The sequence below is a fragment of the Myodes glareolus genome, chromosome 17 (genome assembly GCF_982192425.1).
Source record: "Myodes glareolus chromosome 17, mMyoGla1.1, whole genome shotgun sequence".
Taxonomy (NCBI): Eukaryota; Metazoa; Chordata; class Mammalia; order Rodentia; family Cricetidae; genus Myodes; species Myodes glareolus.
The window spans coordinates 12,294,210-12,429,440 of NC_142042.1; the positions used below are offsets into that span (position 1 = coordinate 12,294,210).

General features: G+C 44.9%; 1 protein-coding gene and 1 long non-coding RNA gene across 5 annotated transcripts; one reads left to right on the forward strand and one right to left on the reverse strand.

Moving 5' to 3' along the window:
• The first annotated feature begins 18,239 nt into the window (after positions 1-18,239).
• Positions 18,240-33,186, forward strand: LOC146891161 (uncharacterized). Of its 2 annotated transcripts, none has more exons than XR_014997780.2 (3): positions 18,240-18,281; positions 29,570-30,314; positions 31,375-33,186. It is a non-coding gene; the product is annotated as an uncharacterized LOC146891161 (long non-coding RNA). The 2 variants fall into 2 exon arrangements; XR_015735240.1 differs by lacking the exon at positions 18,240-18,281 and adding an exon at positions 24,605-24,714.
• A 20,755-nt stretch (positions 33,187-53,941) lies between these two features.
• Lpar3 (lysophosphatidic acid receptor 3) lies at positions 53,942-116,949 on the reverse strand. Of its 3 annotated transcripts, none has more exons than XM_085677596.2 (3): positions 116,813-116,949; positions 96,359-97,115; positions 53,942-55,676 (listed from the first exon to the last, which is right to left on the reverse strand). In XM_085677596.2, exons 2-3 carry the CDS (start codon positions 97,092-97,094, stop codon positions 55,348-55,350), a joined length of 1,065 nt encoding a protein of 354 aa, XP_085533722.1. In that variant the 5' UTR covers positions 97,095-97,115; positions 116,813-116,949; the 3' UTR covers positions 53,942-55,347. The 3 variants fall into 3 exon arrangements, with proteins under 3 accessions (XP_085533722.1, XP_048309607.1, XP_085533721.1); XM_048453650.3 differs by lacking the exon at positions 116,813-116,949 and adding an exon at positions 116,310-116,511; XM_085677595.2 differs by lacking the exon at positions 116,813-116,949 and adding an exon at positions 106,335-106,436.
• Between the last annotated feature and the right edge of the window lie 18,282 nt (positions 116,950-135,231).

Consider the following 135,231-nt stretch of genomic DNA (forward strand, 5'->3'; position numbering starts at 1 on the left):
CCTGTTTGACAAGAAATTTAAGTGTTTGAAGAAAGAAATTGAAGAGGATATCAGAAAATGGAAAGATCTCCCAAGCTCATAGATAGATCAACATAATAAAAATGGCAATCCTACCAAAAATAATCTACAGATTCAATGCAATCCCCATTAAAATCCCAACACAATTCTTCACAGACCTGTAAAGAACAACACTCAACTTCATATGGAAAACCAAAACAAACAAACAAACAAAAAACAGTATAGCTAAAATAATCCTGTATAACAAAGGAACTTCCAGAGGCATCACCATTCCTGACATCAAGCTCTATTATAGAACTTCAGTGATGGAAACAGCTTGGTACTGGTATAAAAACAGACAGGTTGACCAATGGAATCTAATTAAAGACCCAGATATTAATCTACACACCTATGAACACCTGATTTTTGACAAATAAGCTAAAATTATACAATAAAAAAAGAAAGCACCTTCAACAAATGATGCTGGCATAACTGGATATCAACATGTAGAAGAATGCAAATAGATCCACACCTATTCGCATGCACAAAACCCAAGTCCAAATGGATTAAAGACCGCAATATAAATCCAACTACACTGATAGAAGAGAAAGTGGGAAGTAGAATTCAATGCATGGGCACAGGAGACCACTTCCTAAATATAACATCAGTAGCACAGACACAGAGAGAAACAAATAAATGGGAGCTCCTGAAACTGAGGAGCTTCTGTAAAGCAAAGGACACAGTCAATAAGACAAAAAGGCAGCCGACTGAATGGGAAAAGATCTTCACCAACCCTATGTCAGAGAGAGGACTGGTCTCCAAAATATATAAAAAACTCAATAAATTAGACAACAAAATATCAAATAATCCAATTGAAAAATGGGGTACAAATCTAAGCAGAGAATTCTCAACAGAAGAATCTCAAATGACTGAAAAATACTTAAGGAAATGTTCAACATCCTTAACCATCAGAGAAATGCAAATCAAAATGACTCTGTGATACCGTTTTACACCTATCAGAATGGCTAAGATAAAAAACACCCAATGATAGCTTATCCTGAAGAGGATGCAGACGAAGGGGAACTCTACAATGGCAAATCCACCTCAGCCATAGCAACGCTAAGCAGACAAACACCATGAAAAGATGAGCGTCAGACTACAAACTGCTCAGGATATCCAAATCACCGAGTTCATGTGAGACTGACGCAAACATTTTACAGAGCTTTGAACTCAGAAATACTTAATCCTAAGACTGCCAAATACAACCAAGCTGGATACTGTAGAAAGCTTGGCAAAAATAGCTTCATTATTGTAAATAGCTTTACCATGTTAGAGATAAAAACAAAACAAAAACAAAAACAAAACCTTTCCTTTATATTTGGACAACAGAGGGAAAATTTTTGTGGGATATTTGATCACATTGTGAACTTCAAGATTGTGTTATTTAAATAAAATCAACCATATGTTAAGAGGTGGAGTAAGCACCGAGCTGACTTGATGTAACCATAGAGAGTCAGGAGGTTGGAGATAGGCACAGGAAGTAGAAGGGAGGGACATCTGGTCAGAGGGATTTTTAGTTTCAGACAGGACAGAAGAAAGGTCTCTTTCTAGGATGGCAATGGAGGAGGAAACAGCTGGGTGCTTTCTCTGCCTCTATGAGCTAACAGGTTTCCACCCCAGCATCCGGCCACCCTGTCCTTATTGATAAAATAGAACGGTAGAGACTTAATTAAAAACAACAGAATGGCTCATGTCCTGTGGAGAGAGACCTCTCAGGAGGCAGAGAGAGGAAAAGTATGTGACCCGGCCCAGAGTCATTAAGAGTGAGCAGGACAGTCAGGCAGTGGCAGTGCACACCTTTAACCCCAGCACTGGCGGGGCAGAGGCAGGTGGATCTCTGTGAGTTCAAGGTCAGTCTACAGATCGAGTTCTAGGACAGCCATGGTGATTGTCATAGAGAAACCCTGTCTCAAACAACCAAAAGTGGGGGGGGGGGACTGAGCAGGAGAAGGAGACCCCAGGTGGCAAGGAGAGTAGAGAGAGGCAGATCTGGAAAGGTGACCGTGGTGAGAAGTGGGTTAGATGGCTAACCTGTTCACCGCCTGGGGACATAGTGATATTTGCACCTCAACTGCTGCCAAGGCAGAAGTCTGTGACCCTGATACAGCCACTGTCTCCTGTGGATGTCCATGGTTCCTATCACACTGAAGGCTAAGACAGCTGCACAGAGTGGGCCCAGCCCCTCACTGGCTCCAACATTAGAGAACACTTGTCAACTCTATTGTACTGCTCAGATGAGGTGTAGGGCCCTGAAGTCATGAAAGCCAGAGAGCTGTTCCTGCCTCTCACCAACTGCAGCTGGAGAGATCCTTACACCTTGCCTGGGCAATGTGGTAGAGTTGGCCCTGATGTGGGGTGGGTGAGCTGGCCCTGAGGGGGTGAAAACAAGAGAACTGGCCTGCCCCCTTGCTTCTTCCTGCTTAGGATGAGCTAGCAGGGGCAGTGCTGAAGAGATTACCCGGGTAGTGAGGATGGGGAGGGCTGGTGGGCTGACCAACCCTGCAACCTTGAAGCCCAGAACCAGGGCTAGGAGTTGGTCCATCCCAACATCCACCCCATCTATGAACTGCTGGAGCACATGAAGGGGCAGGTCCTACAGATCCAAAGCTGCAGAATCTCCATGACACAGGACAACAACAGAATATCCAAGAGAAGACCCAGTGAGGGCCCAGTAGAGGTAGTGTAGTGGAAACCAGAGGTCTCGAGTCAGACCAATGACTCTGCAAATAACACTTAAAAGCAAAGATGTATGGTTAAAAAGGGCGTACTGTATGACTCACCGTGCCACACTGCAACTTCCACATGAGATTTCTCTTTTCTTCATTTTTCTTTTTATTTTATTATAAATAAATTTTATATTATTTTATGCTGAGGGGTGGGTTACAAGGGCAGAGGACAGACATGAAGGGATGGGGAGATGAATGGGATTGCGATGTGAAAGTCACAAAGAATCAATAAAAAGTTAAAAAAAGAATGATAAATATTTGTAAGTTGATTACAGTTGTGGCCAGAGCTACTGCCACATAGGCCATCTCCTCTTAGTCATATTGGTTTTATTCTTAGAATATTTATACGGGAAACCTAGTTATTAAAGGAGAAATAGACATACCCACACATGAGAAGAAGATTCAGACAGTCTCATTCCCAACATTCCCAGACAGCAAACTGTTGGCTGAGTTCAAAACGGTGGTGTGTTCACCTTTTGACATGGTGACTGTTCATTCTTAAGAATCATAGAACTGAGAAAAAAACAGCAAAAAAAAAACCCCAAAAAACCAATAACCAAAAAATTTAATAACATTCACTCAATACTTGTAATGTTTTAAGTTGCCTTCTGACTCTGTGTTGAACTTTATTCACAGCTCTTCTGGGCTTTGTGTGACTCCATGGACTGGAAGCATCTTGTGGGAAATGAGTCAGGTTGCTGCATGGGCTGAGACTAACTCTGACACCCACAGATCTGGACTGGTGCTGGACAGCACAGCGTGGGTCACCTCAAGGTCAGCTGCTTTCCGGCAGTCCAGGATGGTGAGCTATGAACTGCAGGACCTCTATATCTTATGACCGCACTCAGAGACATAAGATCCAGCATCTGAACCAAACTATTCTTTGGCCCTCTTACAGAAAGAGTTAAGAACCTCAGAAAAGCCGTATCGTAGACTAGTGGTGAGTGACAGGATTTAAGATGGGCCAGCTTGGTCTCTGTGGTGATCAGTATTAACTATTAGCTTGACAAAAGTCTAGAGCCGGCTGAGAAATGGGTGTCTGAGCATGTGCTGGGGTGCACCTTGATTCCTTAAGCGATGTGGGAAGACCCATTTGAGTTGTGAGTGGCACCGGGTTGCATAAGTGGAGAGAGTGAAGAGAACTCATGAGTGAGTTCATTACTCTCTTGTGATTGGATGGGCGGTGACCAGATTCCTCAGTCTCCTGCTGCTGGAACTTGCCTGTCGTGATGGAGTGTAACCTGGACAGGTGACCTAACAAACCCTTCCCTCGTTAGGTTGCCTTTGTCAGGGCGTTTTATTATAACAAGGAAGTCACTGGTATCTAGTGACTTCTCTAGACTTCAGCCCTGGCTGTGTCCCATAGGAAGCCCTGCTCCTTCTGTGGGTCACAGCACCCGCATCCCCAGAGCTCACAGTCTTTCCTTCTTCCTGAGCGACTCTTCAGCAGGAGAGACAGCTTTTGAAAATCCATGCTGGAATCTGGAATAATCAGTACCTGGAAATCTGAAAGCAACTTCTGAACCAACTTCACTGGCTTTTCGGTGGGTGCTGCCTGGTGGCTCTCACTAGTGGTATAAGAGGTCTCTCCCTTTAGAGACATCTTATGTTGTTGTTCCCTGTATTTTGCTGGAACAGAGTTGGAGATCTTGGGAGGGGGGCATGCCATGTTTCTAGGCACACTTGCCAGAATTTTACCGGCATTCTGCATCACTTGTTTCTCCAGCGCTGGGAATCAAACCCAGACAACTTGTTCGTGCCTGGCACACACTCCCACTGAGCAGCATTCTTGGACCTCTATTTGAGAAGTAAGTTTCTGCTTAGAATTGGAATATACTTCTCCAGCTGTGTCATTGATTTACGCATTCTTGCGCTTGAGAGAAAATCTAAATTTAACAGAGACCTCAATTCTATGAAAGTTCAGAATTGCCACGGAAGTGCCCATTAAGGAACCTTGTCCTCAGAGCCAGAGAAGGGTCACCTAACAGGGCTGCCACTCTCGCCACCTGCACTCAAGATATATATAATCTTTACTATGCAATGCATTTAACAGCTTCCATTCTGTTCTACCCTGCTTTAGAAACGCTGCTTGCGTCCACTGTATTGACTCCTGACCCACTAATGGACTGTGGTCTGTAGATGGAGAAACACTCCGGCAAGAGTGGCTGCAAACTGAAGACTGACTGGAAGTCCTGAAGGCTGCTGGGAAGGTTTGGGGATGCGGTCAGAGACATATCCAGGATGTGCTGGCCCACGGAGGCCTGCAGTTCCGGTATGAGAAGCTGGGCTGTCCGGATGAAGAGGGTGTCGATGCCCTGGGCATCTAAAAAGGGCTTGGCGGTGTTTCTTCTCTTTCGGCAGCACCGTCCTGTGCCCAGTGGAAGCATCTTTGTGTCCTGGAGAAAATGCCCCATTCTAGAGATGAAACTCCAATGTCATCTTTGTGAGACCCTTTCATCTCTTAATCCTGATGACATTCAATCCATGTCTCCTTTTACATCAAAATCCTTCCTAAAATTCGGGTCCGTCGCATTTGGGGTTTATTTATTTTACCGACAGTAAGCATTGCTACACTATAAGGTTTTATTCACCTTTGCCTTCCTGTGCCTGTGGCAGGGACTTGCACACAGTAGGTACTTCACTAGTATTTGACATGTGCAAGGAAGGAGGCTGCAAAACTGCTTAGCCTTATCTCTGAATGTTGAGAACCGGTCACCAAAATTCTTAGGAAGACTCACACAGCCATGCTGGTGCTTTCATGCCTCTTACTTTAACCTGTCAAACCCTCCTTCCTTCTCTCCTGCCCTGCCCCCACCCTGCACTCTCCGTACTGCTCCTCCGCTTGGGCTTGGTGCCCAGCCTTAGGGAAAGGGGAGGGAGCGCACGGCTCAGTCGTGGGTCTCCGCCTAATAATTCATAATCAAGATCTTCCCGCAGCCGTCTAGGTCTCCATCACTGGGGCGGCCCTTCTCATCCACACTAACCCCAAGCTTAATGATTCCGTTTGCTTACTTAAGTCTCTCCCAAGACTGTGAACGTCACCGGCTGCTGCGCGCCACTCTATCCCAAGAGGGTCACAGAGTCTCAGGCGCAGAGTAGACATAAATACGGTTTAAAGACTTCGACTGTTAGGGCGGCTCAAAGGAGGAGCAGAGAGCGAGACGGAGGCGGAGGCAGCGGTGGAACAACAGCGCTCCCACGTGGTCAGTTGTCATTTCCCAGAACGCTCTCTTCTCCAGACTTCGCAGGCCTTGGAGGGAGGGCCCTTGTTGGCATTCTAGCATGGCTCTTAACCCACTACACTTGATTCTTTATTCTTTTCCTTAATTAAAAAAAAAAAATCACAATCTGCCCTCAAACATCTTCCCACAGAAAGAGACATTTGAAAACGCGGTGGCTCAGACTGGCGTTGTTATGATAACTCCCCCCACCCCAAGCCCCCTCTAGCCAACCATTTGGAAATCTTACATTTTCAGATTTGCATGCTTTAAAAAGTCCTGCTTATGTCTACTTTGCTTTTCACAAGCTTTAATCCCTTCACTTTATTTTATTACGTTTGTTTCACTTTTTAAATTGTTAAATGGCATGTTATTCAAATTCCTCAGCCAGGGCTGCTGAGCCTGACACCCGAGTTAGGGCCCTCAGGGTAGAAGAAAGCTGCCTTCAGTAGTTGCCTGGCCTCTACACCTATGCAAATGAGTAAAGGTAATAAAAATTTAAAATTCACCAGGTAACCAGCGGGAGAACACTCAGGAAGAACCTCTGCCTCACACCTAAGAGTTCTCGACAAGAATTTGGAAGCCAGTTATGTTGAATGAGTCTAAGCCTGGACTAGACGCTGCGGTGGCCACATCCGGCAGTCCTGATTCTAGACACGTGATGATCTGGTGCCACTGTCCCGGGTGCCAGTACAGTGACCCTGACCGCCTGTGCCTGCTGCACACACTTGTTTTCCGTTGTTAGCCACCCGGAAGGACAAGAAAGCAAGAGTAAAGGGAAACACAGCGTTGGCACTAGAACGATCCTAGCGCCTGCCCCTGAGGTCTGCCCATTACCCCTGGGAGAAGAACACGTCACTAACGGCCAGGGGTCCTTCTGGTCTGGGAAATGAATCAATGATTTTTGATGTTGTGTGATGTAGGACAATATGGCGAGTGGAAGCATCACTATGGGAATAATGAAGAAAGAAAGGCCACAGAAATCTTTCTGAGGTTTACAAACCTGTGAGACCCAACCCAGGAGGCAGGCTACGGTGAAAGATCTACCCGGTAAACAGGCTCAATTGTCCCTTCTAGCAGCTTCTTCCACCAAGGCCCAAAGCCCTGATTTCTCTTTTGTTAGTGGTATATGCTTATTACTCCACCCACTTCAGATTTTATTTTTAAAATAATAAATAAGTGACAGTTGTTTCTTTGGAATGCATGTGTGTTACAAAAGAAAATTCATGCACGGAACTTACGCGATGAAAGTGTTCTCTCGTCTTAGACTCACCTTTCCAGAGACTTCCTTGGAGCAGTTTGGTGGATAATTGCATATACGTGTGCACAAATATCCACACACAGTGTCCAGATGTTCACTTATGTACAGTTAGGTATATAATCAGCCTAATGATAGTTTCAGAGTGTAGTTTGTGATGTTAATTTGAATTTGAGTTTGGTTGTCAGGCCCACGGTTTCCGGATTCTGACTCGCGTCTGCCCTCTGCTGGAGCCTGGCCTCCTTACACTGCACCTCGTTCCTGCCGCTTTGGATACCTGCATCACCAATGAGCGAGCAGTCTGGACTCAGTCTGTGACTCCCTCTTGCTCTCCCCATCCTCTCCTTTTAAGGGTGCTTAACGGACAAAGGTAATGGAGGAGGATTCTTACTTCCAATTCCATCAAGGAAAAAAAAATTCACTTTTGGTGGCGGACAAGCATATAAAAGTATATCCCACAGAGAAAATGCAAACTCCAGAGTGAAGCCCCACAGCTTCAGAATGGCTCTTCTAACTGTACAGAAGTTCACTTAGATACATTGACTCTGGATCTGCTTAATGTTGGTGTGTGTTTTTTATTTAATTTGCAAGTTATTTATTGTAATAAAGTCAATAAAATTGAGGAAATTTAAAACAAAGCTATGACAGTGAACATATGTTCCTCAGAGACATTTTATTTAAAGAGGGATCACTCTCCAGTTATTGTTGGGTCTAACATGTCCCCCACTGGCTCATACTCTTGAACCCAGCTACTGTAGCTATTTCCAGAATGTTTGGGACTATGGAAACTGTAGGAAGTTGGTTGACAGAGGTGATAGCCACTCTGGTTCTCACTAGACTCTCCACTTCCATGTGGCTCTGTGCTGTGAGTAGCCACAGGTCCCCTCTGTTAGAGACCACGCCCCTGCGATCACCATGCTTTCTCCACTGTGATGGAGTGATATCCCCTACAACTGTGAGCCAGGACGAATAACAGGAAAAGTAATGGATGGGCCTTCCTTTCTCACACCTACAGTATCACAAGTCCCCCAGAAACTCCCATTGTGCCCCATCACCTTTAGACACATTGTATCACCTCTTTGGATGGCACCTCCGTGGGTCCTGTGCTCACCTGAGCTTTTCCCCACAAACACGGTTGCTGCCTTCCTGACTTACCACCCAAGCTTGGCTCGCTCAGTGCTAGGGCTTCCTGGATAGACAAGGGCACACTAGTCATTCCCACACAGCTTATCTGCTCCGTGTTTTGTGTTATTACACAATGATAGCCGTTCGCTTAAGAATTGAATCAGAAGCAGTGTTTCATTGCAATGCCTGTGCAAGCCGCTTCACAGTGAAGTTCCTTTGCTCTTTATTTCTATGAGGAATTGTAAGGTCCAGAGACTTGTAGATCTTCCTCCTCTTCCTCTGCCCAACATTGCCTTCACATCTTTTCATATTGATGGGGTAGGCATTTATTTAGGGTAACCCCCTACTAGACATTGTGAGGGATATGAAAAGGGCATGGGGCCAACTCTTTTAAGAAGGTGTTAATTGGATTTTTCCCATATAAAACCCCCTATAGCATTTTATTTCCTGGCTCTGCTTCTCACAGTCAACTTCATTTGCCCATTTAACGCAATTTGCTTCTCATGATAAGATTCTATTAAGTGATTATTAAGACATTCTGAGTTACTTTAGCCAAGCCCGCCTACAATCATTCCCTGCCTCCTGGGGGTGATGCGAGGTGTAATTAGTTAAAGCTCACAGCCCCTCCCAGCATCCAGAGCTCCGAACAGAGACATCCCACACAGAAAACCCCAGCCCCTGAACTTAGTCAAGCACAGCCTGCTGCAGCCTGGGCACATTTGCATAAGTCCCATAGATCCATGCTGGATGAGAGTCAAGGTTGAGTGGATTATGTGAAATAGCATCCTGGAAATTGCCTGTCTTTATTTATATCAAATCGTATCCCTAAGGGTTGATTTCTTTTAGTTTCTTAACCATATTATTTAATAGTCCTAATCTTAGTGTTAATTAAAGAAACACACATGAAACTTCCACTGGTAATTGAAATATGCTGAACCAAGCCGTCCTAGCATCGCCCTCAGCTCTGCATTCTCACGGTCTCCCAAGCTCCTAGAGTTTGTGAAACCCCGAGCTGGGACCCAAGGCTATGTAATGTAGAGAAACAGAGTCACGGGCCTCGGCAGGGAGCAAAAACAGTGAAGTACAAAATAGTAAGGGATGACTTGTCCCGTTCACTCCAAAACCTACCTAGGAACTAAGATACAGAAATAATGAGAATTGGAGATGGAGGTGCAGAGATTGGTCGAGAGAGAGAGACACACACACAGAGAGAGACAGAGAGAGACAGAGAGAAACAGATATATATATATATATATATATATATATATATATATATAGAGAGAGAGAGAGAGAGAGAGAGAGAGAGAGAAGACAGACAGACAGACAGACAGGCACAGAGAGACAGAAAGAAACAGATAAACACAGAGATGGAGAGACAAAGACAGAGAGTTCTTCCAAGGGGCTTAAATGCTTCGCTAATGAAACTGTTCAAGTCAAATACCCCGCGCTCCAGGCCCCTGGTGTGTGCGCTCTCATGGTGAGCTGGTTTAAAATCAGGGGGAAGATGAGGAACATTTAATTAGGAAAGGGAAGTGAACTGTTTCGGTAGACACACAGACAACAGTAAGAAAGGACATGGATGACATCCTGATAATAAGGGATCAGTCCGAGAAACTGAGAAAAGAAGCAAGAATTCATGGAGCGTTGCACTGTGGGAACATTTAGGAAGCAGGCAAATGGCTCTGCAAACCCAAGTGGCTCTCGAGGGTTTCTCTGCATTACAGCAGGACACAATAATTTGTTTTCATAATGGCTCTTCCACATCAAGAGACGTTTCCAACATGACCAGTGAGCAGGGGATAGGTCAGAGAGGACCGTGCCCATCAAAAATCATTTCTAGAAATTTAAGCGACCCGGAAAGTAATTCCTTGGTGGTAAGACGAAGTAGGCAAACCCCAAACCAACACAAAAATGGCTTCTAGCAACTCAAGGTGTACGTAGATGGAGTTGCTGACTTTGAAAGATGGTGGGTTTCCCACCACTTGGAGGTATTTACGCAAAGCGCTAATTGCAGTCCGGGTGAACGCTGTGCGGAGACTGTGAATGTCTGCCTGCGGGCTCAAACGCAGCCGCGCATTTCAGACTGCCGGAGAGCTGGAAACCACTTTTCCTTCTAAATGCAAATTGTCAAATGAGAAAAAATAAAGCTTTTCATCGGCTCAGTTTTACCTCGGCCAACAAAGCCTAAGATGGCCGGGTCCTTGGCAGATGAATGTTGCCAGCTGTGCCTCTGTTTCGCTTGTCCCCAACTCTGAGGTACTCGGAGTACACCTCATTTCCCCAAAAGGCCCTTATCGAGATGAGTCCAAGCGGAACCTGCCTCAGAGCGGCCAGAGTCTATGGTGCCTGGGGAGCCTGGTCACTTCCGGAAATGAACCCCGCCGCAGTGCTGGCTGCACATTTTGGAGACACTTCATATCAGATTCCTTTGTTTTCTTTCCCCTCCATGACTGTGTTTTAAACAATCAGATTCCATTCACTGACTAGGAGGAGGATGACTCTATGATCTTTACCAGACAAACCATAGGAACGGGAAATATTCGAGTCACACCCACGTCGCTAGGACCTTCCCAAGGCTGTACTGGTCACTTCTCTACACGCTGTGTGGCATGCTGCTGCCACAGTCTGAAGAAGGAAATTATGACAATTAATCTCTCCAGTTTGATGGGTCATAGATTCGCCTTGAAAACTGATCTGCAGTGAGTCCGCAAGCCACTGTCTAGGTTTGGTGAACTGACCTGGAATGGAAAGTCAGTTCTGTCAGGTGCCCTTTCTCAGCAATGAGACAAGTCCCTCACATAGAAGGGGTATGTGGCTCACAGTTTGAGGGCCCAGTCCATCACAGCAGCTGTGTGATTCAGTTTGCCATACCGCGTCCACATTCAGAGAGCAGAGACCAAGGGATGCTATTACTCAATCTGGGATCCCCATCCCATGGAACGGTGCTGCATTTGTGGTGAGTCTCCCCGTCTTAACTACCCTACCCTAACCTAGACGATCTCTCTCAGACATACTCAGAGTCTAGCGTCATTGATTCCAGGTCCTGTCAATCTGGCAATCATCCTAAGACAAGAGGTGAGTGACAAACACAACCGTTACTCTTAGCATGCATGACAAGGTCCGCTGCTCGGAACTCAGGAGTTCGATGATCTTCAGAAGGCTCCATGACCTCTAAAGACAGGTACATGTTTCAAGTGTCTTCTTGTACATGCTACATGCTTTTATTTTAAGAGCCCCAGTACCATGCAGGACGACTAGCTCAAAAGCACAGACACTTGTAATGCACTCATTAAATTATGCTCTGATTAAGCCAGGAGCAAAGGGACGAAATTTAAATAATGAAGTCCGCAAAAGGTTGTGAAAGAAAAGCTTGCAGTGCTTACCACTGAGGCTGTAGATCAACATACTTCACAATGCGGTCCTGAATACACACTCAATCCAAATAATTCGTATGCTAGAATTTAAACAATATAGCTTGAATTTGAAGTCAACAACAGTAAGCAAATAACCTTATAATAAGATTTTTTTAAAAAAAAAACAAATCCTAGTCTTTTAAGATATGTCTATGTGAGTGATTTATATTTTCTGGTATAGTGTGCCTGGGCATGGACCGTTGACTCTAGCGTCAACAGCATGCTGCATGTGACCTTAAGCTTCACATATTTTAAGTGTTTAAATTGCTTCAAGGAGTTGCACGTGTGTGCACCCAGACACACACAGGAACACATGCATAAGTGCACAATCTCCATCCAGCTCAGCACTCTGGGATGCTCATCAGCGCCCCCTACCTTGCCATGCTTCAGGCTACATTGGCACAAGGCAAAGCTGAACACACAGTAAGGGCCACACTACCGCCACAAGGTCTGAGTCGATCCTACACATTTCAGGACTTCCAAGCAAAAGAGGGTAGAATTCCTGTCACAGTTTGCTAAGCATTCATTTTGCAAAGCAAATTACTCCCCAAAACACACTTTCCACGTGACCTCATGGGTGCCCTCACCATCACAGTTCCCATAAGCATTTGAGGCGGTGGGGGCAGCTCTGTCAAACTCCCCTGGGTGATGAGCTATGATCAGGAAGCTACACGCAGGACTTCATTTTTCTCCTGCCCTCCCCGCCTCCCCGCCTCTCTTTTTCCCTTTCCTTCCCTCTCTGCCTTCAACCCCAGGTCTCCCCACAGTCTCACATGTCTCCCAGAGAATAGACTTGAACTCAACATGGAAGAAATGACAGTCAGGAAAGCCACATTTTCTCTGTCACAAAGCCACGCTTTGTGTCTCTCCGCTCTCCTCTCTCTCCCCCCACAGCCTGTTCCACTATTAGGATTCAGCTCAGAGAGGAATAACTGACACTCAGCAGATGGCTGCAGGCGGTCCCCTCGTGCAACCTGGACACCCACTCCAGTCCTCAGCTGAGGGAGTGGGGAGTGACAGCCATATGCTGGGATGCCACTGCAGCCAGCAGAAGATGGGCTTTGTTCTTTTGATGAGTTTGTTTTGAAAGGGGAACATAAATAATACACAGGCTACTCCATCCCCAGCAGCGTTAGCAAAGCTTTGTTGGCAGAGCCTGTGGAGGCTCCAAGGGCCCGATCGTTCCCTCAGTGTGCTGGGTGCAAGGACTGGACTCAGCCATCAGATAGATTAAGTGCAATTAAATAATAATAAATAATAAATCACCTTTCCTTATTTAATCAGTAGAGAACATTTCAGTGGAACGATTGTGTCTCTCTGTAAAAATTAAAAGTTCTGTTTTCACACATTCAAAAGGCTTCTTGCCAAGACGGCAAGGATGGGTGAGCCTCCCCCTTGGCCGCTGTGTCTATTGGCATGGAGGGGAGAGGGTGACAGAGATGTGGTCAGATGGGGCAGGACCAGGGTCAGAATGTTCTCACAGCCCTGGAGGAAAGAGTGTCCCATGAAGGAGCCTTCCGCTCTGCCCTCCATCAGCCAGCTGACCCTCCTTCCTACAGCAATTCCACGTCCTCCGGAAAGACGTTCATTTCCCAAGACTCCCAGAAGGAACGTAGCCGTGCTGACCTCTGCTCACTCCTAGTGGTGCTGGGTGTTTTAACATCTGAAGTTCTCCGCGACTTCTGCTGGAGAGTGAGTGAGCAGCTCCATGGAAATCTGTTCCTCGGGCTACATAAGTTCTTGGTAGTGTAAGGACATACTGTAAGAGTTTTGTACTGTGTTTTAAGGGTGTGTATGTGCGTGTGTGTGTGTGTGTGTGTGTGTGTGTGTGTGTATGTGTGTGTGTGTGTGTGTGTGTGTTAAAAGGATCAAAACTAATCTAGCCACAGAATTACAGTATGGGAGTAAACCCTGGAGGCTAGAGAATGGTTCGGTTGGTAAAGGTTAGACCCACAGTCTCCCTAAACTCTAGGAAGCTGGGTATGTTGGGAAGCACCTGTAAACAGGGCTGGGGGCTGAGACAGGAAGACTCCAGGGTATCACAGGCCAGCATAGCTGATTCAATGAGCTCCAGGTTCAGTGACAGACCCTGTCTCAAAAATACGGCACACCATGATTGAGGAAGACGTCTGTGTCAGCCTCTGGACTTCACACAAACACACATGTGTACACATCTATCCATAGAAATATTTGAATATACCACATACAGAGGCATTCACATGTATACATAAACACAAACAGACAGACCCACACACATGTGTACACATCTATCCACAGGAATATTTGCATATACCACATACAGAGGCATTCACACATGTACATACACACAGACAGACAGACCCACACACATGCGCGCACACACACACCTCCAGAAGTCAGATGTGGTGGTTTATAATTGTAATCCCAGCTCTCAGGCTTTCAACCCTGCCTCCCAATACACACACACTCCAGGAAGATTGCCTTAAGTTGGAGGAAAGCCTGGGCTCCCGAATGAGACCCTGTCTGTAAAAGCAAAACAAAATGAGTGAGCCAGAATGCAAACCATGGAATCTGGGTGCTAACGATGTCTCTGAACAGCTTCAGTGATTGTAACACATGCTCCACTCTGGGAGCATGCTGACAACGGGAAGCTGTGCTGTGCACATCCAGGGGACGGGGGCCTTATGGAAGCTCTCCAGACTTACCATTTAATCCTGTCAGGAGCTTAGACGTCTTCCACGAATAAAGAAGTAGGGTCTATTATTTTAGCAAAGGAAACTAAATGTGCAAACAGTGCTTATTTTTTTTTATTGCTAGTCTCTCTGTGTCTGTCTCTGTTTCTGTCTCTGTCTTTCTATCTCTCTATGTCTCCTTCTCTCTCTGCCTCAGCCTCATGGGCTGCTCTTAATATTAGGGAAAGCTTTATTTAAGAAGAGAAGCAAAGCACAGCCCTTGTCCAGGGATCTGCCAGCTAGAGTGCTGGCAGGAAGGAGCTCTAAGCAATGCACTACAAATCTCTGGCATAGCAAGTGTAGCTGAAAAGAAACCATGGGAACCGTGTGGCAGGCACTGTGTGTAGCGTTTTACATGCACTGACTCACACAGTCATGACCGCTATGCTAACGACCAGCTATTACCAAATCTTGATGCAGAAAAGAAATTAGCGCAAATGCTTTCAGTTCTTAGTGAGCTCGATGCAAAGATATGGGCACAAACCCAATATTGCTATACACTGGATATTAGTAACTGCAAAAGGCCTGTATGTGAAAAGACTGGCCATCAGGGTGGTGCTGACCAAAGGTGCAACCCCTTCAGGAGAGTGAACCTAATCGAAGATATTTAGGCGGCCCTCGAGGGGCACTGTGATCCATCCAGCCCTTCTTTTTCCTCTTCATTTCCTGCCCGTGGTTTGAGAGACTTTGTTCCGCCATACACTCCCACCACAATGACCTCAGGCACTAAACAATGGGGCCCATTGGTCATGTACTGAACTCGCTAGAGTGTGGGCCAAACTAACCCTTTCGTGTCAGTTAATCATCTCCAGTATGTTGCTCTAGCTGACTGACAAAGACATGCAGGAATTATTCCAAAGCTGTCTGTGGGACGTGGCTCTGGGCTCTAACACAGCGAGGTCCTTCCGAGCACAATACACAACATAGGGTAAAGCGAGATGTGGAGGTCTGGGCAGTGTCCCTGCCTGGGGACAGAGTGAGTAGCGGCTGTCCCTCTACACAGCTAATTCGGGGCTGTCCAAGGGGTAAATGGTAGCATTTCTGGTCTCTCCTACAACCTGTGGAAATGAAGTAACAACAACAAAAAGACCAGTGTTGAGGCCCGAGGGTGGGCTGGCCCTGTGGCAGTCCATCTGCGGCTGCCTGCTCAGTTAGTGACCCTCTCCCTCTTTGCTGGCCAGGGGGGAAGCCAGTTTGCTCCTCTGCCCAATTAGTGATACTGACTGGAATTTATGCCAACGCCATGGGATCACCCAATGCTTTCCAAGTCACTGCCCTCCCTGATCTGTACTCTCCTTTGAGTGTGGCTCTAGATATTGACATTTTCTTGGGGGTGGGAAGAGGTTCTCATGTAGCCCAGGTTATACTCACTATGTAGCTGAGGATGACCTTGAACTTCCTGATTCTCCTGCCTTTATCTCTCCGGGCTTACAGATATGCGTCACCATACCTGATTTATTTGGGGGAGACCAAGCCCAGAGCATCATGTATGTTGGGTAAGCACTCTACCAACTGATCTACACCCTCAATCTTCTTGACGATTTTTCAGTTTTCCACTGGACTCTATTTCTTCCTATCCATAGTGAACCAGCTCAAATATCATCTTTCCTACAGAGATTTTTTTTCCCTTCTCTTATAAATTCACTTATTTTTCCTCCCACGGTATTCCCTTGTTCCTGTCACCTGTCTGGCTCACATCCTAGGCATGACAGTGAGCTAAATCCTTCCAATACGAAACAATTTAGAATGGGAGGCCTAAGAGGATGATGCTAATTCGAGGACCCGAGTTTTATCAAGCATGACAAACCCTGTAGGCATCATGCAGAAAATCTTTTTGATTTTCATGTGGCATTTAAGTCATGCAGACCAGGGTGGTGATTCATGCGTGATGTCTGCCGAGGTGACAGAAAGCAAGGGACAGCGCGCATGCTGGTTTTGACCATCTTTTAATGGCATACTTCCAAAGAGCACACAACTTCAGCACCGCTGGGACGTGATCTTGGTTGTTTACAATACTTTGTGAGTGTAGCATCATCTTCACCAGCATGACTCAGTTTCTCGGCTGCCTGTTGATTTCCTAATCAACATCATCCGCCGTTGGCTCAGCGGTTCTTGGAGCCTCCCACCTATTGAAAGTTCCCACCATCCACAGCTCTGGCTCAATAACAGGGAAATCTTTTAAAACCCTAGGACGTAACCCCAGGATATAGACTATTTGCCAAGCATGCCTGAAGCCCTGATTAGAGTCCTAACATGAACAGGGCATGGTGGTGCATCTCAGCCCTTGGAGGTCAAGGAAGGAAGAGCCGAAGTTCAAGGTCCCCTTCAGTTACAAAGCAAGTTTGAGGCCTGTCTGAAATGCAAGTATCCCTATGTATAACAGAACAAACAAAACAACAAAACAACAAAAAGAGTTGCATTAAATGCTTTCCATTTTTAGAATTATTAAGGTATTGTCATTATTTAGGACTTTCATTTTTAATATTCTGAGCCTTAGATTGTATGTACCGAATCCTGCCTAACACCGTTTCTACATTCAGTTAAAAATTTATCCTGGGTGCTCAACCATGAAGCAGAATCTGATTCTTCAACCAGCTACTTGGAGACCAAATATATGTTCTGCCATCCTTCAATTGATTTATTTTTATTTTGATTGTGCCCATAGCAGGGTGTAGTTTGTGCCCAAAGCTCTAGGCAGGTAGGTCCCCGGTCTCTGTCCACGGGATTCCCCAATGAGGTCTATGATGGAAGTCGGGTGGCCCCCACCATGCTCTGTGATCAAAATCAATTCATGTAAAACAAGGACGCCTCCAGAGCTGAGGATGAAAGCATGTTTGGTTCACCCTGGGTATTCTTCAAATTCTCTTCGCAATCAGAGAACAACCTCCACGGAGAAATGAAATCCTTGTAAAGCCCTAGGGCACACAGGCTTCCTTAACCAGAAACAAGCCCCCACAGTAGGAAGGCCAACTGGGATGTCTCGGCTGCCAAGGGAGGCATGGGGACCCAGCACAGCAAGGGGGAATGTCAACGCTTGGCTGGAGGGCAGGCAGCTGCCATTTGAACTAATGCTTTTGAAAATCTCCCGCTGGGGAGAAATGGAGGAAGCGCTAATGGATGTAATGAACCAAGCCTCCCAGGGAAGCCACAGAGAATTTCATCAGCCAGTCACTTAAAACTAGAGCAAGGAAAATAGTGGAGGGGACAGAGGAGAGCATCAGCCAGGCCTGAGAAGTGGCCAGGGGCCCTGAATCTAAGACTCTGGACTTCAGCACCTTGGCCCCACGCGCGTCTCTAGCGAAGGGCAGCAGAGCCGTGTGTGTGTGTGTGTGTGTGTGTGTGTGTGTGTGTGTGTGTGTGTGTTGGGGGGAGGTACTTCCAAGCAGGAGGCTTTTGTGTTCCTGGGAGCATCTGAGGGACTGTCACATGAAGAAGTACAGACCTGGCTCACAGGGCAACTGGGCTGTGTCCTCATAGGGAGCCCTATCCCCATGCGTCTAGCTGGCCACCTCACTCTTGCCTGTGTGGATCTACTTTTACTTTAGCACCCAGAACTCACTTCCTATTGGTGCCACAAGTCATCATGCACCTCTGATGTAGGTGGGCCTTCTGTCTATGTGCTATTTTCATTGGTTAATAAAGAGACTGCCTTGGCCCTTTGATAGGACAGAAAATTAGGTAGGTGGAATAAACAGAACAGAACGCTGGGAAGAGGGCAATGAGGCAGACACAATGGAGCCAGCCACCAGGTCAGACATGCTGAATCTTTTCCGGTAAGCCACCGCCTCGTGGCGCTACACAGATTATTAGAAATGGGTTAATCAAGGTGTAAGAGTTAGTCAGTAACTAACTCTCTAGAGATAATGGGCCAGGCAGTGTTTACATGAATACAATTTGTGTGCTGTTATTTTCGGGGCTAAGCTAGCCGTGTGGGAGCTGGGCGGGACGAAATGCAGGCCTGCCCGCAGCTCCTTCTTTACACCCCTGAGTGATCAAACATCAGAAGTTCAGAAGAGGTCTTGGCGAAAGTTGAGGTGTTGGCTGTGTGAGGGCAGAATCCCTTCCTGTCTCTTCTATCTCTTAGCTCACAAGCCCCTGCCTATCTTCAAGGTCAGAGAGGCTTCCCATCTCTCTCTGATCTTCCTTTTCCCCCTTACCCTCACAGAGGCCCTTGTAATTAAACAGGCTCACTCAGATAATGCAGGACAAGCTTTCCATCCTAAAACCCTTAACTTAAGCATTTGTCATGTCGGGTTCCAATAGCCAGCACAGGACATCTTTGGAGAGATATTCTTTGGAACTCCCTAGAATTTAATTTCAGTGGCCAGGGTGAAACAGCCAACCTGTCCTTGGGTCTGGGTTCAGGAGCCACAAAGAAACTGGCAGGCTAGATAGGAACAGGGGAGGTCCTGTGTGCTGTTTGGTTTGCTGTCAACTCAACACAAGTTAAGGTCATCTTGGAAGAGGGACCCTCGAGTGAGAAAGCTCTGCCCGTGGGCGGGCCTTTGGTCCAATATCTTCTTTGATGATTAATGTGGAAGGACCTAGTCCACTGGGGGTGGTGACATTCCAGGGAAGTGGGTCCTGGATTCTGTATAAAAGCAGGCTGAACAAACCCTGAGGGGCAAGCCAGTAAGCAGTGTTCCCCCAAAGCCTCTGCCTCAGTTTCTGCGCCTGCAGATACCCCCACTTCGTGATGGACTGACTATAAACAGTTAGATGAAATAAATCCATCAATAGGAAGTGAACTGAAAGACACGGTTTAGCATTTCTCCAGTCACCTTGCTGATCCCTCTGGATTGTTAATCTCCTGGGACGCACCCATTTGTCAACCACTTTACCTGCTGAATGGCCCCTTTGATCTTTAATCCTACCTTACACTCATGGACCTTGGAGGCCCAGTTTTCTGGGGCCTGCCTCTGGTTGGCTCCCTAGTAGAACCTGGCAGAGCTAACAGGTTTCTTGTTTCACACGAGAGAAGCAACCCTTAACATGTTATTCTGTGTGGTCCAATATCCCTCAGCTATGAAATTAAAACTCAGTGTGCGTGGATGTGTGTGCATACGTGTGCAAGTGTGTTGGTGTGTGTGAGAGTGTGTGTGTTTCAGTCCATTCCTGCCTCCAAGGTTTCTTTCTAAGGCACACATATTATATAGTTCAAGACAGAGATTTGTGTTTCTCACCTTTTATTTCAGCTCACAGATTTCCGAATTCCTGTGGTGTCCGTGCAGCATTTCTATTGGCTGCTGATTACTGATCCGGAGCACTGGGTGATGCTTGAATAGTTAGGAGCCAGAGAAAGTGGGTGTGGCTTGGCCGTTCTGCAGGCCAATCAGGAATTTGGTTTGATTGTTTTCTCTCAGCATTTTAGCATGGTTGCCTCATGTTTCACATGAGGTAGATGCGCTAACACCTGCCATGAAATCTGCCTTCCATATAGGAAGCAAAGAAAAAGGAGAGGGTAAGTTCCACCTCTATATTCTGTTTTTAAAATTTCCTGGAAACTAAGCCAACAACAGCTATTGGTATTCCATTGGCCAGAAGTCAATCGTGTGGAAACCATCTGCAAGGGACACTGGGAAACGTGGTCTTTTTGCTCATTACTAAGGATGCAGAGAATGTGCCACACTGAATGGGAACAATCAATATATGCCTGGCCTTCCTTTCTGCTTGTCCACCGTCACCTCCAAGACTCACTTAAGTTACAATCTCTGATTTGTGTGGATTTTCCCTTAGGTCAGTGATCCTCATTCCTCATTTAGTAATTACAGTTAAGTAAGAAAGATCTGCCCTTTACCTCCTGGTAACACAATTCTGTAGCGGTATATTTTTGTGTTTTGGTAAATAAATCTTGCCTGAAGACCAGAGGCAAGCCTAAATCCACTAGAAGTCAGGCAATGGTGACACACACCTTTAATCCCAGGATTCGGGAGACAGGGTCAGATGGATCTCTGTGAGTTCAATGCCAAGATCAAGGCAGAAACAAATTCAGGTGATGGTACACACAGCTTTAATCCCAGTCCTAGGGAGTCACATGCCTTTAATCCCAGCACTAGAGGGAATATAAAATGGGAAGAGAGAGGCTTAGTCTGCTTAGTTTGTGGTCTCCCAGTCTTGGTAGAGATAAGACTTCTCTAGTGTCATGGCTGCTTTGCTTTTTGGGTTTTTGGGTTGAATTTCTGTCTCAAGGTTTTTATTATTTGTGCTACACAATTCTTTATCACAGTATTGATTCATACCTGATCCCTCTGACGGGCAATGGTGTCTGGAAAAGAAGGTGCGAGGGTTTCCTGGCATTACCTATCCCCTAAGATGGTTTGAAACAACAGTACAACTCCATGTTCAGGTACAAGAAGTATAGAGACCACCAACACTACAGTGCCCAGTGTCATCACACAGATCAAAAGTGGCAGAAAAAAATGGTTAAATTAGGGTAGGTCCACTAACATAAATTTCCCATTTGTCCAAAATATGAATTCATAATTGGCAGGGTAAAAAAGGGCAGCTGAACTAGACAAATATGATATCAGGGTGACAGGATATTAGACAAAATAACACACACACATACACGCACACACAAACTTGGCATCCAATAAGTACTTTGATAGGTTCCCTTGAATGACTTGTCACTACCTTCAAATGGCTCTTGGTCTTTGAGATTTCTGGATGCTTAGTCGTACTGTAGGTCCTTCCTGGAACGTGATAGGGCATTATAAGAATTAATAAAGAACAATCTCTTAGTTACTTTTCTGTTGCGAAAACAGCATGGCCAAGACAAGCTATAGATGGGAGGGTTTACTTGGGCTCACAGTCCCAGAGGGATAGCGGCCTGTGATGGCCCAGTGCAGGCACGGCAGTTGGAGCTGGAAGCCGAGGGTTCACATTTCCAAACTGCAAACACAAAGCAGAGAGGCAAACTCAAAAAGTCTGAGTCTTCAAACTCTCAAAGGCCATACCTTGGGACATAGTTCTTTCGCAAGGCCTTGCCTGCTAAACCTCTCCAAACACCACCACCAACTGGGGAACCTGAGTACTAAAATGCCAGAGAGGACGGGGGACATTTGATTCAAACTACACAACCTTATTAATGTTTTTTTAAGAAATGGAAATGAAAGTTTTCCTGATGAATGCCCACAGTCTTTGGGTGGGACTCCGATGACGGAATCGCTCCTCCTCCTCCTCCTCCTCCTCCTCCTCCTCCTCCTCCTCCTCCTCCTCCTCCTCCTCCTCCTCCTCCCCCCTCCCCCTCCCCTCCCCCTCCCCTCCCCCTCCCCCTTCCCCTCCTCCTCCTGAGTGGGAGTCTGCATACGACCTTCACAGTCACCAGACTCAGCCTGTGGGTAGAGGACACAGGAGGATTTGTGTTGTGTGGCCCAGGCCTCTGGGTCATCTCGGAGGTGTACACTACAGAACGGGTACTCTTTATAAGCGTTTAATTAGAAATGCCAAGTCCACCCCCCTCTACAGATTTTGGCAGAGAATCCAAGACAAGCATACTTAAAGAGGGGAAAACTTAGTGGTTTGTTGAATAAGATTGTTCTAGAAGTCGGAGCCCTGGTTTGCAGTCTTGGCAAGGATGCTAGAAGTTGTTCGCGTCAGGCAAGATCCTTCATTCCTCAGAAATCTCCTTTTCTCACACAGCGTGATAGGTTTGGAGTGGCGTCTCAGGCCCTGTTTTGTTCTGAATTTAAGGGATATCTCAAACTCCTGTGTAGGATTTGCGTGAGTGCCTTGGGCCAGCAGCGATCTCTTCAGTAGAACTCTTTCGCCACCTAGTGGCCAAATTAGAAGCCTTCCCCTTACCATGCCTTCTGCCTCCAGGTTCCTCCTTGATCATAAGAAAAAGAACAAAACCATTTCTGCCTTTCCTCCGCAAGAATGCCGCAAACTACCAGAGCTGGGAGGAACCCATGTTTAATTGAAATCCTTGGAATCTCTGCTGGGTGAACAAACACAGCGCCACTTCCTATGGCAGAGGCCTTGGTGCAGCGGGCATGTGGTTACAAAGCTGCTTCCGAGGCGGAGAGCACCCAGCAGGGGCCCTGATAAATGCAACCCCAAGGAGATGTGTTTGCGTTACTCCCGGCGAGCTAATCTGTTACACGCTGGTCCTTAATACTTCCAGCTGCTCCCAGTTAATACTCATTAAGCATGCATGCCGTGTTTGCCCTCCTCCAGACATCAGAAGTAGAGAGGGGTGGCAAGGGCTCCTTCGGCTCTCCTGCTGATCTGGGGCAATCTTTTCATCCTGCAGTGGCCCCTATAGCATTGTGCCTTTCTGTGGCATTTCCATTAGAATAGAACACACTCATAGAGCCAGCTCATTCGAGCCTCAAATTTTCATCCATCTGAGCGGTGGGGTATGTGTTTCACACATCCCAGTGTTCGTCTAACGCTACTAGGGTTCTGGGAATGGCAACTCACTTCTACTTATCAGGTAGATCTTGGTGATAGCTGTCCCCTGGGATGGCAAGATCCACACTCTTTGCTTCTGACTGTTCTACTACACAGAAAGGCCAGTGCAGACAGTTGCTCTATCCAGGGAGGTCAGCACACACAGTCTTACCAATGTCCCTTGTACAGGCAAGGAAAACAAGGTTTAAAACTAGGCTAGGAGACTCCTCAAGGGTCCCGGTGGGGAGTGATGGAATTATTATAAACAAAGATGATCTGACTCCTTGTTCCTCACCCAGCGTTTGAGGGAAGGGATTTGCTTTCATAGTCTCAATGAGGGGTCATTGTTTCATTAAGTTTTACCACAAGCTTGCCTGCAATTTAAATAGTAATGTGAGATTTTCTTTTTCTTCCTTGCCAAGCAGAATAGTGTAGTCAGTAAGTGGAGGAAGCAGTGACCTGGGACTCAGAAGGCCTGACCTCTTGTTTGACAAAACCTACACCAAACTACTATGCCAAAGAATCCTACAACTGTGTAAGATACTCCCTGAGAGGGTGATTCCCATCCTCTTAGAGAGTGAATGTCTGCCACGTGTGTGGGGTGTCCCAGGGCACCAGGTCTCCGGAGCTGGAATTGCAAGCTGCCCACATGGTTGCTGGGAACTGCACTCTGGTTCTCTGGACGAGCTGTGTGTGCTCTTAACTGCTTAGCCATCTTTCCAGCCCCATTGCTGATTTGGGGTTGTTTCAGTGTCTCTCACCTTGAGTCTATCCAGACAGAAATAATGAAGTGAGGATATTTTTGCTTAATAAGTCGGTGCCATTAACAGTCTTGTCAGACGGGCTTATTGTCTGAATGTTTTAATTTAAATAATAGTTATTCTTTGACAACTTCATATATATAATATATATACATATATATATGTATATATATTATATATATATATATATTGAACATATTCTCCTGCCCCCATTCCACTCCTTCTTCCCCTCCTACTCTCTCTGGGACCCTTTTCTCAACATATCTTCCTCTACTTCATGTCCTTAAATAAAATCCACTGACATTAATCAGGGTTGCTTGCATGTACATGAGTGTGGGGTTATTTACTGGATGATGGGCAACTCACTAGCAATTATTCCTCCGAAGAAACGTGTCCCCTCCCACAGCATCTATTAACTGCCGTCAGCTCCCAGGATGAGGGTGGGGCCTCGCAGGCTCTTTCCCCATCCGTGCTGGAATGTTGGGAAAGAATGCTCAATCCTGTGCAGTAACCCCAGCGACTGTGAGTTCATGAACACAACGGCCCTAACGTGTCCCAAAGACAGCGGCTCACAGTCTCCTCCCATCCTCCAGCTCTTCCTGCCTCCCTCTTTGGCAATGCTTCCCGAACTGTGACAGGGTTAACACAGATGTCCTATTTAGGGATGAGCACTTAGCAGGCATTTATTCTCAGCGTTAACTACTGTTGGCTGCAAAGGGAAGCTTCTTTTGACTGAAGGTAGAGAGCAGAGCGCATCTGTGGGTAGACATGTAAGGATTTAGCGAGCAGTTTGGTACCGTGTTCATTTAGTGGATCAATAGCTGTAGGTTCTCCCCTTTGGCCTATGAACTCCCCAGCTTTTGGACCATGGCACCAAGCACAAATTCCCTCCCGCGAAGCAGGTCTCAAATCCAATCAGAAAGTGGTTTGTTATTTCTACAGTATTCGTGACGTCATTGCACTGGTGGGCACATCTTACCTGGAAGGTCAGCATTGCAGCCTGCAAGGCCCTCTACTGGACAAGACCACTGACGGCTCCACTCCCCTACTGGTGAGCATAGTACCTTCTAGAACAACGGTCTCACCATCTACTTATGGTGGGCAACCAAGAGCAATGGTGGCAGCCTGTATTATTTCGGGGTTCTCTGGGTCCTCCCTAACCAACAATTCATATGGAGGCATTCCATGCATGCCACTGGGATTTTCATTGAATAATCCATGGCTGCCAGGAGCAGCATTATCCATCCATGCAAAATGTCTCCACTCAAATCCCCCCTTAAAAACCATATTTTAAATTAGCGTGCACAGTAAAGGATTTCCATAAGGCCTTTCATACACCCTTAGATTTGGAGTATGTCCCCCCAGCCCCACCTTTCCCCCTCTCCCCACTTTATTCCTACTTAACACTTCCTGCCCCTATATTCCTTCCTCATTTTCACATTGCATGCGTTCTGCAGTCCCCTTTCTCCTGAAGGTCTCTCCCCTCCCACTGCTCCCTGACATCTAGAGACACTCCAAATCAAACACAAACCTATAGAATTGAAGCTGAATATGCATGTGAAAGAGAGCATATGTTATTTATCTTTCTGGGCTTGGGTTATTAATCATTTTTTTTAAAGACACAGTCTTACTATGTAGCCTAATTTGGCCTCAGACTCACAGCAATTCTCCTGCCTTAGCTTTCCAAGTGCTGCTATTGTAGGCATGTGCTACCACATTTGGAAGCTTTTTAAAATAAAAAAGATCTATCTTATTTTATGTGTATGAATGTTTTGATGCATGCGTATGCACCACACACATGCAGGGCTTGTGCAGGTCAGAAGAGGACAGAGGATCTCCTTGGCATTGGATTTATAGGTGGTTGTGGGATGCTATGTGGGTGCTCGGAATCAAATCTGGGTTCTTCGTAAAAACAGCAAGTGTTCCTACTCTCTGAGCACTCTCTCTATCACTACCTGGCTATCTTAAAAATGTCTGTCTATCTATCTATCTATCTATCTATCTATCTATCTATCTATCTATCTATCTAGTTTTTGAGGGGCCTGGCCTATTCTGAATTTCATCCCATTCTCAGGTGATGTACTGCTTTAGGGTAGTGAGGAAAATCTGTGTCACCTTGAGTCACCTTCAAATCATTGACCAGTCATCATTGGGAGCTCTGTACTAAGGCTGATGAAGCCATGTCTAAGATTATACAGGACAGCAATTGATTAGTCATGCCTGCCATGGGCAGGGGCTGGGAAGCACATAGAGCAAGAGCCATGCATTTGTTCGCACCGAACAATGGGATTGAGCAAAGGATCCTGCCGCAACTGCAAAGGCTTAGAGCTACTCAAAGTGGTAGCAGGAACCAGAATCTAGCCCTAGTCTTTCCAGGTTTAGCTGTCGCCTACCCAAGCCTACTATGTGACTTTTATCCAGTGTGACCATGCCATTTGTTTCTGAGAAAGATATGACCGAATGCCTGCCACAGCTGACGGGTGGAAGCAGGAAGGGAGGCGGATGCTGGTACAGGTGGGAGGATGGAGGGAAGAGAACAGCAGAACAATGAGGTCAGCCTTCCCAGGCTCCTGGGAGCACATGAATGACAATGATGGCTTATGGCCTTTGAAATGGCAAAGAGGCATTGGCAGACAGGCCAGCTGTCAGACTCCCTGTATGGATGGATGCGCCGTATTGTGAAGGAGCTGCTTCACTCCCTGACTGGTACCAGCACCCAGCCCACCAGCCTCCCTTGACTGCACAGCAAGAGCCCTGACGGCTTCTTCATGAGGGGGGGGGCTCCCTGGGGCTTCTGCCCTGAGTGGTTGCTGGGCTTGTGTTCCCACAGAGTCCTTTCTAAGGGAGAGGTGCCCATCCTTATTTCCCTCTGGGATGCTGCTCTGCCCAGAGTGCACACATGGAGCCTTTTCATCTGTCAGCCCGCAGACCATGGAGGATGCTGCACGGCAGCCAAGTCTGCATCCTGAATGCTCCTTTTATTTGCAAGGAAGGAGAATGTCCCCTTAAATAAAAACAAATATTATGATGCATGTGTGTATGCTGTGGAGCAAGTATGCAGGTCAGAGGACAACCTACTGCAGCTGGACATAGGGATCAAACTCGGATCAAACTCGATCAAACTGGATCAAACTCGGATCAAACTCGGATCAAACTCGGATCAAACTCGGATCAAACTCGATCAAACTCGATCAAACTCGGATCGCTAGACTTGCACACAGGTGTATTTAATCCCGACGTTATCTTGCTGGCCTAAAGCCAACCTCTATCAAAAACCATCCGTAGTGTTTAGTTCCCTAGTAGATGGGGCACAATTGGTGCCCTGTGGGGCAGGAAGTCCTCAAGTCGCAGACACTGTGCAGCGAAGGCTCGCGTCTGCCTGGCAGGGTTGATGGATTCCTCCCCAGGAAGGCAGCTGGGAGAAGAGACGAGGAGTGACCTCATCCATTTCAGGGCAGCTACAGAAAGCTTCTGGCTTTTGAGTGTTTACCTGGAGCAATTCCGGAGCAAGTTGGGAGCTTTCCACAGACCACGCCCCAATGAAGGGGGCTAACTGGAGGTTTGTTGAATAAAACCAGGCAATTACGATTAGATACAGGTCTGTATGGTGGCTTGTAACCTCAGCATTTGGGAGCCTGAGGTAGGAGGCTTTCCATGAGTTCAAGGCCAAGCGGGGCTCTAGAGTGAGACCCTGTCTCAAAACAACCAACCAGGCAATCAACAGATTTGAATCATCTACCCACAATCACAGAACTTCACCCATCAGTCTGAACACTCATAAGGTTAAACCTCTCCCCAGTCGGCTCCTGGAAAGATAAACTTGGGAGAACAGCTATCCATTTTCTCTGTCAGATGACTTTCAAATAATGATAGATTCATTTTAATGACATATTACTGTCTCATATATATTAGATTTATATTCATAACTGTATTATATATGAGAAGAATCTTAATATATTACATATATATTATTGCATATATGTATATGCATATATACATATATACATATACATATATATATATATTACAGTTTCTTTTGGAAATGATATAGCTGGGTCACACAGACTACATTTTTGGTCTTTTGAAGAGCCTCCATAAGTTTCTCATGGCGTCTGAATATAACTACTTTATATTCTCCCCAGTATGAAGCCTTTCCCCTCACATCCTAGCCAATAATTGCTGTCATCTTGTTTTGATTTTTGTATATGTGGTGTGCCTGGGCATCTGTGTGTGCCCACATGTGTAATTTTGATGACACACTGAGGTTCTTTACACTAAAATCATGTTTAGACCCACAGTGGATTTTTCTGCGTTTTGGGGGGTAAGGTATGAATGCATTCATCAGAATTGTCTCTGATGCCCTCAGACAATTCTGTGAAAACCTATGCATTCAACAAGCATTTATTCAGTATCCGAGTCTGGCACCATGCCAGGCTCAGAGCACCCCACAGGTTTTCAAGAGATGTGCAAAAATTATCAACAGTCCAAGTGGTGTGTTATTAGTAAATGTTGGACTATGTATGACACAAGGTCATTTCCATGGTAAGAAGAAGGTTGGAGGGCAGTGGTGGCGGAGGAGACAGGAATACTACCCACTAGGCAGAGTGGCTTTAGAATGAAAGCTAAAATATGGAGGTTTACCATAAACTCTTAGCACTGCTTGCCAGGTTTTGACCCTCTTGCAGGCTCTGCCTGTCCAGTCTAGTAGGAACCAGCATCTTTCATCTGAGACAAACCCTTGTGTTCAGACTTGGCCTCTGCCACTTTCTAGCTGTGTGATTCTAAGTGAATTAATCAGTACCTCTGAACTTTTTATTCTACCCACCATGATACTGGCACAATAGGATTATTGTGAATACAAGTAAGTAAATAGACAAACACACACACACACACACACACACACACACACACACACACACACACTCACAGTGTTCGTGGTTACAATCGTTCCTAATAAATTAAGCAACAGGAAAGGGCTGACTATTAGCATCAAGGAAAAGCCAATAAATGCATATATTCCATATGTATTAGTAAGAAGAAAGAAATATATGAGACACCCTAGAATCTTGAAGTGAAAAGCACATAATTTAGACTAAAAACAAATACTACAGGCCATGGGAAGGCGCAGTCACTTAATTATTCAGGGCTGGCTTTTCCTCTAGGAAAAGAAATCCAAAACGTACCCCGGAAAAACTGTCACCTTGGCTGAGGACACACAGGGTGGCTCTTGGCTGGGTGATGATCAAAGCACTGCTCCGGGGCTCCATGTCCACAGAGAGCAGCCGGGAAGGCAAGTGCAGGCTACATCGCCGTTAATTAATTTCTCAAGGCTGCAGCAACCGGGAGGCTCGGTGATGTCCTTAAGCCTGCCTTTCATTTAGAGGATTCGCTGTAAGTGTGTGGGTAACATACTTAGGGATCCAAAAACTCCTTCAGTGCTTTGGCATTGAGAGAGAACCCATGGCCTGTCTCTGAGGATGAGGAAAAACCCACACGGGTTCTTCAATCACAACGAAGAATCCAGCAGTGGCATGGGCTCCCCGCCGAGTCTCAAAATATTATCCTTTGGACCTGGCCTCTCCCCCTGTACAATATTTAAAGATGCCACACTCCATCCATATTTATAATGGTCCCAGCAGGGAGCATAATTCTGAAGGACAAATTGAAGCGCCTTCCAGAAGGGGCCTGCCCTGAAGTCCCGAGACATGCGCAGAAGAGGGCAGGAGGACCTGGTGTATCCCTTACTGACGACCCAGTACGGTTGTGAGAGGGGGAGCAGAGGACCAGTTAGATGTGTTTGAGAGTCTTCAACACCAGTCTTGGGATTACATGTGTCGTCTTTCGTTCTAGTCTTGACCTGGCTGGAGTTTCAGGTTCTGAATTAATTCCTTTTTCTGTGTACTCAGCATGTTTCAGACTCCAAAATGTTGGAGATGCCAGAGCCGTGAGACCGGTACCAAGAAGAGCTGCACATAGGGCCTGGAACCAGCCTAAGGGAGAGAGATGTACGCTGCAGGCACCTAAGTTGGAGGAATGGAGTCATCTAAACCCTTCGGTATTGAAGCCTTAGACACCAGACATTGAACTTACAGGATCTGTAGACTGCCCTGCTGGATTTCAGTCTTGCTTTGCTTCAATAGTTCCTCACTGTGCCTCAGTTCCTCCTTTTTGTAATGGTAATGGATATTCTGTACCATTTGTACATTGGCAGTATGTAATTTGTTTTTTATTACATGAGGGTAATGTTAGAAGATTGCCCAGAATTGCTCAGAAGAGACTCTGGGTTTTGAACTTTCCAACAGTGTTGAGTCTAAGAAAGACAGCAGGGATTTCTGCATTCTGCATCATGAGGTGGCCACAAGCTGATGGGCGGCAGGATGTGGGGTTCTGAAGGAGAAATGGCCTCTGTAGGCGAATGTGTGTGCACATGTGCTCTTCAGCTGATCTCTCTGTCTGGGAGATTATGGAACTTCAGGGTGTGGAGCCTTCCTGAAAGAAGCAGGCTTTGAAAGGTTGAAATTCACTCTGCTTCCCGCCCACACGTAACGATGGGATCTCCCAGCTTCTCGCTCCTGCCACCTGTTGCCAGGCCTCCCACACGATTATGAACTCTCTGTTTGGAACTGTAAACCAAAGCAAACTCTTCCTTCTGTAAGTTGCTTTTGGTCATGATGTTTTGCCACAGCAGCAAAAGCAATTAATTTTGGTTTGATCCCAGCACCTTTAAAAGCTGGCTGCAATGATCCACACCTCTAGTCCTAGCATTCTGGGTATGCAGTCAAGGGAATCAGAAGTTCAAGGTTATCCTCTACCACGTAGCTTGTTTGAGCTCAGCCTAGAATGTCAAGTAACCTGTGACTGCCTATGCAACCCTGACAGCCTTTCCCTAGCATTTCACAGATGCCCCCTGTGCACACCCTATGACTAAGCACTATAGTAGATGGTGAGGGTGCTAAGCAGAAAGAGTGTGCCTCCAGATGCTGTGGGATAAGGCTCTTGGACACAATGCTGTGGAGTAATGCCCCTGTGTACTGTGAAGATCCATCACTTGTATCGGTTTAATAAAACACTGGTCAGTAGCCAGGCAGGAAGTATACGTAGGGTGACCAGACTAGAAGAATTCTGGAAAGAAGAAAGACAGAGATGCATTTGCAAGCCAGATGCAAAGGAAACAAGATGAGAATGCCTTACTGAGAAAAAGGTACCAAGCCACGTGGCTAGCCATTAGATCAGACTTGTGGGTTAATTTAAGTTGTAAGAGCTAGTTAGTAATAGACCTGAGTTAATAGGCCAAAGCAGTTTGTAATTATTATAGGCCTCTGTGTGTTTCTTTGAGACTGGATGACTGTGGGACCAGGCAGTACAGAAACTTCCATCTACATCCACATCTGAGGAGGGGCCTAAGTCATTAGCTCATTAATCAATCAAGAGTCTGACAAATGGGAGCTCAGAAGATGGCTCATAAGCCAGCCTAGGCTCCCTGGGATGGGGAGTGAATGTTGGTTGGTTTCCAGAACATAGGTTGGTTCCTCAGTCCTGAAGGTGGGTAGACGTTCCAGATGTGGGCACAGAGGGATGTGGGGTGTGCCCTCAGAGCTGGAGACAGTGCCTTGAGCAACAGACCTGTATTCTGTAGGACTTGACCCGAGGGGTGTCTGAAGCAAATGAGTAACAACGATTTGTCTTACCTGTTTGATGTTTCCTTCCCCAGTCAGGCCCTGAGAATCCCGAATAACTGACCTCGGAGACTATTCTCTCTGGAGCAGCATCCAACAAAGATGTTCCCTGGCACTTTACACAAGACTGTTTCTTTATTACACATATTTGATAATTTATGTTTGCCTTTGAGACAGTTGGGAAAATTTTTTATAGGGTGAAACTTACAGATTAGCTTCAAATCTGGGATATGAACCTCTGAACCTAATGGGAATGGTTTATGGTTTATGCACAGCTTCTATTAACAAGAGCTTGTTCCCACTTTCTGTCCACAAGCCCATATAGTCAGCTGTCACAGCCACAAGTGGACACTAGGCTCATGTGATTTGTGTTTGCAGAGTGCGACTCCCAATACTGCAGTCCGGATCTGCTCCTCAAGTGTAGTAGGACATGTGTTAGACCACAGAAAATAGGCTACTTCTAGGCCTGGGCAAAACAGAGCAAGGTTGATACTCAAAGGAATAGTGTTTATTGCAAAATCTAATTTTAAGTTAGAGCTGTTCCCATTTTTTAGGTGTTTTATGACATTTTAATGACTTTTCTGAAGACCAAATGAAATATTGAGGAGAGTGTTTGGAGATGCTATGTCTGCAGTTGGCTTGTCCCATTGGTCCACATCAATAGGATGTTCTGCTGAGGAACTGAACCCTATATAGACTCCTCGTGGTAAACAGAAATGACCTACAAGCTATGTTTATATCTTGGTCCCATATAGCTACTTTTCCTGTTTGTGATGACAAAGTATCAGGCAGAAGCAATGTAAAGGAAGAAAGGTTTACTTTGTCTCAGGATGTAAGGTGATTTGGTCGATTCTGGCAGGGATGGCTTGGAGGCAGGTGTCTCCATGGCAACAGGAATACCCACCTGACACTGCTCAGCTTCTTACTTGTCTGCAGAGCAGGAAGCAGAGAGGCGGCAGCAGCGAGAACTGTAAAGTACATCTTTAGTTGGCCTCACCTAGAGATTCATTTGCTTTAGATAGGCTCCACCTCCAGAATATTCCACAACCTTCCACCCCTAGCTGGGGATCAGGTGTTCAACATGAGCCTGTCAGGGGCATTTTGCATCCAAACCCTTTTAGCCCCCTAGTTCAATTATAAGGATATGAATTTCTACTAAGGGTCCATAAAAATCCAACACCATTTCTGGCATGTAACCTGAGTAACAAACATGCTGTCTGGGTTAACTAAATTCTAGAAGGGTTCCATAAGGACATTATCATACGATGTTGGGCACCATAGGACGTGACAAGCAATGGCTGACAGTCCTTTACCTTGTACAAACCTGTGTTTTATAGGTGGGTTATGATTCCTGGAGACAAAGGGGCCTAACAAGTCTAAACATTCATGGGTCCCTCTCACAATGTCTGCTGACTCAGCAAACCATATGACCTTCTTTGACCTTCAGACTCAGGGTCCCAGACACAGTATGTGTTCTGAAGGTTATTTTTGGTAACAAAGTCCAAAGGACTCTCTTGAAAGTCAGGAGAAGAATTAGAAAAGAGACCCTTCTTAGATAACACCTCCAACAAGTCAGGGCAGATGGCTCTATCTCCCTTCTGAAATAATGAACCATTCAGTCTGGGAAGAGAAATGAGTCAGCAACCCCGGGGCCCTTGCAGTGGGACAGACAGCTGCCGGTTGGATTGCTTGTTTTAAATAAACAATTACAAAGAGTGCGGCGAGTTGATTTGAACAAACCCAGTGCCTCTCACTGGACTGGTATGCGTTTCTGCATGGAAGATGAAGTTGGTCTACCTTCAGTGGCATCGCTCCATCCCAAAGAATAAACTTGACTTCTCTCAAAACCTGGCATTATTTCGCCTTTATTGATTTAAAAACAAACATGTAAAACCATGAAGTCTCCTACGGGAAATGGATCACGTAGAATGAAAGGCATCTTGCCTTTTTTTTTCCTAAGCACGTCAGCAAGTCGGTCTTATAAACAAGACAAAATTCTTCTACCAGGTTAAAACAATCAATTCCAATTATTCATTGTATTAGATGTGGCAGGTAGTGAGGACTAGAGATGCTAAAGCCAGGACCCTGACTCACCGCTTATGTTTCCAGCTACGGTAGTGAGAAACACAGCGTGAATTCAGCTTTGGCACAACAGGGCCTTTCTCTTCCAAGTGGAATGAATCATAATTCATCCTTCACTGTCTGATGAAGAGGGACCATATTCTAAAGATGACAGGAAGGAGAGATGGGCACAGTGTTCCATCCACCCTTCATCCGGTACTCCCCTGGCTAGAAAGAGGTGTTGGTGGAAAATGGAGGACTTTGAGATTGGATGTTAGTGAGTGGAGCAATCACTTAAAGATGCTTGTAGTTCCAATGCTACAAGTCTAAGGATCTAGAGGATTTTTATTCAGTATCTTCTTTGCCCATTGTGTGTGTGTGTGTGTGTGTGTGTGTGTGTGTGTGAATGCATATAAAGGCCACGTGAATGCCTTCCTCTATCCCTTTCGTATTATTATTTTTTTCAATTATGTGTATATACGTGTCTCTGTGTTGCCATGTATTGTTGAGTACTGGGATCTATAGAGTCCAGAAGAGGCTGTTGGGGTCCCTGGAGCTAGAGTTACAAGCAGTTGTGGGCCATGGGACCTGGATACTGGGAACCAGAGTCAAGTCCTTCCCAAGAGCAGCACTTGCTCTTAACCATGCAGCCATTTCGTCAAATACATTTTATTTTGAGACAAGATTTGTTACTAGAACTGGAGCTTGGCATGCCTGCTAGGCTGGCGGGCTGGTCAGAGAGTGCATGGGATCCACCTGGCCTCCTCCCTGCTCTCTGTGCTGGGGTCAAAGGTTCCAGGAAGTGTGTGATGGCACATCTGTTAGCTCCTCCTTTTGATTTTACACCCACATGTTTCTGAAATGGTGGAAAAGAAAAAGGGTGGCATAAGAGAGAAAAGCCAGCCCCCCTTGTTCTGGAAAGACATCTATTAAACCGGGCTAATGTGGCAGAAGAGACTGAGGGGCTGAGAGTCTTTCCACACCTTGGTGCGTCTAAGGCCTCTGCTTTGATTAGTGTCTCTCTGTGTTATCTGAAAAGTCTTTCACAAACGCAGAAACTGGCAGTGCTTCAAGGAGTAATTGATGAATCTGTGACCAGAGCGTGTGATTTATCATCTTTCATAGTAATTGATAGATCAAACAGCTAAAAAGCCCCAGTGATGTTATAAAGACTTTGATAAATATGATTTAAAAGTCTGATATGAAACTCTTACATGGAACACTGCACTCAACCATCAGAGAACATATGTTCTTTTCAAAATTCCACGCCACATTTATGAGCGCTTCCAGCAATTCAGGACATAAAGCAAGTATAAAATTAAGTTTCAAAGAATCGCTATCATAAGATCACACAACAATTAAGCTGGAAACCAGTTAGAAACATAAATTAAGGTGCTAAGGTGAGGGCACAGTAGGTAAAGATGCTTGTGCAAGTGTGAAGACCTTGGAACCCACGTCTATCTGGAAGTGATAATGTGCATCTGTAAGGAGTCTGTGATAAGATGGGGGAGGTAAGAATCCTGGAAGCTTGAATGCCGCCTAGCCTAGTGCACACAGTGGTGACAATCGGAGACCCTAGTTCCCGTGAGATGGAAGGCCAGGATCAACACCAGAGGCACAACACCTCCACAAGTGTACTGCCATGGGTATGTGCCCACATTATCACACGTAAGCACACACATACATCATACACACACAGAGATTCTACATATGCACAACTAAGGTCCTCATATATTAAGATAATTTGAAGCATATCAGTCACTTCCAAATCTGTAGAGACAGAAAGCGACTTGGTGTTGGTGGGGGCTCGGGGGAGAGGAGCGGTCCTTTGAGATGTGTAGACACTAGAGGGAGGAGATGGCTGAGCATCACTGGGGAGGTACTAAATGCCACTGGATCATACACAGTAATATGGTTTGATTTATATTGATTGTATTTCTACTGAATTAAAAAAATACTCAAATCCCTGTGCTTCCTAATGTGTGGACACATGGTTGTGCACAATGAAGGAATTTATCTGACTATACCCTTATGAGACATACTGTTTTTTTACGTGTGTTCATATTTCTATATTATGCTAGGTAAAGAAGTTTTAAGACAGGTATGATGATGCCCACCTGTAATTCTAGCACTTGGGAGGTAGAAGTAGGAAAACCAGAAGTTCAAGACCAGTCTTGTCTACATAGCAAGTTCAAGGTTAGCTTGCCTGTGTGAACGCCTGTCTCAAAACACTATGAAAGAGAAAAACAATATAAAAGTCCAAAAAGATGGGAACCTATGGAAACCTTTACATTAATACATTTATAAAGGGGCACAAAAGTGAACTGTTTTGAAAATATAACTTACCAAACCCCACCAAAACATTAGAACATCAAAACATTATTGAGTAATAAACAACAAAAGGGTTAAAACAAGTCCTGAGCCAAGAGAGTGATATTTGTGGGTTTTATGGGATATTTCAATAATGACCTCAGTTTAGAACCAGTCTGATAAGCAAACAAGAGTATTGGATATAATCCATAAAGCTATTCCAGTGTTATATCTGATATCTAATTGTCCCTTTTAAGTCTTTCATGCACTGGATGAAAATAAAGTCGAGATTCTTGACTTGATGATATTTATTATAGTTTTGGGGTTATTATTTGGTATGGGAAATCCTTTTGTATATGTGTTGCTTTATTGGTTAATGAATAAAGAAACTTGCTTGGCCTTTGATAAGGCAGAATAGAGCTAGGTGGGGAAAACTAAACTGAATGCTGGGAGAAAGGAGGAGTTGGGAGACACCACGTAGCCGCCAGAGGGGAAAGACAGAAGTAGCCAGCTGGAACCTTGCCAGTAGGCCACGAGCCTTGTGGTAAAATATAAAATAATGGAAATGGGTTAATTCTAGATGTAAGTGTGAGGTAACAATGCACTTAAGCTATTGGCCAAACAATATTGCAAATAATATAATTTATAAGTGATTATTCCGAGTCAGGGCAGTGGAGAAATGAACAATCAGTCTCCTACTACAATTACTGGGCAATAAAACACCTGTAATCACTTTTAGATGCAAACTCAGACTCAAATGAGTAATTTAAATGTCCAGTCTGATAGAAGCCAGACTCTCGGCTGACAAAGTAAGGCTGTGTTCCCCCTTCAGTCCCCACCTAGGGGCAGCAGCAGGCTGCTTCCTGGCTGCCCAGGGAGGAAAGGCCAGTTTTCTTTGTTTTCTGCCATCCTTTGCCACCCCTCTCCTGTACTAGTCAGAGTTCAATCAGGAAACAGAAAACACACCAGTTATCTCAGAAAGAATCAATATAGAGAATTATTATATAATATTATTATGCTTGTGAGCAAACTGAAACAATTAGAGAACTCAAAGATAATACCAGGGATAATTTCAGGAAGTAAATACCACCCCAGGGAGAAGAACATGCAAGAAAAGGTTAGAATTCTTAATACCTGAAATGTACATGTGCATCTAACTAATGGCCTGTAAGTGACAAACATTCCAGGATTGTGTGTGTGTGTGTGTGTGTGTGTGTGTGTGTGTGTGTGTGTGTGTGGTGTCTGCAACTCGATTGCATGGCTCTCAAGTATGAACTTTGCTGGTGACAATTACCCTGCAAATGTACAATGTAAAAATGTTGACATACCTGCTTCAACTCTGATCTCTGAAAAGAGGATGAAATTGGTTCCCGTTGGGGTCTCTGAGATCAGAGGAACAGCCCCAGGAGACCAGCCCTCGGTTTCTGAAAAGTACGCCCTGGATGGCATGAAGGAATGTCTCAGGGCAAACAGGGCAGACATGATGAATGTACTGAAGAAACTGCAACCACGATGGCGGAGACCCCTTTCCTTCCACAAAGATGCAGTGTGGGGAAGGCACAAGAGAGAACAGATAGAAAGCCCACAGCTGCCAATGCCGGGAGTTATGTTCTCTTCACCCCTCTAGCCTCCCCAGCTGCTGCTAGCAGCCTAACAGGCAATAGCAGGCAAAGCAGAGCCGGAAAGCAATACTCAGCCATGGACACACACACACCCCTTTCCCTAGGGCCACTGTGCTGAGCTGGGGCCAGTATCGGTGTTTTTCTCTCTCTGGACAAACCCGAGATCTGAAACTGATCTTTTCTCAGAATGCTTTCATCGGGACTTTGGGGAACCCATCTCCCTCGCTGCCCCACCAGGACTGATCTCCTTTGTTTTGGATGAGTGGACTGCATCCTGGAACATGTCTGCCTTAGGCCAAGTGAAGCAATATGCACATCCAATGCCTCCTGTGATGAATGCTCTTCACCTCTTCAGCTGATCCCGCTGCATTTGGATTAGTCTAAGATGACCAAATGCCAGCTCTTTTGTGTACAACTGGCTATGGACGAACCAAGACAACATGCACCTGTTTCTAGTCCGGACATATTTGGTAACTGACTTAAGTCCAGCAGCACCCTTTAACATCCCTTCGACAAACCTGCTCGACAGTCCTCTTGACTTGTGTTTTGGATGGAGCCAAACACAAAGTCCCAGGATGCACCAAGCTGCAGAGGGTGAGCTCTAGGGGGAACTACAGAGTTCCTTATCGGTTGGCTCAGTTTTGACAGGAAATGTTGGTGTGGGAGAATTGTCTGTAATCTGTCAATTATATTTTAAATAAATGGTGATTGGCCAGGCGGGAAGTATAGGCAGGAAAACCAGACAGGAAGTAGAGGTGATGTAATGAGAACAGAATTCCGGGAAGCAAGAAGCTCTCACAGCATTCCTGCCCGGACCACCAAAGAAGCAACATGTGAGCTGACATCTGGAAAAGGTACTGAGCCACATGGCTAACACAGACAAGAATTATGGGTTACCGTAAGATGTAAGAATTAGTTAGTAAGAAGACTGAGCTAATGGGCCAATCAGTTTATAACCTAATGTAGACTCTGTGTGATTTTCTTTGGGGCTTGCCGGATGTGGGGTACTGTGTGGGAGAGATACCCCAACAAGACGGCCCTCATGTTACAGGCCCCCTCACGTTACAAAATGTTTCCCAAAGAAGTTCTCCTTGGGAAGTCCCCAGTGACCTTCACCATCTCCAGCAAGTTATGTACCTGACCAAACAAGGAGGTGTTTGCATCAAGGAATGGATTTCTTCATTGCTTCTTTGACAAGACTAGGTTGGTCTATCAGCTCACCTTGGCAAATTCGGTCTAAGTTTTGGCGCTTCCATAAAAGATCAATTCAACATGGTTTTATACCAATGTTAAATTCTGTCCACTCATCCTCTCCAGGCCGCCTTATCTCAGTGTGTTTTCTGTACCTTTCAGGGTCATTTGCCATCACATTTGGGGCTCAATTGGGTTTTTCCGGATATTTCAAGATCACTAACATCATTATACCATAAAGATCTTCCCCCATCCCAAATAGAGTAAAATTCAGCTTTCAGGGACTTAGACACTGACAATCTTCTTGAGGGCCACCATTCAGATCCTATCCTCATGAAAAATCACCCCTCCAGTGAGTCATAGAGATTCCAGATCTGCTATGTGGACACCCACTGACGTCCTGCGAGCCACATTTCTGAAACACGCTTGATTCTGTTTGAAGCGGCAGCATCCGTGATATTCAGATGCAGCTGTATCGCGGCTCATGACCCTGAGTTATGTTCTATAGTTATGTGGTGGCCCTAGATCAGGCCACTGGCATCTCATCAATAAGCTAGGAAGCCATTTTCAGGCTTGGGTCTTAAAAGGGCCACACTGGCTGTAAGGAAGAGAGGGTAAAGCTGAGGGCCTAACCAGAGGATGTGTAGGAATCCAGGCAAATTCAAAGATGAGGGACACTCAGAGCGGGAAGCAGCCTGGGAGGTGGTAAAAATTGCTGTTTCTTCTACAACGAAAACAAGGAAAGCGATTTATAGATATTTTGGACATAGGATGTAAGAAAAGGAAAACTTAAGGCAAACACTACAATGTTTGATGTGAGTACCATGGAGGCTTGTGTGGTCCCCAACTGAAGCGGGCAGAGCAGGTTGTGGGTGAGAGGAAATGTTCTCTAGACATTAGAGTGCAGCATTCCCTGGGGGGGGGGAGAGAGAGAGAGAGAGAGAGAGAGAGAGAGAGAGAGAGAGAGAAAGAGAGAGAGAGAGAGAGAGAGAGAGAGAGAGAGAGAGAGAGAGAGAGAGGGTTTGGCTCTAAATATACATTTAGGAGCCGTCAATAGGTAGACGATACTTAAAGTCTGGTTGAGATGACCACACAGTGTGAGTAGACAGAAGAACGGACCAGTGGAAAAATCCCACCAGCATCCAGAAGTCAGGGAGAGGAGAGAAGCCAGTAAAAAGAGACTTGGAAACGGTTGCGAGAGAGCACAGTGCCCTGGGACCTACGGTCAGTGTCCTTGTGGCTCTAGGGTCTGTATCTAGCACTGTGGAATGCCCTCTCATAGTGACCAAACACTCCTTAACAGCACTGGTAACATCTGCCATTGTCCTCCTATCTAATGTAGATAGATTGTCCAGTCTATCTAACATAGCTAATATCTTTACACTTTCTGCCTACACTTCTATAGAAGTATCAAATGAATTTAAATAACTAACAAACAACAAATTAAAAAGATCAAGGAGTATGCCTCAGGATAGCAATAATTTTTGAAGTATAATGCAACTTATTTACATAATCTACATATCACCACATCACACGCAAATACCCTTGCAGCTATTGATTCTTAGCCACTTCAATAACAGTAATAAATTTACTGGCAGGCACTGCAGCCCATGCAGAGGTAATTCTCATGGCACTTTTTGATTGATAGTCATGAATGATGAGAGACTTGGTCCTGTGGCTTGGGCAGTATGGTCAAGCAGTCGTCACTCCTGGGAACACCTACTGGTACAATACCTACTGGTACAATTATAAGTTCTTTCTTGACTCTGAGCTTTGCTTTCCTTCTCTTTGGATCTGAACAGCACCCGGCCTATGGTCAGTGTTCTAGAAGGTTTGTTCAATGATAACTGGACAAGGTATGGTGCACCTGTGAGGTACTTCAGCTGCTTTCTCAGATGGAAACCGAAGCTCAGACAAACAACAACTATACTGAGAAGTTTTCATTTATATACCTGTCTTGGGGTTTCTATTGCTGTGAAGAGACACCATGACCACAGCAACTCTTATAAAGGAAAACATTCAACTGGGGCTAGCTTATAGCTTCAGAGGTTTAGTCCATTATCATCATGATGGGAAGCATGGCAGGAAGTGAGCTGGCTTGAGCTTCTGAAACCTCAAAGCCCACCGTTCAGTGAAACACTTCCTGCAACAAAGCCACACCTACTCTAAGAAAGCCACACCTACTCTAAGAAAGCCACACCTACTCTAAGAAAGCCACACCTACTCCAAGAAAGCCACACCTACTCTAAGAAAGCCACACCTCCTAATTGTGCCAATCCCTCTGGACCAAGAATTCAAACACGCGGATCTGTGGAGGCCATTCCTATTCAGACCATCACAATAGTTAATTGGTTGTATATTTTAAAAAGATTTATTTTATTTTTATTTCTGTGGTTGTGTGTATATTTCTCTGTGTATAGAAGTACATATGCATGACTTCCCTCAGAGGACAGAAGAGGGGATCTGAACCCTGAGAGCTGAATTTGCAGGTAGTTCAGACACCTGATGTGTTCTGGAAACTGATGAGGATACCTGTCAGCTCTCAGTCTCGGAGCCATATCTCCTTTAATGCTTTCTGACATTGTATTTATTTTTATTTTATGTATGTAGCCGCCTGCCTGAGTATTTGTGCACTGTGTATGCAGTGTCTGAAGAGGCCAGAAGAGGGCATTGGATACTTAGGGACTGAAGCTGCCAAAGGTTGTTAACTATCATCAGCTGGGAATTGACTCCTGGTTCTTAGGAGGTGTAGCCAGTGCTTTTAATGATGAGCCATAGCTCTGGAGCCCTAAATAAAATCAACTGTACATTTGTGTAACATAAAATGTCAAAAGTGAGCCAAATGGTGGTGGTACACGCTTTTAGTCCCAGCACTCGGGAGGCAGAGGCAGGTGGATCTCTGTGAGTTCGAGGCCAGCCTGGTCTACAAGAGCTAGTTCCAGAACAGACTCCAAAGCTACAGAGAAACTGTTTTGAAAAACTACCACCACCACCAACAAAGCACTCAAAAGTGAACAATTTCCACCCAATGACATGGTTTTTCCTTTTCTTTAGACCACAAATATTTCAGAAGAAAACACTAGGTAGAGGGAGAGGAAGGGAGGGGAGGAAAGGAGAGGCAGGAACAGAAGGGAGGGAAGGGGAGGGAGGAGAGTGGAGAAGAGAGAAAATGGGAGGGGAAGAGAGGAGGGGAGGGGAGGGGAAGAGAGGAGAGGAGAGTTCTACTGAACAGTACCACAGGAGAAAGGCTAGTTTGCTTTCTATCACCTTCTTTTACTACCTTTTTAGGACACACCAAAAGAACAACTCTGTCTCCGTGAGGAGGCAAACGAGGTAGTTTGAGTGGGGATGTCCCCCACAGACTCAGGTATTTGAACTCTTGGTGCTCAGTTGGTGGTGGTGTTTGGGGAATTTTAAGTGGTTCAGCCTTGCTGGAGAAAGTACATCATCCGGGTCTGGCTATGAGATTAAAAAACAAACTTCACCTCCAGCTTTCTCTCTGCTTCATGTTTGTGGTTCAGACTGCGAGGCATCAGCGTTCTGTCTCTGTCACCAATCCCAATCGCTTGCTGCCAGGCTTCCCTGCCACAATGGACTTTTCCTCCTCCGAACCATAAGCCCAAATAAACTCGTCCTTCTGCTAGCTGCTCTGGTCATGGTGTCTTACCACAGGGACCGGAGAGTAACTAACGCAGGAGATAAACAAGCCACGGGGCACATCACAGGCGTGCGTGTCAGAGGCTGAGCCACCTGGCGAGAAAGCAGCGCAACTGCAAGCTGAGCAAGAGGACCACGTATGCATGGGGCTGCACCACGCGCATGCTCGGTGCTCTGCTGTGGGCCTCTTCTCTCTGAGGAAGTGGGAGGAATAAAGATTTATTTTGTCAGCCTGTTCCAGTTTTTCATAAGACTCTCAGCTGTCTTTAGAAGTTTTTTCTCCCAGGCACTCAGACAGACAGCTGTAAAATTGATTGGCTTGAAAGCCAAATAATACGGAAGACAGTAGCCCACTCTATCATTTAAGGCGAGCTATTTATTACGAGCAGTGCTGTGTTGGGATATCGACCCTGGGATTAAGGCTGGAGAAATATAGATCTGGAGATTCCGCGGACACATAAAGCTCCCCAGCCATGGTGACGGACGATAATGAGCCTTGCTTAGAGGCCATCTATTATTTCTATGGAGCCCAACAGCTGTCATTTTTAAAAAAATAATAAATTGTACAAACAATGAAGGGCATATTCGCTTAGCAGTTTTGCAACGCAGCTTTCTTGTGCCAAAGTACATTGTCAGCTGCTGAATAGTCAGAGGACTGAGAATACCCTGTCTGCATTCATTCCTTGTTGGCTGCTGGTTGGGCATTGTTTCTTCATTTACTTTAGCCCCTCTGGCTATGGCAAGCTTTCTCCTTACCAGTTCCTTACACCCATTGTTTCTCTCTCTCTCTCTCTCTCTCTCTCTCTCTCTCTCTCTCTCTCTGTGTGTGTGTGTGTGTAGATCAGAGGACAATCTTTTTATTTTAATTTTTTTTTTAATTTAATTTTACACCCCAACCACAATTCTCTCACCTCTTCCTCCCTCCCAGCCCACCCCCTCCACTCCTTTCCACAGGGTAAGGAGTCAACAAAGCCTGGAAATCTTGAGATACCCTTCCACCCGTTGTTTAAGAGAAAACCTCGCCAGTGAACTATGGGGATCTGTATATCTTTGATTTCCATCTGGCCACTGCTTGGATTATAAACACTTCCCACCATGCTGGGTTTATTATGCGGCTTGTGGATGTACAAACTCTAGTCCTTACACTTGCAAGACAAGCACTTTATTGACCAAGCCATTTCTTCAGCATTTATCATGTCTATTACTAAGTCTGTGTTTTTTTTTTTTATCTTCATCTGAGAAGTCTTTTGATGATTTCAGAATCAAAAACCTGTCCTTTTAACACACAGTTCAACTGACAAATCTCCTACAGAATATTGAACAAAATGTTCGGATAACATGGTTCTGGATCCAAATTCTGACGTTAGTGCTTGCAAGTTGGGGCGCTGTTAGCCTCTTCCATTGCCTTTCTGAGTCTCAGCTTCTTCACACTAAAGGTTGCTATCCTTAATCAAGAATATTTCAAGTCTAAGCTTGCAAAATGCCAGGCACACTTCCCTACACACAGTGGGTACTAAACAGGTATTAGCTCCCTGCCGCCACTCGGCTCCTGCCCACTGGATTATAATAGTTACATCTATTGCCACACTTACGTAATTCAATGTACACTGAATTTTCCAGCTGGATTTCCTGGGTCTCGGGCTTCTCAGGGCCCATTGTATGACTTTTCCTAGGAATATATAAGAAAGCATCTAGTCACCCCAGGCCAGGTGCCAAAAGACCAAAGGAGTGATTTCACCTGAGTCCAGCTTGGCAAACTAATGAGTGTGCTTACTTACAGGAGTTAGATGAGGATTGTTTGACGGAACTTGGGTAATTTAACCCTATTATCCCAGTATGAGTGAGAACTTACGAAAGATCGGGGTCCAAACCACCAGTCTCCCACATCTGATATACTCTAGCATCCACAAGACTGCATGTCTCTGGGGGCAGGGGGAGCCATAACTAGAATCTTCAGTGTCTGGTAGTGTCCATGTCTCCATCTACAAGGGGCTGTTAACGGCTTCCTTGCCGTTTCTGCAGACTCAGCAATTATCATGATATTTTGCTTATTTCCTTGCCGTGACTGTGGGTCAATGCACCATATTTCATGGCGGCCAAAGGGATGCTGCAGTAGGACAGTGCACCCTTCGCCTGTAGTTCCCAGTCTGAGCTGTGTACGACAGTCACTTTGAATGTTTCCATAGATTCCAAGAGAATCTACCCAGGTCTCAGAAACACACTGGAAGAGTCTAGACACTGTCCAGGAAAGCAATTCAATGCTGCACATGCCAAATGACACCACGGGATGGATGAGCACACCTTAAATACCTGCCTGCGAGGTCTATAGTGGATCTCGGTCTGGAATCTCTACCTAGTCCTTTAGTCCATGGCTTCCTCTGCATGTTCATGGATGTTGAGACATCCTCTGGCGCCTGCGCTACCTACCAGTGGCTACATTCCTAAAGAAAAATGCCTTTTCCTTCCCCAGCAGCCATTGACTGCCAATAGCTCCTCAGCTGCTGGTGGGTCTTATGGGTCCCAATGCAATACGTGCTGGAAGTTTGACTGCCTTACTCTCGTCCAGGTCCTGTGCGGGTAGTTACAGCTGATGTGCACTCATGAGCGCAACGGCTATGTCATGTCTGGAAACAGCATTCGCAGCACCCCCTCGTCTTCTGACTCTCCTTTCCACGATGCTCCCTGAGCCTCATGGTGGTGAGGGATGGATACAGATGTCCCATTTAAGGCTAAGTACTTACTCCATGGTCACTGGTTATCAATATTTTGACCAAGTCTTTGTATTCATCACTTCCAACTGTAAAAATAGGCTTCTCTGGCAGTTTTGAGAGCAATAGTATCTATGGTTATAATCATAAATATTTAGAAGGTGATTGGACAACATGATCTTTTAACAAGACAATAATAGGTCCCTAAGGCCTATTGCTTCCCTAGCCGTGGGCTTTTGTCCAGGTGCACTGTACTAGACCTGAATTCTCTCCTGTGGAGCAGGTCCCAAATCCAGTGAGAAAGTGATTGGCCATCCTTGTAACTTTAATGCACCATTGCCCTAGTGGGCACATCTTGCCTGGCAGGTCAGCATTGTATCAAGTAGGGTCCTCTAATAGGGTTGTCTACACTTTTGTCTTTCTCCATTAGCGGCCTATATAGCACCTTCTGGCTCTACGGAAACTTGCCACCAGGGAGGAAGTTTCTGACTGGTTCCAGACTGATTATTCTAAATTCTACAACCAAAGTGTGTGGTGTCTTCAGCATTGGGTCTCACTGTCTATTTATAGGAGCAACCACAAGCAACAGCTTGTATGGTTTTGAGGGCCTCTCAGGCCTCCATGATCAATAACTCAATAAAGAGATATCCTATTTTTATTAAGATTTTTTATTTAATAAACATGTCTTCTAGAAGCAGCATTGTCCACCATGCAGGGCAGTTCCATTCAAACTCCTTCAAAATTATCTTTAATTAGCTTACAAAGTACCAAGTCTCCAAGTGATTTTTCATACACCTCTAGTTTTGGCTACAGGTTTGTCTATCTTGCTTACCTTTTCAGAGAACCAAACCTTCACTTCATTGACTCTTTGTATCTGTTGTCATTTGCTTCTGTTTCACTAAGTTCTACCCTGAGCTTAATTTCTTTTTTTCCTACTGATTTGGGGTTTGGATTGAGCTCTTTTCCCAGAGCATTACTTGTCTATTTAATATCTTTCTGATTTGTTAAAGAAGCTTTCACTCTGGGAACTGCTTTCACTGTAGCATATTGTTTTTAATATGGTCCTTTTTCATTTGACTTTCGGAATGAATTTTTATTTCCTTCTTAATGACTTCAAGGACCCTTCATTTTTCAATTGTGTGCTGTTTAATCTCTGTGAGTCTGTGTATCTCTAGTGTTTCTCTGGCTGTTGATTTTAAGCCTTGTTCTATTGTGGCCAGATATATCACAGGGGATTATTTTCATTTTTCCTGTACTTATTAAGACTTGTTTTGTAGCCTAATATTTAGAGTCTAATATTTTAGAGAAAGTTCCACAAGCTGCTTGGAAAAATATAATTTCACAGGTATGTGTGTATAGACTCTTCCGTAGATATCCGTGATGTATGATGTCATTTTATTCGAACATTTTTGTTTACTTTTTGTTCGGATGACCTGCCAATTGGTGAGAAAGAGATATTGAACTCGCCTCTTCTTACTGTGCCAAGGTACTGCTGCTAATTTGCTTCTGGTAGTTCTAGGGTTTTATGAAATTGGGTATACTTCTATTTTGGACATGTGTGTTTAGAATCATAGGATAGAATCAAGGTCCTCTTGATGGATTGCTCCCTTAGTCACTATAAAGAGACTTGTCTTCTCTCACTAGTTTTACTGTGAAGTCTATTTCATCAGATATGAAAACAGCAACACCTGCTTGCTTCCTATTACATTTTCTCAGAATACCCTTTGACCTTCTTTCAACCTAAAGCAGAGTCTTCCTTTTATGGTGATGGCATTTCTTGGATGCAACACATAGGCAACTACTAGCCTGTGCCTTTTCAATTGGGGAATTGAGAATATTAGCATTAAGTTATTGGTGTAAGGTATGCATTTATCCTGCAATTTTGTTGATTTTGTAGTGTTTGGATTTTTTCTTTTTTTTCTTTCTTAACTATTATTCTAAAAGTTTATTCTTTCCTGTGGCTTTGTGCATAAATTTTTCTCTCTTTGGTCCGAACTATTTCTTCAAGTTTCTTCTATAGGTTAGCTTACTGGTCATGGATTTCTTCAGCTGATTTTTGTCATGGAATTTTTTTATTTTTCCCTCAATTATGACAAATAGTTTTGCTGAGTATAATAATCTGGGTTGGCAGTTTCTTTTAAAACTTGAAATACATTTTTCCAAGACCTCTAGGCTCTTAAAGTTTTGATTGACAAGTCAGCTGCTGCTCTGAAGGGCCTGACTTTGTATGTGACCTCTCTTACCACTTTCAGTATACTACCTTTGTTCAGTATACTTATTATTTTAATTATAATATGACCAGGGGAGGATCTTTCCAGGTCTTGTATGTTTGCTGTCCTAAACATCTCTTGAATATAGATTGTTATCCTTTCCCAGCTCTAGGAAATTTTGAGTTATGAATCTTTTGAAAATGTTTTTATGCTTTTAGAATGAGCTTGCTCCCTTCTATGTTAGCTGTCTATAGATATGACATGAAATCTTGAAATCACCACCAGTGACTTCTCATTGTTCATCTTTGTTCTTATTGACGTCTCTATTAGCTCCTTCACCACATCTATAAGCTCAGATAGTCTGTTCCCCTTGGTTCATAGTATTGCTAAGACTTTCTAAAGATGTCTGATTTATTTATTTATAGTTTCCAGCATTTCAGATTTGGTTTTCTTCAGTAGTTTTATCCCTGTTGAATTTCTCTTTCTCATACTCTATTATATTTTATTATTTTATTCTACTGGTTATCTGGCTGTGTCTTTGAACATGCTTACAATGTTATTTTGACCTCTTCATTGGGGATGTAATCTAACTTATTCTCACTTAATAGCATTACTGGTGGGGTTATTAATTTTGGAGAAATTATGTTGTTTTAGCCTTTGTGTGTGGTTCTTATGTTACAGTGTTAAGATTCACATGTGGACTTCTTTCTATGTGAGGTTTACTTATTTTAGCAGCTCTTCCCTTCAGTCAGAGTACTTGAAATGTTATGTGGGTTATGGACATGGTAGAGTTGAATGAATAATTCAGAAAAATAATCCCTTAGTTCAGAATCTCAGGTGCCTTGTATAAACTTTATATTATTCCACAAGGGCAGTATTAACTGGGAGCAACAACAGCGGTTTGATATTACTATTATGTAAATATCATAGCAGCCAGCTAACAGCAGCCGTCCCTTTGACTTCTGCACCTGTTGGAGGACAAACGACCAAAGAGGAGATGGAGCGTACTCAGACTGTGGTGGGTAAAGGAGCCGGGGAGGGAAAATTAGGATACCGTTAGCATCCACGGCTGTAGATATTGTTAAAGCTATGGAAGACTATAATTAAAAAGTAAAAAGAGAAGGGAATAAAGAAAGAGGAATAAGACGGAGAGTCTGAGGTGTGGCTGAAGAGGGTCTCACAGCAAACTGGGCGGAGAAACATGAACAATATTCCTAAGACTCTGCTGAACAATATACAAAAACAAAATCATCATGAGAGCTGTGTGCAAGAGTGGAACTTTAATAGCAGAAAATAAGAACTTAAAAAGTACTTAGTGAATTTCTGGCTTAACTGCCCTGAGATGAGGCACGATGTTCTCAGACCCCTCAGGCTCTAGAAGGTTCCAGCTGGTGCTGGGTTTTGGCGAGTGTGAGTTGGTGCTCTCTGCAGCCTCAGTGTTCCTGGGGTTCTGTGTGTGGAGGAGGGAGATTATAACGCCTTTCATGAGAGTTCCCCTCAGACCTTACCCTTCACCCACGATGGCCTTTCCTGGTCCTGTAGGTGGAATATGGTGAGGGGCAGGGCTTCCTCGCAGTTTCTACTGCTCTTTCCTGCGCAGCCTTCTTTGGCAGGCTGGCATGGTGCCTCTTGGAGCTGTGCTTCCAACTGGGCTCAGATTCTTGGCTTCCCTACCCGCTTCCTTGTAGAGACCTCCCTGGCTTCATGAGTTCATTACCGGGATTGTTTCTTAAAGGATTAGAGCGTGCTGTGTTGTGTCTTCGCTGTTTCCACTCACAGAGCCTGGATTAGGACTTCTTTACCCTTTTCTCCACCTCTGACTCATCCTGACTTAGCATTATGCTCTGCTCACAGCCTGACATTTACCTATAATGCAGGAGGAAACAAATGAATCCACCCTTCCTCGCTGTGTGTCCCTGCTCGTTGCAGGCACACCTCACCGTCCCTCCTCCCACTGTGAGTGGAGTGTCCCCGTGTGACCAGACCCGCCGGGAAGGCCTTTTCCACCCCTTCCATCATTTTCACTGCTGTCCTGAGTTGTCGCCCATTCCTTCCAGCATCTGATCCCTTACTGACCTCACATGGCCCTCCAACCGCTACTCTGTTTCTGTGGTCCCATTTCAGGAAAAAACAAAACAAAACAAGAACTGCCTCAAAAATAGCCGGTCCTCCCGGCTTCCAAACCTCTCTTCCCATTTTCCTTTGAACCTATTTCAAGCTGGCTCTCATCCCCACCGCTCCACTGAAACTACTCTGTCGGTGCCCTCATAGCTTCGAAGGCCAAGTTAACAGTGAGACCTCAAGCCTGGACTTGGATGCTCGACATAACTGTTCACTCCATGGTCTCTGTGGAGTTCTGGATCCTTTCCTTCGCCAAGGCTTTGCCCTCTGCCTCCTTGACTGACTTCTTGTTTCTCTTGTCTTTCAGACACTGAGAGTCCTCAGAGGCAGAGTCTCCAACCTGTCATTACGTCTGTATTCACTCACTAACCGAGTGAATTCTCAGCTCAGGGTTTTAATGTCACTCACACCTGAGTGTCTCTGAGTTTGAAATCTCCGATCTAGATTTATTTCCCTGGCTGCCTTGTTGGCATCTCCATCTGTTTCTTCTCAGCAACATCAGTGCCCTAATGATGCCCACATCTAATCACTCCACATATGGTGTTTCTGGTGTCCTGTTTCTGCAAAATCAATTCTGCTTTTGTAGTAGCTCTGACCCAAGCCCTTAAAGTCATTCTTAAGATGCATCTCTTTATACGATAGTCAATCGGAAAAGTCTATAATACACGTGTTCTGGTTATTAGATTATTCATGCCTGTAATTTAAAATTGTTAAGTAGCATTCCATCAATAACTATGCATGCTTAGTGCCCACCCCTATTCTAAGTGTTTTATCTATGATCCCCTTAAGTTCCATAAAACCCTATGAGAGATAATTATCATCTTTCTTTAAAGATGGATAAATCAAGGCACAGAGTAACTTGCCAGTGCCCCCTGGCTGATATATGAAAGCGCCACAACGGTGGCCTAGGCTGTAGTGCATTCATTACATTACACTTTTGTGTTATTTACATAGTTCCTAAGTTCCTAGCTGTCATAAATCACGCTGTGTTAACCACCTTGGTGTCCAAAGCCCTTTCCCAGTTTGGAATCATTTCTCTAGCATATATTCTCAAGAACAAAAGCACTTTAAGAATAAAGGCCTTCTTCATTAGGGTAGTAGTATTATTAAATATTGGCTCTTCAGAATCTGAAGTTATACATAGTTGTTAAGAAAATTCTGTCTAGATGGCTAGTGTGTAATTTCTGCAGAGGACTCTGTTTAGTAAATACAGCACTGTGTACGTCAGGAATCTTGCTCCAATAAAGGAAGGTAAAGATTTTTTTCTTTGGGGAAAAAAAAAGAAACCAACACTTTTTGAATAGAGATCTCACGGGGAACTTAAAGTCCACTCTTGATGTAGTCACGTTTTAATGTGGATACCCATCCAGATTTGTGGTTTTTAGTTTCCACATGTGCTATATCAAGATAGTCTCATGACAATTTCCTCACAGGTGCACTAATCATGACCCTCTTCCTATCAAATGAAGAACCGTTAGTGCTCCCCTCCCTCATCGAAACCCATTCTTCTCCTCGGATCAGAGACTGCTCCTCCCCATAGCCAGTTTGACCCGCTCTCTCTCTTACGATCACAGAGGTAGTAAGTCTTACTTTTAATGACTTTGCATGCCCGAATTTTACAGCTACCTTCCTTATTCGTTATTGTGTCAAGATCCTAGAGACCCGAGGGACAGATGATGTCAGGATATCAACTGTGACCACAAGGAATATCATTTGAATTTTGATGGAGCATTACATCAACTCTGCAGACTCTTTTTTGGTAATATAGCCATGTTCATATATCAAATCAGCCAATCCAGGAGCATGGAAGGTCTTTTTATTTAGTATCTTCATAATTTTCATTATAGAGGTCTTTCATTTCCTTGATTAGGCTTATTTATAGGTACTTTTTGGTGCTATTGTGAGTAGGATATTTTTTCCTAATTTCCTTCTAAGCAAATCCATTACTAGTGTATGTGGAAGACACTTGTTTTCTATGTTGATTTCATAACCTGAAATGCTGCTGAATAATAATATCTATGTTAGTGAGAGACTTTGTCTCAAAACCCAAGGCGGGCAGTGACCTGATGAATGACACCTGCTATTGCCCTCTGGTCTGCTCATGCGTGCACATACACGTGCATGCACACCTGCACACATGAACATGTCACACATGAACAAATGTGCACACACATAAAAATGTTAACGTAACTTCGGGAAGTAGCAGAGTTTTTTTCTTAATGCACACAAAGACTCAGCATGGGCTACGGTACTCAGCCCTCCTCCTTTTTATCCAGTCTATCTTATTGTATAATGTGCAAGCTCAAATCTAAGCAGCAAATACTTAGGTGAATTTTATGGAAGCTGGTGATACAGAAAAACATGATGTGTGACTGCATAAAGTTGAAACTTTGTAAAAACAGCCATGCACTGCAAAATGGAAAGCTGGCTGGAGCAGTGATCTGCCAACCTTGACCACTGACTGCCACCCGTGGACACTGTGCTACATAGGCTACATAGTATGGTGGGACCCACACTGTTATTTATGTGCTCTGAAGCTTCCACACACAAGCCAATGTTCCACGTGTTACTGTTTGCACAATAAACCTTATCCCAGATGTTAGAGATGATAAAACACTCCAAACCCCTAGCAACTGTAATCAATAATCTGCCATCTGATAATTTAAGAAAGAGTGCACCCTAAGATACAATGGAAAAAGTGACAAAATATAGCAGCAGAGCAAAACAAAACCAAATCCCGGCAACGGCATGCCTACACACTCACATCTTTGTGCAAACTGGTATTAAATGATGAGCAAATTGTGCGACGTGTCTGGGAGGGCATCACACAATGCGCTTTCTCTGACTTTAAAGCTTCTCATCGTCAGGCAACCCAGCCTCTAGGCCTGAAGGAAGACAGAGAGCTGGCAGGAGCTGTGGGGATGTCCAATTTAACAGCATGTGCGGTGATCCACAAAGGGAATGAGATTCTATGGTGAGAGCCCCAGGAGCCAGATCTGCCGTGGGTGTTATTAATTCCCTTTAGGACACAGTGAGAGGCGTTGTGTTGTCGGGTGATGTGGAGGCTGTTTTTATTCCAGGTTCTGATGGGTTTTGAGTTGTTGTTGAGCCGCCTTCACGGTGCCTTCACCGGGCTCCACCAACGAGAAAAGAGGACCAAATCTTCTTACCACCCTTACTGTGACTGGAGGACTAAGTAGCTGAACTATAGGCTCATCTACAAACACAGGGCTTAGAAAACCCTGTGGCTTGCATAAGACTATAGCTGCAGGTGAACAGAGACATATATGCTGCCACCCACTGATGTGGGCTTCCCCTCTGTATGCTGTGAATATCATTGGTTAATAAAGGAACTGCTTTGGGCCTATAGCAGGGCTATAGAGGAACAGAGCTAGGTGGGGAAAACTAAACTGAATGCTGGCAGGGAGAAGGGCCGAGTCAGGAGAAGTCATGTAGCCTGCCAGAGAAAGATGCTGGAAACTTCACCCAGTAAACCACAGCCACGTGGTGATACATAGATTAATAGAAATGGGTGAAATTAATATGTACGAGTTAGCTAATAAGAAGCTAGAGCTAATGGGCCAAGCAGTGATTTAATTACTACAGTTTCTGTGTGATTATTTAGGGTCTAACTGGCCGGGAACAAATGAATGGCTTCCTCCAACAACATATGCTGGGACCTTGGTCCCGAGTTGTCTTAATATAAGCTGGGCACGTGCTCAGAGTGCCAAGGAAACCAGGACACCATCTTTGACGTTTAGCATTTGTAAAAAGCATCAAGATATCGGTTTTCACAAAGGAATTCACCAAGCTGGAGATATACGTAGATGTTGGAAGCTAGCATTGACCTTATTTGGAAGTGTACAAACGCAATCAGGATAGTTAGGTCACTGTATCCAAACTCAGGGCTTCTAAATGTCCCAAACGGCCCCCACAGCCACTACTCAGTTGCAACAAAATTGTATCTCACCAAGAAATTTTAAAAGATTGTCTTCAAAAAAAATATTATTTCTTTCCAAGCCAACAGTCTCCATACCAGACTACTCTCAACAACACAGGTTGATCAGAACACCGCAGACAAGGCTGCAAAATGGAAGCTTGTAGAGATGAGATCTTGTTCGAGCCGTGCCTAGATTTAAACGTGGATCTGACAAAATCTGGATAAGATGTTCAGTATGGCCGCTGCAATGAATGCAGATAAGACGTGCAGGGTCTTAGAATTACCAGGGGAGCGTTCTTTCTTTCTTTGCATGTATTCCCCTCACACACTAAAGGCTGGATTTTCTCAGTGAACTCTGTAACCTCTCCAATCACCATTTCCAAATATACATGAATTCCCTATGCTTGTGCCATTCTCGAGATGTGTGTGGGCATAAACACAGAAGCTATTTATTTCCACGCCGTGTTTCCATAGCTTGGATGCCCTCCAGACACCATTCTGAATATGACGCTTGGATGCAGGGCACTAAAAATGGCTCCTGCCGCAGCACAGAACCTTTAAAGATCCCTTAGTAGCTATTTGGAGACTGGAATTCAATTTCAGTTCTCCACCCTCTGGCCAGCTGTGGATTCCGGATGCTTACAGAAAACACCGACAGCACGCACTTCACAGCAAATTCAATTTTTCCTCTGCAGTAGAAATGCAAGGCACAGTCACCACAAGCCGTATTTTTGCTTAGAGAATACAAAAAGCAATAATGGGCCTCATCAAGGGGGAGCAGGTGCTTTTAAATTTTTATTTTATAGGTAGCTTTAACATAAGCTTTGGGTACATCCACCTACTGCAGCAAGCGTAAAAACCTCTACGCCTTCAAATTATAATGCTTTATATTTTAGGTCATTATATCTCAAAGCACGACTTCTTAGATTCTTTTATTAAAAGTAGTTTGTGCACATAAATGTTATATCACAATAGCAAAAAAAAAAAAGAAAGAGAAAGCATGTAAACTTGTACGAACTACATAAATACTATAGTACCTGCCTTGAAGCTATTCTTTCTTTAAGTCAGAATAGTCTCTAAATGTCTTACACAGAAGATGTTGGTAGGTGCCCTATGCATGTGAAACACTATTTCCGTTTTTGACTGATCTGTCTTTCATTGGTCTTCGAAGGAGAGAAATAAAAGATCAAAATTCAGTCCCTAAGGAAGATAAAGTACGCAGGCAGCTTTGGGCAAACTATTAGCTATGCAATTACCTTGCACACTGAGTCCAGCAAGCCTACCAGTGGTGTCCAGGTAGCCCAGATTGAGGCTCTAGTCATGCACATATTCCATATTGTTTGGAAGCGGTTCAGTCTGCCTGTCAATACTATCATTTTCTCTGTGATATGGTTGCCCATTTAGAAATGAACACTTTTTCTCTTCTTCTTTAGATCACAAAGTACTTTCTAAGGCCACTAGCTCGGACTGGAAAGTCTAGGAGGCAGAGAATTCAGCTCACCATCACTGACTTGACTCTTTACAAAACAGCTGAATTGTACACCCACGCAGAGCACATGGCCTCATGGACCTAGAGGACAAAAGACTCTTTACGCCCCAGAGGAACTTTTATATTTCCATATTTTCAGTGTTCTTTTCAATAAATGTTTTTCCTCAGAAAGTTCGTCTGCTTGTAAATCAAGTTTACTCCAGAGCCTGTACTGTTTTTTTTTTTTTTTTCCAGATTCCTACAGAACATCTAGCTTCTGGCCAAGGATTCTTTGGGGAAAACGAAGTCCACTGCTAAAGCATTTTCGAACATCTTAAATTCAGGCAAAGACAGCTACCTAGTGTCTAGCAGCTACACAAGGAGGCTCAAGTACGATCATTTATTATTTCTTTTGACCTAGACCCTTCATCGTCTTGGAAAACACGAAGGTAATGGTGGCAAGATGGCAGCAGAGCCCGGAGCTGGAGGATGACTTGAGATGTTCACAGACAGCAAGCAGAAGCCCACTGTTTCCGTGTCCCTTTCCTGTGAACTTTCACTAAACACAGTATCTTATCTTCCTTGAAAATGAAAACTTTGTAACCCCAGCAGCGATTCATGGAGACCTCAAACAACACTGTCCACGCATGGGCTTTGTTAGACCGGCGAGTATCCTTAGCAACTCTTTCCCCAGAGGAAGAGGGCAGAGACGCCCTTGGCTTAGGAGCCGTTTTTAGTGCACACAGGGCCCTGGCCGATGCTGTCCTCCAGGTACTGGCTGCCGGTGTCGCTCCTGCTGTGGATGGTGGAGGGGATGCGGGAGGGGCGCCTCTCGGCGCTGCTGTCCTGCGGGCCACAGCAGATCATCTTCCTCATGGTGTTGTACATGTCCTCGTCCTTGTACGAGTAGATGACGGGGTTCATGACCGAGTTGAGCAGCGCCAGCAGCAGGAACCAGCGCTTCACGTGCTGCACGTTGCACTGCTTGCAGTTTAGGCCGTCCAGCAGCAGCACCACCAGCCCTGGGGTCCAGCACACCACGAAGGCGCCTGCGGGGAGAAGTCAGGAAGAAGTGAGGGCTGCTCGGACCTCCCTGCCCTCGTGTTTCCGTCCCTGCCCTCGTGTTTCCTCACCCGCCGAGGGAACTTACAGCCTTCAGAAGAGGGTTAGCATTGGATGCCTGGACTCCCTGTGGCCATCCCCCGGGTTCCGCCTGTCATCTACTCATCCAGGTCTCTTGATTAACAAAAGCTAAGCTTTAGGAAGTAGTTATAAAGTGCACCACAAATGTGAGCCCCCGAGGGTTTCTGGAGCTCGTCAGAAGGCTGCTGCAGCTGCTCATGTTTGACAGAGGGGAAACTGAGGCTCCACTCTAAGCATCCATGTGCAGGGACCCAGCACTCCTATTCCTACCTGTTCTGCTGTTCCGGACTTCAGATTTCCTAAACACTTCCTTGAATACGATAGGAATGACTAACGCACCCCACACACAGCTCCCCCACCCTTCCCACCCACGCCAAGCCACACTGTACAATGGGCTTTGTCAGGGGCAGGCAGCCACAGCTCCTAGGGCATTATCTTTCGCCTTTGATCAAGTCAAATGTTCCATCCATCACTCACACACACTGGGGCTTCCTAAGCCGTCTGTTCTCGGTGACATAGTCGCAAGCTATTTACCAAATCGTTTGCCGTGATCTCCACCGCCTTTGTAAGAAACCATTCTCTCGTGGTGTGAGGGCTAGAAATGTGCTTTGTAGACCATGCTGGAACATGAGCACCGTCCGTTAGTAACTGGAGCACCCTGACCTTCCCGCTCAGCTCAGTGATGTTGAAAGAAGTACAGTAGTCTACTGTTTAGTTAGCATAACCTCAGGCAACAGACAGCAGCTAAAGTTTTATGCTTTACTATGAGCCAAACCCGGTGGGAGAAATGTTTTTCTTGATTAACTCATAGGGTCATGTTATGAGATTGGCTGCAGAGAAGTTATGCGCCTTGCCCATAATAAATTGCTCTTAGGAGACACCTGATTTCGAATGCACGCTCTCCTTCCACAAAGAGCGGTCTTCACTGTGGTGTGACCCATCTCCTTATCATGATGTAGTTCTTTTCTTATAATGCACTGCTTACAAGTCAATAAATATTCACATCAAGCTTACAAAATGCTTGGGGCTGGACCAGACAGTGCTAGGGAGCAAAAAGTTAATGTGGAAAACAGAACAAGCAAGTCTACCAACTACTAGTGACTCCGATTGGTTAGAACACTCTCTGGGCAGATTTCTCCTCACTGTTCATGTGAGTTTGGTCACACGTGAGTGTCAGAGCTGATGAGAAATGGTCCCCAGTACTCTGTTAGAGCCTCTAAGCTGTGGCTTTGCTTAAACCAAAATTGGATGTGTAAGAGATAACAGAAGAGGTTAGCGCTCTGTATTATAACTACACGTCACCAAACCCATTGTTTCCCCATCACACAAGGTGTTTTTTTCTTATCTGACTAATGTGTGCAAAGAACTGGATGTGAGGTCAGAAAGAATAGCTAGGTCCTCGGGCACTTATTGTACAACTCCTGGAGATCCACATCACAGCGTAGAGGCTGGGCTTCTTGGCTGTAAACCAGGGACTTTAGGGCACATCTGGATCTCCAAAATCCTTTGGTGGGTGTGCAATCAGTTTGATGGGTTTTGACCATTTTTAAAAAATAGGAGTAAAATAGGATGGAATAACTCACAGAATTACACAGGCCAAGGGAATTATGGTTTTATGGAAATTTTATATATCACGCGTGGGTGCAATGCTGATGCCATGCTTTTAAAAGAAATATCCTTTTTATTACTTTTACTGAAGTGTATTTATGTGGGTATGTGCACATGAGTGCAGGAGCCCAAAGGCCAGAGGCATCAGATCTTCTGGAGCTGGCATCAGGTGACTGAGAACTGCCTGACGTGGGTGCTGGGAACTGAACTCGTGTCCTCTCAAGAGCAGCATGCAGTCTGCAACTGAGCCATCTCACCACACCCCAGGGTGCTACTTCTCATTGCTGAGGCTGGTGGAATTTTTGAAGAGCACCAATGTGAACCAGCTTTGAGGACCTCTTCGGCTCCAGTGGTCTGGAGTTTCCACAGCAGCAAACCTTTCTTTCTGCTGGTGTTCCTGCAGCAGGCTGCAGGGTTGTCAAGGCACCAGAGCTGAACCAAGCAAGGCACCAAATGCAGAGACTCCTGGCTTTGATGCAGAGAGTCTTTTCTGTATGAGATCGCCTAATTGTAAAGATACCCCAGTGGAAATGTTCCAAAGTTCCCGGGAAGAAATGAAAAGTTCTCGGGAAGAAAGCAAAAACAGTGTCTGATTTAGAGTTTGTTAAGTACACAGCAAAATTTGTAAACATGTAGCTTCCAGACCAATGGGAGTGGGCGATGGAATCGAAGGAGAGGGAAAAGCTCTCAGTATGAAAACAGGGAGTTTTCAATGTGTGTGTGTGTGTGCATGTGTGTGTGTGTGTTTAAATCTTAAGAGCTTTATTCCTCACTCAGCACACTGATTTATATTGGTCAACAGGTGACCTAAACACTACAAATAAACCTTTAAGTTGGTGTCTCTAACGTGGTAATTCTCTCTCTCTCTCTCTCTCTCTCTCTCTCTCTCTCTCTCTCCCTCTCTCTTTCAAATAGTATATTCAATAATAATGTGACACTTTTTATTGGACCCCAATTAGATGCCAGATGCTGCTTTAATAATTGCATGTGAGTTAACTACTTAATTTTCAGTTACTTTCTTAGCAATAAGCACTACCACACTTTTCACCTCAGCGCTGAGGCCCAGTGCCAGCTGATTCGCTCAGAGGCGCCCAGGTGGTGATGGCAAGGCCGGGATTTCAAGCCAGCGAACCTGTGCCGGGCTGAATGCCTGACGCCAGGTCAGAAAATGTCTTCCTTCTAAAGGAAAGGAAGTGGACGTGTCGCTCCTGAACTGCTAAGGTTCCCACTTTCAGTCTGTCACATCTGACTGTGGGACAGCTTCCAGCTCCACTTCTGTGGTGCAACAGGAAGATTTTTCTGGCAGAAAAGGGAGAAAAGAGACTAGAAGGCGAAGGGAGATGAGACAGACAGGAGGAGAAGAGAAGCTGGCTACGTTGATCTTCTGTTGATGTGGTTTCCGGCGAGCAAGGAAAGGCACATCTTCTTTGAAGGAACAGCCTAAACTTGGAGGCTGAGCACATAAGGAACAGGTGTTTCATGCTGAGGCCCACATCCTGGGCAGTAACTGGGATAATGTCAGACTCCGCCCCCTGGAGACCAGGTTCTCATGGGAATGTGTAACAGAATGCAGGTATGCTGATCTAACAGCACATTTCCTAGCGGTTTCTACCATATGCCAGCTGCCAGGTATGAAGTCACTCTCTGAAAATATTTTAAATGATGTGTCAAGAATTGTTTGGGCCCTGAGAACCCGTAATGTAGAAACCTCTTGAAGAATATGGGAAATAATGGATAGGTATGGGTAACTGTGCTAACCCTTAAAAATGGGAGGAGAAGGGTTGAGATCCAGCCGGTAGAGTGCTTGTCTGGATATATGAAGTCCCGAGTCCTATCCACTGCCACCTAATAAATCAAATGGCAGTGCACTCAGAGAGGTAGATTAGAAGTTTAAGTTCATCCCCAGTTGCTTAGTGACTTAAGGACAAAATGGGACACATAAGACTCCGAGTCAAGTGAGTTGGAGTGGAGCGTGGGGAGAGAAAAAATATCCTGGAAGATTCAGACTCCCTCCTCGTCGTCTATAAATTCTAGAAGAAAAGAAAACCTTAAAGGAATGTGCTTTGTGTTTCTTTGACTCAGTGCACCAACAATTATTGCTAGGAACTAACTACCAGGGTTGAAAGAAGCCCTGATAAGATCAAGTTTGCAACTAACAAAGGAATCACCATTAACCAACAGACATGGGTCCATTGGAGCCTCACTGGGGATGGGTGGAAGAATTAGGAATGCTTTTCTTGGAGAAGAGCAGACTGAGGGAAGACATGGGTCAGCTGTCTTCCCCAACCTGCGTGTTGGTCATACAAGAGACAGACGCAGGCTTGTCCCGAGCTCATCCAGAAGGGCACATAAAACAAATGGAGGTGTCCAAAGAGCCAAGATGTGAATGTGAGACTTGGAGTAGACGGAGGGACTTAAGAGAAGCCTGCTCTTCTGCGGGCCAAGTCTCGCTGGGACAAGGGTTTCCTTTGCATCCTTCTAAGCCGCATATAGAGGAGAGATTTTTAGGTTAAAATGGAAGGTATGCTGAGGTTCTGCTGAGCTTTACTTTGTGTAGGAAATTGCCAAAATCAGTGTAACTATTAGATTCAACTCATTGTAAAATTCAGACAAATTTGATTTTCAGAACATATGCAAAGCCCTGGTTAAAAACAGATCAAGGTGATCTCTCTAAACTGGTGGGTCCCCAAGTTAGCTAGCCAGCTGAGTTACAAGGAAGTTCATGTGTGTATGTGTTCGTGTGTGTGTGTGTGTGTGTGTGTGTGTGTGTGTGCAGGTACACGTGTGTGAGTGCACATTCACATGTATGCAGAGGTTAGAAAACAAACTTGGAGTCTATGTCTTACGTGCTTCCCACTTTATTTTCTCAGATAGCCACCCATCAAATGGTTTAGTCCTGTCAGCCAGCAAGTGACGGAGAGGCACCTGTCTCCATCCACCCTTCATGGAGATTACAATAATATACCACTATATTCAGGTTCTTTTTGACACAGGTTCTGATGATCAAACTCCGGTTCTCATACTAGCACAGAAGACACTTTACCCACTAAGCAATCTCTTCAGTTCAACAAGAGAATATCTAATACTCTACCTTCTGGTCCCCCGTGGACCTAATATGAACATCTCCGGGAGGATGTGGAAGTATGAAGGACTAATTGATTCCCTGGTGAGTGTAAGATACAGCCCATTTTGTAAACTATCTCTAAACTGACCCAAAAATGATCCAAACAATCTGACCCTGATAACAAAATTAGACTTCATAAACACATTAAAAAATACAGAAAAGGGGAAAGACAGACTTCTTTAAAATGAGAAAAATATATCTCTAGAGATTAATATATTCCCCTCAAATTTGAAAAAAAATGTTCATGAACACATGTATAAATCAATGTATAAACCCTAGCCTCAAAACTAGTCTACAGGCAAGACACACATGTTCCTTCCCTGGGCACCGTCTTCGGTTCTGTGTTGCCAGAAATGCCTCTCACACCCTAACCTGAGGTCGACTCTTCTTTCCAAACTTAGTTCACAAGCTTCCGGCTCCACTGGACTGCTCCTGTCTGTCACCATAGGGATCCGTCCTTCCTTTTGGCCCTTCCAGCACCTTCTACTGCAATACTGGCCTGTCTCAGGGCCCCTACCTGCTTCATTCCATGCTATCATGACCCCGGAGTCCTTGGCCAGGCGGAACATTTAGAGATTTAGATGTACTTGCCACTTAAAGCACACACGTACAAGATTGCTGTCTTAGTCTTTTAGTGATGAACTTTGATGTTTAGAACAGTTGAGATTGAAGCCAGGGTTTAAGGCCCCATTTCCCTATGCTGGCTCTTTAGCATTGTGTATTATTCTCAGTGATTTTTAATGCTTAGGTCTTGTCTCCCAGGCCTTTCATAAGTCCTGTAAGCAAACAAGCTTTATCTTTATCTTAGACATGTTTCTAGTCCTTAGTATGACTCTCCACATTCATCAACAAGGGAGATTAAGCCAGATGAACCAGACTGGAGGCTACCAAGAGCCGTGGGGGCCAGGCATTGTGCTAGCTAGCTGAGCCATCAACTGCCATTATGGATGGCATACTACCCTACTTCTTAGAGCTTGGCAGGAATGGAAACCAGGCCCAGTGACCTCAGCAGCTCGCAGAGAAGAGCTCAGAGGAAGTAACGTTCTGTTGAGCTGGGTACGGAGGGCCAAGAACGACTTGCAGAGGGGTCAGAAACAGCTCGAGGCACCTGGGGAATCCCAAACAGCCCAGGATGGTTTCAAAGCAGGTGAGTGATTAAGGAAGTCAGATGGAGCCTGAGAATTAAAATCTAGGCAAGCTCGTGTGCACTGCTCAGGAGTTTGGGTTGGCGTAGCTCAGATGCAAGATGTCTCTCCAACGACTCCAGAGAAGTAAGCTAGGATGCTCTTGGACGCCCATTCTGGGTGATGAACTAATGTGTCTCTCAAGCATCCAACATGATATGAGTTATGTATCTTTTTGAGAGGATTAAGAAAATGTTTCTTTGTATGGTTCACAAAGGAACTCCAATAAGGACGACTAGGTCAAAGGTTTCTCAGACTTTAGCAGCTCAATGCATCTTGAAATCAATTTAGTATTTCATAACTGGCATGGAGAAGAAAAATGCACTGAGCAAAAAGCATCATCATATATAAAGTGGAGCAAATGTGTATTTGTTTCATAAAACATGCGTCAGTCACACGCACGAGCATGTATGTGCTGGGCTGGGGTTTGGAAGCTCTGCTGTCTCTTACTGCAGATCCCAATTGAAAATTAAACTTGAAAGTCCACTTCTATGTATCAATGGTTCTCAAATCACTTTTTAAAAGTGGAGGAAGATTTCTCTCAAAGGAACTTTCTCAACAGAAATTTTAGGCAGGTTTTTCTGACTAAAGAAAGCAGGGGAGAGAGGAGTGTTGACTGAGCCCCATACAGCAAACCCACTCTTATTTTTCTCCCACGAGTCTCTCTTCCCCATCACACACTGTTATGGTTTGAATTCACCCCCTCCTTACCTTCATATTTTTGAACACTTTTCCCCCTGATGATAGAAGTGTTCTACCAGGCTGGGGAAGCTCTGGGGGAGAGGCCTCATATGGAGGAAGTGGGTCACTTGGGAGATAGATGCTTGGAGGATGATATGCCTGCCTCCTTCCTCTCTCACCCCTGCTTCTTATCTGCCCCATGCTCTCAATGATGTGGGCTAAGCAACTTCTGCTGTAATGGACTTGAGCCCTCTCTATGGACTCCTTCATGTTCCTTCTGCCTGGTAGTTGGTCATAGTCACGTCAAATCCTTGGCAGTCTCACTGGCTACATTCTGGAAACTACCGCTGTACAAAGTAGCTTTTTGAAACTGTTGAATCTTACATCTATCAGTCTTAGATTTCAGAGTCAAGCTTTATCCACAGTCTCAGACAGACAGGAATAGGTAGAAAGGGAAGTCTGCTGCCGCCTGCATCAGGATTGCCCCAGGGGAGGAGCTCACTTACTGTCCCAATTACTACCAAATGAGAATGAGATGTGAGCTAGGTGTCTCCCTGTTTAACCTGTTCCCTTGGAAGTGCACTAGCATGGTTAGCAAGGAGAACCTCCAGCCTGTCCAAGGCCTCTGAAGACTGGCAGAAATCCACATGAAAGACTGACCAGGATCTGAAAAGGCCGTGGTTTAGATTGGCAGAAGTAGATAAATTTGAGGGTGAGAAAGGGCAGAACTTGAAGGCATCGCATACTTGGATCATCTTGGCAGTGAGGACAGAGAAAGAACGGAAAATAGCTCGAAGCATGTGTCTGTGCTTACCAAAAGAGGAGACCATGGGGCCTTGTCTGGGAGGAGGAGGCAGCTGTCCCTCTACAGGACTGGACGTAGACTACCTGCGGCTTTTCTACAGTAGAGGGCAGCTGGCAACAAGGCTATGAGTCTGAGAGCAATGGGTAGAGATGATGATTTGGGTGCCATCAGCTGTAGGCTGCAACTGAAGCCATATGCCCTTCTGTTAGAAAGTATTTACAGAGCAAGTGCCTAGCGTGCCAGATACTGTCTTTGTGATGATGACATCCAAAAGAGAAGTCTAGTTCCCTCTGTTCCCAAGAGACAGGTCAGTTGTATTGGTCACACACAGTTGTTTCTTTTGTAAAATAATAAAAAAAAGATGTTTTTATTTATTATGTATATAGTGTTCTGCCTGTATGTATGCCTGCATGCCAGAAGAGGGCACCAAATCTCATTATTGAAGGTTGTAAGCTACCATGTGGTTGCTGGGAATTGAACCCAGGACCTCTGGAAGAACAGTCAGTGCTCTTAACCTCTGAGCCATCTCTCCAGTCACACAGTTTCTTTCTTTCTTTCTTTCTTTCTTTCTTTCTTTCTTTCTTTCTTTCTTTCTTTCTTTCTTTCTTCCCTTTCTTCCTTCCTTCCTTCCTTCCTTCCTTCCTTCCTTCCTTCCTTCCTTCCTTTTGTTTTTTGGTTTTTGAGACAGGGTTTCTTTGTGTAGCTTTGGAACCTGTCCTGGAACTAGCTCTGTAGACCAGGCTAGTCTTGAACTCACAGAGATCTGCCTGCCTATGCCTCCCAAGTGTTGGGATTAAAAGCGTGCACCACCACCACCTCTTAATGGTGTTTTCTGTTCATTTGGTAACTGTTTTAGAAACTCGCTAACAGTATAATTAGACTATAAATGAACTTTCTTCTCATAATCAAATAAACTGGTTTGAGTGCCATACTTGGAATAAAAAACCATGAGCTGTCTTAGTTAGTTTTTAAAGTCTAGTGAATCAGATATCAGAACACTCAAGTCTACAACCGAGGTGAAAAATGAGGTGATGGCAGTTTAAGGTTATTGGAAGCATTCAATTAAAAACATCTCACATGCACGGTGATGCTCCAGAGGGATAATGTACCCTCAACCATGTGTTTAAGATGGTTTAGCACTTCTGGCAGTGAGGTGACTCTCACAGTTAGGTTCAACTGTCAGCCTGACACAAAACTGGAGTCATTTAGGAAGAGGGAGCCTCAACTGAAGAACCGCCCAGATCAGAAAGACCTATGTCTTTATGACATTCTCTAAATTTCTAATTGATGTAGAAGAGTCAAGGCCACTGTGGGCAGTGCGGTCTTGCGCAGGTGTCCTGTGACATACAAGAAGGTAGCTGAGGGAGCAAGCCATGGGGAGCAAGCCAGTCAGCAGTGTCTCCAGTCTTTGCTTCAGTTCCTTCTCTGAGTCCCCGCCTTAGTGTCCCTTGCTGATGGGCTACAACCTGTAAGATGTGTATCCATATTTTTTATCAAAAATTCACACATGCAACCAGAAAGAAACTTTGACACGAGAGTAGCTCACAAGACACCCATAATGACAAAAGCAACCACCCAGACTGGTCTCACTTTGGCACATGGACTACTAATTTCATCAAACAGGAGGATATATTTTAAATCTGTTCACTCTGTCATTCTTTGTTTTTAGCCCAGGAGAAAGCCACAGAGCACAAGCAATAATACTAACCTAGGATCCGCAGGGCTGTCTGATTTACCAAAATAGAAAATTACAGCCCCACAGAACAGTCAGGAGGTGGACCGCATTCTGGTGAAGCGGTCTTTGTGTTTGAAAAATCAAAGAAAATCAAAGCAAAAATAAATAGGTGTTTGGGGTTGAAGCTTTATAATATATATGTCATATATTAACAGAATATTTAGGGGGAAATGTTCTTACAACATTAAATAATTTGTTCCATGATTTAAAAATAAGGCTCCCAGATGTAGTTCGTAGTCCAATTCATATTTATTTACTCATGGGGTTTTAAAAGTTGAATAACTGAAAAAAAGGCTGTCTAAAAGGAGTAAAAATATATAGTTTAACAAATCTAAACAGCTTGAAATAGACACTGCCCAGTGAAACTGTCCACAAATAATCATCCATGCTGTTGTTCCTGTTGTCAAAGCTCCTGACTCGAACAAATAGTTTTCAGACACTTGTTTTAAATTTGTAGCCAGCTTCAGAAAGTTGGAATTCTTCATGCCAAGCGCTTCTAAAACACAGTCTGAAGCAAAGGCATGCCAGCTGCAGCCACAGCCCAGACCTAATTCTAGTCTTTAACTTAGGACAAGAGCTGGAAACTATGAACCATGCAAGCAGATGCTGCTCCTATCTCTAGACCCCACTTCAAGCAGCTTGCGTGTGGACCCTCACTGTGTTAGTCTTACCAGCTGTTCTCTCTCCAGGGTCTCCCGCCATCTGAGGAAGGGAGGAAGGCCAGGGGCGAGCATGAGCAGAGGGGGCTGTTTGGTGTAATATAAACGCTGACAGACACCAATTAGTCCACCCAAGGATCTAAGTTCTTCCCACTGGAGTCCCACCTTTGGATCAAGAAGCCACCTGTGGTCCTCTACCCAGAATGCTATCTTTTCAACTGTAGACATGAAGCATTTTATGAGATCTTGAGCACAGAATGGGGACCTGAGGGAGACAGAAAAAGTCTATCTTTGCTGGATTGACATTTTCAAATAGCATAGAAAGTTGGCCCAGGAAGGTACCACCGAGAGCTAGGAGGAAGCAACAGGAAGTAGTAGGCATTGGGGAAAGGATGGAAGCCACACTCCCGTACAGAGGCTAGAAACTGGAGAAGTGAGCGCCGTGTCACAGAGGCACCAGCACTGCGGCTAATCACCCACAGTGTTACTTGGCTAGAAGGCCAGATATGCGGCAGAGCGTTACTAGCAGTTGCTGGCAATCAAAGGAAATTTGTTCTTGAGAAAAACGCTGTTACCATTCTCATGATAGGGAAAAAACAAAAGCTGGAAATCCAACAGGCTCTGAGCTGAAATCCTGTCTATGACCAAGGGCGAATCAGCTAAGATTCCCCAGCCCATTAGCTATAGAATGAGCAGATTGTAAGATGCAACGGGGGTTTCATGAGATTCTGACTGTCCGGATAAAACTGGGCCTTCTCCTGCTACGCTGCTTAGATAGCCTGTAAGCACCTGGGAGCATGCTTTGCCTGTTATAACATGCTCACATGCGCGCGCACACACACACACAACCTTCTGCTGCTGTAACAGAACACCACATGGGAGGTAAGTTATAAACTATTTAAGTTTATATGTTTATATGCTGGGGAAACTAAACATAGTGCCTGTATCTAGTGACAGCTTCCTGCTATGCCATACCGTGGCAGAGGAGCAAGCGAGCATCCATGGAACCGGGGATATGGGCACTCGTTCTGCCCGCACGGCCCTCTTAAATGTCCTACTTCATAATACTGCTGTCCTGGTGACTGAGTCTCAGCTTGAATTTAGAGGAGAACAGATGACGTCAGATTGACCCCACAAACTGAGGTACCAGAAGGTCACGGCTGCCTCTCTATTGCGTCTTCAGTTAGTTCACTAAATGGCAGAATGCAAGGGCATGAGTCACTGAGTGGCAAACTCACGACATAACCCTTGATGTAGGATCAATACAGATCAATTATGTAAGCGATGGTGTCTGTTATTATAAGGCCTGTTCTAATTTCTTTATATTTGTTGTAAAATAAGTCACAAGGGTAAAAAAAAGAGGAAGTATCTGGGGCCGGCAGTCTTTGTGGCACAGGACTGCAATCCCAGCTGTTTGGGAGACTGAGGGAGAAGGATTGCAAACTCAAGGCCAAGCCAGGCAACTTGCCAGCCAGATCCTGTCTTAAAAAAATATTTAAAAAGAAAAGTAAAAAGATGCTTTGGAATGTAGCTCAGTGGGAGATATCTGCCACGTGCAAGGCTACAGGTTCAATCCCTATGATTGCAGAGAAAAAATATAACACAGGTAGAAAGGGAAACGGCCTGGACAGTGGCCTGAGGAAGGTCTCAGATGATCACTGACCCTCTCTGCTCCCAGAGCACAGAAAAGAAAGGCTTTAGGGAGGTGGCGTGCCAATGGGTGGGGTGCTATGCGTTAGGGGGATGCTGGCTCTTTCCAGTTCCTATTTCCAGAAGGTAAGAGTCCATCTTCCAGATTACCAAAGTTTAAGTCTTCTAAGTAGAAGCATTCCCATGTTTGCTTGTACCTAGATCCTCCTGATCACAAATCCGTCTTTCCTTTTTTATTAATAATAGTAATACACTATTATTAATTGATAATTAATAATAATATAATATAATTAATTAATAATAATAATTAATAATAGTAATACACTATGGTGTATTACTACCACAGTGCACATCCATTACTTTCCAGTGTGGGCGCTCTCATTTCTCCCAGGTATGGGAGACCGTCGGCTCTGTTGCAGTTTGAATGAGATGCCCCACACAGGCTCATGTATTTGAAGGTTTGGTTCTCAGTTGTTGGTGGTGTTTGGGGGAGACTATGGAACTTTTAGGATGTGGAACTTCGCTGAAGGAACTACGTCCTTGGGACAGACTTTGGGCATAAATAGCATCACTCAACTTCCTGGTCGTTCTCCCTGATTTTCCGACGTAGTTGAAGAGTTGGTCTTTCATCTTTCTGCTCTGTCCGTGTTCTGCCAGACCTCTCCTGCCATGGTGGATTCTCCCACTGAAACTGCAAGCCCAAATAAACTCTTTCCCCCTCAGCTGTCTTTGGTCATGGTGTTTCATTACAGCAACAAATTAACTAATACAAGAGCTGCAAGGAAATGGTTAATCCAATGACGCACTGAAGGACGATGCAGGAATGAGCCGCATTGAAAGACTTTAGGCAAACATTTTCTATTTCCAGGCCATTTTCCACCACAGACACAGCCATTGGTTGTGACAGACACAAAGAAAACAAGTCATTGCTATACGGCCAGCATAAGGAGTTAGGGCTAATGTGTATTTAAGGACTCACAAGAAAGATGGGAAAAAGAATTCATTGTCATTATCACTACTAATAAAATCAAAACAAAGCAAAACCAACTCTCCTTCTTAGCTCAGCTCCAGAATTTGTCCTGAGGTCTAGACACTGGCTGTAAGACAGAGGAAAAGCATAGTCACCCTCTTCTCTATTGGAAGTCACTTGGTCAAAGCAGGCTCGAGAGGCCCTGGACACACAGACACAGGCATCTGCTAAATCTTAAATCACCAGCTTCCTCAATAGCTCATCCTGCTGCTTCTGTGTTTTAATGTTTCTGTTGCTAAGAGTCCAAATGACAAACATTTATGGTTTTCACTTGGCGAGGGCAACATTCAAAAGACCATTCAAATCGTATTGAATACCTTCCTCTGTTACTTTCGATCATATCTGAATTTCCCCAAAGCCAATTAGAATCAGTATTTACCAGAATTTGCTTCAAGGAAGTGTAATGCGACACCGTCTTTCCCTCTTAAAGATTTCTATTTAAAGTTTACTTTGCAATCAACACAGCAACGAGAGTGAGAGCACCCGGTTCCATCCTAAGGATGCAGCAGCGGTGACTGGTTAGTGTTGGAACTGACTGTCCCCCACGCCAGAGGCACAGATGTGGGCTCCTTATCTTAATCTCCTCGTCCCTCCCTCCTCGCAGGTTCTACTGCCTCTAAGGTCCTTTCTTCTCATGTGCATTAGCTATCAATTTTATTCATTCTCTCATTAAGAATTCTGATTATTTTCGATTTGGGAGAGCAATGTCAGTCAACTATGCAACTTGTAAACTACAAAACAATTGCCTGGGCTGGAGATCTAGCATGTGCTGGTAGAGTTGAGGTCTTGGGTCCATTTCTCAGCACCCCCCCCCCAATTCCATTTTTCAGGTTCAGTCCTTGGAAAAACATTGCTGTCTGAGGACTTTGGCGTCATTTAAAAAATATTTATCAAGCTCTTATTGAATCCTTATCAAACCCTTATAAGGAACCAACATTAGTGTTAATTACTTAGGATTCAAGTAAACAAGAAAGACACTAGAGCGTCTCTCTCTCTCTCTCTCTCTCTCTCTCTCTCTCTCTCTCTCTTCCTCCCTCTCTTCCCAATCAGTTCTTTACTCAATGCAGCTTTTCCCAGTTTAATCTCAAAGTCACCTCCACTGCAGAGGCCTCCTTTGTTCCACAGAAAGCAGCGGCCACCCTGCTCAGTCCCTTCAGTATTATTCTGACCAGGTTCCTTCTGTTGCTCTCTGCAATTATTTTTTATGGGTTGGTTGATTAACTGATTAGTAGCCATTACTCAGCTTGGAAAGTAAACACGAAAGCAGGGACTTTGCCTCTTTAACTCATCGACAGGCACCAGATGTGCGGTGACGCTTGATTCGGTGAGTCAGGAATGAGGCCAAGAGCCAAGGGTCTGACAAACATTCAAGGGCTCCCCGTGTGAAGGGTGGACCTTCCCCTAACCAGGATCTTCATTCTCAGCTGCCAACCCGAATTCTAACAACCACCTCAGCCTCCATGAAATTGGGAACATGCCTTCTGGGGAACCCTTCTACGGGAAAAAAAGGAGCCTTCAACGCTGGCCTCAAGGTTCATATGAAATGCAATTTGGTGATAATGGGCAACATGGGTCCACAGGAACCTGGGAAACATGAGTTCAGCCCAGGTTCAGGCTAAAGAGAGTTAAGAAGACGGCTCAGCGGGTAAAGAACTTACTGCACAAACATGAGGACCCAAGTTCAATTCCCAAAACCTACTTTAAAAGAGGAGTGCATCGTGCAATCCCAGTGCCAGGGAGGCAGAGAAGGCAACTCCGGAACTGGCTGGCCAGTGACTCTAGCCCACCTGATCAGTTCCAGGCTGTTAGGAGTCCCGGTCTCAAAAACAGAAAGGCTTTAAATGGTGGCTTAGGAGCTGCACCTGAGGCTGTTATCCGGCCTTCACAGTCTTGCACAGATGCATGCATACCTGCACACACACATGCGTACACATGCACGCACACACACACACATACATACACACACATGCACACATACACACATGAAAAAGCGTGGGCCAAAGGGAAGAGCAAAGCTGAGCTTTGACCCCATTCCTCCTTCCCACTCATCCCTCTGCACTGCTGCTATCTGCGGAACCCCGCCTTGCTGTTTCTGCTTGCTTTGTTTTATTTTTGAAACAGAGTCTCATTCTGTAGTCAGAGCTGGACTGGAATTCACAGTGACCCTTATAGCTTGGCATCGTAGCTGTGAGTCACCCCCTCCTGGCTACCTTCCGAGTCCTTTACAGCTTTTCTCAGTATTTTCACCATAGCTTTTCCTATTCTGTCCTGGGTTGAGTCAAATGTTCCCCATTCCTGCAACACTATACTTATTGAGTTGAACACCAGTGGATCTTCCCCCATGTGACTGGCTAGATTGAGGCTGTGTCAAGAGTAGAAGCACGGCCACAGGCACTGTGATACCTAACTTGGCATGGAGTTCCATAGAGACACCGTTCCTACTAAAAACTGGACGGGGCTAAACTCCTATCCCTCTGTTCTGGAAAGCAGAGCACAAGCTTCGATATGGAGAGCGCTGCACTTTACTGGACTGTTGAACCTTTATGGTGTCTAATGGAACATTCTAGTCTGTATAGCCAACCATGGACAACCCCCTTCCTGACCTCGGAACAGATACAAGAGAACAAGCAGTGTGCTTCCCCCCCTTGTCTCTTCCCACAACAGCCACCATGATTCCTGAGTCTCTACAGTAAATGTTAGGAAGTCAAGGTGGTCTGAACAGCGCCTGGCCTCTAAGGGTTTGTCTCTAGCTGGGAATAGAAATAACTGTTGCGCGGTAACAAAGGACACACATCAAGTGAACGGAATAGGCAACAAGACCAGAACTCAGAGTGGTGATGTCAGAAGGAAAATGAAGGGGAAGATAATACTTGGGGGCATGTGAAGAGAACACAAAGAATGAGAAATATTAGAATGTTGGAAAGGGGGGATATTCACAATTTGTTCCTGTGCTGGTTGATCAAACTTACACCATCGAAAGACAACAAACGCCTTCAAAATCAGGACCATGTATGGTGCCATAGTAATGACAAGCTGAGAGAAGGGTCACAGCAAAAGGAACCACGGCTCCTGTTATCTCAGGAACCTGAGACACCAAGGCTCCTCCTCTCATGGTAAAGGATTGTTATCATATGAAACATGAGAATCAGAGGCTCTTATTACAGCCCTGTTTCCCCATATTTTGGCAGTCAAACACATTGGTTCTTTGCTTGATTTTAGGTTTTGTTTTTGGTTTTTTGAGAGGAGGTCTTGTTTAACTGCCCGGACTGACCTTGAACTTCTGGTCTCTGGCTTTAAAAGATGTTCATGTTTTGGCATCTGGAGCAAGCACCAGGACTGTACTACACTCCTACATTCCGCTGGGAATAAAGAAAACACACTTATGTTATGCTACACCTTGATTAAGGAATCTCCCTTCTGATAGTTACTTTTATTAGGAACTGACTTGCTAGCTTTCGACTGCTGGAAATAAATAAGATTAGCAAGATAGAACATACAAACAGCTATACAATTTTTGTAAGTTGTTAATTAAGGAAGCAAACCTTCTGAATCACTTAAGTACAGGTTCGAAGACAGATCAGCCCAAGTTTAAAGTCTCTGATGGAATGGGTGCTCACCAGATTACTGAGGTGGCCCGTAAGCTAACGGTGCTTGTGGCCAAGTCCAACAACCTGAGCTGGATCCCAGGGATCCACATGATGGAAAGAGATCACTGACTCCCACAAGTTGACCTCTGACCTCCACACAAATCATACCAAGTGCCCTCCCTGATATAAAGAAGTAACTGTAATGCATTAGAGGTTGCCCACCTTGGTCCAGAATACAGAAAACACATTCGCTCTGTTGTTATCAAGGAAGTGCGGGATAGGATCTCACTTACACTGTGGAATGAGGACATCTTGACCAGATCCTCTGCTTGCTCTGTAGGCACCCTTCCCCTCAGGAGCAAAGCACTAAAATTTCCTCTTTAAACACACGCTTCTTTGATTGCTTAAACACCTGTGTTTACTATCGTGCACAATGACAAATTTATTTTACTGATACAGACATTTTTGCTGGTTAGGCAAACACCAGTAAGACTGGCCAAGCCTGCTTCTTCATTTGTCTCACAGAAGATAAATCCCTCTCTGGGGCTGGTGGACACATGGGAGGAGAGAGAGAGAGAGAGAGAGAGAGAGAGAGAGAGAGAGAGAGAGAGAGAGCCTTTCCCATTGGCATGTGGTTTTGAGTCAAGCCTATCTGGGTGGTGATGAACTCTTTTTCTATTCCAGGAAAGATCTATTGTGGTGTGATAGGCTGAAACGGTTGATAGAGGGGCAAGGTAGCATCACACATCAATAGCTTGGCCTCTACACACAGACCACTGTGTTCAAATCCCAGGTCCAGTTGTGCCAACCATTATTTGATCTAGTAACGAATCTGTGCATCAGCTGTCTGATGTGTCATACGGACTAACATAAATGCCTACCTGCTTCAGGGGTTGTAGGGGCGGACTGACTTCTTATGTGAAGCCCAATTTATAGAGGCCACTGTTCGGCTTTAAAGATGTCCAGAGTGAAGCATGGCTCAGGGAAAGACCAGAGAAATACTAAGAAACCAGAGCCATCTGGGTCACAGAAAGTAGCAATGAGGAACCCCCGGTGTGTGTGCGTGTGTGTGTGTGTGTGTGTGTGTGTGTGTGTGAACGCAGATGTATGTGGGGGTTCCTATCGGAGGACAACCTCAGGTGTTGGTCCTCATCATTCACGTTGGCTGTCTTCCCACCGCATCCCACTGCCCATCACTGGCCTGTGAGCATCTGAGGGAGTTCTCCTCTTCCCACCTTCCGTGTCCCTGCAGAAGGGCCGTGATGGCAGATGAGTGTGCCACATGCCCAGCTTTTCTGTGGGTTCTGGGGGTTCAGACTCAGGTATTCACACCTGTGAGGAAAACACATCTACCCGCTTGGCCATTTCCCAGCCTGAAGGATGGTGTCTTCTTAAAGATAAATTTAGTCACTTAAACCTAGGTGAATGGGACAGAGTCAAAGAGACCTACGTGGCCGAAGGACCCTGCTGAAATTTATCAATTTAAAACCTTTTGTATTGACTCCAAAATGCCATAGGTTTTTTTTTTAATCATTGTTACTTCTGTCCTTTTTCATGTATATTTTCTCAACTAGGTCAGGTATATATCAAGAAGTGAGGCCATATAGAGCAAATTTACATTCATATCCCCAGGTTTTTTCTTTGCACGGAGTTGTTACAGAGTGGGAACTGGATCAATATCTATTCATGAGTCAATGATCAAATGACTGAATAAATAAATGGGCTTGCTGATACTTGTAGACACTTGCCCAAGTGTGAGATGACCTCCGAACACTAAGAGACCAGCAGTTTACAACCCTCGGAGAGAAGTGTCAGGCAGGAGCCCTTGGCAGCCGAGAGTCTAGAGAAGCTGAGAGCCATTCCTCTGACCTGGGGCCTCAGTCTTTTTTCCTGAACAGCAGTTGTGTTATGAATCATTCTGTTTGCTCAGCAGTTCTAATTACTCTTGCCAGAACAAAGGTATTGCATGGGCCTTTTGCAAGAGTGTTTTGCTTTTGGCAGATGATGCACTTTTAGGCAATTAAAGTGCTTAACACTATGCCTGCATCTCAGATGAGATGGAGTTCTTGGTGCCCCTGAGAGAGAGCGCGGAGACCCTACTGGTAAAGAGACGGGTGGTGGGAAGTCTGGAGTTCGTGTGGATTGTTAGCTAGCTTTCCTTTCCTTTGCATTACCTGTTATCTGGGCCAGTGTAAAAATCAAATGGGATATGGTTCCTACCTTTGCATATAAACTTATGTTCTTGTTTGGAAAAGAATGAAATTTGGTGAAAAGAATGGAATTTGGGGCTGACATTAAATGCTGTGATGAGCAATGATTCAGTGGCTTAGAGCACTGACTGCTCTTCCAGAAGACCCGGTCACTACTCTCTGTAAGTCCAGTTCCAGGGCATCAGCATGGTCTTCTGCCCTCTATGGGCACCAGACACAAAAGTAGTGCACAGACATATGTGCACACAAAAACCCGTGTACATAATAAAATAAAATAATTTTAAATTATTTGATTTGGGAATGTTTAGAACATGCATAAATAATTCAGGTCTATGACATCTACTTGTAAAATATCCTCCTTGATATGATCAAGGCACGTTATACGCACATGTGAAAATCTCATAATGACAGCCATTATTGTGTGTAATTATCTGCGCTAATAAAAACATTAAAAACTGCAAATACACACACGCAAATAAATAGCTTCCTTGGTTGACTGGACTACACGTACTGATACAATGGGGCTTGATCTGAAAAGCTAACTGAGAAATTGGAATTTTGAAAAATTAAGATCTTAGTTTGGATTTGGGGCAGGAAGAGTACTGGACCAACAGCCTGGGAACAAGCCAGGCCCTGGGGACCAGGGGACAAGCAGAGGAATGTCAACAGCCCAGTGCCAACAGTCTTGCGACTGTGATTAACATCTCAAATGAACCCTAATAAAGCTGTCTTGGCTGGGACTGACACCTGGGTCCATGATGGATGATTTCACAGTTCAACCTCTTGCCCTGAACCTTCCACCACCTGTGTTCTCATGCTCCTGCGAACAGTGACCCCCACCTGTACTCAGGCGGGGTGAAATGTCCTGAGCTATAGTGAACAACCCTCCCATCTGCCCAGATGTCCAGACATCATTTATACAGCACTGCACTTTATATGAGAAAAACCACCAAGTCCCAATGACCCTGCACCCTTAATTTCTCCCTAATCTATCTCTCTGAGGGTGGCTATATCAGACCCCATCAATTCTATATATTAACCTAAGAGCCTCTCAAATGACCTCCTGCCTCAGTGTTACCCACTTCAATGTGTTCTCCTATATGGTCAGCCATTTTTATATATAATGCAAGTCTAACCAAGCTACCTTGTAGCTTAAAAGTCCTCTGGATACAATCTAAAGTCCACCGCCAGAAGCGCAGGCAGGTTTCACGACCTCACCCAGCTGACTAGCCAGCTTCCTCTCTGTTCTGAGTAAGTCCTCTTCAGGTGAGTGCCTCCAGTCTTCCGCCTTCCGCTCTGGGGACTTGGTCCTTGATCCTTCTGCTTTCAATGTACTTCACAGAGTCACAAGCAAGGGCCTCTCCCAACCGCACAACTCACAGCACTCAGGTTCATAAAAATGACCCTGTATACTGTGTGCCATCATTTAATGCTCACATGTATCCTTCAAGGCCATTTTCACCTTCTGTAGAATAAGGAAGCTGTCTCAGAAAAACTGAGGCAACATCGTCTGGTCTGGAAAGCTTGCATGAGTCTCAAAAGCAGGGACCATCTTCCAGATGCTCCCAAGATCCCACACTGATACAGAATTTATAGTGATTTGCCTTCTCAATTGTCTGTACCATAGGCTAGGTCTCATATAGGATGCTTAATAAACATTTGTGGATTCAATAAATAATGACAACCTCATGGTACGTGCAGTTCAAATCTCAGCTCTTCCCATGACTGACCATGTGACCTTGAGCATGTGACCTTCCCTGCCTAGAGTGGGGATGACAACCCACACTTGAGAGAAGAACAAAATCAATAAACAACTGTAGAGTGCTTCAAAGGGTACCTGGTACCCAGTGAAGATCGCAAGTGTTTGCTTTGAGGTTAGCAGCATTTAACAGCAAAGAAGAATCTAGAGGCACTTGTAGAAGGGAATGCATATCACTCACTGGGTTCTACAGGAAAGAGCAACAGCAGAGATAACACGACAATCCCTAAACACACGCTGGACTTAGAACCAAATAACATCACTCCAAGACTTGCTATACATCACTCTGGTAAGGATTCCTGTCGAGCTGCGTTCTAAAAAGGGCAGCCAGAGGTGTCATTCTGCGCAAGCACATTGCTCGCTTGCACAAAGGATGCATCCCTATACATTCCTACACACAAGGGGCAGCTCATAAGAAAACTGAATGGAAAGGTCTCCTTACACCTGTGAGAGTGCTCAGGATGGAAGACCTTCCCTCTACAAGCATTCTTTTTTTTCTGAGCAGTTTACTAATGATGGGAAGAATTGCACCCTCAGACAGGGAGGGGGCTTAGCTATGTATAGTCTTCAGAGCAGGGCAGGTGTCTCATTAAAACAATAACGTGGCTGAGCCGGGCGGTGGTGGCACACGCCTTTAATCCCAGCACTCGGGAGGCAGAGGCAGGCGGATCTCTGTGAGTTCGAGGCCAGCCTGGTCTACAAGAGCTAGTTCCAGGACAGGCACCAAAAACTACAGAGAAACTCTGTCTCAAAAATCAAAAAAATAAAAAAAAATAAAAAATAAATAACAATAATGTGGCTGAAAAAAAAACCCACACCCAAAGTAGTTGACAGTGTGCCAAGAATTTGTGCAGTGGTTAAACATCACGTCCCTGACTGGGAGCAGCATCTCTTGTGCAAAGGTTATCGGAAGAGAGACCCTGCTTCCAGAAACACTGGATGGTTTTCACCTAGAACTTCAGTCAGAGCTGACCCTCTGCAGGCCTTCATCCTCATAGCTGTGACATATCTAAGTCATCATCGGAGTTCTTCAATGAATGGGGTCCAGGCCCTCAGTTATAAGCAGCAATCCTGCCTTTGGCAAGGCTTAGTCTTACAAATGGCAACATTTTCACTTGGCTCCATATTTTTCTTTTCTAGATCATAGCCCATAACTGACTTCCTGAAGCCTCTTATCCCATTTTTATGTACTATATTTTAAATGCCACTTAAAACACAAGCATCATCATCAAAATATTTATCTAGGAGAGCTGCAAAGATAACCAGTAATTTCTTATGACACATAGTGTTTGATTTGCTCGTTAACTTAATCAAGACACTTAAAAACAACAAGAGCTCATTACAACAAAAATTATCAGCTATAATGTCAACATTTGTGAGAAGGAAGAAAGGAGACGGTGAGGTCAGCCTGGCTGCCCAGGTGGGAAGGACCCTTTCAAACAGACAAACAAAAGGACACGAAGAAAAGGAAAGGAAAGGAAAGAAAAGAAAGCATTAACAACAAAAAGTCCCATTTGGAGTGTTTTTTCACTAAGGGGGAAATTTCCTTTAGAGGGGAACATTAGACGGCCATCCTGAATGGAAGTCTATAGAAATTCACTGGCTCCTCTGCTAGTCTAGACGCTTCCTGCTCTGAAGTTTCATGTTCTAAGAACAGATACAAATCAAAGATCTCCACTCTATAGCGGAGTTATAACCACTGCTATGTGCATATTCCTCTCTTAATCTCTCTCTCTCTCTCTCTCTCTCTCTCTCTCTCTCTCTCACACACACACACACACACACACACACACACCCCTCCCTCAGCCAAGCATCCTCACATGGTTACACAGATGATGTCCATGGCAAACACAATCCCTCTGTTGATCAAAATTAGTTTCTTTCAAGTACCTGACCTTGACTATGCTGGACCAACTAGAATCCCTTTCCTAGATCCCAGCTTCCGGACAGACAGACTAGTCATAGGTATCAAGGGATGGGGTCAGAACTCTAGCTCTGGGTTGGATAAGCTGAGTTAATTAAAGGGAATATGTAAGGGGGGGCATTGTGATACAAGCACCCAGCTGCAGGCTTCCACGCTTTACACAACAGAAACAGAAACAGGCAGACATGAATGAGCATCAGGAGAGAAGCTCAGATGAGAACTGGACAGGAAGAAGCCCTAGCATGCCCGGGGCTTCCCAGCCTTACCCTTGGCTGCCCCTAGCACGTTATGTCCACACCCTGGCATCATCTAAGACTGCTCCTCTCTTTTTCACTTAAGGAAATGTGAGTCTGCCCCTGTTTCTGCCGTCAGGAGGACAGCTAGTGTGTACACAGGAATGCTACATTTAAGCAAAGCTTCCAAAGCTGGAATAGGTCCTTCCACCAGGTGCTATGCTTTCAGAGTCTCGAGCCAAAACAACAACAACAACATCAAAAACTTGATGCACTCACCAAAGCCCAAAAGTTCCCAGAAAGTGAGAAAGCCCTCACGTGGTACAGCGATGTCAGTGGCTCTGACAATTCAAATGAACTCACAGATGTCATGCTCTTGACACTTTCACTTCATAAAGTAGAGCTCTGGAGAGATGCTCTAAGCGAAACCCACTTAAGGAGATTCATTTTTCCTCTGATAAAAATGAGTGTTATTAGAGAAAATGACAGACCTCCCCAGCTCGCCTGCTCATCAGAACTGCCCTTTGAAAAGATCTCCTCTAAGAAATGACTCATGAGCAAGCAAATTCTTTTCCTCTGCACAGGTGGATGAGGGTAGAACTGGACATTCTCTTTAGGAAGAGCAGATAATACTAATAGTCCTGTGTTTGAATTCCAGGCTTAAGATCACACTTGGCATGGATTTCAAAGTCTTCCAGGGCGCTGTTTTGTTCACAAGGAGGTTTTTCTTGTTTGAGCCTTCTTGCATAAGACTCTTGGAAGAGAGCAATGAAAAAGAAGGTTTCCTTACATGTTGAGACACGGCAGAGTCTATGTAGAGAGAAAAAAAACACCCAGTAAGCAACACTTGGGTCTCCCTGAGCTTTCTCCCATGCTGTTTCATTCTCTCCGTAAGACAGGGTAGAATAATGATGACATCCAAGTGCTATAGAGACATGGCAGTCGATGACTTGGTCTTCACAGGTAAAAGCCGAGGTGGGTGTGGCAGGGTTAACACCCATGTCTAGAGCTTCAAAAGCTCTGGTCGGGGGTGAACTCTGCACCCCCATGTTGAAACTGTTCGTTTGCTTTCTCACCCCCTCCTCTTTACCCCACACAGCCCCTTGGCTGACTTCAACCTGGGCCAGCATCTCTAGGCAGGGATGGGGCTATCCTTAGTCACAGCTGGCAAGCAGAGGTTTGTCTCTGGGTCCTCCTTCCACGTGTGATGTACGATCTTGAGTAGCGTTCACGAGGCAATGGGGCATGAGGAAGAAGCCTGCTACCACAGACTACTACAGTGGCAAGGCAACGAGCCTGTTTTAGTCCTATTTAAACGTCACAATCCACAATCTTTTGCCAGGGACAGAAGTTGTACAAACTGTGGGACATTGCAGGATTCCCTGGCAGGCGTAAACAGTAACAACCCTGCTCTTCCAACAGCCTTTTCTAGAGACTTGAACAGTTGGCAAGGTCCTTCCAAACACAAAGGATGTTGCCCAATTTTCCTTTTCTGGCAAATCAAGTCGGTGTAGCTGTAGAGCTATTTCTGGAACTTTCCCAACTAGCTCCCATCCCAAGCTTTTGCACTTGCTGGTGCCAGCTCTGCATGGACATTGCTTTCTAGCCCAGGTAAGCAGTGGATGCAGCTTTGTGAGGTTAGGCTTCTATTCGAGCAGAGGAGACGGCTTCCAGGGCCTCCTCCTCACCAGCCTAACAACCCATCAGTCCCATTCTGTGTTTTCTTTTTCTTCATACAGCGTGAAGTTATGTTCTATTGTGTTTGTTTATGGATCACCCACGCTGGAAGCCATGAAAGCTGGGCCTGGTTCTCGGTTCTAAATAGGTGAGCAATAGCCATTCTCAGAAAATATCATCTGAGTGAATGGATGGATGGGAAGGGACATTGGATCTCAGTCCCTTGAATAGTATGTGCCCTTTCAAATATCTTGGACAAAAGTATAAGTGTTACCTTCAAAGGTCTATACGTTATAACAGCCTGGTGTTGATGAAGAAAGGGTTACTACATTGTTTGTGGAAGTGCATTCGGACACAGCCCATTGGAGGGTAATTTAGAAACATCTAACAAAATTTTAGAACATATATATTCTCAATCCGCAAATTTTTAAATCACGTAGTCAATCAAAGCTAGCTTGAAAGTGTGCAGCGTGAGGAGGACCGCCGCCTTACTTTCATAATGAAAAGTTAGAAAAAGCTCATGAACTATCAAAGAGTCAGTGTAGAACAGAAATGTAATCTTGGAGCCATTGAAGAGACTAGCTATATAGACATTTATAAGGACATAGGAGAACTCATCACCAGTATACACAATCAAGCAATACAAGCAAGGTGGGAAAGGATTCTGAATGGTCTACATTGCCGTGACAGAGTGCGATTCCTCTCTGTGTGGGTATCGGATACACACAGGCACGCAGGCGGTATTAAAATGCTGTGTCAGCGTCTGCAGAGATTCCAAGGTCACAGAGAGAGGCAGAAAGGACTTCTACTTTCTCAGCCACAGTCTTTGTAAAATGAACATTTTAGCACCAAACACACTGCAATCATAAGAACGAAACTTATAATGCTGTTAAAGTTTATTTAAATCCCGGAGCCAAAGCAATCTAACATTGATGAAACTAAATTATGGGCTCATATATTTATGTTAACTAATTCTGTCAGTTCTATGGGTTTTATTTACAAATTCCTCAGAACTTGTCCCATCTATGGCTCACGGTTACGGAGTGGCTAAACCAAATTGATGGAAAACATTGTGAAATCACCAAATGACAAGAGGCCATTGTGTGTTTTGTTTAAACTTTTTATTGGCTTTGTCTTCCATTTACTCCCAAGAACACATTCTGTGTGGTACGACTTCCACAGATGAGGAAAACGCGGTGAAAACTCAAACTCCTTCCTGGGACCCAGAACTTTCTACCTTGGCCCTATCTCCCACGCTTCCGCAGCTTGAACGGGAATGGTCTGCCTCAGGCTCACACTTTTGAGTGCTTGGCCCCCAACTGGTGGCACTGTTTTGGACTTAAGATGGAACCCTGCCAGAGGAAGTGGGTCAGGAGGGAGTGAGAGCCGACCCTGAGGTTTGATAGCTTTACCCCGGTTGCTGTTCTCTGTTACCTGAATTCAGAAACATTGTGGCCAGTGGCCTCAGGCTCCGGCCCTAGGCCCGGTCCACACCATGAGGGCCTGTATCCTTTCAAACTACAAATCAAAATAGATCCTTTCTGCACTGAGTTGCTTCTTATCCGGTGTCACAACATGGCATGTTAACACTGCACACACTATCCAGAGAGCAAAGGAAAACACCTCCACAGTATAAATCTATCAACGACAGAAGACATGAGGATGACAGGGTCAGGGGAAGTAAAACCCACCCTTTGAACTATAAAATAACTCAAGCACAATGAAAATTCATGTCTCTCATGTTGCAGAGGGTGTTGGTCTATTTGTACCAAGAACTAAGATCAATCATTTAAATTAAAAGCTGATGGTATGCTAGCAGGCGCTGAAATGGCACGTTTTATTAGGGAAAAAAGTGAGACTTAGAAAAAAACACAGGGGCATGGAGTTTACCCATCTGTAGAAATGATGCTGGTATCCCTGGGGAGTGTCTAAGGATGTGCTTGCTACACAAAGTCACAGCGGCATACTTAGAATGTGCCACAGGTCTAAAGAGTTGCTCCTGCTAAGGCTTCACTCCGGGGAGTTCATTTCCACATGGCAGGGGGAGCTTCCGCTTGGGGAAGGCAGCTTCCTATAGTCCAGTGTTACCCAGTGGATCAGTGGGATGTGGGCAATGAGGATAATTATGGAGCTGAATGTAACCAAAATACATTGTGTGTGTGTGTGTGTGTGTGTGTGTGTGTGTGTGTGTGTGTGTGTGTGAAAGAGAGAGAGAGAGAGAGAGAGAGAGAGAGAGAGAGAGAGAGAGAGAGAAATGTGACAATGGAACCTGTTACTATGTGTCACTAATAAATGCTAATTTAACAGAAATCCAAGAGAGAAAGTTTGTGAATTACTGAGAAGACTACCAGAACTTCCTAAGAATTAACAGAGGTGTCTTAAAGCCGTTTCTGCTCTATACCAGTAGAGAGCCCCCCCCCCCGCCCCGTCACACTGTGCTAGTCAAGGTCAGAAATGTCCAGCCTCATTTGCTTCCACTCAGAAGTTCCAGTCCCCACCAACAGTCACAGCAGACACAGTGGCAGAAACTGACATCATTTTCTTTTTTAAATTTTTATTATGTCGCACTGGTAGCTCCTTTGCCCAATTCAAATATCGTGGTGACGTGCCATTTAGAACTAGTAAATCCTGCCACCGGATTAATTTTAGAAGACCCTTCTCGCCTCTCATTTACAGGGAACCTCTCTGCTTTTCTTTATGACTTCCCACATTCCCTAAAATGTTTAGAGGCTGCTCTCCGTGTTTCCTCAGGAGTGCAGTAATACGGGCAGCACAGTTTGCAGGCCACTGGGCGAGGTCAGCGAGGAGAGTCCCCTGAGTTAATAGCTTGAGTGATGGTGCTTCCTCCTACAGACCACGCCACTAAATTGCTTTCATCACTCACGAAGGAGTTGTTTGTGCTATGTAGATAACACTGGATACATGTAAACCTAACAAAACCGTTCATTCCTCATAACTAAAAGAGCAAGACAACAACAAGACACTGTAAAGTTTTAAATGATACACAGACAGAAGAAATGAATTTTAAGATGGAAGACACTAGATCAAAATGGAGTCACTTTGGGGGCTTATTGTAGTTTATTGAAGTTTATTCTCCTAGAGATCATGCCTGAAGGATATTTTCTGGGGTTTTACAAGACAGGATATCAGTATATCATGTTCTATAGGAAGGTAGGGGATTTCACTTAGGGACACTATTTTTTTTAATTGGACTTCTTCTGTTTCTAAACCACTATTTTGTTGTTTTGTTTTTCCACTAGTCAAACTGATTTCTTCAGCCACTCCCCTCAAACCACCTCTGCCTGGGTTGCCTGGTGTTTTCATGTTCTTTTCCCTGCTCACACAATGCTGCACCTTTTGCCTGTGAGAATGCACTCCCTCCTCTCCCCAGGTGATATGCGATGTCCTTCTGTATATGTGTGGCTTTTATTGGTTAGTGAATAAAGCTGTTTTGGTCTATAGCAGGGCAGACTATAGCCATGCTGGTAGAGACAGAGAGAGAAAAAGTAGGTAGATCCAAGGAGACGCCATGTAGCTGCTGAAAGAGACAGATGCCAGAACCTTACCGATAGGCCACAGCCTCATGGAGATACATAGACTACGAGAAATGGGTTAATTTAAAATGTAAGAGTCAGTTAATAAGAAGCCTGGGCTAATAGGCCAAGCAGTGTTGTAATTGATACAGTTTCTGTGTGATTGTTCGGGGCTGGGTGGCCAGGAAATGAACAATGTCCCTGCTTACATTGAGATAAGAGGGAACAAAGAATTTATGTACAAGCTGAAAATGCCTCTTGACACAAGAGCCATAGCACCTCCTTAGACCACATGTCTATAGGAATTGTGTCGTTTGAGGAGCCCTCCAAACAGCTGTCCGGGAAACCGGGTTCTGTTGCACAACATCTGTGTGAAGATGGGTCACTGTGATTGACTTAATAAAATCTAGATGGAAAATAGCTAGGCAGAACTTCCAGGGAGAGAAAGTTTCTGGAAGAAAGAGAAACTTCCAGGAGGAGAAATTTTGGTGTACAAACTATGCCAAGAAGATGCCAGGAGATGCTGAATAAATCGGAAGTACAGAAATGAAGAAGAGGTTTTTAAAAGCCACATAGTAGAATGTAGATTAATAGGAAAAGATGGATTTAAGTTATAAGAGCTAGTTAGGGGTAAGCCTAAGCGAAAGGCCAAGCTTTCATAATTAATAAGAAGTCTCCCTGTCATCATTTGGGAGCTGGCTGTGGGAGAGAAAAGGGCTTGTTACAAGTTTCCCCTCTATCTCTAGGTGTCTATGTGCCCATCCTGAGAAAGTGACAAGGGGCGTCTTCAGGAAACTCAGTCGAGCGCAGAGATGCTGATGAACCTTATTGATGGTGAGGAACATCTCGTGCCAGTGTGCTCTTAGCATCTTACTTCACGAAAGGGCGCCACAGCCCACTGACTTATTCAAGACATCTGCCATGTCCTCAAGGGGCCACATGAGAATGAAGCCTCTCTCATGCAGTACTCAAACTGTAGCCACCTCCCCCTTTTGTTGTTACTACAGCTCTTTCTCAGACCCTGTCTCCTAAGTCTCTGACTGTCACTCATTCAATCATGTAAGACACTGATAAGTTTCTCCTTAAAATTTATTTCTTTTCTTCTTTGAGATTATAAGATAATTATATCATTTCTCCCTTTCCTTCCTCCAAACTTTCTGACTCCGTCGGAAAAGTTCTTTCTGTGCATGCATGAGGACCTGGGTTCAGTCCCCGGAATCCACACGAAAAGCCAACGACAGTGGCATGCACTTGTAATCCAAGTGCTGGGCAGAAAGAGACAGAGGAGCCCTGGGGCTTGCTGGCCCGTCAGCCTCGCCTCATCAGGGAATTCCTGGGAAAAGTCAGGGGCTGACTCAGAACACGAACGAAAATAAAATTCCCACCAAGATGAATGGCCTCCATATACATGTATATAACATGCACATGCGTGACCACACAAACATGAATGCACACATGTGCACCAAGGAAGGCAGGCAGGCAGGCAGGCAGACAGATAGATACCAGTTTGCCATGTATGTCTGGAGTCACAGGGGGGCATCTAAGAAGTCAAATCAGTCCCAGGACTACAGCTTGTCCAACCTCACAAACAAACCCAGCACAGGGACTCTGGAGCTCGGAGCTTTTGTGAGGATACCAGGCCCAACAATAGGCCCCAGGAACAAGGAGTTTGGGACATTTCCTGGGGAGGAAGGCACCAAATCTCCAAGGGTCAAGCTGTACACCAAGTTCTGAACTTTGGTCGCAGGCTCACCTGTGGGGCTCTTGAGGTGACCTCAGTCCTGAGGGATGCTGTTCCGGACATGACATGCATTCATCAGCCTTGTCTTAGACCTATAAATAGGCAGGTTGAAAACGTAACAGGGATGCTCTGTCCCTGACTCCTGAGTCCAGTTTGGAAATGCTAGGAATCTGGAAGCACTGAGGGGGCCCCTGGGACTTCCCAGCTGCCAAGATAACAAGCAGGAGCTCTCAGCGACACCGAGCCGCTGTCCTGGTGTCAGTGTTCCGGCTTGATAAGGAAAAGATACAAGCGTGAGAGAAGAAAAGACTTCAAAATCAAGGAGATTAAACACCAACCAACATACACAGTGAGTCCTGATCCTGGGGGAGCATTTAATAAGTCTCCTGGCTCCTGGTAGGGTTAGCCCCGTCTATCTAAGGTTAAGAGGTCAATCTTGTTGCCTAAGCCTTTGGGAGCTGGTCGCGGAGGGCTTTACATAAGGGACCACATTTGCTTTAAAATGCTGCTGTAGCGTCTTAAATATCTTCGTTACTTTTATCTTGACTTGTTCTTCATAAGGGAACAATGGAGCATGAGGGGGATCTGGGGAAACAGGAAGAGAAAAGAAACAGCTCTGTGTTCTTTGGAGCCTTCACTCTACTGTCGCCATTTGAATGAGAGACTCCCACACTGTGACCCTGATACAACCCCACTCCACATGACCAGCTGCCCTGAGGAGGATTTCATGAGACAGCATTCAGGGTCCTGGAGATCTTTCAACCTTTAGGCCCAACTCTCCCAAAGAAATCTCATTCCATGCCTTAATGGTCAATGAGAAAGGTCAGATCCTCTTCTAGATTAAGCAAGCTCTTCCTCAAAGACAGAGATAGATCTTGACTGAGAAGCAAGCATTTCCCACAAGGGGCTGGATGTTACTGGTGGGAACCAAAAAGGAAGCAATTAGGTCACAGCATAACATGACAGGTCTCTAGTGACACAAACCAGACCCCACAGCATTGGGACTGAGGCTGAGGAAGCTGCTTCTGCAGAAGGGCCCGAGGAGGGGGGACCACCGGGTAGTCAGGCACACCCCAGGCAGAGTAGGTAACCACTGCTGGTGCACTCAAGGGCTCACAGATTGGGTGGAGGGGATGAAGTTTAAACAAAGGCTTCTTTGCCTTTTTGGCCTGTGACCTGGGCAGGTTTCCGCCTTATTCAGTCTATGTCTTCATCCTGAAAATAGAGGCAGCGGATGCTTTCCTTGCAGCTTTGCACAAGGGTTAGACAGAACAAGGTGGTGCTCGTTTAAATAAAATTCTATTTTTTTCCTGCATGGCATTAGTATTAGAAATGAAACAATCAGGGTTGGGAAGGTGGCTCAGTGGGTAATGTGTTTGCTGGACCTGAGTTCAGAGGCTGGGAAACCCTGTAAAGCCACACACAGCAGGACACATTGAGTAGCTCAGAGCTCCTGCGTGAGATGGGTGGCAGAGATGGGGGCATTGCGTGTCATTACATAACACACGGTCTGCCCAGGTAACCTCAGGAGAGGCTCTCTGTACAGCATCACACCTCCTCAGGCCCAGATCACGCTTTCACACCTGTCTGGTCTCTGCGGCACACGGGACAACAATATACCGTCTAAGGATACAAGACCTGTGCTCTGGCCGCAGCATGCCTTACAAGCAGGGTGCCTCTGCCATTTAAAACTTTCTTCCATAAGCAGTCTGCTCTGTTCCCTCCCTTCCCATACGTAGTCCTGCAATGGCTTCCTGGCCATAGGAAATCTGGATTATAGTCTACCTCCAAGGGAAGCCTTCAGGGACCATCCAAATCCACAGTGCTCCCCTGCTTGGTCCTTTGGCTAATTTCTTTTAGTTACATTTTCTGGGTAGGCGTCTCGTTTCCTCAGATAAACCCATCGTTCAGGTTCCTGTGAGTCATACATGGGGCAGCCACACAGAATAGCTTTGACTTAACATGATTTCCACATGACACATTGCTGACTCATAAGCCTTGGTCGTCTCCTGACAACCATAAAACACTAGAGTCAGGCACATGCAACGTGTCTTTGGAGTAGAGGCCAGGTCATAGGAGGCAGTAAAGAAATGTTTAGGATTTAGAAGATACAAAAAGCAGAAATCTCTATTCATTGAGAAAACATGAAGAGTAAGATAGGCCCATGATTGTATAGTAAGCCCTCGGATTACACCACAGTAGATGACCCCTGTGCATTGCTTCTGCACTAGACAGGTAACCTGCTACGAGGTATGAGATCAGCACCTGCTAACACAAGAAGGAAGCAGGAAGTCCTGAACTCAGGCCACAGCACTAGCCATGATTTACAAGATAAATTTAGTCAGCACTTTCAAACGACAGTGGTCCTTTAAGGCCATGGGATCTTTTCTGACACACTACAGAACTCCCGGGGACAGGAAGCATGGAGGAGGGGTTTCACTTGGGGTGTCTCCAATTAGAATGTCTTGGTTCTCCTACCCTTTATTTCAGACATCTCGTTGATTCATCAGTCTGTGATTCCAGAAATCATCCTTTTCCTTGACTCCCACGCAATATACTTGCCTTGACTTCCTGTTGAACACAGCAGCCTCCTGTTGAGATTTCCAGCAGGTACAATGTGGTGGTGAATTTGATAAAAATTCTACCACGGACCAGCATGCATGCATTATAATACCCTAGCTGTAGACTGGTGGGGGCTGGGGGACACTTACATGGTCGACAGTGACCTCATTGGCAGAAATCAAAGCCCCAGAGATGGCATGACAGGATTGTGCAATTCTATACCTCCAGGAGGCCTGATGGAGGATCTTTCACCATAACCCCCTCCTCAGAAGATCAAATGTAAAAAGTGCTCCTGTCCTTCACTCTCAGAAAATACACAGTGATTATTCAATCCAGCTGAAGCCTCCTTGGGTTTCAAAAAACAAGATAAGTCAGAAGAAAATCCAAAGAAGGGAGTGAGAACAGGGATTTCCAACGCTGGCTTCATTTAATACACTATCATTTAATACACTAGCACTCGTGGGGAGTTGTGGGAGGAAACCGGAAGTGACCGGCTGTGATGGGCCTGGGAGGAAGGGTGCTGGTTTGGACAAATGAGAGTTGAGTTGACTGCAAAAAGAGGCACCTGGAACAGTGAGGTGGGGAACAGCAGGAAGGAAGGAGATGGCAAATGGCTAGGTGTGGAGAAGCAGAAGACAGACAAGGCTGTGGAGGGAAGGTATCCAGGAAAGGTGGGACAAAGAGCTAGACCGATAGACATGGTGGCCTTCCCAGTCCCCATGCCTTCCCCAAGAAGAGGGAGTGGGTGATTCATTTGCATTGCCATCTTGATTATGTTAAGAAACACCAATGGCATCAATAAGGCTCACCTTTGGGTCGGTGAGGGCATTTCCAAAGAGGATCAGCAGAGGGGTAAGGGGTTCCTGAAGGATAAGATCAATACTACATCTGTCAGCACCAACCCATGACCCGGGGACTCTGACTAAATCAAAACAGAAAAAGGAGAAAGTTGGTTGATTGCCAGCATCTCCCTTTCTCTCCTCTGATCATCTGAGATGTGAATGAGCAACGTTATTTACACTCCTGCCACCATGGTTTGTCCTGCCATGGAGTTGTCCCACCTTGGAGCTACCTGCTACACATCTTCCCCACAATGATGGACTCTCTCCTCTCAAAGGTCAGAATAAATCCTTCCCCATAACTACTTTTTGTCAGGCGTTTGGTCACACTCATAAGAAAATGAACAAACACAGGAGGGGACAAATCCAGCAACATCGTTGGGGCAGCAGCAAAGGGGCAACTGGATCTTGGCACTCATTCATTTCTAGCCTGCCTGAGAACAACAGTCTCCCTCAGCCCACAGAGTCCCATTGTACATCCTGAAGCACATGGGTCACTTGTTCTTAGAGACTTCAAGACTAAGTCTAAACACCCCTAAACTCTACTAAGCGTTGGTGCCTTGACGGCTCCACTCTGAACAGATTTAGTCATGTGCCGTCTAATACGATTCCCTGCACACGGATAAGAGAGAAAGGCCCTGAAAGGCAGCGGTCTGTCCACTTCACAAGGCGATGCTGTAGCATGTTTTCATTGGGGTATCACAATGTTTTATTCATGAACTTCACAATGAAATGAAGTATTAATGCAAATGCCCTCTGTCAGAGGTAGGAGTCATGGCAGAATCTGGTCTAGGGGGCAAAAGTCATCACAGAAATCAATAAAGTTTGTGGTGACCACAGCAGACGCTCCATCTCCAGAGACAGATGGTGCCATTTACCAGCTGCCAGGCACCCACTGCAAAGGAGCCCAGTCAGCTTCCTTGTCACTGCCTGTCCACATGGCAGAATCTCACAAACCTCTGGGCTCTGTCTCTAGGGTACCTGGTGGCATTTCTGGGGATAAGAGGACATTCTGCTTGAATATGGGATGAAACCCTCCTGAGTTAAACTAAGGTCTAGGAAGTAGAGCTAATGTTTCCTTGGTACTTGCTACGCGTTGAGCATTAACCTAGATGTGTGATAAGTAGTGTCTCTTTAACCTTTAAACCCTCGCCATATCAAAGGTGCTGTCTCTGTCCTACAAATAGAACAGTTTGAAAGCCACAAAGCCAGGATTTAAATCTGATCCCCCCCCCCACAGGCTCCTAAATCCTTCCTCTTGCCATCTACTGGGCTAAGTATGGGGTTAAAAAACTATGGATCTGTTAGATCCCAGGAGGGGGTCAGAGCCACTCCTGTGACACTTGCTCCAACTCTGGTTGGAGCATCTGTACTGAGTTTTGAAAGGTAAATGAATTAGCATCTTAAGTGCTTAGAGCACACAAATCTCACTGGAGGAGGCTGTCAATCACTGCTCCTTTCTCTCCTTCCTGGGATGCAACCCTCCCTCACTGGGTTTGCCTTCAGCTCCTCCATCCTGTTGGAATTAACTGTGAAATGGCCTCCAGAGGGCTCAGATGTTTAAACATCTGTGCTTCAGTGGGTGGCACAAATTCAGGAGGTTTGGTGTGCTAGGGAAGTGGAGCCTTGCTTCAGGAAGTGGTTGTCTAGGGGGACGCAGGCTTTGAGGCCTACAGCTGGCCTGCTGTCTTCGGTCTGCGCCCTTGCTCCTCAGAGCAAGCAGCCTGACACTTCTGCCACCACAGCCTCAGGCCACTCCTGCCACCACATCTCCCTCACCACAGCAGACTGCACCCCACCCCAAACCACGAATCCTTCCTCATACCACTCCTTCTCAGGTATGTGGGCGCACCCACAAGAAAACTGAGAATGCCCCCCTTTTGGCTGCTGCCTGCTTTGCAGGCATCTTGGCCACAGCCGCTGGGGGCCAAGCTGGATCTGAGCAAACCTGGATGTTTCTTTGAGGTCCAGGTTTCCAAAAGCCACTCAACTTCCCCAAAGTTAGATTTCCCCATTTGTTCATTCTGTCAAAATCTAAAGTAGTGTCTCCCCAGAAACAAAGGAGGGTCTAGCACCAATCTCTCTGTAAGATGGTTGAAAGAAAGAAAGAAGAAAATGTCTAGCTCCATGTTGTAATTACCACAAGCCTTTGCAACAGCCCTTAGCAATTATTTATATATATAATTTATAAATATATATACATATATATGTGTGTATATGTACATACACACATGCACACACATATCAATGCTTTTTGGCAGAGAGAGACAGAGCGAGAAGAGATGGGGGGACAGAAAGCGAGAGAAACCATCTCTTCGATCTTAAGGCCTTAGCTTTTGAAATATTCCTGACCATAACCAAAAAATAAAAATGAATTCACCTTAGATAAGACTCCAGCACATGTAATACACACAAAACAAAGATTAGCACATGGCACTTAAACCTATTCAGTACAATGTGTGCTGGTGTTTCTTTTTATTGGGCATTGTTTTTTTTATAATGTATTGATTTGAGGTTTCATCACAGTATCTCCCTCTTCCTTTAGTGTCTGATAGCCAGTCAACTTTGGTCTGGAAAAGAAAACTAGAGAAGAATCCATAAACTTGGTTTGCACTCTGCTCTGCTTAGCGTGATGAAGTTTCACCCCTGTCGCACATGGGACACAGCTGTCCAGCAGATTCATACTGCATACGTCTACCTTCCATTAGTTACTTGGCATGGAGCTTAAGGATCACCCCAGCTGCCCTGGTGTCACTGCGGTCCTAGCTGAGTAATCCTTATATTACTCAGCAATGACTCCAAAGGGCAAACTCCTTCGCTGGCAGTTTGGATATGAAAAAGAGAAGCCATAAAAATGTTATTTTAAGGAAAAAAGAGAAAAAGAAAATCCTATATGTTGAAGTTGCTGAGTTTTGATTAGTTGCCACTGTCAATCTAATTTATAAATTTGGTACGATTAAGTTTGGTATATACTATCTTGGCATACCCTCATGGGTAGCTGTGGAGTACATTAATGGATCACAACCCACAGCTTAAGCACTCCATAGAACAGGAAGCCTCATGGAGGACTTTAAAATCATAGGTTCACAAATCCCCTTCACCTTTGTTTTGTAAGACATTGCAAAATAGAAGAAATTCAGCTGGCTTCTGATCCCTGTGTCCACAGATGACATGGCATATTGTTGGACAATAAACATGGTTTTGTGTATACGTTCGGTGACAACAGCGGATTAGGTTTATTGAGAAGTAGGATTTCAAAACTGCATCTTAGGCAGGGTGTGGCGCTCTTTGGAAGGAGAGATCATATGTCTCCCATGTCTTTTCAGTGAGTACCCGAAAGTGACTTCCTCCATGGACATGTGCCGCTGAGATATGAACAGGATGCTGACATGCCTCTCCAATCATGAGGATTCAGAACTCCCAGCACCACCATCACCACCACCCTCAAAAGCTGTTGATCCTCGATCCTGCTCTGTGAGCTTTTCATGGCCAACTGAAAGGACAGCCGACTTTTCTGGCTCACCGTGGAACTTGGTCTATGATAGGAAAGCAAGCATCTGTGGTGCTGGGCCTTCCTTGTGTGCTAGGCTTTGGGTATTTCTAACATCACTTTTAAAAAAAGATTATGTTTTTAAATCTATTTACTTAATTTTATGTGCATTGAATGTTTTACCTGCATGCATTTATGTGCACTATGCTTACACCTGGTGAGTTGGGCATTCAGAAGAGGGCATCTGATCCCTGAACTGGAGTTGTGGATGGTTGTGAGCCACCATGTGGGTAATGGGAATCAAACCTGGTCCTCTGTAAGAACAAGGGTGCTCAACCATTCAGCAACTCTTCAGCATCCTCAGCACTGTTGACCATCACTTTTGATTGTGCTGTTTCTCATCCTTAGGGCATCTTCTTCTGCCCACATGAGTTCTTCCTTCCCTTCTAGACTATATCCTAGATTTTCTAAGACCCTCTTCCTCCAAACTCTCCTCCCTGGAAGTGAGACAAAGTTCACTGAATTTGTTCAGCCACTTGCCTCCTTGAAACTGTTTATGAATATTTATGGACTGACTTTCTAACATTTCTAAGAAACTTTGGGGCTTAATCCAACATAGTGGATATTCCCTCCTTAACAAGGTTTAACATTTTTTATTGCAATACCCAAATCACATAGCTACTTGTCTGATCTTCTGAGAACCAGTGGTTGCAATGATGGCAGGCCCCAGAAGTGCTGATTCTCCTATAGTCCACCATCTGAGAGATATTTGTTTTGGACAACAGAATTTTTGCATGAGGAGAGCACCTGGATGCTTCCTCTCTAAGATATTGGGAGATGCTCTCGTGGAAAAGAATCTGCATTTTGACACAGTTAATCTACATAAGTCTGTGTTGGCTACTGCCCTGCAGGAGTCTGATTCATTTATTGTTCCGGCACACACACACACACCACACACCTTCCTTTTTTTTTTTTTTTTTGGCTAATTAGATCTTGTAAAGAATTTAAAGGCAATCAATTCAATACCAAATGGGGAGATTTTACTTCCCCAAAAGATGAATCAGTGTGCTTCAGATCACTTTACAGAAAACTTTCAAAACACTTGGGGTCAGACCCCAAATCTCTGTCATTATAGACATTGGAAGGCAGACATCTTAAGACAACACCTTCACCACCTACCTCTTCAGTTTCATTTCCCCTTCTCAGACTTCCTGTCTTCCACCAAATCCCTCTGTCTCACCGCCAGAGAATTTCCCCAGATCCTCAGCACCAAAATCTCTCCTTGTCACTAACCAGTTCCGCGGTGCTTCTGCCTCTGAATCCACGACTTCTCTCATCTTTCTGGGCGATTTCACTGCTTATGGTGGTTTTTCTCTTAGCCCACAACACACCTGTCGGAACCACACACATCCCTTATTTTAAACTCTCCCATAACTGTAGCAAACGCACGCAGGAGAGTGAAGCCTGTGATGGTAACTAATGCAAAGACCTGCTTTTTTCCCAGCTGGGGGGACAGAAGCCCTTCCTACCTCTTGCTGTGTGCTACAGAGGATGTGCTGAGGGAGAAGGTATTGTTTCCTGCAGATAAGTAATTCCTGAAGACATACGGCCACGCAGATAATTATCTCTACAAACCGAGCAGGAGGAATATCCCAGCTCATTGAGGTGCCTGTTTAGGCTAACCTTCAGTCTTTACTGGGAGAATCAAGAACCCATAAAGTTCAGGGGGAAATAACCATAAATGCAAGCTTGTCTTTGCAACCTGCTAAGGGGACAGTGAGGTGGTCAAGAAGAAGGCTGGACACCACACACACACACACACACACACACACACACACACACACACACACAGGGCTTGGGAGTTTGTTTTGTAGGTAAATGCTTTCCCTGCATGATTGAAGCCACAGAATTTATGTTAAAAGTAGGACATGGCGGAATACATTTGTAACCCTAGTGCTCAGGAGACAGAAATAGCTGGATTCCTAAGGCTTGTCGGTCAGTCACTTAACCTAACTGGTGAGCTCCAGGCCAGTGAAAGATTGTCACACAAAACAAAACCAGCATTATTTGTCATAGCCAGAACCTGGAAACAACCTAAATGCTCCTTGATTGAAGAATGGATAAAGAAAATGTGGTACATTACACAATGGAGTACTACCCAGTGGACAAAAAATAATGACATCTTGAAATTTGCAGACAAACGAATAGATCTAGATAACATTATATTGAGTAAGGTAACCCAGACCCAGAAAGACAAATACAATATATACTCATTCATAAGTGACTTTTAGACACAAAACAAAGAAAAGCCAACCTACAATTCACAACCCCAGATAACCTAGACAACAATGAGGACCCTAAGAGAAATACACAAGGATCTAATCTACATGGGAAGTAGAAAAAGTCAAGATCTCCTGAGTAAATTGGAAGTGTGAGGATCATGGGAGAGGGTAGAAGGAGAGTGGGGAGGAAGGGAGGAGAGTGGAGAAAAATATATAGCTCAATAAAAGCAATAAAATAAATAAATAGATAAATAAATAAATAAGAATCTAAAAAAAAAACCAGAAAGCATTTGAGGAATATCACCTGAGGTTAGCCTCTGACTACATACACACACACACACACACACACACACACACACACAGAGATAGATACACACACAGACAGAGACACAGACACATACACAGTCTCTCTCTAAACGAATAAGAACTCATTACCATAGACCCTGACAAGACCTTGGCTTGCCACCAACAAATAAATGATTTAGGACACGTTGCTCAAACCCTATGCTTGGTTTCTCTACCCGGTCATGGCAGGATAATTGAAGCACCTGATAATCCTCATTAAAAAAAATAGCTAAATAATTAACTAAATAAATAAATAAATAAATAAAACCTAGGGCACTATTTGGTGTATATTGGGCACTATACAAATTTTATTTTATTTTTTTTATTTTTCAGACAGGGTTTCTCTGTAGCTTTGAGCCTGTCCTGGAACTAGCTCTTGTAGACCAGACTGGCCTTGTGTTCACAGAGATCCGCCTGCCTCTGTCTCCTGAGTTCTTGGATTAAAGAAGTGCATCACCACTACCTGGCTATAAATATTTATTAAATATGCCCTTGGTTTGAACCATCTTGCTTGTTGTCTGTTGACTCCAAGTCCTAGAGACAAGGTGGTGGTGTGGCTTCCATCCACACCGCATACATTCTGTGTTTTCCAACATGGCCAAAATGTTCCAAAATCTGAAATAATTTTCTTTTCCAGTGTAAACCACAGGGAGTTTGAAACCCTTCTGTTCCTAAGTGTTTTGTACCAAGGAACCTCCATCTGGAGTCTGTTTCATTGGCTGTCTTCTCTTGCCTTCCAGGCTGCCAGGATTTCTCAGGTCCTTCCTGGGACCTCCCTCCTGGCCATCCCTTATGGAGGTGCCTCCCCTAAATCCTCCTCTCCACCACCTTACATCCACTTTCATGGTGGAGTGGTCAGGTGGCTTTAGGACCATTTCTTCCTGTAGAGTTTCTCAAATGTTTACAAGACCAGAACAAAAGCCCTAATCACTGTCCTGTGAGCACAGGACCTCCACTCTACTTGAGTATCTGCAAGGATCTTAAACTGAACTTGTCTGACTCTGCCCTCCTGACACTCCCAACAGCACCTCCTCTTCGGTCTTCCTTGTCTTTGTTAATAATATTCCACACACACACACACCCCGTACCTCTCATCAACATTAACACACATTTTATCGCATCCTCACCCGCCCCGTACCTCTCATCAACATTAACACACATTTTACCGCATCCTCTCACACAGCTTCTTTCTCAGAAAGGGCATCACTCTCTGCTCAGGCTGGGATTGAACTCTCTGCTATCCTCCTGCCTCAGTCACCTAAGTAGTAGGTTTCTAGTTCTGAGCCTGGAAAGTGCCCTCAACTCTCTTTAAGGAGCATTGAGGATCCGGCCATCACTTCCACCGTACTCTGGCTTCTGTGGACGCTCCCAAGTCCCAGGATGCCCCCTTATGCAGCTTTCACCTCTGCTCTCATCCCACGCCAGCATCCTCCTGCAGCAGTATCTGGTCCAGACCCTTCCAGTTGCTTGTCACCTCACTCAGAAACACAGACGTCCTTACAATTGCATGGCCCTACATAATCTGAGGGTGCCGCCTCGTCTGCTGGCTATCTGACCTCATGTCCTCCCATTCCCATTCTTCATCCATCTGGTGACATGTCTCAGATCAGGCTGTCCCTTCCTTACTTTCGCAACTCTGCTCCAAAGCACGCGGGCCCTCACATGCCTTTTAAAACTACAAGTTATACCTGTATGGCATCTATTCTGCTTCCTTGCTACATTTTTTTAGTGAAAGCCTGGTCTTCTAGGTCCTGGTGGTGCTGTTTGCCCTATCAAAACATGTACTTTCTCACTATATTATGCTCTGTGAGTGGGAATTTACATCTTAACTCTGCTGCCTTCTGGCTGCACAGGGAGTACCTTGCACACAGGGGGCACTCAGCAGCCGTTTGCAGCTTGAATGGGAACACTGGCTCATGGCTCCTCTTACCTAAGACAGTCATCACCGTCTTCATTAGCTTCATGGGAGCCCTTCGGCGGCTCATGGAGCCACTCATGTGTGGAGACAACACGTTGGTTTTCCTCTTGACGTACATGTAAATGCGCACATATACCACCACCATGATGAAGAAGGCCAGGAGGTTTGACACGGCCCAGAAAATGAGGTAACTCCTGCTGTAAATGGGGGCCAGAGAAGAGCAGGCAGAGATGTTGCAGAGGCAATTCCAGCCCAATGTGGGGACCGCCCCCATGAAGATGGCAATGGCCCACACCAACAGGATGAGCAGCGTCACCCTCTTTTTGGTCAAGTTGCTATGCACCCGCATCCTCATGATTGACATGTGTCTTTCCACCGCTATCACCAGCAAATTGGCCAGAGAGGCTGTCAGGCTGGCGTCCAGGAGTCCCTGCCGGAGAAACCAGCGGTTGACAGTCAAGGTTTTCGACACTGGGCCCGTGTTGAACATCAGGAACACATAGGCGATACCCGCGAAGAAGTCCGCAGCCGCTAAGTTAGCCAGCAGGTAGTAGAAGGGAAAGTGGAACTTCCTGTTCGTGATCACGGCTGCAATGACCAGGGAGTTAGAGAAAAATATGAAGAGGCAGAAAAATGTCCCCACACACAACACGATCAGAAGCCTCGTCCCCGTCCACTCGTCGACAGTGTCCGTGTTGCTCCGGTTGTAGAAGAACTCCATCCGTTTGTCATAGTGACACTCATTCATCGTGGAGAAGAGCCGCACATCCTAGGAAGGAACGGAAAGAAGACAAGCATCACTCTCGGTGAAATCTCCAGCTAAGCCACCCGCGGACACCATGGCACCCCTCCTCCGGATACTCCTGTATCAGTCCGGTCACTCCTGGCCTCCCACCACAGGGCACTGCTTGCATGCAAATTATCTCCCAGAATCAGCCAAAAGTTCATGGAGGGAGTGCCTTTTGTTATCTTTTATTCCCACCAGCACCCAGGGGCTCTGTCTGCTCACAACAGGTGACTGAATGTCTGGCTCATAAATGAATGGGCGATCACGAGGGCATCAATACGTCAAATGTGCTGTCTTACAATTTCCACTCTGGACTAGTGATAGCAGCAACACAGCACCAATCATCAATGAATGTTTTCTGCAGGTAGCGTCCAGGCCATTTCTTATTTATGAGTTCTGTTCAGTAATCAAAAGCAGGCTTATAGTGCCAGGCATAGTCTTGCCAAGGTAGTAGTATTGAATTACTCTTTCAGGGCCAAATGCTTTCTCCAAGAGATCAATTTCTACACCTCCAACTCCAGTCTTGATCGGTCAGCATCATTTAGTTTCAGGCTACAGTTATCACTTATTAAGCATACGGTGTAGGAAGGGAGACTTTGGTCTGAACACCCCCGCTCCTCTCGTTCATTTCTTCCTCCTAGTCACCCATTCCGATGGGACCTATGTGATTATGCATGCTGGGTTTTCCATCCCCACCCCTTCAGGTCAGTCTCTTTCCCAGGAGACTCTCCAACCCACAGGCGATTGAGGACAAGGCCTTTGCAGGCCATTGACATCCAGGGTCTGTGTGTAGCCATTCAGCCCAATGCTAAGTGAAGGCAAGTCCTCAGGACTTGTGTGAAACGGGATTCCAAACTGTGGCACCAGGCTTTCGGGGATGACACTGGTCCCTTTTAATATAAGACTGAGGATAAAACTCAAAAACCAGTGGAGTTGAAGCCAAGATTCTAACTTCTGGCTGGAAGGGCTGTCCGACCCCTCATGGAAAACAAGGCTGGGATTTTTTTCATTGGGGCACAGGCTCAGCAGACCTAAGAGTTCAACTGCCCACCTTTCGGGAAAAAGTCTGTGTAACAGGGAAAGATGGAGAAGGAATCCAAGCTTTAAAACTTCCTGTGGATGCTGAATCGGATACCAGACCAGAGTAGAGATTACGAGCCTAGACAGCGATTTTAAGTAGTATAAAGCACTTAGTCTTATTTATCTTAGTCTGCTTCTCAATTTATATTTCAATCATGGAAAGATATCTTAAAGTGAATTAAATATTTGTTCTGTCATTGTTGAGATAGAATGTTCATTTGATATACTTAAACCAATCTTATCATTTCAACAGCTTTTTAACATCCTGTTCTATGTCCTACTTTTAACCAGTTCCTAGATTCGGACACTGAGGTTCTTTCCAGTGTCTGACCTTCATAAGCATTAATCTTTATATACACAGCCAGCTATAGGAATAATTCGTGGTTTTCAGAATAAGGTAGAGGATATCAATGTGTCAGGTTTCTGACAGATCCTGTCAAACTCCTCGAAAGTGACTGTATGTCTAAGTCTACCATTGCCATAGGAAGGTTTAATAGAAAATATTAATTAGTGGAATTCACTTAAATATCCAAGAAAAAAAGTAAGAGTTCAACGATGCTCAAATTATGTAAAGATTCAAGATAATCTGAGAAACTCATGCAGCCATGGTCTGCCTGGGACTTTCCAAACCAGTCTGGACACTCACTGTGGAGGCAGTGTTACTCTGCCCTCACCACCAGACCTCCATCCCGGGAAAGATCGTCTCGGTTCTCCTCAGTCACTCTACCACGTGAGGACACCACAGCGGAGCTCCATGTTTAAAGCAGGGACTCAGCCTTCCCCAACACCGAATCTGATGGGGCCTCGATCTCGGGTCTTGGACTTGCTAACTCCAGAACTACGAGACATAAACCCTATGAATACACACGTAGTTCAAGTTCTTTTGGTCGTAGCCACAGGAATTGACCCAAATGCCACGTGAGAAGTTTTAATGATACAATTAAACTGTTTCCTTTCACTAATTAAAAATGATTTGCATATTTTGTTTGGCTATATACTCTAGATAGCTAAGAAAGACATTTTTCTAATTGAAATGTAATATTACTTTGGAGTGATTTATTAGAAATATTATGTAGAATGTTAGAATTTAGATGTTTTTAAAGTTTGCTTCTTATTTTTTAAGGCGATGTTAAGATTTTTAGATTAGGTTGTTACATTTGGTCAACTCTGTGCTTCTGTGAGGCACTACTAAAGCCTACGTGAGTAGTACTTCAAAAATCTTCAAATTCTACTTTTCTTCCATAAAAACTAAGTTGTAAATTCCTATAATTACATAGTTCTCTTACCCTCCTGCACAAGATTCTACAACTGTGAGAAACAGAACGAGAGGAACACAGTTCCTTCCGGGAATTAGTTTAAAGCAAGCAAGCAAGCAAACAAACAAACAAACAGCAACAACAGAACACGAGATAAACTATCAAGCAGTAAGTGCAAATCGTGCCATGGAGTTGTGCAGCCCTGGCTGACCTGGAACTCACGCTGTAGACCAGGCTGACCTCAGACTCAGATCTGCCTGCTTCTGCCTCCCAAGTGCTATGATTAAAGGTGTGCCCCACCACTGCCCAGACTTTAAAGGCAACACAAGTTCACAAATTCTGTGTCCATATTCCTTTCCGTTGTACATCCATCGCTCTGCAAAATCAGCTTAAGACTCAAAGGTAAAGCCTGGGAGACCTGCGTGTGCACAGTTGACCCTTGCCAGCTCAGCTCACTTGAGGGTTTTCCATGGAGAACAAACTTTAGGTGATTTTTTTTCTTTTTATTTTACTGTTTTTATTGAGCTGTATATTTTTCTCCCCTTTTCTCCCTTCCTCTCTGCTCCCTCTCTGTCCTCTCCCATGGTCCCCATGCTCCCAATTTACTCAGGAGATCTTGCCTTTTTTCTACTTCCCATGTAGATTACATCCATGCATGTCTCTCTTAGGGTCCTCTTTGTTGTCTTAGTTCTCTGAGATTGTGAATTGTATGCTGGTTTTCTTTGCTTTATGTCTAAAAGCCACTTATGAGTGAGTACATGTGATATTTGACTTTCTAGATCTGGGTTACCTTGCTCAATATGATGTTTGCCTAAAAACTTTACCAGCCCCCTAAGACTTTCCACGCTGACAGCTGATGCAGCTGGACGCAACCTTCACCAATTCACCCATGATACTTCCTGCCACCTCACCCTGTCTTCTACATTTGCTGCCAAGCATGCCGATGGTTCCCAGGGCAGACTGACCATATGTTATTGTAGTTTCTAAGCTGGAAATCACCAAAAATCCTAGCCAGTTTATAACTAATGGCAAAGGCTGCATTTCTTGACCTCTCTCAGCCCTTACCACATAAGTCTGTGATTTCGGAAACATTAATAAGTCATTTCACACCTACGCTAAAGTGTTCTCTGCAAGATACCGCTGACCAGTTTAACTTGCCGTCACCTTCATACGTGAGGGCCATGCTTCGGCACTTGCACAGATACCCTGTAGCCCAGCCAATGCCGGGCTTCTCTTCCATGTTGATGTAGAAACACTGGCCTCCAACAGAGCAGGGACCTGTCTTTCATGCTCCTCCCAAGAGTGGTGGATCTGGTAAATTTTGGTGACCTTTGTCCTCTGCGATGCCCCACTCCCCTCAAATGAAAAGTCTGGAGTTAAGCAGCTTCGCCGACTTACACAACAGACACTGCGAGTTTCATCACTTATTAACCACGTGTTCTCAGGGAGTTAATATCTCCACTCTAGTCTGATTTAATTACTAATATTAAGTGGGCACCCCAGGCCAAGTGCCTGATTAAGCATTTTACATGGATCGCTTCATTTCATCTCCCCAACCATGATGCATGGCCATTTTGCAGAAGAGGAAACGCCAGTGCCTGCGACTGTCACAGGCGGAGAGGCAGCTGACTGGATGTGCAGGGCTGTACCATAGACCCAGTCTATATTGTTCCTCCTTAGGCAAAGGCAACACCAGGCAGAATGGTGGGTTCTCGTTAGATGCTTGGTAACAGCCACATTCCTAGAAAAGAGCTGATTTCATCAAATCACATTCAAAGAGATTCAAAGAGTGTCCCCAGAGTATGGGGGCACTATGGACACTCTAAACAGCCTTCTTTTAAAATGGCCTGAGGTGGGGTATAAAGGATCTTTTCTCTTCCTGAAAACACACGTTCGGCTTTTACAGTACACGGGGCGCAGAACAGTCGCACTGACGATGCTGGCTGCCTCTTGTCTCTGCCATATCTCAGCTGATGTTTGTTTTTTATACCAAAGGTTTTCGTGGGTTTAGCAGTTCTGACCCAGACATGGAAGATGCTAAACTTTGGAGGGATGACCGCAACTTCGAACTTCAGTAATGTAAGACTTCAGAAAATGGTGGTTTGGAAATTCTATATGTGGAATCCAAATGAAAACTTCAGGAGCGAGGCTCTCATTTAGATCCTCCCCAGCTTGTGTCTCCAAAGGGGGAAAAAAAAGATAATTAGGCAACTTGGAATGTGGAAACAATTATGAAAATGAAGCCACCAGAAAACCACTCACACAGCTTTTATTTCGAGCTTTGTTTTCGGAGACAAGTTGTTGCCCGGCTGTTCAGTAATGTGCCCCTTCCAGAAGGAAACCGTGCAGAGAAGAGGTGGTGCTGTCTGGGTTTTCTCTCCCTATGGTCCACAAACAGAGCAACTCTCTGCCAGTTAGAATCTGACCAGGTGGGAGCTGAATCGCAGTTAAGTTGCTGACTTAGGAAGGCCTGCATAGGTCAGCATGCTTGGTCACTGAATTCAATAATTCATGTTAATGGCAAATCAGGACTGTAAGAACGATCTAAACACAGCTATGCTTCCTGGAATTCTCGTTAGCCAGTGCCATCTAAGCCTCCGCACCTTCTATCCCATCTCGACAACCACCGCTTCCCCTACACACTCCTAGGAGTTATTCCTCTACCCCATTCCCGTGCAGACGTCTCTTCATCATGCCCCTCTTCCTCATAGCTCTCTAAGGGGAAACAGCCAAAGTGCTGCACTCGGACCACTTAGCCTGCGCTGTGGTTAGCAGCCTTTCTCGGCATCTGACCATCTAGTTCAGGGTCTGGGTGCTCTCTCCAGCGAGAAGGCGCATTTAGGAAGGTATGCATTTCACGGTGCCATGACACACCCCTGGGCCCTGGGAGAATGCCAAACACATGGTCTCCATAGACGCTTATTAAATACAGACCTGAGCGAAGAACCTTCTAACCACGCTGACCCTTCCCACTTGCGTCCCCCGTGTCTATGCTCTCTAATTTGAGTTTCACAACTCATTCATTTCCCTGGCGTGACTTGGCACCATCTCCTGCTGGCAGAGGTGTGAGGATGGTGTCTGCTGCACTAGACTGGGGCTTCACCAGGGCAGACAAGTCCGGGTGGTCTGAGGGGCAACCCCACCACAGAGGCGCCCTGTGAGGGCAGACCTCAGAAAGGAGGGTCCTCTTGGGACGTAACTTCAAAAGAGAAAGAGCCAGTGGTCAAAGCTGGACGAATCCAAGTCACAACACAAAGTCAGGTGGAATTACAGTCCAATGTACACTATGCATATTTGGGGCTGGGTCCCTGGATGAAATAGTCAGTTGGAATGAAGAGAAGGATCTCCCTAGCAGACAGTCCATTGTTAGGAAGGGAAGCTCGACTCTCAGTCCTTGAGCTGCTACCTGGTGACCTCCTTTCAAAGGCTTCCTGTCCAAATGCAGACACAGACATGGAGAAAGCAGTGACTCTTCAGCTGATATTACTTCAATCAGATGACCAAATTCAATGTCAGCAGGCTGAAGCCCTGTTGATTGTCTAACTCCTGAAACCATGTGTTAAAAATAACAATTTACTCTGTGATCTCCTGAAACAACCCCACATTCTGCTAACCATATAAAAACACACACACAACAGTAACAACAACAATAATTTAAAAAAAAAAAACAGCAGAAAAATCCCAACCAAAGGAAACACTGTACCATGGTCACAGGTTAGAAGCTTAGTTACTGGATAGAATGTACATCCTAAGGGCTGAGGAAAGCTGAGGAAAACAAGCATTTCAGTAGTAACAATATATCCGTGTCAGTTCACTAACTATAACATGCTAACATGCGGACTGTGTGGATTTAGGATTTAACAAGGGCAGCTACTGTGTAGCGGGGCATGAACGAGGAAGTTTACTGTGCGCTCCAGTTGTCTGCAAATCTAAAACTGTGCTACACCTAAGCATCTTTTAAATTAGAAACGAGGGGTAGGTTGCCAACCCCATTGCATTTACGATAACTTCAAAATAAATTGAAAGCATCTGCTTTACCCTCGCCAGGGTAAAATAAACAGGGAAGTAGCAATTTGCACCAGCTTGCACATAGCTGATCTTGTTGGGAATGGGACAGTTGATGCCAGCAATAACCAGAGATAGAGCTGGTGTGTGTTTACTTCCGGGATGCTGGCCTCGCTATAGACGTCCCGTCTTTTCTCTCCAGAAAGCTGAACCCTCACCTCTGTTATTAGGAATGAATCTTCAACTGGGACACCTAGAATGATTATGAAGCAGAGCCTGTGTTCCTCACCAGCAGTTACCCACCCCCACCCCCACCATCTTCTGCACAGGCAGTAAGGTTCCCAGGGAGGGGCCAAGCAGAGGACCAGCAAATGCTCACTTGGTGTGACTGGGAAAATCCCCAATAAAATGAGAAACTGGTGCTACAGGGAATGACTCAGTAGAGTACTTGCAAACATAGAGCTTGATTCCCAGAACTCGTGTATTAATAAAAATGTCAGGTGTAGTGGTCCATGCTTGTAATCCCAGTGCTGGGGAGGAGGAGTGAAAGGTCCCTGGTACTCACTGGCCACCCAGCCTGGCTTCATGAGTTAGCTCCAGGCTAACAAAACACCCTGTCTCCCTAAAGAGGTAGAGAACATTCCTAAGGATGACGCTGGAATTTATCCTGTGGCCTTCGCATGTGCTCCCCACCTCCTGCCCTCCCCTCCCCTCCCCCAGAAATTGACCTTGCCACGTCATCACTAACTGGGAGATGGTGGCATCCAGGACAAACTGCGTGCCAGGCTTAGCAGAATAAACAGGCTATGTGTTAGAGCAGATCGCGGAGAGAGCCCTTGAGGCAAGGAGGGCAGCATGAGACACGTCAGCCAGGTCACCTCCCGCCACCGCTCCCTGGGGAGTGGGTGGACTTCCAGCGTGTGGTCTACACCACAGCTCCTATCCTCGGACTTGTTTAATAAACAGCTGTAATCAAAGTATTGTTTCCCGGATGTTCCTGATGGCTGGGGACTGTCTTAAGCCCCTTGATTAAACAGGAAGGCAGCAGTGGAAACACAGTAGAAAGAGAATAACACACGGATTTTATGTGATCAACAGATTCCCTGACTTTGTTTATCCAGATGTAAAGTAAATCTTTAATTGTGTTTACTTCGTTATAGAATTGTAATTCAGGCCTAATTCATCAAGGTCGCAGGGGGAGATATGTTTTGACCTTTGACCCTCATTAAAAATGCTAGTCAGTTGTTTAAATTTAGTGTTATTTATGTGTAGCTCCTATGGTAATCTTTAAATCACCGTGTGATCATATTTCAGTAGTTTCACTGTTCAAAGGAGCGAGAATACAAAAATGAAAATGTAGATAGTCATATGAAAGAAAATACATTTCTTGACTAAAATTTTGTCCATTAAAAATTTTTGAAAAGTTTCACGTTGCTGCCTTAAACACTTCCCATGAGAGGGCAGTTATATTTCTTCATAGTATAAAATCTGCAACAGGAAAATGTGTGGTCCACACGTTTTTGTTGTTGTCTGTCTGTGTACCACGTGCCCTCCTGTGGCCTGTCTCTAGTCCCCAGAAGGGTCTTCTGGAGTCCCTTACCCTGCAGGGCTTGTCCTAAACCATCTCCCACAGTGCCCAGCGTCAGGTCCCTGGTGGTCGGCCGTGATTCCCCCTTATGTCTGCAGTGCTTATCTACCCGAATTCAACCTCAGTCTCTGCATAGGAAGGAACATGCCAGACCCATGCCCTGCAGTGGGGAACAGTTCTGACTGATGCTTCAGAGATCCCAAAGATCGGCCAGGAAGTGAACTCATCCCTGATGGGGAAGCCCTGTCCCACATCCTGCTTGCCTCTTGTTTCCATGTCATGCTGGTCTGGCAATAAGGCACTGTCTGGACAGTAGGAGATAGGAGGGAGGAGGTCATGTTGATTTCCTGATACCCTTTTCCCAGGTTGATGTGGGGGTGCTGGTTCAGCTACTATCGGGCAGCCCTCTCGTGGGACAGCTTTGTCTTCTCCTTCCTCTTGGCTGGTGCCTGAGTTGGGAGTGTTAACTACCCCCTTGCTGTTTCTGATTCAGAAGTCTCCTATCACTTCTTGTGAATCCTATGACTCAATTCCCTGCCAATTGCTTCTTTGAATGTTATTACTACTTTGCTGTGTGTGTGTGTGTGTGTGTGTGTGTGTGTGCGCGCACACACACACACATACATATGGAGGCTGATGGACAACCTCAAGAGTCATCCTCAGAAACACCATCTACCTCCCTTAAGGGAAGCTCTCTTATTGGTCTGGAGCTTACTAATAAAGCTGGGGAAGGGTGGCCAATGAGTCCCAAGGGTCCCCTGCGTCTGCCTCCCTGGTGCTGGGCCAGCTCTGGGATCTCAAGGGCATGCCCCTATGTACAGCACTTTCCTGTGGAGTCTTGAGGCAGAACGCACATCCTCACGCTTGTGAGGCACACTCCTTTACTGAGTGCACCATCTCTACAGCCCCAAGGGCTGATTCTCCTAAAGTGGCTTTTAGTTTCCAGATTCAGACTCCCTCTTATTCCTTTATGTTTTCCCTCACTGGGGCCCGCACTGAACACGGAAGCAAGAAAATAGTCCTAGGTAGCCATGAATACAGCCATGGGCTAGAGTCCATTATAGGGGAAATACATACAGAAGTTAAGAATAAATACTTTAAAATGGTTACAGCAATTTGGCAATGCCAAGATAAAACTGCAGGAAGAGCGGAACGGTCTCGGAAAATTCACTGGTCTTCAGCAGAAATGCTTTCTCTCCTTTACTCTTTTTAATGTATGCAATGGTGCCTGAACCCAGTGCCTTGCAAATGCCAGGCAAGCATGTTACTTACTCTTGGCAAGCGGATTTGAAATGTCCCAGGGAACGGCACAGAAACAAAAAGAAAGGCCGCCTTGAGTCCAAACGCACAGCGCACAGCACAGCGGTACTGAATGGCCTTGAACAAGACAGAAAGATAAACCTCTGTTTTATTGAATTCTCTGCACTTGAGACATCCTTGCCTGTGGCTCCAGATGAGGGTTAGAAAGAACCAGAGCTTGAGGGAGTACCGGCTGCTCCTTGTGGCTTTTAGTAATGTACTTCTGGAGGGAGACCATCTCAGGGGAGACGTGTCTGCTTGTAAGCAAAAGCAGAAAGGACTAGAAACTGTCTAGAAACCGAGGACCTCGGAGCATCGGAAAACTTAGCTGCTTCTCCCACCTCAACGAGCCAGATTCTCATGAAGTACTTGTGGTCCATCCCCAAGGCCTCTTAGGTGCTCCAGCGGGATGAGAGTCGGGGTGCATCCCCCCACCCATGTCTGCATCTCAGAAAACCTTAAAGTTCATACAGATAGGAGGGTGGGAGAGAAGGGGTGAGCACCAGAGCCAGAAAACAGGAACGCTTGAGAACTTGATCCAGAATGGAATTCTCGTGTGGGAACTAGCATATGGAATCCACTAGAAGCAAAAGGAACACAGGGAATCGCATGGGCAAGGAAGCCATGGCTCGACCTGAAAAGGCTCAAGTCTGTCCTCTGTCGTGGGCCCCACATTCCCCGACACTCACTGGAGAGGGCCTCACACAGAGCATCACATCTCCACAGTTTCACTGTTCACTCCCCTGCTGGGAGATCTCATCATTCCTACTCAGTATGTGCAGGCCTGTCACTGCTACCTTTCCCTGAGCATTCTGAGTTAGAATGGAGTTTCTCCCATTTCTTCTCCTCCATGGTACGGCAGTTCTTCAGCCAAAACAAGAAAGGGAAGATAGCATTTTAGCATATTAGAAACAGATTAGAAATGGGGTAGCCAGTGCTACAGCCTACACAATGCATCAGGGTAGGATGCTGAAGACCACCTACTGAACCTGCACCAGAGGTGGCATCCTCCCTCCAGAAATGGCTCTGTCCAAGCAACACCTACTGGTAGGCCACCTCTTTCTTCTCTAAATTTGACATGATCTATAACCTATAATCTATAATTGCAGGGTTACTAGCAGGACTGAATCAAATCAATGCTTCCAGTACGCAGCACAAAAGTACACCCCCAAGAAGATCAGGGCTTGCAAGCCTCCTGAAAGTTCAATGCACTACAGAACTGCAATTCTGGGATTTTAATGGTGTGTGATCTAACGCCTTGATTTAAGGAGGAATTATGACAAAGCCATCCTGTAACTATACTAAAATGGCAACAGTCCAGGGAAGACATGGCCCTGCCCGAGTGCAACTCAGGGTCACAGGATCCGGGCTCCACTCTTCCAAGGCCCCAACACAGCAGAAAGGAAGAGAGGCAGGGAGGATAGGGGACTCAGGTCCAGGGTGACCTACGCTGAGTTGTGATGAGAGGGCACCACACTTTGTGGGAGGAACTAAAACCTCTCCTCTGGATCAGAACACTCTGTGCTGCCTCGGTACCTCTGTTCAGAACCCCATCCAGAGCAATCAGGCAAGAGAAAGCCACGAAAGCATCGAGATCGGAAAGAAGGAAGTAAAACCGCCTTTGTTCACAGATGATATGCTCTTTTGTGTGGAGAACACTCCTGATTCAAAGAGTCTCAGCACGAATAAAGTAATTCTGTCAGATTGCAAAATAGAAGTCAAACACACAAAGCCAATTCTATGTCTGTGCACTCACAATGAGCAATCCACAGTAGAAATTAAGAAAGCAATTACATTTATAATATCATCAAAATGGAGCAAAACACCAACCAAGTCATAGGCTCAACCAGGGACACAAAAGACTTGTACACAGAAGACTATAGAACACTGATAACAGAAATTAAAACATTAAAAATGGGGGGGAACCTCACATTCATGGATCAGAGACTTGAAATTGCTAAAACATTCCAGACTACTCAAAGTGATCTACAGATCCAATACAAGGGAAAAAAAACCGTGGAACTAATGAAATTGTTAAATGTCTAAGAGATCTTTCTGATTTCAAACCATACTACAAAGCTACAGTAACTAAAATGGTATAGCACTGCCACAATACAACTGTATTGACCAACGGACCAGAAGAGGGAGTCTAGAAATATGCGCATGTATAAGCAGTTAGCTGATTTTGAGAGTGATGAGAACACAGGGTGGGAAAAGGGCGTCTCTTTAACGTAAGAACTATCCACATTGCCAATGAGTCTGGCCTGAGGAACTAGTCAGCCTCTTATCAATTAGAAAACCACCCAGTTTCTTCGTGCCTTAATCGGCCCATCTGGAAAATGGAGACAGTAGGAAAACCTTCCTCCCAAGATTACTGGGAGAGTCGATGCGTTTAGAGCATTTCAGACACTGCTGCTTTGATTACTGCTGTCATCAGCAGGACCTGTGCAAGGCTACAGAACCTCTCGACACTCAGTTTCTATGGTTACAAGAGGGAGACAACACGGAGCATAGGCTGTGGGGTGAAGTGAAGCCACAGTGTTCCCTTCTAGGTCTAAGAAAATTCAGAGTGGAGTGATGCTCAGGCTGGCTGTAGAGGTGAGGGGTGGGTCCAAGAGGGAGGAATCTGCTTCCTCTGATGAGGCTGGCCCTCAGAACAGCCACCCTAAGCCCAAGTCTTTTCTCCTCCCCACTTCCTCCAGAGGCCAGTTGATACTTTCTCCCCACCACAGAGTTCCAGGTGACTCTGAGAGAGGGAACTCTGTAGAGGTTTAGCCTTTTGTCTGCAGACAGTTCCAAACTTACAGGGAGCCAACTTAGGATTTACTTTTGCTTTGTGATGATGCAAAAGAGATGCCCCTTCCATGGAAAATACTTCAAATTCTGAATTTTGATTTTTTTCCCCTAGACTATGTAGTGTGACGGCCTCTCCCAATGCCAGGCAGTTCCCACGGCTTCCATTTGTCTTTAAAATCTATACTCTAGTGCACTTTGTGTCCCTGAGAGATGGTGCATGGTGGGTGGGACATATCAAAGGAATTCCATCCTGTGATACTCCCCAGGTACTTCTGCGTTATCGAGGCACAGAAGCCAAGCGTTTGCTGACCCATTCTGTCACGGCAGTGGAATATCAGAATACCTCGCCCAGTTTACAGTGACTTCCCATTTCTTCACCTCTGGTCACACGGGGAGGTGGCAGTGCAGAGGGAACTGACTACAAGTGGGGTGCTAATTCATCCTAACCAGCTCCCTACTTTCTGGCCCAAGGCTCTTTTCACTGCGCTAACCCTCAAAGTCTCTTCTTTTAGTCAATTTTCTGCTCAGATGGGAAAAGGAATACACAGACTGATCTCTATAATGAGGACATGGCCTTCCACAAGCTTTTACCGATTTCCCCAAGAAATAAGATCTGACTGTGATTTAAAGTACCAATGACCTATAAATGCATCTCTCCTTCAAATTGTTGGCTAACGTTGATGGGGTAAATAGCTCCTGTGGCAAAGCGGAAATGTCAAAATCAAATAAAACACGTTGTCAGAAACAACAGTAATCAGCTTCCCTGCTTCTGAGCACACTCGGAAGAGAAGCAGCTCAGTCTGCATCTGTCCGGTCGAACAAATGATTAACTTTTCCAAGGCTGGAGACTTCTGTTATCTGAGGAGGCTAAACCAAGGCAGAAGTGAATGGGGACAGACCTGCAGACAGCCTGGGGACAGACCTGCAGACAGCCGGTGGGAATGTAACTTTCTGGTTTCTTGGACTTTCCTCCTGGTTAGTCCTGGGACCTGCACTTGTAGATCTGTGTGCAGGTGGTGTGCAGATTCCACTGGACTCCAAGAGACCACCCACACACCAATTCTCCTCCCTGCCCGGTTCAAGCTTCCCACTATTCAGAATGAACAGGAAAGTGGGAGAGAGAGAACGAGAAAGAAATCCAAAGTCATTCATACGGCTGTACAATTGCCTTAGAGAGCTTGTGATGCAGAGCAGCAGGATCCAGCGAGGGATGATTCAGTCCTCCTCCCAGAGGACCCTGGAGGTATCTAGAGACATTGGCAGTGAAGGGAGATGCAGCATCACAAGGCACACAGGCCGTGAACAGAGCATGGCTTCGGTGGGCAGCCATGGAGCAATGAACTGAACAGAAGAATCTGAAGCTGATACAGAGATTCAGAATTGTAGGAACAGGAAAGGGATGAACATGGAGTCGTCAGGGAGGGGAGCTTCATGGCAGGGAAACTGGTTACTCTGAGCAAACAAGAAGAAATACTCATGATAGCAGGAATTGACTCTCCGGTTTCCAGAGAAGCTTTGCACCCACACAGAGGGAAGAGAAAAGAGTCTCCCTGGGTGCAGCATTAGAACTGTCATTTTATAGTGCAAGGTCTAACTCTGAGAAAAGTGTGTGTGTGTGTGTGTGTGTGTGTGTGTGTGTGTGTGTTTACTTCCCAGTTCCATCTTCTGAGATCTGTAGAAACAATCATACCAAGGCAACAACGGGGCATGTGAGCTTCCTATATGCTAATGTCTTCAGACTGTTCTCACAGTGTACACTACATCGCTAGACATAGTCACCTCGACATAAATGGGTTTATGCCTTCCCATTTCCATGCCCTTCCACCCGATAGTGTACTACTGAGGGCTGTTCTTAATAATATGGAATGTGTAGTGGCAAATTGCCAAGAAGGCAGATTTTAGGTACTTTTCACAAGCACACACACACACATACACACACAACTATATGAGGTGGAAGTATGTGAGTTTGCTTAACTGTAGAGATCATTTCATGATATATATGGGTACTGAGGTAAGTATATCAAAACACCACTTCAAACCCCCTATATATACACAGTTTTAAAAGGAGAAAATGACATTACGTACTCAGAAAGGATGTATTCATTTAGAGAAAGTACAAGATGAGCCTAAAACATATTGTGCCAAAAAAAAAAGACAGAGAAGAAAAGGGAAGGAAGACTCAAGAAATGGTAAGACACAAGAGCAAGCATCACAGACTCTCCAGTGAGTACAATCTGAGCATCAACAGAAGCACAGACAGAAGATTTCAGCATATTAAATACAAAGGGAGCCTCATGAGTGTTTCCTGCTTAATGGAGCGCAGCGTGAAAGAAGGTACATTCTTCCTCACTGGGGAACGCCAGCTTACCCACGGAGGAGTGTGGAAACAAAACATCACCCCTGGCAACCTTCACAGACATGGGTGACTCTTACAGAAGTCACCTGTGCCCGTCAGCTCTCACAGTGGAGGGTCAGTGAGGAACAGCCCATTAACACAGAATCCAAACTCAAAAGTAAAAACACAGCGATTTCAGGTGGGGCAGCCTGGCAGATACTAGGATGACAAAGTGATCAAGGTTTCTATCCCAGAGACAGGATGGGATGGCTGTACGTACCCTTGCTGTGAGAAACTGAGAATGGAGTTTTATTCTGCAATATTTTGGCTGGTAGTCAAGACTTGAGTTTCAAAGGGAGGACAAGGGATTGCCTTAAAGTTTCATTCATAAAACGTGATCACCCCTTCTACTAAGACTGCATATTTGCTTGAGAAGTCTTTGGGCAAATCTGCATGCTTATTCAGGGCTGTTTGACCTCTGACCCAGCCCTGCCACTGGCCAAGCCATCCCTTTATAACTCCGCAAGTCAGCACATTGCTGAGTCAAAGCCAAGACTTGGAGACCCTCCCTCCCCCAGCCTAGTGTCCCAGGAACAACAAAAACACACGATGAGCAATAGGGGGCCTGATTAGCAATCTTAGGAGGGAAAAGGCTGACTGCTGTCCTGGTGGGAAACATAGCCCGTCACATCTGACAAAGGGAGCCTGGGTTTATGAGAATAAGATGACATCAGGGGTCATGGGAAGAAGTGGAGTTGAAAGCTAAAAGCAAACAGGACAAGTTAGGGGGGTAAGGGCTACACAGTTAAACCAGGAGGGAGTGGGGGAACAAGGGAATCGAGGCCTGGAGGACCAAGATGAGGGGGTGGCTACAACCCAGGACCTTGGGACCTTTCGCTCAGGTGGAGCTACTCTTTTGGCTCCCGCTTAGGTGGTGAGTAACGGAGGTCTTTGTCACTGAAAGACACAATTAAAGGGCCAAGGGGTCACGCTGTGATGCAGCCACTTTGCAGAGTGAGCCTTAAAGACTGGGGTCATAGGACGTCACAGCGCAGGGCGGACGGTGTAGGGTCCCAGGGCCATGTCTAGCATGACGAACAGCTGCTGGTCCCGCTCTCTTCCTGGCCTTAAGAGGGTAGCTAGCTCTTGCGTTTTATGCACCAAGAGCTGAGGTGAGAGACGAGTTTTAACCTGAAAGCTTGGAACTTTGCTCTGTGCCTTGCCTTGCATGCTGTTCAGTAATCTTGGTTCAGAGATTAACTTCCTATCGCTCAAAGAGCAGCTTCTTAAGTTCTGCTTACAACTCCCTCCCTGGAGTCTAGTACGACCTGAGAGAACAGGGGAGAGGCCTACGGAGAGAGGGCGGTGATGTCCACTTGGTCCTCAAGACACCCACATGGAAATCCTGACACTCTTGTAACGGGTGCTGAGTGAATCTACACGGGGTGGTGCACATCCGAATGCCTAGGATGTCCACATCTGGATGCCCTGCCTCTTCAGTTCCTATTTTTATAAGTCCCCCCACCCCGAGTACAATGCTCCTAATAGAACTTCATGGGACCTATTGCTAACCCATGCAGGTAAGTGGGAAAGGAATTACAATCCCCACCAAATAAATTATCAAGCCAACTAACCATGGCAAGGAACATATGCAGTGTAGCAGATCCCACAGAGATGGGGCTGTGGTTAGATCCTGGATTCTCATACTCGGAACGCCTCTAGCCCTTCACTTACAAAACACAAACTCTACACCAGTGGTTCTCAAGCCTCCCAATACTGTGACTCCTTAATACAGTTCTCATATTGTGGTGACCCCAACCATAAAATTATTTTCATTGCTACTTCATAATCATAATTTTGACACTGTCATGAACCATAATGTGCCTGGTGGTCTTAGGCAGCCCTTGTGAAAGGGTCGTTCGACCCCTAGATTGAAAACCACTGCTTTAGGTGATTATGGAGACAATCCCCTGTCTATACCATCTCCTCTCACACCCACGGCAGAACCAAACGTTTCCACCTACACACAAAACCCAGGATGAGGATGACTCATCACCAGGACCAGAGAGGAGAAGGCCCACACATCACCAGGACCAGAGAGGAGAAGGCCCACACATCACCAGGACCAGAGAGGAGATGGCCCACACATCACCAGGACCAGAGAGGAGAAGGCCCACACATCACCAGGACCAGAGAGGAGAAGGCCCACACATCACCAGGACCAGAGAGGAGAAGGCCCACACATCATCAGGACCAGAGAGGAGAAGGCTCCCTGCCTGTAGAGAGTGCTAGACAGACAGCGGCAAGGCCTGTTGTGGATGTAACATGTTACCCACAGGCACTGCTTTTGGGGGTTGCTGTGAGGAAGCCTAGCTGGAGGAAGAATGTGTCTGAGGGAGGGCCCTTGAGGTTAAAAGACATGCTTCCTGTCCCCTCTCTGTGTCCTGATTCTGGCAGATGTGAACAAGCAGCCCCCTGCTCCAGATCTTAACTGGCTGTGCCTTCAAATCAGGAAACAATGTAATTCTTTCCTCCTTTAAGGACTTTGTGTCAAGACTTGGTCACAGCAGTTAATACAGAAACCAGCCCAATGTCCACGTCTAGGGATGGGGCAGCAGGAGAGTAGTGTGCCCTAAGTCACCTGCGGTTGGGATCTCTGTACACTCTCACTGGGACAATGAACTGTGGCCAGGTTTACATGAGTGTCAGGACTTATGTTTAGGAGAGGAAGGCCAAGCACCATTTTGGTACTTCCTGTATTCAGGGGACCCTCCTGTTTTCTCTTTTAATCTTGGGAGTTGAGTGTAATCTTCAGTTTTACAGATGAGCAAATTAAGGCCCAGGGAAGTAAAACAATGTGCCTACGGTCACAAAGCCGGCTAGAACAAAGGCTGGGCTGACTGGGAAGTCTGATCCTCCCTTTATGCCACATTAATAATGCCCTGAGTCTGGCCTGGGCCATTTAGAAGCTTACAATCAGTCTTAACCACTTTGTTGGGTATAATCACAAGCCAGAAAGCATTTGAACTAATGGCTAAGGAGAGTGGCCAATGGGTCATTTGAGTTAGAGCAATTCATACTTGAGTTATAGTGATTTCCCTTTGCCCCAGCCCAAAGAAATAAGAGACTGGCTTAAGTTAAGTCATAGTAGGTTGCTAATCCTCAGGAGAAAGCTGGGGAGCTTAGGGAAGAAGGAGCCCACCCTTAAGCGTGAATGCTCAACCTTCAGAAAACTAGCTTTATTTGCTACCTGGCTCTTGTTCTATGTGTGCATACCTTCTGTGCCTGTGTGTTTTAAGGGAGAAAGAGAGAGTGAGAGAGAGAACACTATAGCATCTCAAGTTCAGATGAAGCTATATAAAAAAATCATTGGATATTTTAATGTTTTCATTCATGAGAACATGTGCAAATCAGTTCTATTAGACAACTTATAAAGCAACCAGACCAGAATAGACCTGACCTGATATAAAAACTTGCAATTGTTGAATGCATTTGGTAAAAATTTAGAAGAGTGTTATTTGTCGCCAGATCAAAGAAAGCATCAAGGTTTGGAATGCCGAAGAATAAAAAAGGAAGTATCAATAGGAAAAAGTTTTCCTAAACAATCTGTTTCATTGACTATATTAGTACGCAAGGATTGTCCCCATGGTCACTAGGTCTCCCTGCATAGGACCCACCTAACTGCATTTGCTGGCTGGATGTATTGGAAAGGCCCAGTTTGCTTAAGCAAGCAGCATTTACTGAGCCAAGCCTAACTGCATCATTCCTGGGGGAGGGGGCGGGGAGAGGAGCTCTGTCCCTGGTTCCCTTGCTCACTGAAACCATCCCACTGGTTCGAACTCAAACCTCTGTGAGCAGAATCGACAACTATTGATAAAGAGTAAACCCAAGAACTCTCTTTAGCAATTCAGGCGCTCTGCAATTAAGGGGAGGTTGGAGATGTACCTACCGCTCACCTGCTTGCAAAGAGGAGTTTGGCTAGGGCCGTTTACTTTATTCTCAATCTTAGAAACTACAAGGAGGAAGCCTGAAAAGCTGAGTCTCTTACTGCTGATGTGACATTCTGAGACTGAGATGTAGGCAGGGCAAAACCGAGACAGTGACAGGAACAAATTACGAGTGGGGCATTTTGGAAAAATCATTCCATTCCATTTACAAATTGGACCTCTAAGTGTTTTTGGAGGGCCGTTTCCGCGACCATGTTAATAAGACTAAATTGTTCGCAATATTCACTCAGTCCTCAAATCACAAGCCTGAGAACATTCTAAGCGATTTCTGATAGCAGTAACTTGCACAGAGAAGGCAATGAAGAAACTGCTACAAAAACAAAGCACTTTTGTCCCCTGTGGTGAGGGAATCCCAGAGTCCTTTGGCTCATCCCTCACAACTGATCAAAGCTGATCAGAGCCAACCATTTTTCCAAACCTTCAGAAGCTTACCCCTCGGCTTTTACCAACAGTCAGAGCACCACACCAATGAAACTGCAAGGTGGAAAATGTCACCTCCCAGGACTCCCGGGGAGAACTCGTTTCCCATCACCAGACACACTCCACGGAGTTTAGAAAGAAGCGCCCCTGCAAAGCGCAGCGTGGTGGAGCTGGGAGTCCCTGCACCCTGCCCACCAGCCCGCAGCCAAAGCCGATGCAGCCGGGCTTTTGCATCAGCATTGATTTTTGCTCTTGGTGGGCAAGGGCAAGGTACGCCACACATAGGGGAGGAAAGTTCCGTCCCGGGAGTTTGGAGAGGACAAGAGATTAGAGAACCCCCGAAAAAGTCCCTCCCGAGAACTCCCATCCCTCTCCGCGCACCGCACTCACAGCTCTCGCTCGCCCGCGCCGCCGAGCCCGGGAGCCGAGTGTTTGGCGGCTGCTGCATACCCTCGGGGGACCTCGGAGCGACGGGGCGACCGGGCTCCGGCCAGTCAGCGGCGGAGGACACAGGGCAGGCGGAGACGAGCGCCTGCTCTCCAGCGTCCACAGCGACGCTCCTGGAGTCCCGGGCAACTTTGCCAGTCCAGGGGGTGGATGGAGGTGGCGGGGCAGCCCGGTCCCGCCCGGCTCCGTGCCTCTGCAAGTTCCCACGGGAGAGCGCCCCCAGCCGGCCAGCCTCGGATCTGCGCCGCAGAGAGCTCGGGCGGCCCGGGGAGGCTTCTGCAGAAGCTTGGCTAGGGACCTAGAGCCCATGGGCACGGCCGGCTTGGAGAGGCCAACTAAGGCTTCCTACAGGGCCAGTAGCAACTAGGAGCCCTCCAAAGAAAGCCTTACCTCAGAGCGATCCCCGGAACTGAAAAGCTCTCTCATCTCTGAGGAAAGATACCTACCTGTTTGAGGTGGCAGCTGGAAGCATAACACAACGCCACCACCCGTGGGAGGCAGGCTCACTGCCAGGATCAGACCTGATACCCTACAGCCTGAACCCCAAAGTCACCCTAGCGTTCAGTCAATGCCAGAGGCGAAGAACATTTGCCTTTGTGTTATAACAGGAAACAATGCCTATCTGAGCTTCTTGTGGGAGTCTTTATGGCCTCCTGTAGTGAATAGCATTGGATAAGCTGTTTCAAAACTGACCCACCTTTGGCAAAGACTTTGAAAAGGAAAGCAGAGTCGAGAGCTGGGAAACGAAGTCCGGGTCACAGCTTGCTAGAAGTTGGGTCTTCCTGGTCACCTTTCAAGAAAATACCGTGGGGTGAAAAGTCCTTCCTACTCAACCTCAGACGCTCGGGAAACGTCTAGAGTGTGGGTTCGGATTTTGCCATTCCTTCAGTTACGCACATTCAATGGGGCCCTTCTGTGCCCATTGATGGCTCAGTTGGGAAAGTGCAGGAGACAGTATGTGTTTGAGCCTCAACCCCTATTTAAAGAGCCATCTGCACTGCATCCATCTCAGGGCCCCATGCTAGAAAGATGAAGACAGGAGGACTGGATCCTCCCCTGGGGCTTGCTGACTAGCCAACCTGGCCCCGCTGGTGCGCTCCCAGTTCAGTGGGAGACCCTGCCTCCAAACACAAGGCGGAGAGCAATAGAGGAAGACACTAAAGGTCAAGCTCTGGCTTCTACACCCACGTACACACACACACACACACACACACACACACATACACACACACAAACACAATGAATGAATGAATGAATGAAACCACCTTCTAGGAGACAGTCTGTCAGAATCTCTGACCATGAGGGGCAATGGGACTGATAGGTGGCCACAAGACAGTTCTACTTTTCCAGGGGTCCTGACTTCTGTTCCCAGCACCCTGTCACGTGGCTCAAAATCTTTCTTATTTCCAGCTCCTGGGGATCCAGCTCCCCTCTTCCAACTTACATATACACACAAATCCTTTCTTTTTTTTTTTTTGAAAAGCAGAATTTTGATCTCTGAAGACAGTGTTTTAATAACATTTTATTCACCCAATGTATCTCACCTCTTAAACAGTGAGAGTCTCCTGGGCCTCGGTCACAGAAGTATGGCTAGATTTTTATCAGCATGTGCAATCTATTATTATATTACTATATAATATAATTATATCATATTATATTTATCATTTTATATTTAATATATTATATTATAATTATATTATAATATAATTATATTATATTATATTATTATTATTATTTCATCTGTAATTCAGCAAAGCACTACGATATCCTGCATTTGAACACGGTAAAGGGACACTCGTTGCTAGAATCAGAAGGAAGCTCTCACGAGGAGCATCAGAATCGCGTAGAAAGAGTAAACAGGGCCACTCACACCCCAAGACGCCCAAGCGCAACGTGAAAGTCTCAAACAGCAACGCTCAGAGTTCTCTTACTCCATGAATGTCATAGATATCACGCTGGTGAGCTAAGCTGAACTAAGAGTAACTCCACTCACAGCCTTCCTCTGCATGGGAAATCCAAGCCACCATCCACCTAGAGAACCTTGATGCTGTGGAGTCAGGTGTGGCTAGTGTTAGCAAGGAATCCTTCAAATGAGAGCAAACAAAAGGGCGTATTGACCGGTATCAAAGGAGAATGCCATTCTAGTTGGCCCCAGTTTCTAACAAATGGGGTCGGGTGTGACGTGAAGGCACAGGGAGACATAGCCAGACAAGAGCAGTGGTCATGACCTGGTCAGGCATATGAGAAAATGAAAAGACAAAGACAAAGCAAAGATGGTGCACTCTCCCCCCCCCCCCCCCGCCAACAAAACAAAACAAAAAACCACTGGCCCTCAAACTCAAGGATTAGCCGCTAGAACCTTAGGCCCTTGTTGGATTAGGGATGTATCACTTCTTTACCAAATGTTTTTACTAGTGGGAAACAAAATAAAATTAGTACCACTTAGCAAAAACAAATTAAAACTAATACCACAAATGGCAAGCCCAGTGATGGCTACTGCTTGGAAAGTCATTCAAAACCTTTTAAACAAACACTCACTAAGCTTCCTTGTGTTCTTAAATCCTGGGAAAGCAAAGAGTTATAGCATTGCTTCATAGAGGAAAGGGGAGGGGGTTGGGCTGCAGCCATAAAGGAGCTGTGCCCCCCTCTATCCCACGCATCTTCATGCTATCATGGAAGTGTTACAAGATAAGTTAATTATTAACTGTTAATAAACAACAATAGCAGCCCTTTGCCGTGGGGGGAAGCAGACGGGATCCGAGGGTGACTTTCCTGCCCGGTTTCTGGAAAGAGGCTTGTGTTCCTCCATCCACTCTTGGACCTGCAATCGTATGGGCAAGAATTCACACGCCCTTCACTTTGGGAACAATCTGAACTGAGGCTGTGTCGAAATTCACCGCCCTGAACTAATTAGCAAAGAGAGGCTGCCTCCAGCTGCAGGCAGACTGAGATACGGGATAAAGGGGAAGCTGTAAGTGGTACCTGGAAGCACAGCTAGCGAGAAGGTGCTGATGCCAGATGTCAGCAGAGCAGGTGGCCTTGTGCAGAATGTCTCGGCCTCGTGCTAACAAGCTGAAGGAAAATCATAGGGGTGACCATAAATTCCCCAAACCCAAAAGTCAAAACAAACACATGCCTGTTTATTTTGAGAAAATAATATTCCATACGAAGTAGAACTTTATTTACATATGGAGTAAAAACTTCATCCATGATTATTTGAATATCACTTTATGTAGTTTTGCTCCCAAAAGTGACCACTATGAAAAATAAGTAGTGGGGAGAACTTTTTGCTATCAGATATGAAAATACATTTACAGTGATCCTACACAGGCTGGCCTATGTACTAGTTTGCCCAGGACAATCCAGGTCCAAGCATAATTCATTTGCAAAAGTATATATTTGTTTGCTAAATTACATAATCATATTAATCGATCGTTAAGAACAATATGATGCAGGAGCAAGAAGAGGAGACAAAGCCTTGGACCAGAATAGCTGTCCCATTGGAACTTATCAGAGAGGCTTCTATGTGCAGGAGCTGGCATAGAGCACAGAGAAGAGACTGGGAAACTGCTGGATTCTCAACCCTCAATGAGACAGCCATGTCCCACTCCTTCCCGCCAAGGGTCAGAGATCACTGCAGGAGATGGGGAACACAGGCGGAGAGAGGCAGAGTTCACAGATGACTGCAGGGAAACTGCGGAGCAGTTGCTTGTGTGAACTCGCAGCCGTTCACACGGCATGAAACCCGTGCAAGCTCAAGCCTGACAGAATCCCAGCACACAGATGGGAGGTGGGCATGAAGCTCCGCCCCTTGCTGAGGAGGTCGGAGCTTTGGTAGGTGATGGGAGGGAGAGGGAGACAGTTGACGTGAAGACTGTAGCCCATGGCAGTCATCCATGGCCAGTGGAAGGCCACACATCCGAGAACATACGGGGAATACAAGCTAGACTTGATGATCTAAAAAGAACACAAAGTTGAGTGGGTGGGAAGGGAGAGTGGAAGGAGTCGGGGGAGGGGTGACTATGATCATAATATACTGTACAAGATTCTCAAATTAATAATTTTGAAAGAGCAATAGCTAGTCTAGTTACAGATCCTGTTGAAAATAAAGGTATTTGTATTTGAAAAAGTTGGCCCCTTGAATCAATGAAAGTAAGACCATCTGGATGTTGATACAAGTCACTGATGGTGTAGATCTTTACCATGGGAAGGTTCACATACATAAAGAATGAATCCTGTAGGGCCCAGAGATGTGTGGCAGCTGGGAGCACTTGCTGCCCTTCCAGAGGACTGGAGTTTGGTCCCCAGCCCTTATGTAACGTGGTTTACCACCACCTGAAACTCCAACTCCAGATGATCCAATTCCCTCTTCCTACTTGGGCACCTGCATGCGAATGACATAAATGCATGCAGACACATACACATAAATAAAAATAAGTACAAATCTTCACAAATAATTTGTCCAAACAGCCACAAAATAATTAGAAAAATATTAATATTTATTTTAAGTTTAGAAAGACCTTAAAAATAACTAAGGAAAACATCACAGGAAATAGTCACTGATTTTGCTACATATAAAGATATATATATATATGTATATATATATATATATATATATATGATTATAGCTTGTCCATACAGTCTGCCTGTAGCTCCTCTTCTCACACCTCCCTTCCCTGTCTCCCTACACTCCTCCCACTGACCTCCTCTCTTTCCTGGTCGTCCCCATTCTGCTTTTATGTTGTGGGGTTAGTTTCATGCCTTATACCCCGTACGTACATAAAAACTAAAATCTAGGATCTACACATAAGAGATACTCTGTGGTATTTGTCTTTCTAAGTATGAGAGACGCTGCTCAGCATAGTAGTTTCCAGTTCCATCTCGTTTCAGGGAAGTGTCGTGCTTTGGTTTTTCTTTACAGCTGAATAAGCTTCCATCACATTGTTACATCTACCGTATTTCTTTATACATTGCCCTGATATCTAGGCAGGCTCCTTTTCCTGGTCATGGTGAAGACTGCAGAGATTGATCGTGGAGGTTCCCCACAGGGACCAGGATTTAAAGGGAGACCATAGCTTTAGGCCTTGCTGGCGGGAGTACAAATTAGTTTGATGATTCTGGTGGGCAATCTGCAGGACATCACACTCGTTCTCTGAGGGACATGTTTAAGTGAGGTGTCCCTTATGGTCAGTGCTAACTAGGCAGCAATGTGGCCCTGTGGTCACTGCCACAGAGTGAAGGCTTTAAGGACGGAAGTCAGGGACTGGAAGGAAATTCTGGAGCAGAGAAATTGCTTTTTTCTTGTTCTTAAGGCCGCATGACAAGGCCTCTGACGGTGCCAGTCAATCAACGGACGTGTAGAACTGTGCACTCACTCAGAAAAATGGGGAACCTTAGGTGGGACTACTTTAGCTAAGGCTCTAACTTCTCCTTTACAGATACACAAAAGTATAATGGAAAATAATTGTGCTTAAGTAAGTCCAGAAACGCAGTAATGACAAAAGGAAGATTAGAAGTGGTAACAAAGCATTGTTTCTCTGGCCTCTTTTTGCATGCATACGTGTATAAAATAGCAATGGTACACTGCTATAACATGTGAGGTCACATAGGAGGAAACAGGGACATAATCAAGAAATCCAACCAAGTTCACACTATTTGACTGTGTACTTCAACGTGTGGGTGTTAACCCATAGACACCTCCACTACAGACTCATGAAGGCCTCAACATATATGTAAGCATTTCAGGATGACAGACATAATTAATATGCTATAACCAACACAAATACCAAATGAAAGCTGCAGTGAGAAACCCTTCAAATGTATTTCCATTCAACAACAGAATAGACCGCTATACAGGCATGAAAATCATGCTTCCTAGAACAGATAATGAATATATTTATCACTTTATGTGATTTTTTAATAAAAGGCAGAATACAGAACTATATAATTAATTTCATTTGCTTTTATCATGTGATTTTGAATAAATAAATACTGAAAATTAATGCCCCATTTCTGTAAACTGATATAATTCAGAAATAGGATTTTGTGTGTGTGTCTGTGTGTTACTTCTTAAATATTTGAATAGACAGGCAGAAGGATAGATAGATAGATAGATAGATAGATAGATAGATAGATAGATAGATGTTATATAGATCTTTTCATGAAAACTGTACACGAATCAGCAGTTCTCTCCGCCCTCATGACACCCTCATAGAAACATGAGATTGAATCCATTTACAAGTCCTTGTGGAAAGAAGGAAGCTCATGAGATCCCTGGGACTCACCAGCCTGGATGAGACCTGCCTGAGACTCTCCTCTCCCCAGGCTTTGTATAAATAATGTAAGAAGTAAATGAGTGGGTTGGGGAGGGGATTTTCCTATGGTTTAGGTGCCTATCTGTTGTGCAGGGGACTTTCCAGTGAAGTTGCCCTTAGTCACATTGGTTCTTATAGTAATCTTAATAAATTCATTGGTTCTCCAAGCTGGAACCCTTTCTGAGGCCTATCCTGATTTCTCTGGATGAATATTGATAAATTTTTCTTTGCATCTCCCCAAGAAAATCTATGCCGGAGTAGAGAACTCAAAATAAGTAGTTGCTCCTTTTCAAATATACACGGTTGTAAAGAAAATTCGAGTGTGCATAAAGTGTCAGGGTGAACCCAATACTTGGATTAAATAATGTATAAGAACAGAAACAGTCTGATGAGAAAGTGATGGCTTGTGACCTTTTAAACTCCTCGTGAAACCAGCCCCTGAGCTGAACTTCCTGTCTTACCCATCTGCCACTTCCCTCGGATGCCCCTTGAGGACTCAGTACACCTGTGTTTAACAAGAGCCTTGTCACGCGATCCCCAAAGGAAAGACCCTTTGTAGATTAATTGGTCTTGGTGACTGTGGACAGGAGAGAACAACCAACCACCACCAGGGCAAGCACGCTTCAGAAGTTCTCTTGCACGAGGGCCCCCCATGCAGGCTTTATCTTGGCAGCCACTTCCCTACTTCCCAGTGGTGAAGAGCTCACAGTGTCCTCTCCTTTGATTGGCTGTCTTTGGCTTCCCTAGGACTCTTCGGTCCCAACAAGGCCAGGGGAAACACAAAATACAACGGCAACAAACGAACAACAAATCATCGGAGGAAAAAAAGCAGAACAAACACATCCTGTCCACAGCTGCGAAGTTACAGGGAGATCGCCCCAACTCCAGCAGGAAAAAAAAAATCTTAAATAATACCAGGTCTGTGGTTTGTAAAAATCAAGTTCTCTGGAGCCGCAAAGGCCACGGCTTTAATCCACGACAGGGACGAAATGAAGAGCAAGCCATCTCTCCTGAGCCCAAGACAGCTTCCTTCACCAAGGAAGAGAATTTGATGTGAGAAAGGAACACGAAAAAGAATGACAAAACTGTGGCCATAAGACCACTAACACCTACCTCGCTGCCAATTATCTAAGAGACTGACAACCCCCACCTAAGTTTAGGAACACGGGAGTCATAGGGTGGATTGTGTTTCAACATAGTCTCTGTGTTGTCCTATGATAAAACCAAACTTCTTCATAGATTGCTGTCAAGCTTCCCCCATTGGACTTGCTGTGGAGAAAGGTTGAGTTTTAGTAACCTGCACACACCTCATTTGATTCTCTTTCTCTTAACCCGGAAGCATCTATCTTTTATCTATCCATATCAGTTCCTGCCTAAATCCAGGAACAAAGATGTCATGGAACCAAGGGGCTTCAAACTGACTTCCCCAGCTACCGAGACTTGGGAAACACTGGTTGGCCATCACAGCACTGTCTACTGGGTCCCGAATTAGACAGAGAGTGCCTAAGTGTTCAGTCTAAGACGTGTATGTGGCATACCAAAAAGTCTTTAAGAAAGAATGGTATAGCTAACGACTACAAGTTGCTAAAGGTTCACTCAAAAATGAAGCCATGTCCGGACAACAGCCACATATACCTTATATAATGAGCTGTCTTCTCCCAAACCTCATGCTCCTGCTATGACGAGATATTTGCCTTGCCCGAGGCAGTCAACAAGAACCTGCTACTAGCAACACTTTCAGCTGTGCAAATATTTATTCTGGTAAACCTAAAAGAGAAAAAGGAAATACTTGTAAATAACCCCCTGCTAGAGCTTTCTGCCTCCTATGCACTCAATGTTTCCCCTTGTTTTGCAACAGAGTGTGGTGTAACATGATCTCAACATTCTTGTCTCTGGGATTGATTTTTCTAAAGGTTAGATCTGATGGATCTTGGCCAAATTAATATTTAATGTTCTTGTGTAATTTGAATAATAACACAGCAGATTGTCATGAATACACTATAAAAACAATCCGAGCTGCTGCTCTGTGGTCCATTTAAAATGCAGAGTTGATGTGTTTGAAATGACAGTCAACAGTTAAGCAGTTTTTTTGTGTGTTCTCTTTAATGTACAAAATGTTGAAATTAAAAAAGCAAATAAAGCAGGATTCTGTAATATTGAAAATAAAACATTGTAACAATGGTATTGCATAATTTCATGCTTTGTTTTGGTATTATTAATAGTTTTCTTGCTACCACCACCAACAAAAAAGTCATTAGGAATTACCCTTGCTTTAGCAGAAGCTTTTCTAGGAGGTTCACATCTCAGTTTCGTTTTAATTACTTAGATGTGGCTTAGTTTGATTATATTGTGTTGTTATCAGATCAGAAGTAATGGGAATAAATCATAATGAGGGGGAGATTAAAACAAAGTAAGAACATAAAAATGTGAGTACTTGAGAATAAACAAATACCAAAATTGAAAACCAGAAAATAAAAATTAAAAACAATTATATGGCTTCATCATAGAAATATTATGATGAACTTCGGAGCGAAGTTCAAAAGCCGCACTGTCACCAAGCATGTTGGGACGTGCTTTAATCCCAGCACGTGGGAGGCAAAGGCAGGCAAATCTCTGAGTTTAAGGCTAACTGATCTACAGAGCAAGTTCCAAGACAGGCAGGGCTACACAGAGAAACCCTGTCTTGAAAAGCAAAAACAAACAAAAAACCCTATAGGGTCTTCTACAGTATTTACTAATTAACCTTCAATTTTACTCAGTCTCCACAACTATAAATAGTGGCTGCTTTCAAGTACAATGACAATTGAAAAAACTGATATGCAATAATAATTTTAATGACCTATTATCAGAGAAACACTGTGTTATTTAATGAAAACAAAAGGATCAACTCATCAATACATGAGATAAAAATTCACTAAAGGAATAAATAACTTACCTCTATCATTTGAGATTCTGGCCTTTCTTAGTAACTGATAGTAAAAGCAGGCAAAAGTCAGCTTATAGAGGACTTCATTTAGCCTAATTGGCACTCACGAAGCAGTATCAATTACAAAATACACACACATGCAACAGCCACCAAAACAGACCACATTTTGAATCATAAAATGACTTCCAATACACCTAAGGGTTAAAATTATTCTCTGGCCAAATTTGCAGTAAGGTAAAAGGAAAACAAAATCTAGAAATCTAGAAAATCCCCAGATACTTGCAAATTAAGTTCATGCGTATAAAAACCCATGAACCAACAAAGATATCAGCAGAGAATTTAGCAAATATTATGAACCAAACATAAAAAATTGGTGGGACACTGTCTTGAAGAGAAACAGGAAGGAGCCAGTGTCCAGTATGTGATTCTGTCTCCTGGTCACAGAGCAGATTCTTACTCGGTGTGCCTGGGCTGTGGGGACAAGCATCTGCTCTCCAGTAGGCTGGAAGACCTTATCTGTGTGCGACAGTGTGTTGAAACATGAGTTGTGCTGTCCTAGTCTCTGGGTGGACAGAAGACCAATTTGTGCTATGAGACAGCAGAACACAGAGGCAGGGAGACTCCAACAGCAAGTGCAGGACGCTATCTTGGGTAAGCTCAGAGGTTAGTGTTTCTGTGAAAATCTGTCAGCCTGAAGCAGATTTGAAGGAGGCTTTGCTACAGGGTCCTTCTTGGCCCTTCTTAGGGCAAAGTGATTCATGAGGGCACTTCATGAGGCCTAGACTGAGTAGGGAGGGGTGAGAAACCCTTTACCAAGAAGATACTATCCTCTGAGGTAACTTCAGGTAGCTTGATCCTGGGGGGACGTGGGTAAATGATGAGAAGCCCAGGAAAGTCTTGTGAGAGAAAGACACAGCAACGGAATATTTGGGACCAAAGATCCAAAGTCAGTCAAGATGGTGTCACAGATAGCATCACACCTTTCTTTTGTTCTAACCTCCTCCAGGTGTGTTCAAACCATGGTCCCAGGCCACACGCACCCCAGGAGAGCCGCAAATGTGACTGACACAAAATGGTAGATAAACTCATCGAAAACATCATGAAACCTTTGTAATTATTTTTTTGTACCTGAATTGCATGATCCTTAAGCATGAACTGTGTAGATAGTAGTGTTGTGTCATGATGTCTAAGGAGTGGATACAGCCTCAGGTAAGAAAAAGAAGCCCCGAATATCCAGACGCCTCTCTAACATTTTAGACTCCCAGCTGGGAAAATTCAAGCTTTGGAAAGAGAGAAATGTCAATGTCAAGTGAAGCTCAGGGATGTTATGATCGTAATAAACAGCACATTGCAGCTCCAAAAGAAGATATTTTCCGACAGCTAACCATAAGATGCCTAATTACCCAATGACGATCAGAAGATGTGTAAAGCCTGTCGGGTTTTCACTGAAAGGGCAGTGGATTTTCATGGGCAAGTTGAGGTTTAATTTGCCTTCTGCTCACCCTGAGTTCATCTTCTTTAAGAAACTGACATTTCAAGAAGATGCTTCTAAAAGACATGAGGTCATTCTAGGAGAAATAAAAGCGAAAACTTGACTTCTTAAACTCCAAAGTAAAACACTTGAGTTTAAAAAACAGCCGGAGATAGACTTAAGGAACTGAAAGGCACAACCGGGGAATTCATTCTGCTGCAGTGAAAGAAAGGGGGAGATGTGAAAAGGAGGTCACGACAGACGGACATGAGCCTGAAAAAGTTCAGCATGTTTGTAGTCAGGCATAGAAACCAAGACTAGATACAAAGGCAGATGGAGAGAGACACCTTCAAAACGGAATGACTAGATGTTTTACCAAATTGGGGCAAACATGAATTTCCAGACTCAAGAAGTTGAGCTAGTTCAAGCAATTGCACTGACTGTACACCTCCATATTCACAAATTGAAGTTTTTAAGAACAGACAGCATCACTAATTAATGAGAAAAGACAAATTAGTTGACTTGATCACAGACTTCTCAGCAGCAATAGAGGCCAGCAGAAAACAAAGCAGCATTCCCAAAGCATGAGGACAAATGCTTAGCAAGCCAGAATTTAACTTCCATCCAAAGAAGTATTGCAATCTGGGGATTATTTTTCTTTTTAGTGAAGACTAAGCCTCAATTTTTTAAAAAAAATAAAAAAGGTAAAGGAAGGAAGAAAATGAACCTCAAAAGAAGAAGTGGTCTGTGGAGAGTGTTTTCCTTATGGCAAGTGGTGAGCCCATGAGTAAGTATGAATCCACCCTCTCTGCAGCCAGCAAGAAGCAAACGTTTCAAGAAAGAGAACTAAAATATCAAATAAAAATATTAAACAGAAAGGACAGGTAGTGGAGAGTAAGACTGAGGGTGAACTGGAACTGCTGGGCTAAGATCTTCTCTGCCGACCAGCCTTACCTCGGCTTGATGGCCAGGCTTTGTGCAAGCCCAGGGAGGCCCTGTCTGAATGGAGATGGGGGAGAAGTAAGTGGAGAGGGGGTGGGTGAAAGTCAGAGGGAGAGGACACTGTGGTTGGTATGTAAAATAAATGAAAAAACATGCTTTAAAAAAAAGAAAAAGAAAAATATATTACGTTTAGAGTCTTATAAGTCAAGGAAAAAAAGAAGCAGCTTGGGTAAGTATTAAGGGAAATGACAGTTAGGGGAATACAAAAACAAACAAACCATCAACAAAAACAAACCAGAAATATCATTGATCCAGTAAAGGGAAAGGCAGGAGAGGGTACCAAGAAAAAAAAAAAAGCATGACTTACAGAAAATGCAAATGAAAGTTAGAGAAGTGAGTCAAAACACATCCGCAGTCACAATAAATGTGAGTAAGACGACCTGTCACGACGAGATAAGCCTGGTGGAACTGGCGAGATGCCTCCATGGTGCCAGTGCCCGCTGCTGAGCCTGACAACCCGAGCTGGAGCCTCAGGACCGGGAGGTGGAAAAGCAGAGCTACCCCCAGCTTCCTCTGACCTCCACACACAACCCATGGAACACTCGCTCCCCCAAACACAGAGAGAGAGAGAGAGAGAGAGATGATAGATGGATAAATATATAGATGATAGATAGATAGATAGATAGATAGATAGATGATAAATAGATAGATAGATAGATAGATAGATAGATAGATGATAGATAGATGATAGATAGATAGATGATAGATAGATAGATAGATAGATAGATAGATAGATAGATAGATAGATGATAGATAGATAGATAGATGATAGATAGATGGATGGATAGATAGATAGATGATAGATAGATAGATAGATAGATGATAGATAGATGGATAGATAGATAGATAGATAGATAGATGATAGATAGATGGATAGATAGATAGAAAGATAGATGATAGATAGATGATAGATACATAGATGATAGATAGATAGATAGATGGATAGATAGATAGATAGGTGATAGATAGATAGATAGATTATAGATAGATAGATTATAGATAGATAGATAGATAGATAGATAGATAGATAGATAGATAGATAGATAGATGATAGATAGATAGGTAGATGGATGGATAGATGATAGGTAGATGATAGATAGATAGATAGATGATAGGTAGATAGGTAGGTAGGTAGGTAGATAGATGGATAGATAGATAGCATGAGAAACAACAAATCCAGTTACACATTACTTCCTTGAGACATATTCAAATTATAAGAAAATTAATATTAAGCAAACACTAAAGAAAGTTCATGTGTGGTTGGAACCTCCAGCTCACTCCTGCTTAATCTAGAAAGTCCCATTCCTGTCTTTCTCTCTCCCCAAATTCCACCCCCTAGGAGAATCTCCAACAAAAGGAAGGCACCAAAAAGTTCAGCATTTTGGTGGTTTGGCCCCTCCTCCCCTGAAGCTGTCAGCAGCCCAAGTGCCTGCCTATAGTGCTCAGCTTTTGATTTTACTTGGGCACAAGCCAAGTTTGTGGCAGATACGTCATCCCGCGCCCCCTCCCCGACCTATGAGCTATACACTCTCCCTGCTTTGGTTCTGGCATATGGCTTCTCTCTGGGGCTGGAGAACCCACCCAGGATCTGGAATGCTCAAATAAAACTGTTGTTATACTTTTTCAATTTGACTTGATATTGACTTATGGTGTTGGTGGAGAAACCTGTTATCGGAGGACAGAAAACTTGTTAGTTTATGTAACTGATATCAAACAAAAGAGACCTCACAGCAAAGAGAGAGAGAGAGAGAGAGAGAGAGAGAGAGAGAGAGAGAGAGAGAGTTTGAAATGAAGAAAAGCATCATTTTACCTATTAAATCATCATTTCACAACTTGCTTCTCATCCTTTAAGAAAATACTCCTATCCCACGTCTCAAATAATCATTTCTAAAACTACTAAATTCAGCTCCTTCCTCCTTCTTGCTGATGAACCCCTTGACAATCTAGCAGGTTTAAAGTTGCTTATTTTTTAGCAATGTCCAGACAAACGGTTCCTGTTCAGTACGTGTGCTGTTTTATCGCTAAGAAGTATACAAGAAGCAGCTGAAGGAATTTAGATTAAAGCAAGGGCTTGCTCCTTGCAGGCTGAGGGCATTGACTCCAGTGAATGAACATTGATGTTAAATGTAAGACACAAGAAACCTGAGGTCCCAGGTGTAACACTGGGTAATGGAATGGCAAAAATAAAAATGTTGCAGGTTCCCGGAGTGGCAGCAGCGGTAAGCAGGCCACGAGGGGCAGCAGGTCCCAGGCAGGGAGCCACACAGTAGGTGAGAGACCGCAGCAGGTCAGCTGGTCTCATGGTCAGCTGCGCTGGGTGAGAGACAGAGACGGATAGGCATGTCATGCAGAGAAACTGGTATTTATTTAGTATGTTATGGAGGGGAAGGGGGGAGGGAAGAAGGGGAAAGAGCAGAGAGAGGTAGAGAGAGAAAAAGAAACAGAGAAAGAGAGAGGAGAGGGGGGTATGAGAGGAGAGGAGAAGCTGCCTCTTCAGGAGAGAGACAGAAAGGAAGGAGCTCAGGCTGGAAGCAGAAAGAAGATCTACTTGCCTCGGCAGACAGGAAAGGGGGAGTGGGCGGGGCTTGTCTCTTAAAGGGAGAGGACAGACCATCACATTTCCATCTCCTTTTTATAATAAAAAGAAGGAGATTATGCACAACAGGTTAAAGGAATTAGCACTGCGAATTCTCAAGACTGCTTCCTGCTTATTTGTGGGCATTGTCTTGGGGGGGGGGAATCCTGAGAAAGCTGGGTGCTGGTCACATACTAGGGTAGCTGGTCTCTTTCCTCCTGTTCGGTGTTTGTGGTATGGAAATGTCTGGTGTCTCTTACACTTGTTTAAGATATTGGAAGAACAGAGGATAAAATTAAGTTTAGGGGGAAAAAAATTAGGACCAGGGAATTGAGAGGTGTGTATCTGACCTCCTGTTTAAGGTGGATCCTTCAATTCAGCTTTCTGGAACTCACAAGATTTTTTTGGGTTTGGGAAAACATAAGTTTTAGCATATTTATGTCAGAATGACTGTGACAGATGTTTTTGCCCAATGAAAAGTATTTCTAAGACTATGAAAGATAGGGTGAGAGAGAAATTTGATAGCGTGCACTTGTCCTCACACCTTTATAACTTGCAGGTACTCACCTTAATTACTTACTTGTACTTGTATTTTGCTAAAATTTGTTTGGTGAGGTTGTCCTTTTAAACTGACAAAACCTCTCAGCTGTCAAACTGCATCAGACATCTTTGAGAAGGAAAGAAATTTTACTTGAGTTATTGACTAAAAAACGACAGAGAACTTACTTGGCTGGCACCTAGAGCTACTCCATGGTTGCTGAGGGTTTTATTTGTCTTTTGCTGTTTAGTGTCAGAAGATCCTGTGGGCTAAGAAATCTGTAGGAAGACAAGCCTACCTTGACCTGAACAGCTAGGCTGTCAATTCCAGTGATTCTGTCCACTGTCTGGAGATCTTCAGTTTGGATGAAAGGCAGTTTTGCACATTGGTCAGCACTTGGCAGTTAAAATGAATTGTGTATGCATGTAGTTTTGTGCCCATTTGTCTTCTGTCTTTTTTGGAGGAAATAGAGTGCTGCTGCTAGGAGCCAACCTGTCTCTTTCTGTTATGAAAAGTCTTTTAATGATTAAATATTTAAATGCCATATTCCCCAGATCTCTGAGCAGTTGAGGGCTGTTTATCAGGTACAACAACAGTATAGAATCTGCCTGGAGAACTGGGTCCAAGCTTGACTATACTGGCTCTCAACTTAATGGGTAAGATTTACACTTGTAAAAAGACAGAAAGAAGAAAAAGTTGCCTGCAGTTGAAGGGTAATGGCAGAACCAGCAAGAGCAGAGAACAGTTTAATATGCTTTAAATCAGGGTAGTCTCAGGATCTGAGGCTACTTTCTTCCCTCTTTCTGGTGTGGATGAGGAGTTTCCCCATGTATGGGATAGGGGTGATGACATATGATCTCACAGTATCACTGTGAGGATAAAACTGAATGATGGACGTGAAAGCCCCCTAGCCTTTTAGTGCAGTGTGGCTGCAAGGTATTATTTACCCTGTGTCGTGCTCCTATGATGGACTGGTAATATTTAAAAAAAAAACAAAACCCACTATTTCTTGAGTGCCCCTGTGAAGTCCAAGTTATACGCTATCATGTGACTTCTCTAGCTTTTGGGGGGAGGATTTCGAGACAGGCCTTGTAAATGGAGACTGCTCATTCATTTCCCGGATGCCAAGACCCAAATAATCACACAGAAAATATATGAATTGCTACACTGTTTAGCCAATGTTTCAGACTTCTTATTAACTAACTCTTACATATTAAATTAGTCAATTTCTGTTAATCTGTATATCACCACAAGGCTGTGGCTTATCTGGTAAGGTTCTGTTCTGGCATCTTTCTCCTTCAGTAGCTACATGGCGTCTCTTTGATACCACCTACTCTCTATATATCTCTTTCAGCCTGGCTATATTCTGCCCTTTCATAGGCCAAAGCAGTTTTATTAGTAAACTAATAAAAGCAACACATGTACAGAAGAACATCCCACATCGGGGTTTCTCTGTAACTTTGGAGCCTGTCATAGAAATAGCTCTAGTAGACTAGGCTGGCCTCGAACACACAAAGATCTGCCTGCCTCTGCCTCCCGAGTGCTGGCATTAAAGGCGTGCACCACTACCACCCTGCTAACTTCTCTCACTTTTAAGAGCAAAACTGTTGTCATTTGTGTATTTATTCAAATGTAAAGCCAACAGTGGCCAAGTGAAACATCCTTACCTCTCCCCTTTCTATCGCTGGATGTGCACACATGCCTAGAGCAACACCTGTCCAAAGAGGAAGGAAAATAGTCTGGGTGCGTTGGGTAAATAAACGTTTCTCCGCCTCCTCCTTGGCATTCCCTGAGCCATGGCAGGGGTGGGGGCAGGGTGTCTCATTTAGGACTCAGTGTTCAGTCACTTATTCTCAGCAATTTGACCACCTGCGTGCGTCTGCATGGACTACTGCCTGCTGCCGAAAGGAAGTTTCTCTGACCAAGGTTGTTCATTCGCGGGAGCAGAGGTAACTTCCAGTAGCCTCATCCTTCAAGAAGAACAATTTGCCCTCCCCTGCAGCTGCCACTGCCAACAGTTCCTCGGGAAGAGATGATTCCTTAAAAGCTCACCCCCCATGTGTGGTGGGACTTGGCCTGGCTGGATCCTATGCCGGTGACCACGGGTGCTGTGAGGTCCTGAGTGTGACAGCCATGCTCTGTCTATAAGACAGCATTCTCAGCACCTTCCACATCCTCTCGCCCTACACCAAGGCGCATGTTAACATCAATTAGACTCTGGGGATTGAAAAAAAGGAGAGCATGAAGTTAGGAGGGAGACTTCTGGGGACAGTTAGAGATGGAAATGGGGTGAACATGGTCACATTTCATTCTATGCATATATGAAATCCCAAAGAATAAATTTAAAAAAGGTTTCTTAGTGATGGGCTTTATAACTCTAGTAAATATGACTCCATCACCTTTGCCTTGCCTCATTGAATTTGGTCATTAAGTTTTATCTTGGTGATCCTGAATTCTTGAGGTTTACTGTATGAATCTGAAATGAACAACAGAAAATGAAGTAATTTTTTTAAATAATACAAATTGTAATGCTACCCCACATTGGTTGATTGGCTTGGAGAAGTCAACAAGGAGCTTGTCCCACTGGGCTGGATCCTGAACTCAGTATATAAGGGAATTGGTCACAGAAGGAGATCTGAGCCCTGTATACCTATGGCCAGAGCACCACTAGGAAAACTTGACATCATGTCAATCAAATGATGAAAAGAAACATTACAATGAGGATAGACCAACTTCGGATGGTTCACCCTGGAAAGGATACCGTGAATCTTGACCAAGCGGCATAGCCTCAAGCTAATTATAGGGAAACATCAGCAAATGAAGATTAAAGTGTTACATATGTGAACCAATGACCAGTTGTTTAAAAATCTCTGTGCAATGAAAAGTAAAGACTGAAGAGATATCTCAGATTAAAGACGACCAAAGAAATAAGCAAAGTTGGTAGTGACTCTGAGTTGAATTTGTGCTTAAGGTGAAAAGGATGTTATAACGAGGACTGCTGAAGCAAGTGTAACATTGGGTTGTAGATTTGATATGATAAAAGCATGTTTAAATTCCTGAGCCGACCACTGCATCCTGATTAGACAAGGTCTTAATTTTGGGCTTAGGAAAGACACATAGGAGCACTAAGCCACCCATTCATAAGTATGATACCCATGCGGTGTCCCTTTCAGTCCAGTTAGCCTTATCTCAGAGTGTTCAGAAAAGTAAATTTTGCAAATTGGAGTGGTCCCATGGTGTTGGAGAAAGACCATTTTTTTTCATTTCCTAGCTGCCCAGAATTCTGAAATAATCACACAGAAACCATATTATTTAAATCACTGCTTGGCCCATTTGCTCTAGCTTTATTTATTTGCTAACTCTTACATCTTAATTTAACTCTTCTCCGTTAATCTGTGCATCACCATGAGGTCATGTCCTACCAGCAAAGTTTCAGCACTTTTATCTTTGACGGTGACTCCATGGCTTCTCTCTGCCTCTGCCTCCTTTCTCCCAGCATTCAGCTTAGTTTTCCCTGCCCTATCAACAGGCCAAGGCAGTTTCTTTATTCACCAGTGGTAGTCACAGCATACAGAGGGGAATCCCACATCACCATGGAGCTGGTCTTCTGAAAGAGGCATTCACAGGGAGACATGGACTGGTGATGGGACCTGCACAGAAGGGTGAAAAGATTATGAGCTCTGTTAAAATATGTCATAACGAGCTGGACTGTGGTGGCCCACACCTTTAATCCCAGCAATTGGGAGGCAGAGGCAGGAGGATCTCTGGGAGTTCGAGGCCAGCATGGTCTACAAGAGCTAGTTCCAGGACAGGCTCCAAAGCTACAAAGAAACCCTATCTCAAAAAAAAAAGTCATAATGCTTGCTCTCCTGGCTCACAATCAGTGGCAAGCACCGTAAGCTATGTCTAGCTCTTATGGGTGGAGCAATAATCTTTTTCACTCTCAACTATTTGGTGACTCATTGTTCATGCCAGAACATCTCCCTAGAGAATATAATCTTTTTAAGTTTTCTATTTGCATGTATCAATCATCCATAAT

Coding starts and splice junctions, on each gene's coding strand:
- Lpar3 (XM_085677596.2), bottom strand. CDS start 97,094: ATGAATGAGTGTCACTATGACAAACGGATGGAGTTCTTCTACAACCGG. Junction 55,677..96,358: donor GACGGTGATGACTGTCTTAG/GTAAGAGGAGCC, acceptor TTCTCCCCGCAG/GCGCCTTCGTGGTGTGCTGG.